Here is a 108,537-nt window from a genome sequence, read left to right on the forward strand (position 1 = left end):
TTGAAGGTGATATGTGTGTCAAAATAGCATTTTAAATTAAACATTGTTGCACGGCAGATATTCTAAAGACTTAAGGAAACATCTTTGTTTGGTGCATATCCTCACAAAAATCACACCATAATCATTTTAATATGTTTTATATTTATTTTCCAAAAACGCTCAGCCCTTTTAATAGTCAAGGCCAGTTGACAAAACGTTTCTGCTTGCTGCCTGCAATCAAATCTTTAGTTACACTTTGTTGTGTCAGCAACAAGTGGAAGCTTCCGGTCTGAGATGCTAATCCAATGCAGTCCCTTTAACCTGCATTTAACCTGCATTCGGCCAGCAGGTGGCAATTCTTCTGGTTGCAAAAAGAAGTCCGGTTCCATTAGAAATAATGGTAAAATGACCCTACTTCTCAGCTGATTTATTACCTCAGTAAACACTTATAGAATGAGTTTATGGTCTCAATCACTAGTTACATGTCTTCTTCAATACAACATGATGTTAATTTTGTAAATTCTGGTCCCATTTAGAGGAAGATAGACCATAAAGCAGAGTATGTTTCAGGGCGGGATTATCTATGATTGACAAGACGTTACCATGGCGACCAGTCAATCAGGCTAGAGTGACTCATACCCACGGCACTGTGTAAATTTAACCAGTGCCGTTGAAAAAGCTTATTAGGAGTTGGCTGTTCACTTTCTCTTGTGAGTACATTTAGTTTTAAGACTGTTGTGCGCTAGACAAAATTGTCAGTCCTGTTAAAATGACAGTTAACGTGAATTACAGATGCTCCTAGCTAAGCAAGTTAGCTAGTTATATAGTCTAAATATGGTCACGTCCGGTGCTGCTGGTTGCAAAAACTCAACATGGCGGCACCCTATCGGCCAAACTTGAGGCATCAAATTTTTTTTTTAATGCAAAAGACACATAATCAATAACATTTTACATTGCCAGAAGCTCAAATTAAATTCTGTTCTTCTATAATATGAAGACATTTTACTGCTTTTTTTATTTCTTGAGTTCTATTGAGTTGCAGTAGTGTTTCAGTTCAACTACAAATCGATTGAAGCAGGGGTTAGATCCAGTCCATTTTGTATGTATCAAGTATGATAAGGAGCTGCACAATATAGTCAATTATCTGGACAATGAAGTACAAAATATAACACAACATCAAATACATTAATTAGTATACTCTCACCCGTTTTTCTGTTAAACTTGAGGCAATTGAAAGAAGTGTAATTGTTCCTGCATATGATTATTGTACACTGGTTGCGCATACTTGTGTATTGTGTTTCCACCAGCGTTGGACCCTTCTGTTATGTGCTGCACTGTCCCAGAGGCATTTTCTGCACATTGACATACGAGACCCCTGCTTCTTCTCTACCTATAACTCTTACATCTGCTAAGAGTTATAGGTACACAATGCCTATTTGTTGTTGTCTGAGATGTCCAAGTTAAAGGGGCAAAATGTAGTTTTCAGTGGCCACTAGCAGGGCCGTTTTTAAGATTGTAACCAGGTGCGTGCTCGCTTAAACTCATGAGCAACACAGACATGTTCAGGTCCTTTTACTTCTAGACAAACACACCGGGAGACAGCTTCACACAACATGCTGGAAACTCACTTTATAACAGTAAGGTTACTGTAGTGAATAACGTTAGTTCTTCCACTGTGTTGCACGGTGGATCAGTGCTAACCTAGCTGGCTGCACCTGTCCTGCATTACTACAGGCTAGTATAAACAAATTGCTCCACATTTGCTTTTTACATTTTATGCAGGCTAAAATCAATTATTTGACATAATACCAAAAGATACACTCATACAGTGTGAGTTGGAATAAAACACCAAGACTTCTAAAGTCGTGCAGCCCAGCTTTAGCAGATGCATCAATAAGTTAGAAGCAGAATTGTTCGCAGTTGAAAGCTTTTGGCTGGTCACAAGTTTACGAAGGAAGACAATGTTCTTTGCATCTTAGACTGTAACAGAATAATGTAAGTAGCTACTTACAGCTGTGGAAAGAATGCCTGTCTGCATGGTTCTCCATTCTTCATTTAGCTTCTTGGCTAACAGCTGACTTGAACAACATAAGGTCCGGTGCCACTGACCTGCCACGCAGTCATTCATTCACGTCGAGCATGGTGCGTTCAGCAACGCAGTAATGAAGCGCTACTTGGATTAGTAACTGTAATATTATTACTGTTTTGTAAAACTAAAATCTCGGGCATGCAATATATTGTGAGAATGGCGCAATGCTTTACGCTACCACATAACACCAAGTCACACCAGCTGTCCTTCTATGACAGAGGTGAATTGCCAAATTGCACAAATTTATTTCATCACCACTGTTGTACACTTTGTTTTCAATTCAATTCAATTCAATTTTATTTATATAGCACCAAATCACAACAACAGTTATCTCACAGCGCTTTTCATAAAAGAGCAGGTCTAGACCGTACTCTATGATGCTATTTACAAAAGCCCAACAGTTCCCACCAAGGAAAACTTCCTTTTAAGAGGCAGAAACCTCGAGCAGAACCATGGCTCAGGGTGGGCGGCCATCTGCCTCGACCGGTTGGGGTGAGAGAGAGAGAGAGAGAGAGAGAGAGAGAGAGAGAGAGAGAGAGGAGGCAGCCTAGACAATATACACACAGAGGTACAGACAGTAAAGGTGATGTTGCTATAGACTAAATGAAAAATGGTACAGATATTTATAGTAGTGTTAATGATAACAGTCGTAATGTTAATGATTATAATAACAATAATAACAATAGGACAAGTAACAATAGACGTTGCAGCAGAGGGTGTCGAGCAGGAACAAGGGGAGAGCAGGTGACCCGCAGCCACAGATCCAGACTCCACAGCTCCAGAGCCAGAAAACCTGCAGGAAGTGATAGGAGGAGAGAGGAGAGGGACGAAAAAGCACAAGACTACCAGAAAGGGGAGAAGTTGTGTTAGTAACATGCAATAATGGGATGAGGTTGCATACAGAGGGAGAGAAAGTAGAGGAGAGAGGAGCTCAGTGCATCATAGGAAATCCCCCGGCAGTCTAGGCCTATAGCAGCATAACTAAGGGATGGTTCAGGACTACCTGAGCCAGCCCTAACTATAAGCTTTATCAAAGAGGAAAGTCTTAAGCCTACTCTTAAATGTGGAGATGGTGTCTGCCTCCTGAACCCAAACTGGAACCTGGTTCCACAGGAGAGGAGCTTGATAGCTGAACGCTCTGGCTCCAAGTCTACTTTTGGAGACTCTAGGAACCACAAGTAACCCTGCATTCTGGGAGTGCAGTGCTCTGGTGGGGTAGTAAGGTACTATGAGCTCTTTAAGATAAGATGGTGCCTGACTATTAAGAGCTTTGTAGGTAAGAAGAATGATTTTAAATTCTATTCTGGATTTTACTGGAAGCCAATGCAGAGAAGCTAAGACAGGAGAAATGTGGTCTCTTTTCCTGGTTCCTGTCAGAACACGTGCTGCAGCATTCTGGATCAGCTGAAGAGTCTTAACGGACTTTTTCGAGCAGCCTGATAATAAGGAATTGCAGTAATCCAGCCTAGAAGTAACAAATGCATGGACTAGTTTTTCTGCATCATTTTTAGACATGATGTTCCTGATTTTCGCAATATTACGTAGGTGGAAAAAGGCGGTCTTGAAATTTGCTTAATGTGAGACTTAAACGACATGTCCTGATCAAAGATAACTCCAAGATTCCTCACAGTGGTGCTGGAGGCCAGGGCGATGCCATCCAGGGAAACTATATCTTTAGATAATGCGTCACGGAGGTGCTTAGGCCCCAGAACAATAACTTCAGTTTTATCTGAGTTTAACATTAGAAAATTACAGGTCATCCAGGTTTTAACATCCTGAAGGCACATTTGAAGTTTAGCTAACTGATGAGTTTCATCTGGCTTGATCGATAGATATAACTGAGTATCATCTGCATAACAATGAAAGCTTATGGAATATTTCCTGATAACATTGCCTAAAGGAAGCATATATAAAGTGAAGAGGATTGGTCCAAGGACAGATCCTTGAGGAACTCCATGACTAACTTTGGCATGCATGGAGGACTCATCGTTAACATGTACAAACTGAAATCGATCTGATAAATAGGACTTAAGCCAGCTTAGAGCGGTTCCTTTAATGCCAATGAAATATTCCAGTCTCTGCAATAGGATCTGATGGTCAATGGTATCAAATGCAGCACTAAGATCTAATAAAACCAGTACAGAGACAAGTCCTTTGTCTGATGCAATAAGGAGGTCGTTAGTAATTTTCACCAGTGCTGTCTCTGTGCTATGATGAACTCTAAATCCTGACTGAAAATCCTCAAATAAACTATTGCTCTGTAGAAAGTCACACAGCTGTTTAGCAACTGCTTTCTCCAGAACCTTAGAGAGAAAGGGAAGGTTAGATATAGGTCTATAGTTGGCTAAAACATCCGGATCAAGTTTGGGGTTTTTCAGAAGAGGTTTAATTACAGCTACTTTAAAGTACTGTGGTACATAGCCTGTTGATAGAGATAGATTGATCATATCTAGTATAGAGGTGCTGACTAAGGGTAAAACATCTTTAAGCAACCTAGTCGGGATGGGGTCTAAGAGGCAGGTTGATGGTTTAGATGAAGAAATTATTGAAGTTAGTTGGTAAAGATTGAGTGAAGCAAAACAGTCTAAACATATATCTGGTTCTACAGCTGTTTCTAAGGTTCCTGAGTTAAGAGATAAGTCGGTGCCAGTTGAGGGCAGGTCTTGCTGAATTTTGTCTCTAATAGCTAGAATTTTATCATTAAAGAAGCTCATGAAGTGTAACTACTGAGAGCTATGGGAATACTTGGCTCAATAGAGCTGTGACTCTCTGTCAGCCTGGCTACAGTGCTGAAAAGAAACCTGGGGTTGTTCCTATTTTCCTCTATTAATGACGAGTAGTACGCTGCTCTGGCATTACGGAGGGCCTTCCTATAAGTTTTAAGACTATCTTGCCAAATTAAACGAGAATTTTCCACTTTGGTGGAACGCCAATTCCTCTCAAGTTTCCGCGATATTTGCTTTAATTTGCGAGTTTCAGTATTATACCATGGAGCTAACCGTCTTTGTTTTAGTATTTTCTTTTTTAGAGGGGCTACAGAGTCCAGTGTCATTCGCAGCGAGCCTGCAGCACTATCAACAAGATGATCGATTTGGGAGGGACTGAAATTAGCATAGGAGTCCTCTGTTACTTTGTGTTTTAATGCTGTTTTTCCATAGCCAAAATTAGCATCCCAGTTAATATCACAGTCAACGTGGATTACGGATGCACCTTGTTAACCAAGCTAGCTAGTGCCACCCTCACATCTGGTTCCAGAAAACTAATAGGTTAACGGCCAGTACGACAACCTCGAGGCTTCAAAAAGGTAGCCTGCAAACCAAGAGACATGGTGGCTAAGTCCTTTTTTTTGGGCTACACAACCATTCTTTCAGCTATATATCACTATGCTAACCTGCCAATAACTAACATGCAGGTAATGTACTATTTTCACCATCTCTTAGTTTAGCGTGTTAGTACAATTAAGGCTGATGGAAAATGTCAGTTTAGTCTTAGTTTTGCTGGTATTTGGTCATAATTTTTTAAAATTCTGACCTGATGATGGCGCTAGATGAAAAATAAGATTTCTAGTTATCCTGTGTGACTGGCCGACAGACCAACATCACCATCCACTGTCTCCAAGTGGACGAAAAAATAAACCGATCAAAAAAAACCAGTTGACATGTTTAAAGCATAATTTCACTCCAATCGCAGAAACCGTATCATCTCACTTACCTCTAGTTCCATCATGCCATGCAGATAGTTTTCACCTTTAAATTCTTCATCCACCCCAGTGTAATGGAGATGAATTGAATTCTATATGTTGTGCTCTAATATATAACAAAATTTAATAGCAGCATCTGAAAGGAAAAAAACTTATTGTATTGCAAGACCAACATGATTGTGACCTTCACCACTGACAACATACAAAACTTTAAAAACGTTATATTAGCATTGTTTTGACCCTTTAAGACTGCTTACCTGTCTCAATGAAGTTGTGGTAGAAACTTAGACTCTTCCTCTACCATGGACAAAATTTCTACCAAAGAAATAGTCCCTATTTTCATGAATTTATTTAGATGTGACCTGTTCATATGTCATACTTTAAAGCCCTTCTAGAGATGTTTTGTGTTCAGGACAGTGATCTTAACACTCACTACACTGCATCAGTGTGTGTGTGTGTGTGTGTGTGTGTGTAAAAAAATCAAGCCACCACGTTCAGTGCAGAGGCTCATATTTTGTCCCTGTGGTGGTGGAAAGGCAAACATAATTCCATAATTTATTTATGGTTGTGCGCATGACATCTTTAGATTTTAAGTTTAAAAAACTGTTTTGTTTATTTGAACATGTTTTCTCTCATAGGGGAACTGAATGGTCTGCAGCAAATACCTGGTTTAAACATTTTGTACTTTTGTTGCAGGTTATTAAGAATTTATGAATGGAGTAGTTCTCAAATACTCACTGGCCCATGTGCTTCTCACTCTGTCCAAAATTATTTTGACGCCAGAGCAGCTGAGGTAAGATAGTTTATCAGGAGGAACATTTCTAATAAAACCATTTAGTCTTCCTTCTAAAATAGCTACAGTTTAAGATGCATTTAAACAAAAGACATTTGAAGTGCAAACTTGATTGCACTGATGTACATTTATGAAAAAACTTTATTCCATATTTTCTGGTACTTGGTAGTAATGCACATTTCAAAATATAAAAAGAACCATAGGTATGAAAATAGCATAAGCATCAGAAATGGAGTGTAGATGCTGGAACCAAAGGAGTAAAATCATCAAAACAACCCCACTCACAGGACACCACGCTGTTGAGGAGTACAAATCTCAACACTTGCACTTGACTGTACCATTGAGTAATGACATATCTATGTCACACTGAAGCCACAAATATGAAAACACAAAGCAGAAAAAAAAGTGTACCGTTGAGTATTGTGTATACAGTAAGTTAGATAGGAGATAATACATGTCAACCAAAATATGATTCACCACTTTTCGAATACACTGCAGATTGCAAAGGTTTGGCTACAGAATGAAAGCTTGTGGTAGAAACGCACTCTCTTCAGCACGTACAGTAGCTGTTAGAAAGATTTTTGCCACAAATAATACACAGTGGATGAATTGGCAAATGACATCAACCATCTTGGAGCACTTCTAGGCTAATTATTTCTGTCACATTCATAGTTTCCACTCAAAAGACACTTCACAGTACTGCACTGTATACATGGAAACTGAAGCTGTACTCTTTTATAAAACCCAAAACACAACAATTTCCTCAAACATGATTTAAACCATCAGAGAATAAATTGAAACAGAATGTCTTTGGCTTATTCATCACAATAATATTTACTGAATGTGGCTTAGAATCAATGCAGTGTTTGCACTAAGTTTATTGTACTTTAAGTCACCAAGATTGCACTAACAATCCGTTTAAAGTGACAAAATGTTCCGAATCACAGAAACACAACTTCTCTTGCAAGGGATTTACATAGTACATTAGTGACAGACAGTTAAGTTTCATGTCTAAATGTCTGTTCCTCAGATGCCCCATCTGCATAATCCTGCTGATCCTCGACACAGATGACACGGTGCCCAGAGCTGGTTCACTGGTTCAGTCTGGAGCCACACACATGCCACACTGGCCTGGGATCAAATCCCAGCCTGAATCCCTCCCTGTGTTTACCTCCTTTGCTTTCCCAGAGTCTGGAAAGATAATACTGAAAAATGTGGACTGTCCAGTTGGAAAAACATGATGCAAAATCAAGTCAAATATGACAGGGGAGGGTGGAAATTAGGCTTATTAAACTGCAAATGGCACGTACGGAACAGTGGGGACAGCTAATGGAAAATCTGTTGTGTCAGTTTAAAGGCACATTGAATTCATTTTGTCAAAATCATTGATAAAGAAAGCATCATGGGGATTCATAAATGTTCTGTATAAACCCCCCAAAGTCAAAAGCAACACCTGCACACTATCTCCAATCCACAGTTTTTATTTAAGCGTATTAAAGTAGACAGTGTATCAGTTCAAGCGGGATCTTTGTTTGTCCTATGTAAATCCCTTTACTACCACATAACAAAAGATGTTTAAGTAAGATCTTACAGAAAATGTGATAACAGTTTACGTTCATAGACCATCCTGAGCCATGTTCACAATAACTCTTGACTTTATACATTTGAGTCTAACTCAAGAAGCTACTGACTAAAATGATGCAAGAACTTTCTTGTTGCTGTTGTATGTTTTAGCCACTATTGCCTGACAATAAAGAGTGAGATAAGAATGAGTTTAGTTGACAGTCAGTACGCTTCTATTGGCAGAATACAAACTTACGAATGGGTGCATCACGGTGGCTCAGTTGGTGAATGTGAATCAGCCTGGGATCACATGCCGCCCCTCTCTAAGTCAGTTATCTACTGAAGGCCCCACGAAGTGTGTGTTCTTTGAACTTGGATCACTTTTAATCCTAACATGGTAATGCAAGATTTATTGTAAAGTATAGCACCACTCAGAATACCTTATTGCATCGCCCTTCAGCTGTCAGAAGAAGGGAGTCAGAACACTGTAACATCTTGGATCCACAGAGTAATGAGTCAATTAACACCGTAAAAGAAACACTAATAAATATGTCTGTAAATGTGATATAAAACAATAGTTTTGCATTCATATTGTGGCCAACAAAATGCCACGTGTGGCAGGTTAAAGTTTATTATTGTTTTTACTGTTATTATTATTATTATTATGTGTGATTAATTGTATAAATAACTACATTGCCAACAGAAGAACCAATAAAGTCAGCATCATGTTTGTCTGCAGGCACAGTAGGCGGCACTTTACACCAGTGCTTGCTGAGATTACTGTTCTTCTTCTGATGGAAATAATGACCGTTCAGTTTCTCCTTAAGGTTTTCTCCACCACACTATCAAAACAAATTAGTTTAATCATTTTATAAAGGCATTATTGGAGCAAAACAACAGAGCGCCTGTGACGTGTATCAGTAAGTCGAAGTCACAGAGAAAAATGCTTTAGGAGGTGCAGGTCATGGCCCGGTCGTGACTCCAGTTTTTCCCTGCCTGCCTCCTCTGATCAGCCTGCCTGCCTCCTGCATTCATCAGCCCAGCTACCACCTTCATTTATTCATAATTATTCATTAAAGAGGTGGTATTATGGTTTTTGGCTTTTTCCCTCTCCTTTATTGAGTTATATGTCTTTTTTGTGCATGTAAAGGGTTTGCAAAGTGAAAAAGCCCAAAGGGAGTTCCCATCTCCCACAGAAAACTCTGCTCTGAACTGCCTGAAAACAGCTTGTTTGTAGTCCAGCATTTACTTCCCTTTCTTGTGACGTCACAATGAAAATACGTGCCATAATGCTCACAGAGCGACTAGTCCGACACGCCCTCAAAAACACCGGTGGAAAAACAGTGAGCTGCAGCACACACCTCTCCTCTCCCTTCCAAACACTAGCTACCCTCCAGGCAGTCAATGGATGTAAAGTTGTTACTGTGATGTAGAGACAGAGCTCAGTTAAAACTTTATGGATGAAAGATACATTTGTTACAGGTTAATAACTCACCACTCTGAAACTCTTGCTCCAGTCCATGTTGCCAAGCCTTTCTCTGCTTCTGATTGGCTAGTAGTCCTTAACTAGGAACTGCGCATGTGGCATGTGGTGAACTCCCAACAAAGATCATTTAGAGACAAGATGCATCACTCCGTAGCTAAAACGAAGCCTTCAACAAAGAGGAGCTACAGCAATGTGCAGTATGACAAAAAATATGGTGTTTTTTGAAAATTAAACCATATAAACCTGTTCTGGTACAACCACTAAATAGGATTTTGAACCTGAAAATGAGCATAATACCACCTCTAAACCTTTTGCTTAAACCTCTCCCTCAGTGTCTGTGTCCGCTACTGGGTCTGCTTAAAACTAAACCTAACAGTTGCAAACTTTTCACTCCAACAAACAGTTACACCTTCTCAAATTCTTCCTTGCAGGTGAACAAATCCTGTTCTTCAAGTCATAAACAAACTCATGCGCTCACATTTTCTACAGTTGCTGCAGTGGATTTGGTGCAAAACACATTCACACACTTACATCAAAAAATGTCATGGACAAAATTTCCACATCTGCAAATCAGTATGTGAATCCATGCAATGAGGGTTGCACACCTGTAGAACATTTTCTCACAAGCGTTTTATCTTGGATACTTTTCTAGCACAGTCAATATCTTCAACTGTTTGACTCTACGAGGCTCAAATGCTGTGTTTTTGCTCACAAGTGCTCTCACTTTTGCAGCACATATCTCATCAAATGTGGAGCAAAAGTGATTTGTGTATCTGTAGAGCCGGGGGCAGGCACTGTTCAGAGATCAGACAACCCTTTTGGCCAATCAAAGGAGCTCGTTACAGTCTATTTTCCAACCCAGGTGAGATGAAACCATGCCAACTTCCCTATGACGAAAGCCTTGGTGGAATATGAAGACTACAGTAGCTTTGAAAATAGCAATGTGGTGCACTGAATCCGATGAAAGGAACATTCAATCGGAAAGACTTTGGGTGACCAATATGAGTCAATCATGAAGGCTGTATAATGCTTAGTTCTGGGGTGTATTTCAGAAAGGTAGTTTAATGAAAACTCTGATTGTTAACCCTGAGATGAGGGAATCTGTTTTCCATTTTCAACAAACTGAGTTTCTCTCTGTCTCCTCCCTCTGCTTCAGTTCCTCATTGATTCAGTCCGTTTCAAAGCGTGTATCGAACCACATTAGTTAGGGGAGGTTTACTGTATGTCAGTACTGTAATATTTGTACTCAGGACTGCCTAAAGTTACTGCTTTTATGCAGTGCCAGTCATTTCTTTGACCAGTGGTTTGTGCCCCCATATTCACATATTACGTACGCATCTCAGACTAAAACCTCTGCATGTGCTTCTTTTTGCGGGTGGAGGTTCTTGATTTTTGTCTGTACACTACCACTGTCACTGCACACAAGACAGCTGTCAGAATAGCCGTTCCACTCCAATGTTTATCACATTTTAAAAATCTGTATGAGGAGGAATAGTGACAATGAGCAGGAGTGTATTTATCGGGGAACTACAGCTCACTACCCGCTCAATCAGCATGGCTGACTGTTTGTTTTACTGTTTGTTTAACCAACCTTAAGAAAAACAGACACAACCAGAGCTACACATGATACAGCCTCCATGCTTGACTTTCAACCCATTATTCAAAACAGTTGATAAACACTCAGTTAAATACAGTGCCCCTATGTCGATTTTCAAGCTTGTGTAGATGTCATATACCACCAAGGCTTTCACAGTCATAGGGATGGGGGCGAGGTTTCATCTCAACTGGGTTGGGAAAACAATAGACGCGGACAGGTGCGCAAACAAAGTCCTTTGATTGGCCAAAATTTTACTGAAAAATGTGGTGCAAAAGTGAGAGCATGAGAATGCAGAACTTGTCATCGTCAATCTGAGCGACTGATTCAAGCAGCTATAGTTAAAAAAGTCCAAAGAAAAAAAAGGTATGTGAGAAAATGTAAAAATACAACTCTCATTGCACGAATTCATGTGCTTATTTGAGGATGTGTAAATTTTGTCCATGACTTAACATTTATTTATACGGGAGTGTGAATGTGTTTTGCACAAGCGGGAGCCTCCTTGTCTGAAAAGTGATGCCACTCGGAAGTAACTTAAACCTACATTCTATCGAAATCAGGGGGCGACTCCTCTGGTAGCAAAAAGATGTCCAGTTCCATTAGAAATAATAGTAAAATGACCTTACTTCTCACCTGATTTATTATTTATTTGTGATTTATGATTTATAAGGAGTCAGCTGTTAATTAAGTAGGTTTTCGTTTTTATTAAATTAGCATCCTGGTTAAAATCACAGTTAAAATGAATTACAGATGCACCAAGCTAACCAAACTAGCTAGCTTCATCGACACGTCCAAATATCATGGTTCTGGTTCCAAGTTGCAAAAAAATCAAGATGCCAAACTTGAGGCTTTAAAAACGGCAGTCCACAAACCAATGGGTTACTACATCCACTTCTTTTATACAGTCTATGGTTTTGGACCATATTCAAATGAGTATAAAGCATTTTCTCTTTGACTTCAAATTTACTGATACATACCTGTGACCATTTTACTACAGAATCAGGTGTTCAGTTGTTGGTGCTCCAATAACACCATCATATCATTTTAGGGTTATTCAAACTTGCCTGAAAACATAAATGACTGGGCACATGTGTGAAATATTTGGCACATACAAAGCAACTATAATAAAAAGAAAAAGCTTAAAAAAGGGATATAAAAAGTATACTGCCCAAGGCAAAGAAGTAGCCTTTGCTAGTGTGTGAGGTCTTCACCATGCTGAGGTTATTAGGTAAATATGTATTTCTGGTGTTCATCTCAGCTCTCAGCGGGCTACACTAAGGCAATTCAGCGGTTGCTAATGCCAAATCTAAACACAGGGAAATCTAATTATGATACAAACAGTCCATATTAAAACTCCGAACGTATTACAACTTCTTCAGCGTAATGTTTAATTGTCTATTGCATGCAAACAAGAGTGAATGGCCAAACAGAGATGAGTGATCCTAATGAGTGGGATGTTCATATTTGTGCCTACAGTAATGTACAAATGACACCCATTATTTTTTATTTGGGCATCCCACCCACCAACTGTGTTAAGAAACAAACTGAAGGGTCGCTGTTAGTTTAACAAAAGCAGAAACACAACTTTTTGCCTCTCCGCCTCATCTAGTGTGTGTTAAGAGCTATGGCAAGAGGCGGCTGCTGTGCATCACCAATACATAGTGTGAATATGTGTAACATCTAGAAAAATAACACTTGAATTATACGCATGGCTGCCTTTGTGTGTGTATGTTGTCTGTGTATTTCTCAGAGGACCCCAATCTGTGACAATGCAGCTGGTAAACATAACAAACTGCTTTGTTATATCTGCTATCTATAAATATATTTAACCCATGAGTTATTTTTACAACTCCTAAAACCTCCACAGCATGATGCTGATGTTCAAAGAAAAATACAGGACCATATTCAGCTCATATCAATCAATAAACCACTCATTACTCCCATTTCTTTTAAAGGAGAAGAAATATACTTATTGGCTTTTTTGCTGCTGTTAGATACCACTCTCATGTCTGTACACTGAAGCTAAAGCTAAAGCCATCAGCCAGTTAGCTTATATTAATAGAACAGCTAACCTGAAAGATACCAGATCCAATTCACCTATTCAATGCAATGAGAATGGCTCACCTGGTGCATATGCAAGCCCCCAGTCAGTGTGCCATGTACTTTGAAGCTCGGCCCAAAGAATTTACATTGTGATGAAGTCACAGATTTTTAAGTAGCTTTTCTCAGCTCAAGGAAAGTTTTACAAATATAAAACCCCCATGGATCAAAAATTCATAATAGAAAGAGTCAGAGGTGTGGACTCGAGTCACATGACTTGGACTCGAGTCAGACTCGAGTCACAAAAATGATGACTTTAGACTCGACTTGACAAAATCAAAAAAGACTTGCGACTTGACTTTGACTTGAACAGCAATGACTCGTGACTTCACTTGGACTTGAGCCTTTTGACTGGAGCTGACTTGACACTCCCCATGCCCAACTATGAATTATGATATAAAAAAACTGCGCAGTGCTCAATTAGACTCGATCGTGTGGCTTCCTCCAGCAAGAGGGAACAATCACCGACCGTCCGAAGCGCGGCCGGCCGCTCCGCGATCTCCTGTTCCTGGCCCTGTACGCCCCAGCGACCCACTCCCTCTCCGGGGACCTACAATGGGTTGTGTAGTAGGCCTACTACCAGCGCGCTGTGAACGGTTTGTGATTGGTCCCTCTGGCTGGAGGAATTTTACGCACAGGCGTGACGCAGCACCACGCAATTTTCTAAATTCCTCAACCTCACAGGGAAAAGAAAGGACAGGTCGAAAACAGTGTAGAGAGACTGCTGCAGCTGTTGCGTGAAGCTGCTTCCACCAATTATAAAACAAGTTAATTAAGATAAAACGATAATAGCACAACGATAATAGCACACTCTTTTTGTTTTATAAATCCAGCGCACCCCTTTCCTTTACAGCTGTGGCTCTCGTCCCTCCCTAAGAGGTGTGTTCAGTGTTGCTTTACCTGATCGGTTCTTGTAAAATATCCACTGTGTCTGCGTCTTCTAACGTCATAGCGATTTATAGTTTTCTCACCGCTGGTTTCTGTCACTGCATCTCCCGAAAAAACACCACGGTTTTATTTCAGCGTTCTGTAACGTAACTTCGTCAACTCAAATAGTTCACCTGTCACCTGCTCTGCTCCCCTCTGTGTTTTGGGGATTTGGGATTTTTGAGTAATGCATATATAGTAGCCTAGTTTTTAAAAAGAAAGTATTACATTTCAATAGTTAATGTTTCCAAAGGCAATGAGTAATCCTGTTAAATAATTGCAATCTCAATATTGACCTACAGCCCTATATGAACATTTAATTTAATTCATGAAATTTGTTGTGTGAAACTGCGCCTCTGCCTTCTTTCTGTGCAGGCGAATGCTTCATTCAATACATTTTTTTATTTTTAACTTTAACTTTAAAGCTTTTAAATTTGGTGAAGAGTGCATTATGACTTGTTTAGGACTCGAAACTCTTGGACTTGCTCCTTGACTTGAGACTTGACTCGGACTTGCCACTCATGATCGGTCTGGACTTGGGACTCTATTTGGGACTTGAGTGCTAAGATTTGAGACTTGACTCGGACTTGTAAAACAATGACTTGGTTCCACCTCTGGAAAGAGTCATAATTGATCTTGTTTTCAGTTTGAGGTTTCCTGCCAACAGTTTTACAAATGTTTTAATGTTGGTCTATTTGAAAAAAGCATTTAGGGCTACAGGAGAATTTTTCACTGCAATACCACTGGTGGCCACTAGAGAAAATTATCGTGACATCCATCTTTACAGTTTATGGTGTGTATGCAAAGCTGAGCTAACCAGCTGCTAACTGTGGCTACATATTCAGCGTACAGAAGTGAGAGTGGTATCAATCTTCTAATCTAACTATCTAGGCAAGAAAGCAAAAAAATGTAATTCCCAAAACTATTCCCTTTAAGGAAAGGTATTCTTTAAAATATGTCACGGTTGGTGTCCTATGCTGTATTGCTTTTTGTACCTACAGCAGTTAGCAAAGACCACAATACCTGCTTCTGGGTGTACATCTGGGAATTTCCGATGCCTGCTGTGAACACAAACAGAAAATAAAAAAAAGATCACTTCAAATAATTGGCGTCACAGCCTCTAATATAGGAAGTGATGTCAATAAAGCACATATTGTTCTTCCTACTATAAGATTTCTTTCAAATCGTTCTCTTCCCTGGGAACCAAGTTATTTATTACACCATATAGGGGTGCTACTTGTGTTGCAAGCAGGAGGAATGAGTCATGCCTAATGGCTGAAAGTCAGAATGAAGCTATAAAAACTTAATGATTTTTCATGTGGTTGTTACAACAAATGGCTGTTTTATAAATGTAACTCAAAGCTCTGAATGAGAACAGCCACAATCAGTCAAAGCCAGGCTCTTCTATTTTTTTTATTTTTTATAAATAATTATTCCCTGATTATTGTAGCAGATAGTATCTACCCCTCCAGAGGAAGGCACTATTAATGGTTTGAATGTCCTTGGATTTTCATCAACTGGATTTGACTGATGGCTGAATAATAACATTCCCTACAACACAAGTCATCCTCCTGATTGTGAAGTTTGGGGTAGCAGTGCAAAGCACATTTCCTTCTTTGTCTTCATATCGGCATCAGCACACAGTCCACCCTTTCCACCCTCTGTGTACAGCATATGAAGGGAATCAGTATTGTGTTGTATTCTCACACCTGAAGTCACAGAGGCAGAAATCTCTGCTCAGCACAGGCCTGCAGATACACACTGTCCTCTCTTTTTTATCTCCAGGTAACTGCTTCAGGTACCACAGGAAAGTGTTTATTTGGTGTTACCTTTTTATTAAGCTTGAATTTCTTCTGTAAAACTGTGCTGTTCTTCTTTTGGGACCAAGTAGGCTCCTGCAGTGTGCTAAAGATAGAGATAGCCTACCCAGTAGACGATGTTGAACAGCAAGAAGGAGGTGGGAAAAAAGACGCGGGAGTATGCGTCCAGTTCAAGTAAATCTATGTGGAGACGTCCTTTTCTCCATGCACCGCCTTTGCACTCCTCAAAGCAGCAGAAGAAGCTCTGGCAGTCTTTTCCGTCCAGGCACTCGTAGACACAAGCGTCCTCAAAGTCCTGCCAGTACATGGAGTTGTTTAAAGTGATGACAGTGTGTGGAGGTCTCACATCCAGGACGGAGTAGTTCTGAGAAGAAGAAGAAGAAGAGACAGTCACACAAGGGAAGCAAAACTAATTTTTGGGTTTTAAGTCCTGCTTTTTTTTACCTGGTACAAACTGGTTGTTTTACAGGGTTTTTTAGGGGAGCTTGGATATGTTTCCCCATATACCTGTTAAAGCAAGTGTGTTCAAGTGTTTTATTTAACCTAGCCACATAACTGAGGCACGTTGCTAGGCTGCTGGGGCACCTGAGGCTGCTTGGGCGGGAAGCTAGGCTGCTGGGGAAACTGGGGCTCAGGCTGCTTGGGCGGGTATCCAGACTGCTGGGGAAACTGGGGCCGGTTGGGCGGGTAGCTAGGCAGCTGGAGCACCTGAGGCTGAAACTGGTTGGGCGGGTAGCTAGGCAGCTGGGGCACCTGAGGCTGCTTGAGCGGGTAGCTAGGCTGCTGGGGCACCTGAGGCTGCTTGGGCGGGTAGCCAGGCTGCTGGGAACCTGAGGCTGCTTGGGCGGGTAGCTAGGCTGCTGGAGCACCTGAGGCTGAAACTGGTTGGGCGGGTAGCTAGGCAGCTGGGGCACCTGAGGCTGCTTGGGCGGGTAGCTAGGCTGCTGGGGCACCTGAGGCTGCTTGGGCGGGTAGCTAGGCTGCTGGGGCACCTGAGGCTGCTTGGGCGGAGTAGCCAGGCTGCTGGGGCACCTGAGGCTGGTTGGGCGGGTAGCTAGGCTGCTGGGGCACCTGAGGCTGCTTGGGCGGGTAGCCAGGCTGCTGGGGCACCTGCGGCTCAGGCTGCTTGGGCGGGTATCCAGACTGCTGGGGAAACTGGGGCCGGTTGGGCGGGTAGCTAGGCAGCTGGGGCACCTGAGGCTGCTTGGGCGGGTAGCTAGGCAGCTGGGGCACCTGAGGCTGCTTGGGCAGGTAGCCAGGCTGCTGGGGCACCTGAGGCTGCTTGGGCGGGTAGCTAGGCTGCTGGGGCACCTGAGGCTGCTTGGGCGGGTAGCTAGGCTGCTGGGGCACCTGAGGCTGCTTGGGCGGGTAGCTAGGCTGCTGGGGCACCTGAGGCTGCTTGGGTGGGTAGCTAGGCTGCTGGAGCACCTGAGGCTGAAACTGGTTGGGCGGGTAGCTAGGCAGCTGGGGCACCTGAGGCTGCTTGAGCGGGTAGCTAGGCTGCTGGGGCACCTGAGGCTGCTTGGGCGGGTAGCCAGGCTGCTGGGAACCTGAGGCTGCTTGGGCGGGTAGCTAGGCTGCTGGAGCACCTGAGGCTGAAACTGGTTGGGCGGGTAGCTAGGCAGCTGGGGCACCTGAGGCTGCTTGGGCGGGTAGCTAGGCTGCTGGGGCACCTGAGGCTGCTTGGGCGGGTAGCTAGGCTGCTGGGGCACCTGAGGCTGCTTGGGCGGAGTAGCCAGGCTGCTGGGGCACCTGAGGCTGGTTGGGCGGGTAGCTAGGCTGCTGGGGCACCTGAGGCTGCTTGGGCGGGTAGCCAGGCTGCTGGGGCACCTGCGGCTCAGGCTGCTTGGGCGGGTATCCAGACTGCTGGGGAAACTGGGGCCGGTTGGGCGGGTAGCTAGGCAGCTGGGGCACCTGAGGCTGCTTGGGCGGGTAGCTAGGCAGCTGGGGCACCTGAGGCTGCTTGGGCAGGTAGCCAGGCTGCTGGGGCACCTGAGGCTGCTTGGGCGGGTAGCTAGGCTGCTGGGGCACCTGAGGCTGCTTGGGCGGGTAGCTAGGCTGCTGGGGCACCTGAGGCTGCTTGGGCGGGTAGCTAGGCTGCTGGGGCACCTGAGGCTGCTTGGGCGGGTAGCTAGGCTGCTGGGGCACCTGAGGCTGCTTGGGTGGGTAGCTAGGCTGCTGCGGCACCTGAGGCTGTTTGGGCGGGTAGCTAGGCTGCTGGGGCACCTGAGGCTGCTTGGGCGGGTAGCCAGGCTGCTGGAGCACCTGAGGCTGAAACTGGTTGGGCGGGTAGTCTTTTAATCTTAACGGATGTAAGGCCTACTAGTCTCAATCATGTTGAGATGAATGAAAGAAGTTTTGTTCAAAACAGAAAGCCCCGCCACCCAGGAACAGGCTCAACAACAGTTGAGGATGGTTCGCAATTTTCTGTCTCATGTAGGAAGATTTGTCGTGGACTGCCAGAACTTATATATAAATGTAATTCAAACCAGCCAAAGTGAAAGATAGTCTTTTAAGATGCATTCTTTTTACTAAAGTTTTCCTGTTTATCTGCCAGTACGCAATTTCAGCTAGTTGATGACGTTAATGTTTTTACAAGTTAGGACAGGCAGAGAGAGGCAAGCAGCTTAGTTAGTCACAGTCAATGTGTGAGGAAAAAACTTGTGTTTTATATCAGGTGACAGAGCAGAGGAGGGCAGCACTTATTATTATACAACCTTTATTAACATTTAATTTAAAATAAAGATATCTGCTGTTCCTCCAGCTAAGGGCGCTGATTGACTTCTACTTTGCTTTGAGTGATGCTACAAAATCTAAATGGTAGTGGTGAGTATTATTTGTTTTAAACTGATTTGTTTAATTTTTAACTGCATTTTAAAGTGGTTGAATAATCACTTGGATGGACCTTCCTAGATTTACATTAGTAGAACATATTCAGAATTCTCTAAAGCTTCACCAAGCAGTTGGGGAAACAAAATTTATTCAAAAATAACATTTTTAGATACTTGGTGTTTATTCAGCTTAATGCAAATGGCCCACCAACTCTGAAACGTTTGCAATCATATATGGTGTAGTTTGACAGAGAGATACTTTCAATTTTAAAACAATAAGAGTAAGCTCATTTGGAGGAAAAAGCTCACATTAACACCCACAGATGCAAACTTTCATCTCCAGTGCATTAATACTGGGGCAGTTATACATTTTGTCTGTCTAAAGTTACAGATAAGACCATTGGTTTCCTTCAGAGAACATAAGGTGACAGTCTGCATTCCCTTCCTTCAGTGGTTGACAAAGAAAAGGCCTGTCTGTCTTGGAAGCTTGTTCACACTGATGCAGTGTCCCTTAAAATAGTAACAGTCTTATCAGAAGAGCTTATAAAGGGCAGCATCACATCATCACAACCCTGAAAGGTTTTCTCAACATGTTGTGATAACAAAACCAAAGCACTTGAGAGAAAAGATACTTTTGTAACAAATGACAGTACTCCTGTACATACAGCCCTAACCCTAACCCTACATCTCAATCTACATTTCTATCACTTATTTCACTCAAAAGTTCACTTGTAGGAGAATTGAAGGAATTCTGCTGGTAGAATATTTTAATATATCTTTATATGAATAAAACTGACCAACTTACCAATCTTTTAGGTTCCGTGCAGCTGGGTCTTCGAGCGCTGTACGAATAGTAATTTAACGTTGCATACTCCATCAGAGCAGCAAAGACAAACAGGAAGCAGACCGTGACGAAAAGGTCCATGGCAGTGACATAAGACACTCTGGGTAGTGACGTCCTGGCGACACTACTGAGAGTAGTCATAGTCAGCACTGTGGTTATACCTGAAGGACACAAAAAAGGACAAACTCATCTCTGGCACTGCTAACAGGTAATAATGGAAATCACCATGGTTTGTGCTGGATCTACTTTCAGTTTGATTATGACATTGAAATGTAATTAAGGTTATATTTGCACTCTTGCCTCTGCCTGAGGTTCATTTTACTGAAGTACGAGCTAATGCAGGATCATGACAAAAACAAAAACTGTGGACAAAGAACATCAAATTCCGTCTTTGTCTGAGTGCAAAATCTAAATTGACTGAGTCGAAACTTTGACAGATCCTTGCAGTGTTTGCCTCAAGATCCTTCATGATCACTTAGCCTTAGCCTTGGACTGGTTTCCGAGAAAAGAAATCACACTACATGAAAACACTGTTCACTATAGTGAATTTGAAGCTCAGGAGCAGAAACCAATTATACTGTACTGTTCCTCTAAGGTTTTATGTTGGTGAAGTTTTTTTGCAGAACACCTTTGTGCACACAAAGTTTTGTCATTTTCCTCATTTGTAAAGCTCTTCAAATGTGGCCAGTACAGAATGTAAAGAATCCGACCTCACTGTGCTCTTCGAACGGGAATTGTGTCAAATGTTTAACAGAATAATCAATGAAAATCCACAGAGAGAGACACTTTGACTTGACACATACTACATGAGATGAAATTGATGGGTCAGGTACACAAATATGAGCTGTGCTCCCTTGCCGCTCAAGCTGACAAAAAACTACCTAACCATCACATCTTATTGGACATACAGTTTAAAATCTGCCTATTCATAACAATAGGGACACATTTCACAGTTTCTGGAGTTTACCAACTTGATGTGGCTGACTGCTGAAGCCTCATGTTAGCTTGAAATGGATGGATTTTTGCATTGTGCTTGTCTATACCTTTTTCATTGGAGTCAGACTGGAAAGGGATCACTTTGTGGCCAGTATGAACAGGAAGATTGATCACAGTAATCAATATCTTAATCAATCTGGGCATGTGAGTATTATATTAACAATTAATATACATTTTCTCCATGCTCTGCCCAAGAGTACTTGAAGAGCCTTTACATGGAAAAAGTTTTCATCTGCAAGAACACCTTAGCCCAGTGTTGGACAATTGAGGGCAGTGCAAAAAAGCTGTCAACATAACACTGACATATTATCAACATCTGTTGATACATGGGGCAACACTGTCATTCATTTGAAGATGCTTCTCTAGCCCCCTGACAAATGTATTCGTTTTCTTTTTAGCTCTGATTTTGGTCTCCACAAAGTCCAGAGGGAAATGTCTGGCTCTTTAGCTCCACTGTGTTTACCAGCTGGTTGCTAACATTGTTTGTCTCTTGTTTGGGGCAGAGCACGTCGCATACAGTGGCTTTTTAAGAGCTTTATCGTAGAAAACAGTCTTCTGCTGCATCTGAGACACCGATGAAAGCAGTGAGACTGAATCGAGACAGTAAAGCTGCAGCCAAAAAACCTACAGGTTTATCACTACAGGCAACTTCTTTCACATTACACACAGTCATTTGATCCATTGTTACTATAAGAATATTGATTAGTGCAGCTTTAAGATGTCATAGATTCACTGCATGTACGATCTCGTAGAATCTGTCTTTTAGTAATTTTCTATCTTTTAACAGTGTCACTTAGCTGCTATGTCAGAGGCTAACATTTTCATCTTGACTAACAGCAGATGTTTATGTCAGATTGATAGACATGAAAAAAAAAACTCTTTTACTTAAGCATTCCTGTATGATTTCATTCTTTCCTCTTTCCCATCTCCTCATCCATGGGCATTATATAGATGCCTATAAGAAAAAAAAACCTTCTGTGACGATTTCACTGGGGTTCCCATGGTAACAAGCTGGCCCCATCTATTTCAGACGGACATCTCGCACTTTTCTGTTAGCCTCTGTTTGCCACAGTGATTACACTTACCTGCCTTCTGCTGATGCTGTGGCACAGATTCAAGAGTGTTTTTGCTCTAAACAATAGAATCAAGTGCAGGTTTGGAGAGAGGAAAACTCTCAAAAGCATTTATCTTCGCTGACAGCTTAATGTGGAGGAACTTGTGAGGCTCTGTTGATAATGTGTCAAACACAAGAATGTATCAAGGATGCAGTGTATGTGACAGCTTTCCTAAGAAATTAGGTGCATAAAGTGTGTGATAACTTGCTACTGAACTAAGTTAGTCCTATGTGTTATTAAGGCTTAAACCTGAGCTGAAAGATTTGCTGCCCTAGGCTGACTCATCCCAATCCTCTTTACTCCAACACTGGCTTGGCTTGCCCCTGTACTTCTACAATCAGCCTACATTGAAGATCCATTCATCATCTCCATTCTTTCTCCGGACATGCATGTAATTGGTCTGGTTGCTTCACAGCATAAATGACTGATTCATAGCACTCATTATTTATTTTCCACCTTTGTACCTTTCATCAGTTGGGTATGTACAGTGTACAGATGATACATCTGCAGGGCAGTGTGAGACACTGACCCTGAGACATTAGATGTTTGCATTAAGAGCTGGATTGGACTTAAAGTTACTGCCTTATATTTATGTAATGTCAGTCTGAAAGTTCTGAAAACATTTTATCAATTTCTTAACCTCACTCACTCACACATGTGAACAATGGATCAAATGTAAACAAAGAAAAAGAAAAAGGATGAAATCAATTACCTCCCATATGTTCCACAGGACTGCACAACAACAAATAGAGAGCATGTACAAAAGAGGGAAAAAGCATAACAAAACAGAAAAAGCAGATGGAGTGACTCAAGTTAAGCGACAAACACATATCCATGCAGTGTAGCTAACAGGGTTGGGTGTTTGAATTTAATCGATTTCGATTCTGCTTAATCATTCCGCTTCTTATTGATTAACAGTTTCAATTCCAATAAGACAATAAAAAAACGAGTTCACATTTAGAAAACAAAAATATCTTTATTCTTTCAAGCATTTACTTTTATTGTTTCATTAAAATAAGTGAATTCAAAGTCTTTTTAACAGAACATTCCATAGATTTATACAATAACGTATGTAACACGCATTTTCTGGTGGATGCTGTGGCATTTAACGCTCCTCAGTTTTCTCTTTGGTCATCTTTCCCTTTATTGCCAAAGATAAAGGTGTGCCGTGGCTTGGCATCCCTGGCTCTACTGGAGGTGCTAGAGGTGGCTGATGACACACACGGGCTAGGAGACCGCAAGACATCGCACAACATAAAAACACTGAATAAACACTGAACATTCTTTCAGATCGACGCTGTGCTGCCTTACATGTTTGGTCAAATGATGTGCAACATACAGCTAATTAATCCACATTCCACATGCATTGCACTTTGCTATGTCATTTTCTTTAATAAAGTGAAGCCACATATTTTAGCATTAACTGTAGTCAAGGTGGGGTTAAAGGAAACTTGCTCTATGGGTCTCACCAATATGAGGAAGATCTGGGTAATTTTATGATCAGAAGAGAAACTTTTTTGGCTTCAAGTGCCAGAAATGAAAGGGGGCCCTTTAGAGAGAGCCCCCACAGACTCATGCACCATTTACAGCATGACGTAGACAGTTCCTGGCAGACAGCCACGTCCTTGCATATACTTAGCCTTTTTTTGCAACAGTAATGAGTTATCACGTGTAGGAACCGAATATTTTTAACTAGTACGCCGTTCTTGGAATTTTGGATTCAGTTCTTAATTGGAACAGGATTTCGGTTGCCAACCCTAATAACTAACAGCACATAAAGACAGAGCCTATTCAAAGCAAAACATGATTAAAATGTGCAAACGGAAACCTTGAAAGTTGGACCTTGAGATAATGTCTGCATCAGTCTTTCCAATTATCTCTACAGCTGTAGCTTAAAGGGTATTTTTCAACCTGGACCCTATGTTCGCATATTTTTGTGATTAATTGGGACAAAAATGTTTTAAATTGGTCCAGTATTGAGTGAAAGCTCTGCAGTCGACAGCAGCAAGACAGGGCTGCAACGTAATCCAAAGTACATCCACTAAAGTGCTTGTTTTTGCCACTGACTGTTTCAGATTGTTATTAATAAGTGTCTGATAACATTATGGAAAAGATCCCTACAGAGACAGATCTTTTTTTAAAGAGTAAGATCCTTTTTGTTTAATCACCAATATTTCTTTCATCAAAGCCGCCAGACTCCCTTGACAAAATGTGAGCCTGTCAGTGGCGAAAACAAGCTCTGTAGCGGACGTACAATGCAATTGCCCACAAGGATTATGTTGTAGTACTGCCCTGCTGCTGCTAACTGCAGCGCACCCGCTCAATCCTAAACCAATTTCAAAAAAATGTTGTCCCAATTAGTCAAAAAGACACAGAAACATGGGACAATAAAGCAAGTTCAAGTTGAAAAATACTGAAGTTACCCTTTAAAGCATTTCAGTGTCGTGGTATGGACAGACCTGTTGAAATGCTGTAAGACAACAGTACCTAAAGCCGTTCTGGCTGGCGTGGCATCTTTTTTGATCCAGAAGGACACCCACGAGAGGACCACGGTGAGGATGCAGGGAATATAAGTCTGGATGGTGAAGTAGCCCATTCTTCTACTGAGGTCAAAGTACACCGTCATCACCACATAGTCACCTGTGTATGAAAACAACATGACACGATGGGAAACTTTACAGAGCCAAATGAGATCTTTGGAGGTCCTGTATGTTATGAGAATACAAGTGCAGAGATCTATGTGTAAAATAACACTTGGAATCTGAATGGAGCTGATGGGGTTAAAGTACATTACTGCATATTGTTAACTGTGGAACTTAGTGGCTTGCTCTAAAGGTTAAGATTCATGAGGAATAATATATGCAAATGATGTATAAAATTTCTAAAATTATAAGAGCAGAGTGAGCTCTATGCAGATCACGTACAGCTTCCACTTAAGTTAGTGTCTTATAACTGATTTCTCTACTCAGCTGATATCAGTTTTGTTTACAGGTAGTAAACTTGAACTGCGTTACAAACCTGTATGACATAAACTGTGGTAGCCAGTGAAATGCATCAGTCTGCAGAGAAGTCTTCTTACACACTGACAGTTATGTTTACGTGGATTTTATTATTTATAATAGCAGTCACAGGAAATGCAATGTACCACCAAAGTTAGCGCTGTTGACCTTAACCGTTAATCAAAAATTCATCTACAAAGCACAATGACGGTCATTTTCCTGCATGTTTTGACAGTGGAAGAGTTTTAAATGTTAATGAACAGTCAGAAGCAGCCACAGTGAGCTGTTAAATGAAGAGCTGCAGGAGACAGGCTGCACACCTCCAAGTCCTCAGCAAGGTAACCAACTTAACTGTGTCTTGCTGTTGTGTGGAAAACGACTTGCACCGTGCACAGCAGGAAATCAAATCGTGATTGCAATTATTATTGACTGGCTTTTTTAAAATTAAAAACAAAATGTAATTGGTTGATTTTCTGTCGTGAGTTCTGACTGCTCAAGGAGAGTTTACTATAGTACTAAAGTGAACCTGCTCTCACCCACATGAGATGGAAATTTGATATTTTACACAGTAAGCACCGGTGTCACCAATATCAACCAGGACTGAAATCTTAAGGGTTATGTCACAGAACACAGATCTAATGTTTTATTCGTGTGGAAGAGGATTAGCAACTCTCTGAAACGGAGCATGATGATGCAGTAAATAATAAGGCATCTTGCTCAGTGTGGCGCCTGCAAAACTCAAATTCAAGTGGTTTTAAAAATAAAAGACTCCTTGCAGTGGATGGCACCGGCAGATGGAGAAGGGGAGAGATAGATGAGTGTTTTTGTGACTTGCACTTTCTATTTTTTGCAAGCTCAGTGTAAACAAGGAGGTGACGTTACACCTAAGCCATAATAGGACAGCAAGTGGTCTGACTAATGGAACTGACTTGGTGGTCTCAACAGGGGCTTGACAGAAAGGCAGAGGTTTCTTTTTTCATTTACAAATAAAATTCTGCTACCAGTGCTTAGGCAGGGAACACCATGGACACTGGCTTATTTCATGCCATATTTCTTGTTTCAGATTGTGTGATATTCATCGAGCAATCTTAAGTTTCTTCTTCCTCAAACCAGTTTGGCTGGACTTTAATTTCAAAATTTAGAAAACTAACAACAATGTACAGTTGATGTGACAACCCCATTGATTTCTGCCACTACTTCTACAAAGTGAGTGTCTATCTGTCTACGGACACTAAATATCAACACCTGTCCAATGAGAGTGCCGGCAACACGTTTCAAAATGTTCAGCTTGAGGAAGAAACAGTCCAACAGACGGATCCTACCTGCTGTAGTCTTTATTATGTCTGTAGTGTTTCTCAGGCCCATAAAATCAAACTGGTAGAGACGCCAGGACTTTTGGTCAGCCGCCTCCACTGAGTTCTTCCTCCACTTGTAAATCATCTCATCTCGTGGGTATCCATCTGCAATTACACAGAGCATGTGTGTGTGACCCTTGGCGCTACATGGCACATCCTAATGATGGATTTCCTGTGCAGACAGACCTAGGGCCACCCAGAGCAACATTTGTCTTGTGCTGGAGGCTGGCTAATGAAAAGACAGTCTAGAATGAAGACAGAGGCAGAAGGAAAGTAGATTAAATGAAAGCTTTGGTTCAATAATGTACTGAATCCATCTTGATGTTGGGCCTGACCTTCATATGATGTGCGCGGAGCCTGGGAGTGCTTTTACAAATCGATCATGTGAGGTTAATGATGGGTTAATGATTGCATTTCTGCTTTGGTGTTGCACTAGCCTGGATCTTTCTTGTCTTAAACAGACACATAATCATTTTAAGTAGGAAAGCTAACAAAATTATGATCTTGCCTGATAGCAATTTGATGTAATAGGCTTTCAATTAACAAAAACATTAACTGTGAGGGAAGATGTTTCCCAAACTACTAATTGTTTTCAAACATGCTTGATGAATGAATTCCATTAACATTTTCCACAGTTTTCTCTCATTTGCTATTAATGATGCCATTAAAGATTCAACAATCACTACACAAAATGTTCAGAATACAGTTTGCTGTTGACAATAGCTCTTCAACCAAGAAAACGTTTATGAATGGCAACACTGGATTAGCAATATTCTATACATTTGCATAAAACATTAGTAATAGTCTCAAAGCACAATTTGTGACGCATTTATGAATTAACAATATTCGAAAGACTTAATACACATTAGCCTAACAGGAAGACTTGGTTCCTTTCAAAATAAAAGTAGGTAAGTGGTTATCCCATACATGATTTTAGAGCAAAGTTATTTGATTTACCAGGTATTTAACTGATTGGATAAGACAGAAATTGCCATATGATTACTTTACCTATGAATGGGTTTTCATAGAATTTTGAAAAAAAAAGAAGTAATGTCCTATTTTACAGTATAAAAATGCATATACATGCAAGGATTTAATCAATTCCTATTGAAATGCATCTACTGTATCTGTGAATTACAGTAGGAAATTATTTTTATTATTTTAAGTGCTTTTATGTACAGAACATAAAAGCACATGCCTGACTGTACTCCATTCAGCTGTGGATTACTGTTAGCAGCGGCGGAATGTAACTAAGTACATTTACATTTACTGTACAAATCTGAGATACTTCTACTTTACCTGAGTAATTCCATTTAAAGACACTTTTTATTGCATTTATCTGATGGCAATAGTTACTGATTACTTTATAACAGAGATTTTAGATAAAAACGTATTAAGAGCTTATAAAATATGAGCATTGTTGTAGATTTAACAACCCATTAGAGGTCATTTGATCTAAAAATTATTATTATTAAATCTGATAAAAAAAAAGGATTATCATGATCATACAATAAAACTATTTAATTTTCAACTGGAGGAGATTGGACAGCACTCAGTAATAACCTGTAAATTACAAGGTGAGATCATCCCAAAACATGTCAGGAGCCTTATGTTACTGAGAATTACACTCAAAAATTGTAATGTAATGAAGATCTGTGTCCAGATATATATTTCTGTTCATTAATGCAGAGACCTCACCAAATCACAGCTGCTGCAAAGCAGTGTTTGTGAAAATGATGGGCCAAAAATATGTTCAAAAGGATCGCACCTTTCAACTGGGTACAACTTGACCTTAAGCAAAGTCCTTAAAAGTCTAAACAACTACTGTAAACCTATATTAATTGCTTTATCTTTTTGCAACTTTTAGCGCAGAGACAACTTATACATTTGTTATGTTGAATTTGTAAGCAAACAACTGCCTATTTACACTGTCCAGACACAGTGCAGTGTTAGCAACTATTTGAATTTGTCTTTCTGACTACCCGAGAACGTAAATTCATCATTCTGCTTTTAGGTCTGTTTTGAGTCTCCGCCATTTCCTGAACGAAAAAACTCTGGCTCTTAAGTTGCTACTTGCTTTACTTAGCTCACCAGCTAGCTTCTGCTATGTCTCTCTGCGGTGCTGGACAAGTAACATACAGTCTGTTGACCGGAGCATTTTGCTAAAAACAGCTGCCTGTTGTGGCTGGAAACAAGGTTATTAAGAGCAGTGAGAGTGAAACAGTAAAACCAAAACAACGTGCTTAAAGATGCTAAAACAACCCTATTTCCATTACACAGAGCGATTTGATGAATTGTTGCAGCTTTATTCTTTGAGGAAATTTCTCTAAATGAGCAATCTTGAAAACAGAAAACAGAGTTGATAAAAACATAAACATGCATTCATTTTCCCCAGGTCATTATTTAAGACTGTACATATTGTTTCTATCTCAGCAAGCTGGCAAACTTTACCACATGTAGTATGCTTGTTATCTACAGAGTCTATACTCTTGTCTGTCTATTCAACTCTGCTTCATATTTGCATTGTACTCAGCTGATTATTCTAATCCCCCGAGACATGATGGCTTTAAAGATAAGAAAATCCAACTTAATCAGAAAATAGAGACGTCGTCATGGAAACCAGTGTAATGTCTGATGATTTCCTTAGGTAAGGAAATGGGTTTGATGGGTCACAGCAGACTGGCTCAACAGACATGGCAGTGCAGTGAGCTTTAAGCTCTAATAGGCTGCACAAGGTGCAAGGTCTTCTCACATTAAATCACTCTATGATCTTGATAATAGATCTCTGTGAGGCCACTATAGGTCCACAGCAGAGGACATAACAACATGCTTAATTTTCAACACACTGCTCAGTTCCTCAGAGCATCATCAGGTTTACTGGATGCCCTGCTAGACTGACAACCTATGCAACTGACTACCCTGTACATGTCACATGCAAACAGAATAAACACCTCAATGTTAATTTTACAGTGAAGTTTCTGTATAGTAGATAAGCAAACCTCACCCTGTAGAGCCCTTTAGTTGAACTTACTTGGACAAAATTACTGTATATTATACAATATTTGCGATACATTTGAGGAAACTTATTTTATAGTATTATGTACTTATACTTTTTTTCTTTATAATGTGGAGGCAATCTGCTAGTGATTATGCAGTTTAATACTTCAGTGCACTGCACGTGCTCAAATGCAGTTCAGTTAATGGTAGACTGGGGAACTGTTTTAAAGAAGTCTACATTTAAGAGGAAGTCCCTCGGACTGAAAGGTGGTTGTTTTGCATCACTTTGTAGTGATTTGACCTTCCAACAAGAAATGTTAATAGTCACATTATCCAGAGGTCCAGGGGCCCCTGGCCTGTAACCTGTAGGTCAGGTTCAGTAATCCAATCCATGATACCAGTAAGTGAATAATATTTAGCACGCTGCAAACAAATGCATACCAGAATGGACCAAATGGACAAGAGACAACTCTTTTGAGTATATACTGTGTAGTGCAAGTGTGAAATAAAGGATAGCACATTTATCACTTCTTTTCCCTGCTGGAATGTTTTTAAATTGTCCTTGAGTGGCCATCTTTGTCCTCCACTGCTTTTACAGATTAAAAAAAATATATATATATCAATGTGTTTATAACCTTTTGCTTCTAAAGTCATATTATGAGTGGCCACTTCAAAAATGAACCAACATTTCTCCATTTTTGTCACACTGAAATGTTTCAGAACTATTTTCAGTATTAGACAAACATAACCCGAGTAAATACAAGATGCAGTTCTTAAAAGATGATTGTGTATTAAAGGGACAAAAGCTATCCAAACCTACCTGGTCCTATGTAAAAAAGTAATTGCACACCTTGGTAAATCATGAATTAACTGTGATTAACCACATTTTTTGGAAAGCTGAGTTCAATTTCCCTAGCCACACTCTGAATTAAGAAATCACTTAAATATAACCTGTCTCACAAAGTGAAGTAGGCTAAAAGATCTCAAAAAGCACCACATCACTCGCGATCTATAGAAATTCAAGAATAGATGAGAAACAAAGTCACTGACATCTATCTGTCTGGAAAGGGTTACAAAGCCATTTGTAAGGCTTTGGGACTCCAGCAAACCACGGTGAGAGCCACTATCCACAAATGGACAAAACTCAGAACAGTGGTGAACCTTCCCAGGAATAGTGATATTGCGATAGCCAAATGAAGGCTCTGGAGTGGTCTAGTCAAAGTCCGGACTTAAATCCGATTGAGATGCTGTGGCAAGACCTTAAACAGGCTGTTCATGCTCGAACATCCTCCAGTGTTGCTGAATTAAAACAATTCTGCAAAGATGAGTGGGCCAAAAATTCCTCCACTGCGCTGGAAAAGACTCATTGACAGTTATCGCAAAGCTTGATTGCAGTTGTTGCTGCCTATCATTAGGTTTAGAGGGCAATTACTTTTTTCACACTCAGCCACGTAGGTTTGGATAGCTTTTTACCCTTAATAAATGCAATCATCTTTTAAAAACTGCATCTTGTTTTTACTCGGGCAAAAAATAGTTTGATGATCAGAAACAGTTCAGTATTACAAATATGCAGAAAACTAAAATTAGGAAGGGGGCATTTACTTTTTCACAGCACTGTATTGATCACTTTGGGGTGGCGATAGTACAGTGGATAAAACACATTCCTTTGGTGTGAGAGACCCGGGTTCAATTCCACACTGTGACACATTCACCAACGTGTCCCTGAGCAAGACACTTAACCCCTAGTTGCTCCAGAGGTGTGTGACCTCTGACATATATAGCACACACACACACACACATATATGTATATACACAGTATATATGGTGATAAGTGCAAATAATTGAGTGGTCCTATATAGCAACACTACATTGAACAAGGTGCACTTACAGCTGGAGAAGATGAGTGGACAGGAGTGTTCGTCCATTGGAAAGTTGTGCAACTGCAGCTGGCATTCTGCATTTATTGTCAGTCTGAAAAGAAAACGATAGAATCAACTTGTGATAAATATCTCCTCTCTTAGTATAGCAGTGAAGGATTTAATGTGAAATCACAGTCAGCCTTTCAAAGTATCACATCTATGAAAGTAATTTGTTGAATATTATCTATTAAAAAAATGGGACAAGGATGTGGGTATGAATGCATTAGTGGACGTTAACTGTGATAAAAAAAAACTAACTCTCAGCCTCGAGTGGGCCAGCAATTTTCAAACTACAGTGTAGATATTCAAGGACCACAATCAGTTAGTGGGAGACAGCTATGAATGGAGATCGTGAGGCATTTCTAAATCAGGTCCTACAGGGGCAGAGGTTGAGGAAGAATCTGCCCTTTACAGCTTGTTTTAATATAAATTGCTTCTTGAATTTCCCTCAAGGCCATTTGTCATCAAACAAGTGCAAAAACACGTTGATAACAGTCTTTTAAAAGTTGTGTCTAAGTTTTTCAGACCCTGACAAAATGTCAAAGTCAACAATATGACCTTTTACCCAGTTTGCACCTGATTCTTCAAAACACACAATGAGACTTTAGCTCAGTGTGGTGCACAGTACACTGTATATTGATTAGTCCATTAATTGATTAGTTGATCAACAGAAAGTTAAAGGGACCCTGTAGAGTTTGTGACCACTGGCAGAATTAGGAGGTATGTTTTGATGAGTGGGTCCACGTTTTCTTTGTACGTTGTATGGAGGAAACACATGCTCACACACACCTTCCTGCCAGTTGTTTCCTTTATCCTACCGATCGACAAATGGCAGTAATGCAATGCGCAAGACAAATCTAGAGAAGATGACTGCAAGCTTGTAAACGCGGATGTAAACAAGGCAGGATTATGAACAACAACAAAAAGGTTTCATAGGGAGGAAATGCATTTACTTGTGTCAGACCTCGAGGACCCACACAATATGTTTTGAGCAGAAACAATGAATGTGAACAGAGCTTGTTTAAAAGAAGAAGCCTGGATACCTCTGATCTGCAAAAACTCCAATTATTCTTTGGTTCCAGCTTCTCCAATATGAGATTATGTTGCTTTTCTCTGTTTTATAACACTTTAATCTGAATATGTTTGAGTTTTGGACTGTTGGTCACATAAAACAACACATCTGATGATGTTAACTTGGACTGTGTTTGACACTCTACTGTAGAGACCAAACATTAATCAGTCAATCAGGAAAATACTTGTTACTTGCAGCCCCAGTATACTGTTTTATTAATATCCTAAAATAATACAATAAAAATTACAATTACATACTGTGAGTAGTTTATATAGTATATATGTTTTATAATTATTCATTATTGTATCTTGTTAACATGCATCACTGTAACCTTAGATATTCATGGGAGCAATAATCTTAATTGAAAAATGAAAGGTGGACTTTTATGACATTATTCAGCCTTCAGTGGCCTTTAATTCACAAAACTCATAACAGACAGAGTGATGAGTGACCAGCTGAGTCCCTCTATGGACTAGGATTGAGAAACATTGGTGTGGGGAGACAATGGGACATTGTATATCTTGATTTTTCCCACTGCTCTGTTACCATGTGTACTCCCACGATGAAGATGTACCAACAAACCAACACTTAGAAAACAGCCCACTGCAATTAGCATGTGCAGATTCTTTGGAAATCTGTCTGTGGTGTAGCTGAACACCAGCAGTCCCTTAAGACTAGACACGCCTGTGGATGTAATGATGTTGTTGTTGACCCTCAATTAAAAACCAGTTAAAGAAAGTAACATTTGTTATCTCAGTGGGAAAGGAGACTACATGAAGCATTAAGAGTGTCTGACCTCTTCTGACATGATGAAATAGGCTGACTGGTTTCACACATCAGCCTGAATTTACAGTAAAGTACAAAACACCTGAGTTTGAGAAAACAACCGGAGGTAACATTTAATAAAGTATGTTAAAAGCAGGTTTCTGGTGGTTAAAAGATGTGTTGCATTTGTCCAAAATGGTTTTGTCCCCTCACTTACAGAGTGCAAGATAAAGATCAAAATGAGAGAAAAAGGACAAGTACATTTGTGAGCTATATATGTAATGTTAAAGAGTACAGATTTAGGACAGCAGTCGCAAGTAGAGGAAAAAAATCTTTGTAATGTAATTCTGTTGTGATCTTTAAACCTCATTAAAGCATGGAATTGGGACAATATCATGCATGTGGGAGAGGCACAGATATCACAAAATGTCATCTCTGTTTACTGCAGCCAAGCCAATGCACAATTAATACCGAATGACATTTCATTGTCTTTCTCTCGTGCCATCAACGGATATTACTCCTCTAAGTTTCCCTGAATTCTCAATTTCAATAGAAATGTATGAGGGAGAATCTAGCTGGGCTTTGTTTGTGACTTTTGTGAATTGTTCCTCGGGTCCAACACAATGTTTTATACACTGACATGAATTGAAAAAGCCAAGGCAAGAAAAAGTTTTATAATGCTAGAGCTAAATGTATCTTCCCCGTGTTCAATGGCTTCTACTAAAACACAGAAAAGTCCTTAAACATTATCAATTACAACTCTGGAGATGGCTCAAAACACCAAGGCCAGTGACAAAAATATTGAGGACAGTCTGGAGATGCTTATTTCTGAAGGAGCAGTTTATGTTGAGTGCTCCAATTACAAGGAGTGCTTTAGGGCATGAGGGTGGCTGCCTTAATAAATTGGTCTTAAAGCTCAACCAAGCAAATTGCACTTACATTTGGTAATGACAGGGGCTAATTGCTTTTGCGCTGCTTTTTTGGGGAATGTTTTGTATAGATTTCTTAATGAATAAGACTGCTAAAGTCTGATTCAATATGAACTGATTGGTTGATGAGATAAACCTCATGAATTCCCAAGGGGGGAGTTTAAATGGTCACATGGCACAGATAACATGGAGTTTTAGCAAAGCAATTATAGGAACCATGTTAAGAAATGTCAATACAGCTTTCATAGGTTACTTAACATCCTACATAATCTGTATAGCAAAGTTTTATATATCAATTGTTTCAGTAATTTTTCAAGAAAAAACACCAACCAGTGAGAACATTTCACTCGCACTGTACATTCAGTATACATTATACTATTAAAGTAACATTACACTTTTTATTTAATGTTATAATATTATACAAATTTTCACTAGTTCCTCCTCTAGGTTGTGGACAGTGTAGTGGTGGAGTATCTGTCCCTGGTTCAAAAACTAGTCCCACATGCCACAAGCTGTAATGCATCAATCACAGCAGAGTTTTCTGTGTTGTGTGTTATTACTGTGATGACTGATAAGTGGTAAAATAAATAAAAAAACACACTGTTGTCAAATGAAAAAAAAACTTAAAAAATATTTTAAGGTCCATGGTGTGTCCAAATAAATATGTAAGTAATAAATGGTTTGTTAATAAACTCTGTATTACAGGAAGCTTTTTCACTGTGCTCCTAAATTTCTTTGTGTGCCCTGGAGTAGAATGGAAATGGGACAAAATCACCAAAATCGAGAGAGATGGGATGTTTTCACTAACCAGTAAGGTACAGAAAATCTGAAAAAGTAAAAGTAATATGTCAAACCTACTCAAGTAAAAGTACTTGGTCAAATAACTACTCAAAGTACAAGTTACTTCACAAGTCATTCTATGCAAGTCAAAGCAAACTCTCAAGTCTCTTTTTGGGATAATAAGTGTTGCATCTGCTGTGCTTCAGTTAAAAATAGCTGCTGTGCAACATGGTTATTTCTAGTGCACTTTGTTTTGCATGTTCATTATCTCTAATTTAGCTATTTCTGTTTTTAATCTACATGAAGGTATCAATAAGCTCACTTTAATATATCATACTTGCTTGCTGCCCAGCATACTATTGTTGCCTATTAAAGCCAACCAAACCACTTGCTTTTCTATGATTTGCCTTCTCCAATAGCTCAGACACCCAATACAATATGTTCACTCCTAAAGCATTTCTGAACATAATCCTTACAACGTAAAGGAGTACCGTGGCAATAACATGGGAGCATCCCCTTGTTGAATCAAGTCTACATATAAAAGGAAGCCCTGTGCGTAAAACCCAACAGGGCAGTTGTATCCACCCATTTCTACTCTGTCCCGATGTATCTCAAAAATCATTGTTTCCTAAATAAATGACAGTGAAATGAGTGAAAGCCAAACTCAGTTTCACTGCCACAAAACAAATAGCAACCAATGCAAATTGAAAAGAAATATGCTATTTTCTTTCAAAGGAAAGCCATGGTCTGCACAACGAGAGGATTCTGTTAATATATCAGAATCAGTCCAGTGACCATCTGACTTAGATGTAGTGTGTAGTTTTGAACACAATTTTGACCCGATGATGGTGCTAAATGAAATTTAAAACAATTTATCCCGAGGGGAACACACATTTCTGTACCAAATTAAATGAGATATTTCACTCAAAAACACAACTAAGAACTGCAGGGGCTGGTAAGTAAGTCATTTTGAGGGGCCAGAACATAGTCAATTGATAATTTAAGACTAATTGTTGGATAACTCAGTCAGTAGGTCTTTTAATCATAGAGTTGTGTGTCCAATCCCCACAGTGTGTGAATATCTTTTCTCTGCCTCTTCAACAATCTAATTATGAAGAGACTATTTCACATGCGCACAATAAAGCTTGTGCTGGAGTATGTACGTCCCGGCGACTGGTCTACATCCATCACCTTAAGGACCATTATTTTCATTTTCCCAGACAGAGGACATTCCTGCGCTTCTCATTCAGGGCAATTCAATCTCACATTTCCTGACATCCATTTCAGAGGTGTGTCAAGCAAGCCACAGACTCTTTTGAATGAACATTCAAAAGCATGGGCCTTAAGTAAAAGCTCTCAATTTAACTCATCCAATCCTTCCAATAGTTGTTGAGATATCTCAGTCTGGACCAAAGTGATGGACTGACCACCAAGCAACATTGTCATCCATAGAGCTACAGTATGTCGGTAGTGTGGCTAAAGAAATGTCAACCTCAGAGCTTCTGCACTCAATGAGGCGCATGTAGGAAAACCAAAAAAGTATAAGGTATATCCATGCCTTACCAACCTCCTACAGTTTATGTGGGTACTAGTTTGGAATATTCAAAAACGTACCCAGACTATTCTCCCGAAATAATGGAGTTGTCCCATGTCCAGTCATAAAGTAATCTGGTGTCCTGCTGTCACTTTTCTGTGCATTCCAACATATGCAATTTGATGTTAGACATGCAAACTCATTGTTATAAGTTGTGATTGATCATTTATTTATAGCTGTCGTTAATGATAAACACAATTAGAATATATTCACTTAAGATTTGCTTGGGTGTGCAGAACATACATTTTGCATTTGTATTGTATTTCTTCACTGAGGAACAGAAGTAGGTAACAGAAGTCCTCCACTCTAAAAGGATAGCTTTGGTTTTACTATATCAGGGATAAAGTGGCCAAAAAACGATTTTTACCTTAAGGTGTAAAGTATTTTCCCATCGTTCCATATTCTGAGCAGCTGGTTAGGCATTGTAATCCAGTGGGAATCTGCATTCTTGGAGTTTCTGAAGATGGTATCTGGTAGCCAAATAAGTCCAACCATATTGCTGTTCAAAGTCAATTTTTTCATTGTGCTGTTGTAACTGAGACGGCTGTCCGTCCACGTCTGGGCAAAGATGATGTCGATTTGGTATTCCTAAAAAGAGACAATCAAAAGACATGTAGGTAAGATATGCAGCATCATCTGATGCCATTCCATTTAAAAAACATCACAGATGCAGTTCTGTGTCCTAAGTGAAAAAGAAAAAAAAGGAGCAACTTCACCTGCTGCTCAAGAGTATCGATTTTCTTTTTAAATGACACTGAATAGACGGATTATAGGTTTCAGCAACACATCTCTGTACACCATCTATCCTTCATCACTTTCACCAGCGGGAGCATTTATCATTTTACTTGTTCACTGGCCCGTATGTCGAGCACAGACTTCACCTGGCACCTCTCAGTGATTTGCTTTACTCACCATTGTGCTGACAGCAAACTCTCCATGGCTGCAGTGCATCTGAGGGTGAGCCTGTGGTTTTAAATTCCACAGAAACTCATTTTTTGATGATCTTAGTTTACCTTGTTAGCATGCTACCATTTGCTAATTAGCACTAAACACAAACTACAGCAGAGGCTGATGGGAATGTCATTAGTTTGGTCATAAACCAAAGTAATGGACACAATGAAATTTTGACCTGATGATGGCGCTAGATGGAAAGTGTACCAAATCTCATGTATATACATTAAATAGTAGACGTTTCACACAAAACCTCATGGCAGCACTAGAGGAAAAATTAGAGGATCATCACCAAAGTCTTTAGTGTACGGTACAACTACTGTATGTCTCCACAGAGTTTGGTACCAATCAAGTAGATATGAGATATTTTTACTGGACAAGAGAAAACTGCTGGTGGCACTAGATGAAGAGTCAAGGAATCAGGTTTCATCCTCTGGGGACCATGAATGTCTGTCGGGTCAATCAATCCAATTGCTGTTTATATATTTTTGTCTGGACCAAAGTGGTGGACTGACCGACCAACAGAGCTAGGCATCCCTAGATCCATGACACTAGCTAAAGAAATTACAGAAATAAAACAGCACTGTTCTCATATGGTCTGTGGTGCAGAGACCCTCCAGAGAGGTTAATAGCATACATGTTGCTCACTAAAACATCCTGTTCCTTAGCAGAACCCTCTGGCCAGAAAAGTAAACACAGCAGATACGTGTGTTTGAAACCTTTAGGGTTTTACAAGCCTCTTTACCGACACGTTGTAGTGACTCTGTATGAGGAAACATGGAAAAGGAGACCCAAATGCAGACACTTGCGGCAGAGCAAGCTGAATTAAAGGCCCTTCTTTACAGGTTTAGAGGTACATGGGCATGAGTGGACCACCGTATCAGTAGAACGACACTGATGATCTGGTAAATGAGAATGTGGCTGATACAAATAGTAAATACACAGGGGCCTAACAAGGTAATGAGGGATGGTGTGTATGGAGAAGCAAGGACAGGTGACTGACAGGAGCAGCAGAGTCAAAAGGGACGGAGAATTAATACATGGCCAATGTATGTAATGAGCAGTTCGACATTTTGGAAAATACACTAATTCACTTTCTTGCTGAGATTTTGATGAAAAGACTGACACCACTCTCTTGTCCGTACAGTAAATATGGAGCTACAGCCATCAGCTAATTTACGTGTCTTAGCATAAAGACCATTTTAATTTACATCAATCTTCTGATGGACAACAAAGCATTTCTGATTTTGGTATGTAAATTAGTGAGCTGAAGTGCTGCTAGGACGATTTTTAAACCTTTGGACAGCTTTAGGTTAGATATTTACCTCTTCCAGTCTTTATGCCAAGCTAAGGTAACTGGCTGCTAGCAGCAGCTTCATATTAAGTATACAGTCATAAGAGTGGTATCATTCTTTTCAAATAACTCTTGGCAAGAACAAAGATGGGCTCATTACCCCAAACATTAAACTATTCCTTTAAATACATGCTATATATCCCGTAATGTAATCTGGCATGTGTTAAATCGTGCCCTTGCAAGACTACTGACTATGCAAAGATTTCAGATAAAGGTTATAAGATCCCATTTAACCTGTTGTTGTCCATATAAAGTAAACTAATAAGTAAAGTAAACTAGTCTCTCATTCATTCAAGCAGTAAAACGTCACATCAACATTAAACTAACATGCTGGGCTGCTCCGATGAATCCTATCAATGAATCTGGGTATTTATTTATTTGTGTCTTTCGTCAAAATCTGAAAACAAGTACAAATATAAAAAACTTGACGCAGACACATGGTTTGAAATGGTGCAGTCAGCTCAAGGGTAATCATCGGTGACATAGGAAGGCAGTGTGTGCCTTGTGGTTGGTAAAACTACAAAAATATAATTGGACATACACACACACACAACAGTAAGAAACTCTGTAAACCATCTGCAGCTCTTTAATTTGTTTCTAAATGTACTGGAGTTGTGATTAAAACAGCCACATCACTGCTGCCTAACATTAATTGGAAACAAGATGCAATTTAATGAGGGAAACAATTGCTCCATTAATCGTGTATAAGATGATATGTGGCTACTTACAGCTACTTACTATACATGGGTGTCATGATCCGGTTGTACTATCCTCACAGCCCTAGTATTTCCTCTGTTTTCCCATTCCTAGTGTTTCTATCTTCTCTGTGTGTGGGTGTGTGTATTTGGGCATGGCGCTCCTGGCTCTCCTCCTGAAGCCGCACTCATTTAGTCACCCGTGGCTCCTGTGCACATCTGAGAGCCATTCCACAATCAAAACCTGCAGTACTTCAACACCAGCTCTACACGATTGTTTGCTCTGTTCCTGATTCCTGTGTTGGTTCTTGCGTGTGCCTCAGGTCTTGGTCCTGGAGAAAGCAGTATTCCGTCTGTCTGCCTTAATCAGCGTACACTGTGTTTTTCCACCTCCTGCCTGCACAGAGAGACTCACTGCTAGTAGGAACTCACTCAACACAACTGTTAATAAATCCACTGTGACTTTCCTTTTACTCCTGTCTCAGTGTCTGCAATTGAATCCTCAGTTTCTCCAGCTTGTAAAAATAGGTGACGATGTAAACAATGCCCATGTTATGAAATTTTTTTTTAAAGTACGCAAATAAGTGTGAGTACTCCCCCCTTTGTAATCTCACTGCAGTGATCCTGCTGTTCAAGCTCAGACAAAGCCAAACATCTATTCAGCAGCAGTTGAGTTCTTGGGTCTCCTTTAGCAACAATACAGATAAAGATGTACAGTATAATGAAATTAATAATAGACTGCCCTCCTCTGGCAACCCACACCTTTTCATACTGCTGCCACCGCCTGAGATGCATTTGACCTTTTACCCAGTCTCTGCACCAGTTTGAATAGCTCACCAATTAGAATGAAGTCTATAATCAAGCGAATCACTGGGTGATCATGACCTTTAATTGTATGGAGCTCAGGGGATTTGAAAAAAAAACTGAACATTATCCAGGATTTAATGACCAGTGGAGGAAAAGGGCTGCAAATCAAATAAACAGAACTAATATGAGCTGAAGCAATCACATCTGGAACTAGCGAGTTCCAGATGGAGGGTGAGAGGTAAGTCTCTAACACAATAACACACCAAAATTTCAAGCTTTGTAATCGCTTATATAATTTCACATTAGAAGGAAATTATAACTAAGCTGAAAGAGTATCGATCTCATTTCCTCTCCCCGCTGCCTACAACGGCTTTTCAGTCTCTACAGCAGGCATTGCTGTGAAGAAAATAGGTCTTTCACCTCAACTGCCTCAGAGGAGCTGCTATATTATGTTTGCTGATTATGAGTTACTGTATATATTCGCAGTAAAATCAAAGATATTGCTGCACAGTTGGAAAAGACCCCCACATGATAAATTCATTCAAACTTAAATACAGAACAGATTATCCCCTGAGACATGCAGACCTGACAGGTGCTTAATACTGCACCGAAATACCACCTGTATAGATATTAAAAATAGCACGTCCAATTTTGAAGCAACAATTTTGGGAAGGTCCCTTCCTGTCAATGTGACAACTCCTTGTACAAAGCCAGGTTAATGAAGAAATGTTTTGAGTTTGGGTTGGAAGAAAATGAATTGCCTGCTCGAAGCCCTGACCGCCACCACCTTCAGGATGAATTGAAATGTCTACTGCCAGCCAGGCCTTATCACCCAACATCAGTTTCAGACCTCGCTTTTTGCTGAATGAGAGAAAATCCCTGTAGCAAGGTTCAAAATCTTGTGGAAAGCCTGAAACCAGAATAGGGAAGGGTGCATGTATCTGCTTTTGGAGTGAATTGTTAAATAGTATAATGTTCAGGTGGCCACAAACTTTTGTATGTAACAAAAAAAAAAGAAAAAAGATCCATACGAAGATGCATATGCACACTGAAGGTTATTGATCGCATTTTTAACTAAAAGATTTAAAAGTTTTAGCTTTTTATGTGTCACTGTTTAAATTAGGAGAAACTTTTACATGAAAATTTTGTGGCAAAATCAGGTCATTATATCTGTTTGGATTTGATCACGGGGGTGAAGTAATTCTGTGCAAATTTTGTGTGAAGAGTTTAACTTGACAATCTTTGACACTGCGCTGTTGACCAATAGAAAAAATCTCTCGTTATTATATTTATAGTTTTTGGCTTTTTCCCTTTCTTTCATATATTTTCACACATGTAATAAGTTTGCAAAGTGAAAAGTCAGAATTTTCCAAGTCGACTTTTTAATGCCTTTGTTCATCCTGGCTGCAGCCAGTGCTGTCACCCTAATACTTCCAGGGGTTTGTTCCTGCTTGCTCTATAGACCTTACATTGTGATGGCTTCACAAGTTTTTTATTGCTTTAGGACAGTTTTATAAATTAAAACCTTATTGACATTGTTTGTAGTTCGAGGTGTCCTGTCCTGGCATTTTTGTTGCAATACCACGAGTGGTCACTGGGCAACACTGGAAGCAAGTATGGCAGTGCCGTATGGCAGTGCCGTATCAGGTCGGTTGACAGCTAGCATTTTCCCGACTGGCTAATACATTAGCAGCTCTGATGACTCACAGACTTAGTTGACATCACCTTGTCAGTGCTTAAGTGTGAGAGGCTGCATGGGCCTGAGATGGTATAATGAGACAGCACTTAGAAACATATTAAATTATCTTGACTACGCCAAAATTTGTTACGTACAACTGTACAATTGTGGGTTTGGGACTTTTTTTTAATACACTTTTTACTTTATTCACTGCCAAGGCAAGGACTATCTGTCTGATTTAAAAGTATTCCAGGCTCCTGCCTTACACAGTGGACAAGAGGTCAATCTCAAATGATCATTATTTTTTATCAAATCAGCATTTTACACTTACATTAAAACATCTTGTTTCTTGCAATTGCTTCTTCCATGTTTGTTTACCTTTTTTAACCTCTGGGCTTCCCCTGGTAACTCTGTTTAACATCACAACGCTATGAACTGTGGGTAATTCCCTCAAGCAAAGTCTGCAGACATGCAGACTTATGGAAAGTGAGCATAAAGGGCTCAAAAAGTCATGCATTCAACAGTGGCCCTTGTGGACTCACCGGGAATGTACCTCTGAGACCGTGAGGCGATTGGGATTAAGCCTGCAGTATGACCAGGGCTTCAGGAAACTGCCGCACTGCTGTCTATGGGCTGAAACCTTCAGTCATGGTGCACTCGTGGCCACATTCCAATTAGTAAAGTCACAACAGGTGTTTCCCATTAACTGTCAACGTAAACTCTCTTCTCTGCCTAATGTGATTCAGTGTGGACTTTTAAGAGATAACGTGTGGAAAGTGAAATATTTAATTCCATCATTTATAATTCACTCCTGTCTAAAAGATGTTAAGTTGGGTCACGCTGAACAGATTTTCACTTATAATGGAATATTTCCCCATCCACTTTTAAATCATGTGGACAAATGGGAATATTACTCATTATTGAAAATCTGCACATGGCTTAATGTCGACTCTGATATGTGGGGAATTATTCTGCCACAGTTTACCCGGTGTTTGACCAGAATACAAATCAGACAGCGACTGGGCTGACTAATGGCTCAGGATGGAACGGAAACAGCTGGAATGTGAAGCAGCTTGGTTGAAGCCACCTACCATGATGACACCACTGCTCTGTGCTGCCAGCAGTGGTTCAGCTTTTCATTAATGTGAAAAGAGAGCAGAGGCATATGCCACTGACCTTCCTGTTCACTTATGCAAATGAGGCATTAGTAATGATTATTTGAGAATTATATGGATAAACCTTGGTGCACACTATTGTTGTCTGAGCTGGGTAGGATACCACTTACCATCACCACATTCTTTAGATGCAGAGTGCAGGCTTACTAGTATAACAACATCCTTCTGTATCCCTGCATGAAGTAAAGTGTCTAGAAACTGGAACTTTAACTAAGAAACATACAACACAACCTTTCCTGCTTTTTGATGGGTTGATGACCAGGTGTTGGTGCAAACACGCAAAACAAAAACCATCTTTTTATCTCTCTTTTCTTGTATTCATTAATGTTTTTCCCCAGTAGATTGTGCGGTTGTGCTGTTACCATGACATTATTGTAAGCTCAAGGACTCAGATAAAATCTCTATTTTTCAGCTCTCCAGCCCTTTTAACCAAACACAAGTACTTAATCTCTTTTATCCACTACCAGTCTTCTTCTCCACCCACAGTTCAAGGTAGAACTGAATCATTTTCAGATATAAAACAGTCAGAACATCCTAGTCAAAGAAACATTTTTGGACAATAAGTGTGGTATTTTAAAGTTAATTAATTAATTAATAATTTCCAAAACTCCACACGCACCAGATACTGTAAACTAGGGCAATGCGGCTCGCGCTCTGCAGTGTGAAGGTGGACCTTTCATAATTATGAAGCAAAATGCATGATGTACTGATGCATGCACTGTATCTGTCCTGTGCTTTGAGACATTTTGTCATGTTCTTTCATTGGCTTGAAATCTCGACTTGTGTCCCCATTAGAATCAGCTAAAGGTCGCTTGGAATGAGGACACAAAGTCACAAAATCCAGGTTTTCAATGAGCACAGCTTGCATACGGTATGGTTCTTATTCAGGTCTTTTCATCTATTTGTACTAAATGTGTCAAAACATTCACTTTTAAATTAGAGATTAAGCAAGCTGTATTTGTGAGTTTCCTTCCTCAGTCTAATGACATGCAGGTCAGGTGAAGTGAAAACCCTACACTGCCCAAAGGGTGTACCACACCTCGCACACAGTGCATGCTGGGATGGGCACCAGCCCCCCTTCACCCTGCAGAGAATAAGAGGGTATAGAAAATAAATGGATGGATGGATGCAGGTTGGAGTTTGTTAACAACATGTTATACTGCCCTCGAGGTAGCTTAAAGTTTGGACTTTTTCAACTTGGACCCTATTTTCCCATGTGTTTGTGTATTGAGCGAGTGTGCTGCATTTGGCAGCGAGACATATAAACATAATTATGTCAAGGGAGTCAAGTGGCTTTTTCAACAACTCCTGTGTTCAAGATGTAAAATTCCATTTTTTGTCAAGTGTGTCTTGACCAGAGCGATACAGTGACTGTTTATGGTTAAACAAAAATGATCTTACTTATTATCTTACTGCTCCTCAACAGAACTAACTCGGACTTCTGCAGATCTGCTGCCCTCAGCGCACTTCACCTACTGGGATTTAATCTCATCCGCGCGGATCGCGAAAGGGATCTCACGGGAAAAACACGGGGAGGCGGTCTCTGTTTCTATATAAACGAAGGTTGGTGCACAGATGTCACAGTGTTGAAGAAATCATGCAGGCCTCACCTAGAGACATTATTTATAAACTGTAAACCGGTTTATTCAACGCTGGAGAAAACTAACGTGGAGAAAAAACATCCAGACTCCCTGCTCATTGTTCTTGGGGACTTTAACAAAGCAAACCTCAGTCATGAACTTCCAAAGTACAGACAGCATATTAAGTGTCTCACCAGGGACACTAACACACTGGACCACTGCTACACAACATTAAAGGACACCTATCGCTCTGTTCCCCGTGTAGCCTTGGGAGTCTGATCACTGTCTGGTTCATCTTATCCCGACACACAGGCAAAATCTGCTAAACCTGTTGTAAAGTCTGTGAAAAGATGGACCAACGAGTCAAAGCTGGAGTTACAGGCCTGCTTTGACTGTACTGACTGGAGTGGTTTTGAGGCTGCAGCCACTGACCTGGACGAACTAACTGACACTGTGACATCTTACATCAGTTTTTGTTAGGTGTGTGCCGACTAAAAACCTTCCGCACATACAACAACCAAAAATCCTGGCTCACAGCGAATTCAGGCAGCTTCATCAGACCAAGGAGGAGGCCTTCAGAAGTGGGGACAGAGTCTTGTACAACCAGGCCAGGAACACGCTGACTAGAGGTCAAAGCTGCAAAGAGGTGCTATGCTGAAAAGCTAAATAACAGCTTTGCAGCCAACAACCCTGCGTCAGTGTCGAGAAGCCTACGGACACTCACAAACTACAAGAGACCATCCCCCAACACTGCTGGTACTCAACAACTGGCAGACGAGCTGAATGGTTTCTACTATAGGTTTGAAAAGCCCAGAGTCACACCTCACCCCCACTCCAAAACCATCTTCAAACAGTCACCTTCCCCCTCTGACCTCTCACCTGCACTCAAGATCTGTGAAGAGGACGTGAGCCACCTCTTCCAGAGGCAGAAGATCAGGAAGGCTCCTGGACCTGACGGTGTCTCACCACCGTACCTGAAAATCTGTGTGGACCAGCTGGCCCCCATCTTCACTCAGATCTTCAACAAATCACTGAAGCTGTGTGAAGTTCCCTCCTGCTTCAAACGCCCCACCATCATCCCGGTCCCAAAAAAACCCTCCATCTCTGGACTGAATGACTACAGGCCCGTCGCCCTGACATCTGTAGTCATGAAGTCCTTTGAAAGACTAGTGTTGGCCCACCTGAAGGACATTACAGGCCCCCTGCTGGACCCCCTGCAGTATGCCTACAGGGCTAACAGGTCAGTGGATGATGCTGTCAACGTAGGTCTGCATCACATCCTGCAACACCTCGACTCTCCAGAGACATATTCAAGGATCCTGCTCGTGGACTTCAGCTCGGCGTTCAACACCATCATCCCGGACATCCTCAGCACCAAACCACCCAGCTCACTGTGCCAGCCAGCAGGAGTCAGCAGGTGAGTCAGGGAAACATCACCTCCAGCTCCCGGACTATCAGCACTGGCGACCCCCAGGGGTGTGTGCTCTCCCCACTGCTCTTCTCCCTCTACACCAATGACTGCACCTCAGACCCATCTGTCAAACTCCTGAAGTTCGCTGACGACACAATGGTCATCGGCCTCATCCGGGACGGTGATGAGTCGGCCTACAGATGGGAGGTTGATCAGCTGGCTCTCTGGTGCGGTCAGAACAACCTGGAGCTTAACACACTCAAAACTGTGGAGATGACCGTGGACTTCAGGAGGATCCCCCCACTCTGCCCCCCATCACCATACTCAACAGCCTTGTGTCTGCTGTGGAATCCTTCAGGTTTCTGGGATCCACTATATCCCAGGACCTGAAGTGGGAACCCAACACTGACACTATCATCAAGAAGGCCCACCAGAGGATGTACTTCCTGCGTCAGCTCAGGAAGCTCAACCTGCCTAAGGAGCTGCCGATCCAGTTCTACACAGCCATCATCCAGTCTGTCCTTTGCACGTCCATCACTGTCTGGTTTCTGCCACCAAAAAGGACAAGGACAGACTACAACGTACAGTCAGGACTGCAGAAAAAATAATCGGTGCCAACCTGCCCTCCATTCAGGACGCATACACCAGAGTCAGGAAACGGGCAGGAAACATCACTGCAAATCCATCTCACCCCGGACACAACCTGTTCCAGCTCCTCCCCTCTGGTAGGCGCTACAGAGCAGTGTATGCCAAAACCAACAGACTCAGAAGCAGTTTCTTCCCACAAGCCATCACACTGATGAACAGCTGATTTCTGACTCACAGTGTCAGGAACATTCCTGTGCAATAACCCAGTAACTCTGCCTCTAATCAGCACCTGTTTACTGGTTTCCACTTATTATTTATTTATTCACCATTCTCTATTTCAGTGCTGTTCATACTATGTCATATTGTATATACTGTATACCAATACACCTACCTCAGGTCATAAGGTCATAGGTCTTATTTATTTTTTCCAGCATCCTTTGCACTATGCTCCATCACACTGTGTACATGTATGCATGTATGTATATGTGTACCTGTATATCATATCCATCTTCAACATGTACATAATGAGAATAATAGTTTACTCTTGCATCCTTTGCACTCTGATCACTGCACTATTTGTCAATATGTCTATATTGTTTTGTTCATAGTGTGTATATTAGTGTTGTCTATACTGTAGTTTGTGTCTGATTTTATTTATTATTATTATTTTATTATTGTATAAGTAAGCACATCGTGAGCAATGTACAATCCTGAGTCAAATTCCTCGTATGTGTACACATACCTGGCAATAAAACTGATTCTGATTCTGATTATATTTCACAGTTCAAATACTTCAATCAACCCTCAACAGAACTATCCAATATCATTTGTTCTCTTCAACATTTTCGTTTCTCTTTTCTACTCTAAATATTCTTTAGCCTATCACACTAACATGGTGGAGTGCTTATTCCTCCTCAGCCCCTCCCAGGTTTTGTCTTCTTGGTACAAAAAGATTTTCTAGCTCCAGTCCACCAAGATTGTGGGGAGAGATAAACCTAAAATCTAAATTAAAAGAAATTTGTCCATCACAGATGCTGGGTTCTAGTTTTTCTACAAACGAAATGTTACAGTCGTAGTTCTACTTCTTAAAACATTTGTAGATTTTTCATGCTGCTGAGGGGAAAATAAAATCTGATGTCAGTGCTGCAACTGTCAGGGCGGCAGAGGAGAAACATGTGAAACAAGAACCCTTTTCTTCAATTTCTTTCTTAATTTTACTTGAACATTCATGATTCTTCCCCTTCAAATTTCAATTTGCTAATGTCTTGTATCATTGCTGAGAGCAAAAATGTTCTAAAGTACACTTTATGCAATCATCAGGAGACAGAATGACATTTTTTGCAGGTGCTGGGTAACAACAGTCTGCACAAAAAGTTGACAAAATTCACACTGCAATCTACCGCATTTTGCACTTCGGTACAAATTCTTGTTCTTTACCAGCTGCTGTATACACCAATATGGATACATCTGCAGCTGCAGCTAAGATTTCAGAATATCTCAGTCGAGCTCTAGAATATGAAGCACTACAATGTAAATGTTATGTTTGTGGTGATATTGCAAGATTGAATTGCTTGTGAGCTTAGCAATCAGTGCATGTGCTGATCATGTAGCGGTGCAAATAAAGCACCCGTTCTCAATACCTTATACAATATGTTTATTAAGGATACAGATAACATGAATGTTGTGAACTTTTATATTTATATATGTAAAAGTTTTATATTTTTTATATTCAGAAAACTCAAACGGGTTTTTACATATATCAAACTGAAGCTCAAACTCCCTTAAAGTTAAAACCTTAATCCTCCTTTTTTGGAGTTGCTACATAGAATATTTGCTTCCACACGGCACTCAGTTATGCATTACTCCTTCAGAGTCACAAACGCTGGTAAAGCAGGAAAGATATTTTTGTTAGTTCATTACATGCTGATTGAACCACACGAACAGAACATTAATATTCCACTGAAATCTGTTCTGTTTGTGGCGTTACCAAGAGCCTCATTATATGATCCTCATGCTGATGACTTCATTACAGCCACAAAAATGGAAATGCATCATTCGGGCTTATTAAGTGAAAACATACTTCTTTTTGTATCTGAGCCATCCTGTAATTAAGTTGAAACAGCTGACCCAACTATTGTAGATTCTTATGGAGTGAATAAAACATTTTCAAGGCAATTTTCTCTCACAGCAGGAATCAGCCAAACTATTACAGTAGGCTACAAATTCCAGGAATATTCCAAGTTAATATTGTGGGAGGGCCCAAGGAAACCACAGTTCCAATGTTGCAATAGTTCTGCCAGCAGCTCGCATATGCAGTGGGAAATGAACTGGCATGAATATTGTATTTCTCTGGGTATCCAGTGTGTGATAGCCTGTGAGTGGGCAGCTCTCTCCACTGGGTGAGAATAGCATCAGGGACCCTACTGGCACCTGCTTTCGTTTTGGCAGGAACTCCTGGATGACACCAGGTTGCCTTAGACACAGCATGACCCGCAAGTATAAAAATAGCGTCTTTATAATTACAAAGAGGCTGCCTTTTCCATCTTAACATATTGTTATTGCTTATTAAAACATAGCACAATTTATTGTTTCTTCTGTATGGGTCATTCATGGTGTGCTTCGTCACTATGCTTACTGAAAAGAAAATGAAAAAGAAGTTTTCCATTTACAGAAAATGCAGGATACATGTTCAACAGGGAGTAGAACACATTTTGCCATACTGTCATGATAGCTTAATTTTGAAAAAGTTCATAATTTAAGAAATTAAGCAACTTTCTGGAAAAAGCCTATTTGTATGTGGCATACTTGCCTGAGTCAGCCCTGGCTAGCTAACATGACATGGAATTCCAGTAAGAAACAGCAGCTAGCAAGATGCTAACCGAGACTGTACACAAAGTTAGCTGTACAAATAGTGAGAAATGAACTGTGAGTGTTCCAAATCATCAACCAGCAACATGGGTTGAAAGCGCGCACACACACACAGAAGTAAAATTAGAGTTAAAAAAAGTAGTGTTACTAGTTCAAAAAGTAATAGTCAGAATGTCTTCTCAGCCTTTAAATTCACTGAAATTCTATGCTATTTAATTTGTGCACAGGTGTGGTGGCGTCACTGAGGTTCTGCAGACAGAATCTTTCCCCTTTTTTTCTCTGGTGTCTGCAATTTTGTCATTTAGTCTTTTCTTTAAATCTTGGTCATTACTTTCCTGCAGAGATATGCTGTTAATCAAAGGGTGTTGCAGAAAAGAGTTTTATGAATATATTTAAGTTTATTAACATGGTACACTATTTGCCAGTTATCCATCATGTATTACTTAAATGTCAAAACTTACATATACATGTATTTATACTTTTGTGGCTGTTTATCAGCAGGGAAACTCCCTGCTGATAAACATAGGGAGGAGGTTCAGCTTGGCTTTCACATCCAGTCTTTGATTAATTTCATGGGGAGTGTGAACTTCCCAGCTTTGGAAATCCTTTTGCGATACTTTCAAATTAAATAAACACTTAAACATAATCACTTGAATAAATACACAAATAAATTAATAAATACTTGAAATACTAAATAATGAAATAACTCAATTATTCAACTTAACTCATTATGTAATCTGTCATCAGTCTTCATTCCACACATCTACTGCTATGTTTAGATTTTCTTTAAACCATGGCCAGTTTATTTTAAAAATTGCCTACAAAATTGATGTTTGAACATGTCAGTCACAGTGAGGATCTGTGACTCTTAAGGCCACCAGCCATTCACAGAGAAAACTTGTATAGTATTGTAGCATGGAATTGTTGGTCCTTTTCTTCTTCTACATGTAGTAGAGTTGTCCTTCACTGAATCAATGAAACAAAAAAAGTGTTTCTTTTGTGTGCTATGCTCAATCACTCAGTGAGTGAGTGTATCCCAGCACACAAGCTCAACTGAAATGACCATAGATCTGTGCAGAGGTGGAAAGTAACAAATTAAAATTACTCATGTTACTGTAATTTTTTTAAATCGTTAATTTTACTTTTACTGAAGTATATTTTGTAAGTATTGTACTTCGCTACATTTTCAATCACATCCGTTACTGATTTTAAAAAAGTGCAAGGAAGAACTTGCGACCACTTTGGCTTCAAGTGAACCAGAACAGCAGCTTTATCATGATGCAGTGTAAACTGTGAAAACATCCTGTATTAAGTTACTGCTAATGCTAACTGAACATTTTCTGCTGCTGCAGCTTCACATTAAAAGCATTTAACTGGGATAACACAAGTGTACTTTTATAAGTAGTCACAGGAAAGGCAATCTGTAAGTGAGATCAGCGCTGACCATGTCGTGTAGACAGCTACAATGCATCAATACAAGACAACTGTCACAACAGTTTTCTGACAGCGGACCAGTTTGAAATATTGCAAGTAATGTAACAGTTAGCAGCAGACACAATCGTCTCGGGTTACGTATGTAACCCTGGTTCCCCGAGAAGGGGAACGAGACACTGCGTCGGTTACGACACTATGGGAACGCCTCTAGGCGTAGCAGGTCTGAATGTGAATGAAATCACTCCAATCCTATTGGTTTGTTGCTAGAACGGTAAGGTGTGACGGAATAATCGGCGGAGTATAAAGCATACCTGTACACACTCATCATTAGCTTAAACTATGAAGCAGGCGCTTCAGGCGGGGAGAGAGGTGCGGCGGGCCGACGCAGTGTCTTGTTCCTCTTCTCGGGGAACCAGGGTTACATACGTAACCCGAGACGTTCCCCTTCGAAAGAACTCGAACTGCGTCGGTTACGACACTATGGGAACGAGATACCCACTAAACTGTGCCGAAAACCCCGCCTGCCCCAGTGTGCAATAAAGTGGCACGACTAAGAGGAGAGCGCACAAGTGCCAGGTGCCGAAGGAAGGTAAAGACTGTAAAACCGAATGAATGTGGGCGGAGTGGCCCAGCCAGCCACTACACAAACAAATCCTGCAAAGAGGCCCGGAAATCGAGAGGCCTGCCTCTGGTAGAATGAGCCCTCACAGCCACAGGTGAAGGCAAACCGCGCACCTGATAGGCCAGGGAAATAGTCTGAACAATCCAGTTGCTAATAGTATGTTTGGATGCAGGGAGCCCAGCCCTAGGGGACCCAAAACACACTAGCAGCTGGTCAGCCTTCCTCCAACGGGAGGACTTCAGAGTTTAAATACTCAGTGCTCTGACAGGGCAGAGCAGAGCAGATGAAGTCTCCCGTCCTCCACCGTCACATGAGGTGGAGGATGAAATGCCTGCAGCACTGTGGACCCTGCCGCACAAGAAGGCACTTTAGGGATGTATCCTGGACGAGGGTGCATGATAGCCCTAATATTCCCCGGGGCAAACTCCAGGCTTTGCGGGGAAACCGAAAGCGCTTGGAGATCCCCCACCCTCCTCAGAGAGGTGATAGCAAGAGAAAGGCCATCTTGAGGGTCAAGTGCTTAGCCTCAGCTGACTCCTGGGACTTAGAGGGACCTGCCACAGCGGGCCGTCCAGGAGCAACACCCGGGTTGGCCAGAACGGGGCTACGAGCAGTAGGCCGACATTGTTCTGGCGGACCCGCTCCAGAACCCCCGAGAGCAGAGCGACTGGGGGAAAAGTGTACAGACGTAGCCTCGGCCACGAATATACCATGGCATCCAGACCCAACGGGCTGGAGGAACGAGAGAAAACCATAGTGGGCAGTGTGTAGTCTCTTGAGACACAAACAGATCCACGTCTATGGGGCCGAACTCTCCGCACAAGAGCTCCACCACTTCGGGGTGAAGTCTCCATTCCCCGGGCCTCAGCCCATGCCTCGACAGCAGGTCTGCTCCCTGATTCTGCGTCCCTGGGAGATACATCGCCCTGAGCAATAGTAACCTCTGCTGGGACCACAGGAGGATCTGACGCACCAGTCTGTACAGAGGGCGCGAGCGCAGACCGCCCTGGTGATTCAGATAGGCCACCACTGCTGTGTTGTCGGAACGAACCAGGACGTGGTGGCCTTGGAGATCGGGCAGGAAACTCCTTAGAGCCTGGAACACCGCCAACATCTCCAGACAGTTGATATGCCACTCGGACTGATGCACCTGCCAGGATCCCCTTGCAAAGCAGCCGCCCATGACCGCGCCCCAGCCCGTGATGGAGGCGTCTGTCGAAATGACCAGCCGGCGACAAGACCCTCCCAGCATGGGCCCCTGGGACAGGAACCAAGTTTCCTTCCAAACTGATAGGGAACGAATACACTGGAGCGTAACCCAAATCAGACAGAAAGGATTTCCCCTCGGGGAAAAACCCTTGGTCCTTAGCCACCACTGCAGGGGTCTCATGTGCAGCAGTCCAGATGGTATTACGCTGGACGCAGCCGCCAGGAGACCCAACACTCGTTGTAAGTGTTTTATAGTGATGGCGTGGCCTAACTTCACCCCTTTCATGGCAGCCAATATGGTGTCGACACGTGCCGGAGACAATTGTGCCCGCATCGTTGTCGAATCCCATACTACCCCTAGGAACGTAGTCTGTTGGGTGGGCGCCAGCACACTCTTTTTGCGTTGAGCCTCAGCCCTAAACGCAGCAGATGAGCCAGAACGACATCTCGATACCGAACCGCCAACTCGAGACTGGGCTAGGATGAGCCAGTCGTCGATGTAGTTGAAAATCCGGATGCCCTGGAGCCTCAGCGGGGCCAGTGCTGCATCCATACACTTGGTGAATGTGCGAGGGGAAAGTGCCAGGCCGAATGGAAGAACCCGATACTGGTAAGCCACACCCCCGAAGGCGAACCTCAGGAACTTCCTGTGAGAAGGACGGATAGAGACGTGGAAATAGGCGTCCTTTAGATCTATCGTGACGAACCAATCCTCGGATTGGATGTGCGTCACGATGGCGGGGATGGTGAGCATCTTGAACGTGAATCTCCACAGAGACCGGTTTAGAACCCGCAGATCCAAAATAGGGCGCAGCCCTCCGTCCTTCTTGGGGACTATGAAGTACCGGCTGTAGAACCCAGCGTCTCTGTCTGGGGGGGAGACACGTTCCACGGCCCCTTTCCTCAGCAGAGTAAGAACTTCCTGTCCCAACACCGGACCTTGCTCCGGGCGGACCACAGTCCAAACCACCCCGTTGAATTTTGGAGGGCGGGTTTTGAACTGTAGTCGATACCCATCTATGGCAGTGCGCAGGACCCATGGAGAAATGTTCGTCAGGCTCCGCCAAGCCTCTGCAAAGTCTGCCAACGGAACCAGCCCCTCGGGGCTGTTGCTCGGGTGTCTCGTGTGATCTTCTGGTGGACCCCTGAAGCCCCAGAACGGCAGGGGATAGCCACCGAAGATCCACGGTGAGTGAGTCTGGACGCCGCCTGACTGCAGACCCTTGGGGCAGGAAGTACGGCGTGGACTCGATGGTGGCAGGTGTGTCCCGAACGTGTAAACGGCGGGATAACATCACCCGTTGCCACGGCGGAGGGGACCTCGTTCGGCCTCCGGGGTGGGGTGGGGTGGGGGGTGCTGGAGGGGAGAAAAGACTCCCCTACCCAGGACTACTTCAGGACCTTTTCCCTGAGCTCCGTCGGGACTGGATGACGGTCCTCAGATCGCATCTCTCAGAAGGCTGAGGTTGAGAGCGCCACGGGGAGAACACATCCGGCCATCCTCGGAAAAGAGAGCCATGTGGGACCTCAGTACCCGCATGGAAAGGGCTTCGCAATGGCCGCAGGTAGCCCCCTCGAGAGCTGCCCGGGCGTGCTCCATTCCCAAACATGAGACACACATCTCATGAGAATCTCCATCCGTGATGTACCGAAGGCAAGGAAAAACACACCTTCTGTACTTCTGGTTGCCGGACATGCTGGTAGACTTCTTCTTCATAAGACACACTGCTTGTAGGACTTGAGCTTTCTTCAAACAACATACAGAGCGCCTGCTGAATAGAAAAAAGCTAATGATGAGTGTATACAGGTGTGCTTTATACTTCTCCGGTTATTCCGTCACACCTTACCGTTCTAGCTACAAACCAATAGGATTGGAGTGATTTCATTCACATTCAGACCTGCTATGCCTAGAGGCGTTCTGTTACGGCTGCCACCGCCCCCACCTGTATTTGCCTGTGCTTTCAAGTGGACTATCTGTTATGCTGAGCAGGCTGTGCAAGCCCACGCGGAGGATTGGCTGCACAAGGAGAGAAGGCCCGCCTACTTCCTGGGTTTCCAGTTACCATGCCCTCGATTGGTGCGGCATGCTCTACGGGCCAATCAGATGGAGACCGTGACAACCACCACCTGCTTAAAAGCCTGCCGGGTCTGCCATTCGAGGCAGCAATCTGACCTGAGTTGCTTGCCTCGGGAACGCCTGTCTTAGAGATTATAGTAGTGTTTTGTAACCCGTGCTAGACTTTGTGTCTTGACATTGTGTGTTCACTGTGTGAAGGTAAGAGAGTGGGCCAGGGCTAAGCTTAGCTATCACTGACACCTTTCTTGCACACACCTAGTTGTTTTATGTTAGTTTTCACCAGGTTCAGGGGTGCTGTGCGTTTTGTGTTGTGTTTTTCAAATGCCGTAGGTTAGTGAGCTTTTGGTTTATTCTTGTTTTGTAGTATCTCTGTAAGCAGTAATCCTCCTTTTGAGGATCTCCTTTTGTTATAATTGTTTGTTGATTTCCACAGCACCCATTGGCCCATCCTCTGTTTGTGCTCCACTTGCATTATTTCAAATAAATGCCCTTTCAAACCAACAACATCTGGTTTATGTTTATGTCCCTATACCCCTAGACACCTTGGGACGTAACATAAGTGGGGGCTCGTCCGGGATAATCAAATAATTGATTCCGGGGGAAAGGATATTTATTGGAATAGGGTAAGGGAGCACACTTAATTGATAAGCTGGTACAGCTGATTGTGTGTAGATGCAATGGCTTCTGAGCGTTTTGATGTGGAGTCATTTTTGGTAAATCTGACTCATGACAAAGTTCACGCCTGTAGGAAGGATGACCTGGTTAAAGTAGCAAGTCACCTCCAGATTCCGGTAAGTAAAACAATGTTAAAAAGGGATCTGAAACCATTAGTTGTGGCTACATTGTTGGAGAGAGGGCTGCTTGAATTACCTGTGGCAGTAGAGTTAGAAACGCTTCCGGTGGCTGGCTCCACGGAGACCGAGGGGGTGCAGACCCTTAAGCCACAACCAGTCTCTAGGTGGGACGACGAGGTCGGTGGAGGGTTAAAGACACCAGTCACGCTGCCACGTTATGACCCTTCCCCTGAGAGCAGTGCTCGTTCCAGAGATGGGGCCCGTATAAAGGTTCGCCTGGCCCGTCTCCAGCTTGAGGCCCAAGAAAGGGAACGTCAGCAGCACATGCAACTTCAGCTTGAAATCAGAAAGCTGGAAGTAGAGGCTGATAAGGCTGTAAGGCTACGGAAGCTCGAGCTTGAAAGCTCCCAGGCGAGGCAAAGACCGCCTGCTGCTGCACCAGGTATATCATCCGCCTCTCCACCCTAAATTCTGCTAGTCCAATTTCTCTGGCCTTTGATGTTAGCAAGCATATTGCTCTAGTGCCATTGTTCCGGGAATCTGAGGTTGACTCTTACTTTAGTGTATTTGAGCGCATTGCAGTTGCCTTGCAGTGGCCAACAGAGGTGTGGCCACTACTGCTCCAGTGTAAGCTCCATGGCAAGGCCCAGGAAGCCATTGCAGCGCTCTCTTTGGAAGAGAGCTTAGACTATGAGTCGGTTAAGTCTGCCATTCTTCGTATTTACGAACGAGTTCCTGAGGCCTACCGGCAGAAATTTAGGAGTCATAGGAAGTCACAGAACCAGACTTACACTGAGTTTGCGAGAGAGAAGGGGGTGTATTTGATAAATGGACTTCGGCCTGTTCTGCTGATAACTACAGTGCTCTGAGAGAGTTGTTACTGGTGGAGGATTTTAAAAAGAGCCTGCCAGAACGTATTGTTGTGTACCTAAATGAGCAGAAGGTAACAACTCTAGCTGCTGCCTCAACAACGGCCGATGAATATGTACTAATCCACAAAACTGTTTACGCTCACTCCCCTGAAAGACCACGTAGAGCACCAGTATCACCTCCCTCTGTCCACAAAACACAGGGTGGGGAGAAGGAGGAAAGGAAATGTTATTACTGTCATCTGGCCGGTCATGTTATTGCTACCTGCCCAGCCTTGAAACGCAAAGAACAGTCTTCACGCCCTTCCCAGCCTAAAGGCGTCGGTCTAATTAAAACTCAGCGTAGTACAAGAGTTGAGGGTAACAGATGCAATGAGTTGGATGCCTGCTTTAAGCCGTTTGTTTTTGAAGCACGTATTTCACTCACTGGCCTGCCTGTGGATCAGCGCTCTGTCCGGGTACTGAGGGATACTGCGTGTTCCCAGTCAGTAGTTTTGACATCGGCATTGCCCTTTTCGGAACATTCAGCTTGTGGGTTCGGTTCAGTGCTCCGCGGCATTGAGATGGGTTACGTTCCACGTCCGGTGCACCGTATCCACATTCAATCTGACTTAGTTACAGGGTTCTTTCCTGTTGCTGTTTGTGACGCTCTACCCATTCAGAGTATTGTACTTCTACTAGGGAATGATATTGCGGGAGGGAAGGTGACGCCCACGTTGGAGGTGCTGGATTCTCCTCGGTGCGGCAAGTTCCCAACCGACAATCTGTCTTCTTCAGTGTTTCCTGCTTGTGTGCTCACTCGTGCACGCACACGGTTGCTCCAGGATGAGTGCGACAGTTCAGATGTTTCCCTAAACGACAGTGTACTCATGCCAATGTTTTCAGGTGAAACTGAGGTGGTGGGAACCAAGGAGCAGGCCGACGTGCAACCCCTGCCTGAGGCGGTTGAATCACAGGACTCTCCCGGCTCAGATTCACTTCCAGTTACACGAGGGCGCCTGGCGAATGCACAGAGAGGAGATCCAACACTGCAGCGTTGTTTCAGAAGTGTGGTAAGTGTCAACGATAACGCAAGTGTGGAAAAAGTGGTTTTCCTGCTAGACCAGGACGTCTTAGTTCGCAGATGGTCCCCTCTCCCAGAGACTGATGCTGATTGGAATGTTGTTTACCAGATAGTCGTGCCTTCTCTGTATAGACAGCATGTGTTATCAGTTGCGCACGAAAGCAAATGGTCAGGACACTTGGGGGTAACGAAAACTTATCAGCTCATTCTTAAGCACTTCTTTTGGCCAGGGTTAAAGTCAGATGTAGCAAAGTTTTGCCGTAGTTGCCATGTGTGCCAGATAGCAGGAAAGCCAAACCAAACAGTCCCTCCTGCCCCGTTACATCCTATTCCTGTAATGGAAGAGCCATTCGACCGAGTGATAATAGACTGTGTGGGTCCGTTACCCCGCACCAAGAGCGGAAACCAATATATACTCACCATTATGTGCGCGGCAACCCGTTTTCCCGAAGCAATTCCCCTTCGTAATATTACAGCCAAAGCTGTAGTTAAGTCCCTCACCAAGTTCTTCTCTACCTTTGGTCTTCCACGTGTAATACAGTCAGACCAGGGTTCTAACTTTCAGTCCAACCTCTTTAAACAGGTGCTCGGCACATTAAATGTTAAGCATGCAGTGTCCTCGGCATATCATCCTGAGTCCCAAGGGGCTCTGGAGCGTTGGCATCAGACTCTCAAGTCCATGCTGCGTAAATATTGTTTAGAAAACCGAACGGATTGGGATGAAGGGATTCCATTTGTTTTGTTTGCAGCACGTGAAGCCGTTCAGGAGTCTTTGGGCTTCAGCCCTGCTCAGCTCGTGTTTGGGCATACCCCCCGTGGCCCGCTTAAAACGTTGCATGACCAGTTTGTGTCGCTCAAATCGTCGCCGGTCAGTAATGTATTAGATTATGTCAGCCACTTCCGTGAGCGGCTACACATCGCGAACGCACACGCTAAACGGTCCTTAACAAATTCACAGAGAGTGATGAAGCGCCACTATGACCGTTCTGCTGTGGCTCGCTGTTTTCATCCTGGCGATTGGGTACTGGCGTTGCTGCCCACGCCGACGTCGGTGCTATCTGCTAAATTTACGGGTCCATATGAGGTCCGTGAACGCCTCAGTGACACGGACTACATTCTCAGTACTCCCGAGCGAAGGAGAAAAACGCGCGTTTGTCATATCAACATGCTCAAAATATATCAACCTAGAGAGGATAGTAAGCGCTCTGTAGGTGGACCTGGTCCTTCACTCGTTACTTCGCCTCCCCAGAGCGCGGCACTGATCGTAACTGATCCTGCGCTCTCCCCCGACTGTGATGACCTGCGGCCGCGTCACCCAGTCCAGTTAGGCACTCGACTCCCTAATTCAGAGGCGATAGCAGAGTTACCGTCCCAGTTATTACATTTACCTGCTGAACATCGACAGGATGTAATCAACCTTGTCGACAACTTCACCTGTTTGTTCAGCGATGTACCGACCAAAACGACTGTAATACAGCATGATATTGAACTGACTGACCCGCGCCCCATAAAGCAACATCCGTACCGGGCAAACCAGACAAAACGGGAACTGATGAAAGGAGAAGTGGAATATCTTCTTCAGAATGGGTTTGCTGAACCCAGTTCTAGTTCATGGAGTTCACCCTGCCTTGTTGAGGCTAAATCTGACGGCTCACCTCGCTTCATTACTGATTTTCGTAAGGTAAACTGCGTAACTGTGCGTGATTCGTACCCCTTGCCGAGAATGGAAGACTGCGTTGACAATCTGGGGAATGCCAAGTTTGTGAGCAAACTGGACCTGTTAAAAGGTTACTGGCAAGTACCTTTAACTGACCGTGCTGCAGTTATTTCAGCGTTTGTTACGCCAGACCATTTTGCTCAATATTCCGTCATGGCGTTTGGTATGTGTAATGCTCCCGCTACCTTCCAAAGACTAGTGAATACTGTGCTATCTGGAGTGGGTAACTGTAACGCATATTTGGATGACTTGATTGTGTATACAGACACGTGGAAGGAGCACCTACGCGTCTTGGAACAGGTCTTCAGTAGTGTGAATTTGGAAAGGCGACCGTCACCTATTTGGGTAGACAGGTCGGGCAGGGACAGGTGCGACCTGTTGAAGCAAACATCTGTGTAATTTCACTGTGCCCGGCCCCCACTACACGTAAAGCGCTGCGTTCGTTCCTGGGAATGGCGGGGTATTACAGAGCTTTCTGCCGTAACTTCTCCACTGTTGCTCAGCCACTAACTCGTTTACTGAGCCCCAAGGTTGATTTTGTGTGGTCTTCAGACTGTCAAGCCGCGTTTGATAGCCTCAAGGCGCTCCTGTGTCATGCACCTGTGCTTGCGGCTCCGGATTTTGCCAGGCCGTTCAAGCTTGAGGTGGATGCCAGTGCGGTAGGGGCAGGCGCTGTTCTCTTACAGGAAGATGTAGAGGGGATCGATCACCCAGTGTGTTACTTTTCCAGGAAATTTAACAAACATCAACTTAACTATTCCACCATTGAAAAAGAGACACTTGCCTTGTTGTTGGCCTTACAACACTTCGAGGTCTATGTTGGGTCCAGCTCCCTGCCGGTTGTGATTTACACTGATCATAACCCCCTGGTTTTCCTCTCACGCATGTATAACCACAATCAGCGCCTAATGCGTTGGGCCCTGATCATTCAGGACTACACCTTAGATGTCCGCCACAAGAAAGGTTCAGAGAATGTGGTGGCTGACGCCTTGTCCAGGTTACAGTGAGTGTTGGCGTGTTGAGTTGTGTTTCACCCAAACATGGAGTTTGTGTTTATGGGAGGGGGTGTTACGGCTGCCACCGCCCCCACCTGTATTTGCCTGTGCTTTCAAGTGGACTATCTGTTATGCTGAGCAGGCTGTGCAAGCCCACGCGGAGGATTGGCTGCACAAGGAGAGAAGGCCCCGCCTACTTCCTGGGTTTCCAGTTACCATGCCCTCGATTGGTGCGGCATGCTCTACGGGCCAATCAGATGGAGACCGTGACAACCACCACCTGCTTAAAAGCCTGCCGGGTCTGCCATTCGAGGCAGCAATCTGACCTGAGTTGCTTGCCTCGGGAACGCCTGTCTTAGAGATTATAGTAGTGTTTTGTAACCCGTGCTAGACTTTGTGTCTTGACTTTGTGTGTTTCACTGTGTGAAGGTAAGAGAGTGGGCCAGGGCTAAGCTTAGCTATCACTGACACCTTTCTTGCACACACCCTAGTTGTTTTATGTTAGTTTTCACCAGGTTCAGGGGTGCTGTGCGTTTTGTGTTGTGTTTTTCAAATGCCGTAGGTTAGTGAGCTTTTGGTTTATTCTTGTTTTGTTAGTATCTCTGTAAGCAGTAATCCTCCTTTTGAGGATCTCCTTTTGTTATAATTGTTTGTTGATTTCCACAGCACCCATTGGCCCATCCTCTGTTTGTGCTCCACTTGCATTATTTCAAATAAATGCCCTTTCAAACCAACAACATCTGGTTTATGTTTATGTCCCTATACCCCTAGACACCTTGGGACGTAACACGTTCCCATAGTGTCGTAACCGACGCAGTTCGAGTTCCCTCGAAGGGGAACTACAGAGCTGCATGTAACAGGCTGCACACCTCCACTTTCTCAGCCAGGTAACCAACTCCTTTCACTTTAAAGAGGTGGTATTATGTCCATTTTCAGGTTCAAAATCCTATTTAGGGGTTGTACCAGAACAGGCTTACATGGTTTAATTTTCAAAAACACCCTATTTTTGTCATACTGTACATTGCTGCAGCTCCTCTTTTCACACTGTGCTGAAGGCTTCAATTTAACTATGGAGTGATACATCTTGTCTCGAAATGATCTTGGTTGGGAGTTGCACATGCGCAGTGTGTGTATGTGTGTGTGTATATATATATATATATATATATATATATATATATATATATATATATATATATATATATATATATATATATATATATATATATATATATATATATATATATATATATATATATATATATATATATATATATATATATATATATATATATAAATATTTAACAGCAGCAGGCCAACTGCTCTGCCACTTAACATCATAATACGCAAAACCCAACACAACGGTAGATCTATGGTATCAGCCTAATATCGGTTCACATACAGGATTATCGCTGTAGTAAGAGATGCACAGATTACATTTTTCCTGGCTGATTCCAGTTACTGATTTTTTTAAAAGGGCTGGCCTGCCGATTCTGATTTTGGCCAATTCCGATTTTATTTCTTTCTATAAACTATAACTGACAGCATACACTAACATTTTTGTAACTATTGGAAAAATCTAGGATCCCCATCAGCACCAGTATAAATGTTGGATATTGTCACTGGTCTCAATTGTACAGTCATAATGAAATACTGATTATAAAATAACATTTTCACTGGAAGGAGCTGAAAATAAATTGCACACCATTTTAATCCTACTTAATTCTCCAATTTATTTTTGTGTTCAATCATAAACTACAGCAATCTGCTCACCTTTTTTTTCCTGAGAGAGACATGAGACAGAGGTAAAATGCAAGCACAAACGTGGCATTTATTGTCTTCCATACAGACAAGAGGAGACACCGACACCAACAAGCAGAACTTACACTGAAAGCAACTAGCTGCCTTATGTACACTCCCTCCTGCAGGTAATTAAGTGGGTAAAACTACTTAGGTGGAACCACCATCATTTAGAATAATAAATATTTACCTAAAAACCGAACACCATAGAAAAATAGAGCACAAAGAATGAATATTTACATAAATACAAATTTCTATCAATAAATCAATAACACATACTCTCAAAATAATCACATAAATCATCATTGTTGATGGCTTTACTCCCCCCACCCTCAGCTTCATGGTTTACTCCTGCAGCTCTTAAGCAGTTGCTTGGGCCTACAACACTCCTTTGCCTATGTCCCCTGCTGAAGAGACAACCAGGAAGAGGGGAGTACTTACATTGCTTGCTTTATCTGTTCAAACTAATCTGATAACTAACTGGAATGGAGTAGAAGCACAATACTATGTCGTGAACCTTGACTATCACTGATTGAGGATGGCCAGACCCCCCTGTGTTTCCTCAACCCCCTCTGGAGCTACTCACAGCAAAGACAGTTATCAAATGTTTCACAAATTAAATAAACAATCAAAATAAGAATGTGTATGGCTCCTGCTTTATCAATAATCCCCACCTTAATACTCAGTTGACTATTTCAGGTAATGGAACCCCTGGTCTCCATTACACTCAGGTACTCTTGGCGTAATGTTTCAGTAATATTTTTTCATCTTGACGTTGAAGTAATTGATGATATGTTACATTGACTCCATTTAGCAGACAGCTTTTAAATAACTACTTATGCATCTTTCATCGGAGAGGCTTAGCAATGTCAGCATAGCTAAATTTTAGGGCTGTCCCCGACTAAGGATTTACATAGTCGAATCAGAATCAACTCCTGCCTATAGTCGACTGGTAGTTAAATCACGTGTTTTTGTGCACGGCGGTTGCAAGTCGGGGGGTGGGGGGGCTGTAGTCTCTAGTCATTCAATTTACACTGTAAAATTTTAGCTAAACTGAGGCTTATTGTTGACCCTTTTCTCTCTCTCTCTCTCTCTCGCCAGCCATTCACCGGTCTTGTGCAGAGTTTTGCTTGCATGCCATGCTGCCGAGAACTGCGTGCACGTCGCGGTTCCTCACGGGTCTATTTCAAGAAGCCGGCTATTTAAAAATTATAAAATATTCTTTGTGTGGTTCATCAACGCTGAAACTATCCGAAAGTCCTGCCAGGTGTGGACAACTCAGCACAACACCAGTGAAGCTGGGGCTCCGTCTTTTCAGCAAGTGTTCCTCTTCTGCCACCACATACACACGCCTACACATGCGCATTGACGACCCAGGGTTAGGGTTACAATTTTGGATTTATTCACGCACTTTAAAAACTTCTTTTTACATATTGTATATTGTAATAGGCTGTATATTAACTTATTGGAAGAAAACTGGTAGTTCTATGTAAATTCAGATGTTGAGCACCCCCATATCACCAAAATGGCATGATCCTTGTTTCGCTGTGAAGCTTTGACTGTGAGATTGACAGTCGAATCAGGCTCCGCCCATCGAAGCATCGAATCTTCGACTATTCGGGGTCAACCCTACTAAATTTAATGGCTGATAACAAATGGTGACTAAGCTTGCCTGAATATCATAATTGAGACCAAACTTTAGTATAACAGTTATACTGTAGTAACATTACTGTACTGAACTGGTCTTCCGCTGTGTGTGGTTGTCTTGCACCGTTATACTGCATTATTTTATATGATGTGGGTCACACGGCGACTGAGACAGGCGAAGAAGCTAGTGTTAAAGGCTAGTGTTAAACTGTCACAATATTTCACTTTGACATAATACCAGTGGTATACAGGATAGTCATGTTAGCTGGTGAAGTAATGTGGCAAGTGATTCAAGTAGAATTTTGCAATGGATTACGTTAACAACACCTTGGCGTTAGCTAAGAAGCAGTAGATAACGTTATCTACCTTGTCCCAACTAAAGCACAGAATCATTAAATATTTCATATACTTTGCAGTGTTGTTAGTTTACCTGTCCAATAAGATGAAAGCCAACTCTGGGTCGGTTTTATATCCAGAACAAAGCGGAGGTCTCTCCATGCAAATAATCTGACTTGATTTTTTCACATAGGATGCAGCAAAGTGGCAGTTCTAAGGGACCGAGAAAGCAACATATGTTCATTTTGATATGTAGTTCTGTTTCTGTTCACAAATAGGCAATTAAAGTGATTAAGTTATTTCATTAAAAAAATTACATTTAGGCCCTTTAAAAGAAAAAACCCTGCAGGATTACAGGCCAGGCGCGAGGCCCTGTGCGATTGCACACTTCACACAACCCATGTGACGGTTATACTTAGGAATTAGGATGCTTCCTGGACACCTTCTTGTGCAGATATTATTAGCACATCCAACTGAAGACTCTGAAAAAGACCCAAAATATGCTGGACGGATTATGTATCCCATCTGTCCAAAGAACGCCTTAGTAAGTGGTGCAAAATGGATAGATAAAGTGCTAAATGAATAGGTTGATTGTTCACTTGGAGTTTTAGCCATTCGGGCATCACAGTACAAAGTACAGTACAAATGGCAGTGACTTATTATGAATGAAAAGCTTAGTTGCTACAGTGGACCCCAACAGCTTATCAAACCTTTCTGACACTTTACGTAGGCAGTGCCACTGTCATGTCAAAAGACCTGGTACAATACTTTAGTGGGCTAATGAACATTATTCTTAAGTCAATTTCTTTTGAATTTCTAAATGGAAAATGTCTCCACGTGTGCAGAATAGTTTTCTGTTCTCTGTCCTTTTGATGTGAAAATTACCAAATTTATTCCTAAAGTGAAGGGAATTAATCATCGCCTGTCTCATGGAGAAGTCATGACACCGTGAATTATACATTGCATTGTAATTAGAAACAATGCAAAGTATGACAACTGATACTGCATTTAAATTCTTTTGACAATGGGACTTAAAATTAGCTTGTCACATAGAGGGGGTGCTTGAGTGTTTGCTGTAGTAGCACCACATAGGCAATAAAATTCAGTAGTTACGTAAATTAAACCAAATCACAGCCTCTCATATATGCACACTGAATTTTCCATAAATGCCAATATAAAGCACAGGACTTACAACGTCCCATAACCTGGTGCAGCAATATTAAGACATTTATAAATGCAATAGTTGACAGAATTAACAAATAATGCGAGTGCCGTATAATACAAGTAAGCAAGCATGTAAAAATGGCTCTTCTTTCATTAAAGATAGAGCATTTGGCAAAGTTTCATTTCTGTGACAAAAAAATGCATTCAATAGCAAAACAACGGTCTGTCTGGCTGTTTCCTGGTTGCTGACACAGGTCTGTGCAAGCACACCTTATTCCTTTTTCGGATACTTTGACCATATGTGGCTCACATCTTGCACCACCAGCAGGTGAATCAGGGGAAAAAGCTGATGCCTGCTCAAAAAGAAGCTGAATTGTTTTTAAAATAGTCACTAAAGGGTTTGAACATTTGTCAACTGTTGACTCAAAGTCACTCAGGTGGCAAGGTGACAGTGACAAGGTTAGAAACCCCCCAAACACCCCAAGGTACAGGCACAAAGAGGTTTTCACTTAATTTGGCTGATTAGACCTCAAGGACTGTGAGGGTGTGTGCAGGCTGTTTGATTGACAACAGTAATGTTGAAAATGTAAGAGATGTTAGAAAAAAATATAAATATATATACACACACACACATTTGTTATAGTCAGGCATGCAAACTGGTCAGGCACAGAGACAGTGTATGAGGAGTCCGTTTTTAAGTTTACATGTTGTATAGATAACGTTCATTTATCTACTGCAACAAGAGAAAGTGGGGATATAAGGGCTCAGGTTAGGGATGTGACGATACTCTTCCCCCAGACTGTTCTGAGCATTAAACACTTCATTTCCTGCATCCTGGTGATTTTTTTTTTTATTTATGTAAAGGAAAACCCAAAATTCAGGTGGCAGGTGACAATTCAAAAACGAAAAATATTAGAGAATATAATGCAGTGCAGCTCTCTGCAGCATACTGTGTTGCTTTCACATATGTTCCTCCTGTAGATCAACTTTTCTCATGTAATATCATCCCTGCTGAATTAGCACACATGCAGGCATGATTTAGTCTTCCCTCCTCTTTTGTCATTTTTACAAGGAGAGAACAGAAAACTTGGCCAAAAAGAAACTGTTGTTAAAGTTACTAAGTGGTTCTGCACGTTTTTGGGTCATTTTATAATCAGTAGTAGTTTTATCTTACTTGAATAAATAAAGAAGTGCAAATAAACCTTTCTCAAAGCACTTTCATTGTTTCTTGTTGCAAGCTATTTTTCAAAGCATTTTTAACAAATGCTTTGAAAAAGTGATGGGGACATGTCCCCAGCGTCCCCAGTGTAAATAACACAGATGCTGACATGTTTCATCCTGTTGACATTGCCCTACATTACATCCAGGACGCTGCCACTGGTCTCCATAAATAATAATTACCTTAGCTAACATTATTGGTTAATAACAGTAGGCAAAGTTATAAAATCGGCTACATTATTGTATCTGACAGGACAGTTAACATTGTAAGCTAGCTTACTTCTGTCTTACATCACGATTGCTGACTGGCTCCACAGTGTAGCGGACTTGAAAAAAGACCCACCCCACTCTGCCTCTGATTGGCTGTTGGGTTGAGGCATTAGAGTGACGATTGGTTAGGCAGAGCCAAGGTTAGGGGTAAATATAACGGGTGGGCCTAAATGCAACGAACGAACGCCCCACCCTCCACCCCCAAATATTTTCTCATCGGATCTGCACAAATCACGTAGGTGACCCATTTTGGTTTCAAAACGGAGAAAGGTGAGGTGTTTGCATGCCTGTATAGTGCTTGATGCAGGTAGAAATAATGCACTAGGCCTATAGACATGTGGACTTCACAGAAGTGTTGCCATTGGTAATAATGAGTAGTACAGGTGAATGTCTAATGGTTTACTACTTACCACGTTGCAAAATAATGAACAGATATTGAAAATATTACAGTTTTCAGGGATGGGTGAGAAGTACAATTGAAGTACAATTTCTTTGTCACTCTTTGCAGACTAACCTTTTAGTGCCGCAACAATCCTTTCCCTCATGTTACCTTACATGCAATTGCTTTCAATGAGTTCTATGTAATGAGGTGTACAGATTTCAGTATCATAATCGGCATTGGGAGAACAAAATTTGGATCAGTGCATCCCTACTATCTGCAAATGACCAAAGTATATCTCAACTGACCCACCCTCCCAGCCACACTTACTGTACATAGGAACACATTGGTCGGCATCGGCTAAGATGCTGACATTAAGCTGATCAGCTATCGGCCAAACATTGCCTATCCACATTAAATACATTGATGCAATATAATAAATACATTTGCAGGTGAACATGCTAACATGCAAAAAGCTGCCTCAGAGACTTTGCAGCTTGGAATTCACAATAAATGCATCTTCTGTTAATGTGAAGGCAGTGGAAGGATTTTACTTTAAAACCTAAAGTGTTGACAATGACACAGTTAGCTGACATTACCAAAGATTTGCGCCCTGTAGTTTTTCTAAAAGTAGATTTAGACATTTTCTGCACTTTTGGTTGGGTGGCCATTTGCCCTAAAACACAGACCTCATAACAAAATACAGTGTCAGACGTGATCTTGATCAGATAAGCTGCCTAAGAAAACGCCTTCTGTTTTTTTCTCAACTTTACTTTAAATCTTTTTCCCTCAGAATGTCTATTTTACCGTCGATACTCTATCCATTTCTTAAACCTATACCTCTCCTTTCCTAGACCATTCACACACACTCACCCATCTCTCACCAATTTCTGTCTTTCCTTCTTTTTCTATATCCATTCTAGACTCCCTCATCCCTCTCTGATCTGCCTCTCCCCTTCCTTTCCTCTTCTCATCCAGTAAGTTAAAGCCTCTTTTGCTTCAGGCTCATAAACTCTGGTGAGTTGAGATTTAAAAAAAAAAGGAGTATAAAGTCACACAACCTTTGCAAGCACCTTTATGAGAGAGCAATGTCCCATAAAGATAATATCTGTCAATTGTAAATACATGTATCGTAAAGCCTAAAGTTCTACGGCAGTGAACAATGAAAATATCATTTGTACATTTGAGCAGGCCATTCAAACAAGAATCCAGGGAGACGTAAGCAAGATATAACATTTTTCAGTCTGGACACTCAGGTCGCATTTGATGCGACTTTGACGTCACTGTAGAGCAGCTGTTCTGCTGTAGACGGAGCCGCGCTGAACGAAAAAGCTCCACAAAAAGCCATTATTAGACATGTGGCTCGCTTCCTTCTCTACCTCGCTATCATCTGCTCACAAATTCCCTTTCTTATACCTGAAATTCACCGATCTCTCTTCTGAATTACGTGCATGCTATTTGTCTGAGTGGTCACAGTGGGGAGAGAGACATGGGAGGGAGGGAGTTGTGGGGCAGTTGTGTTTTACAGCGCCAGAAACCGTACAGAAAAGAACAGAAAGATCTGAACACTTGTCATAATTTGGGTGAAACGTGACCCGTGAGAGGACAATGAAAAACAGGAGTCTCCTTCTGTAGCCTGCAACAGCGTGCTGCATGTGACGTCGTGTTCTTCTTCTGCGCATGCGGGTCACTTTCAGGCCGCGGACAGTTCACACTGGAGTCTGATATGGGCCAAAATTTAAATTATAATGTGAACTGTCAAACAAAAAAAAAATCGGATCTGGGAAAAAAATGGAATTGAGCATTAAGCCCTGCAGTCTGAACAAAGCCTTAGTGCCACCATGAAGACTTGCATATGAACAGATGCAGAGCTGTGTGCATACAAAGTGTGAATATAGGAAGTACTTAACCATAATGAAAGGGATGGACTTACCATATTTATGGATGACACCGGTCCGATGCTGTTCACAAATATGTCGACATCTATAACAGTTGGTTTAACTGTGGAAAAGAAAACAGCAAAATAATTATTGATCAGGTCTTTCATTTGGGCACCATACCTGCCTCTTTTGTAAATCTAAGAGTGGCAAAGTGAAGGTGGATTGATGAGACTTTGTTGTTCTGAATCCTTTGAAGAGCAAACAGCTGCTGTGTGAAGCATTCCTCAGGGAGCTGTGGTTGTTAATGATGACCCACAATAGTTTTTTAATCACACAAACTTCTGTCATAAAACACCTCTTCAAGTGTTCTCCTGAATGCAGCAATTATGAATCCATGCATTTGTAGTGAACCAGCCAGTGTTGGTTTAATTATTTTATACCAAAAAGGAAGAATCTAGAATCTCTCTCTGTCTCTCCCAGAGAGATAGAGGGGGGGTTGAGATATCAACCCTCAACAGACAACTGAAGAACAGCAAAGGAGGGGGTGAAAGGTTTACTCCACTCCCAAGTGCTGTTTGGGCAGTTTCGACCATAAAACCTACCACCTCCGGTGAAGTTGAGATAACAGACTCATGCTTGACTGTTAAAATGACAATATTAACCTTGTCCAGAGACTAACCTCACCCTGAACTCGGCTATCAGGACCTCTTTGGACCGAGGTCAGGAAACTCTAAATGCTCCCCAAGACCAAAAGGGCAGGATAACCATGGTAATGACGTTCCCCTTTCAGATTACCTCAGACATCAAAGAACACTCACTATTCACACCCACTTGTGAAACTGGTGAGGAAAGCCAGACGCCAGAGAAGGAACAGCCTCAAATTCCTTGTGTGAACAAGAATATTGTATAAACAAGCCTTATTACCTTGTTTGAAATAAATAATCTTTAAGTTCCTTAGTGGCGTGCCACTTCAATTTGAGTAGTTCTATTACCATGTTCTTGTTAGAAACTGTGTTGAAAAGAAGAAACCATAAATAAGTTAATTTTGCAGTGCTCTTTAATCTTCAGCAATGCTCACCGAAATTCTAGCATTTAATTTGTTGTAACTAATGTTGTTCCAAGCACCTTTATATACTTTCTTTATAAATGATATGGTACAGAAATATTGTCATGTGTTAAATAACCATGGAGTTAGTTAAGTAGATAGTCAGAAGATTCCCAGGTCGTCTCATGGAACCAGTATCCCCCCAGAGGACAAATTAAGTATTTCATGTCATTGTTCTTTAATGCCTCTCCTTGCGCTTGATTTATATACTGTTTCATTGCTTGTAATCTGATGCCACGCTCTTATAACTTCGTTATATACTTTCTAAAAATGTTTAACCACCAGTATTCTCCTGGAAGTATTCAGTTAAGATGCTCTTGCATCTCCTGTGATCTCTATGAAATGTATAACTGGTAACTATTATAATTGTTACTTAAACGATTATTAATAGCTTTTCTTTTCCTTTTATCAAATGCTTAAAACTCAGAACGGTATAACTGTTTATGACATTTAAGAGTGGATTTTGTATAGGTATTTGATTAAAAACGCGCAAATAGACTTTAAGAACATATTAAAGTTAAGACACAGAAGTCTCGGGGGAAACAAAGCCCTCCCCCTGGGAACACGCCCCAAGCAACAAAACACAGCGCCACATGCGCTCTCGCTTAAGCTCAGCACCGGAGCGTGCTCCGTGTCCAAGCAACGCCAACGCCCAAGATTTTGACCCAGCATTGTCTGTGAAATTTTCTTTGTCTTCCAGCAACGTACTTAGCCATATTCACGTTTTGTTTGTTAAAAGTTATCTGTCAAGTGTTTCTTTTAACTGCGAGGTGTCCACACTTGACAAGGACCAGACTTCGGATTTCACTCAGAATAATTTATTTGAATAATTGAACAGGAGTTGAACAGTATAGGTGAAAAACCTTTAAACACAGAAATAAAAAGCATTTTGAATAAACAGGTATTTCCACAGTAAACACAAGTCAAGGTAAATATTTCAAAAACGGTAAGTATATTTAAATTCAATATTATTCTTCACATTTCACCAAACTAATTATGCATTTTAATTAATCTTTAACAAAAAACAATTTTGGCTTACTATTTAAGCATTCATTTACACAAATTAGGTAGAAAACCCACACATTTTAACCATATATATCCATGCATTTGAACATAGTTTCTCCCTCTCTTCAACCATGCAGCGACAACTTTAACACACCCATATTAACACCTAAACAGAAAAGATTTAAACAACGTTCAAGTGAGCTTACCGATAGCCCGTCAAAATCAAAAGTCTCATTCCCCGCAGTGGATGTGTGCTGCTCATTCCGTCGTGTCAGTCCATTTCCACCAGCCAAATGACTGCGTTATATGCTCCCGCTGATTGAAGTGTGTGCGAGCTTCTGATTGCTCAATCCAATTCACCTGGTCGAGGGTGCGCCAGGGCGCGCACGCACGGTCACACGCGGCTGCCGATGCAGAGCGGGGCGGCACGCAGGTGAGACGGCATGCAAGAGGAGGCGGGCACACGGGAGACAGGCGCACCTCTGCCAGATCAGCGCGACACCTCCCACTCGATCTTTACGTGGCGGCGCCCAGAAAGATCGTACTCTCAGGTGGGCTGGTCTCTGACTTGATCCTCCCATGGTATGAGGACCACAAGGCGCCGGACGTCCCGATGCAGTATGGTACTTGATCCAGGATCTGCGGCACCAGGTCTTGAGCTTCTCACAGAGATGCTGGAACTTGGGGAGACTCTCACATGAACATCTCGAACGACACCTCTGAAATCAGGATTTGCGCCGATGACTCTTGCAAGCCTGAACTGCCCTCTCAGTGCATTTTGGTCGCAGAGCCAAACTATGTCTCCAATGGTAACGTTCCTTTCAGCAGTATGCCACTTACTGCGAATGAACAGGTTCGGGCCAGCAAGTTGGCTCCAGGACTTCCAGAAGTTGTTTACTATCGTTTGCACTTCTTTGAGCCTCTTGAATGGGTAGGTGGTGTAGTCGACAGTTTTGAAGTCTCCACTTTGTGTAGCTCGACCAAGCAATAAGTTGTTTGGCGTGATGTACTGGATGCGCTCTTCTCGGCTTTGGACTCTGGCGTCAATGGGTCTCTCATTGGCAAGATTAGCAGCTAGCTGGAGCACTGTCAGGAACTCACTGAAGGTAAGACCTTCTACATTGCCAAGGCTTTGGAGGGCTCTCTTGGTGACTCTGACAGCAGCTTCGGCGGCTCCGTTTCGGTGAGGTGAATCGGCCGGGAGGATTTTCCACATCCAGGTCGTCTCATTTTTGGCAGCATACTCTTCAAGTGACTCTTTGCTCTGTTGATTCAGGTAAGTGTACATCTCTTCTAGGACAGGTCTCGCTCCGACAAAGTTCGTACCAGGATCAGACCAGATTTTACGGGGATGGCCTCGGACAGCGGTGAATCTCTGGTAGGTAAGCAGGAAGCTCTCTGTTGATAGTGTGTTTGCCAGCTCGACATGAATGGCTCGGCTGGACATACAGCAAAACACGACGCCCCATACTTTCATGGTCACTCTCTTTTGACATCATCCTTCACATGGTAAGGTCCAAACAGGTCAACGGACGTAAACTCGAATGGTGCAGCAGGACTAGACCTCTCATCAGGTAAGTTTCCCATATTTGCTTGCAGGTTCTTGCTTTTGCTTTCTTGCAGACGATACACTTGTCAACGACTTTTTGGGCAATGACCCTTCCTCTGATGACCCACGCCTTTATCCTCATCCGCAGCAGGGTTCCCGCCACACCTTCATGTCCCTTACTGTGTGCTTCTCTGGCTAGCAGGGTAGATAACCAGGCTTGGAAAGGTAGGAGGGGAACAGCTCTGCGGTCTTCTTTGAAGGTCTGGATTCTCCCACCACAAACTAGAAGTCCACTTGTTTGGTCTCTGTAGACGACTAATCTGTCTGTTGTGGTGCCTGGGAAGTTGACGCCCTCTTGTGCTGCTAGGCAAAGGTCTCGAAACACGTCCCGTCTCTCTCTGACTGTAAGGATACCCGAGGATGGTACTGCCTCCCACTTTTCTTGGTCTCTGGTTTCGGCACTTAAGAACTTTTTAGCTGCTCTCCAGATCCAAGCCACAGTCCCAATCAGCCTTCTCAGGTTGCTGAAGCGCTTTCCATCGACTAGATGCCGGACTGCTGCTCCTGCTGGTGGTCTTTCATACTCTAGCTGGGCTGGATTTTGTGCCGTTTTCAGGCGACATCTGGAGAGTAGTGCTACGAATGTTTTTTTCTGGATCCTTGTGACTTTGTCTCGAGCTTGGGCCGCGACGTCTCTGGCGGATTTCTTTGGCCACTCATCGTCAGGAAGTTGGAGGAACTTTGGACCCGACTGCCACTCGGAGTCCTCAGTTAGGGCATCTGGACTGGCCCCTCTAGTGATGATATCTGCGATGTTTGCTGGCCCTGGAATCCACCACCAGTCTTGGACGTCGGTACTGCTCTGGATCTCACCAACGCGATTTGCGAAGAAAGTCTGGTAGCCATAACTCTCACGCTGTATTGCACCCAGGACTGTTTGACTGTCGACAAGATGATACCATTTCTTGACCTGGAGTCGGCAGTGTCTCTGGAAGTAGGTCTTGAGGCGGGCTGCGAAGACTGCTCCGCATATCTCAGCTTTTACAGGATCCCCTTTGTGGTCAAGGGGGGTCAGCTTGGATTTGGATTCGACCAGTCTCACAACGACACCACGGCTGCAACTCCAGCGAAGATACATCACTGCGCCATATGCGTGTTGGCTGCCATCAGAGAATGTGATTGCACTGGGCTCTGCGCAGAGATCTGGTGGAGTCAGGGATCTGGTGAAACGAAGTTGGCTCAGGTCAGCATATTCTTCCAATAGCTTTATAGCGTCTTCTCTGAGACCTTCAGACAAAGCAGCATCCCACGAGTCTTCTAGCCAGTATTTTACCTTGGCTTCTTGAAAAGCTCTCCTGACCAGGATGGCACCCTTTTGTTTGACAGGAGTCACAAGGCCGAGTGGGTCATACAGGCTAGAAACCTGGCTTAGCAGCTCTCGTCTGGTGAGTGGATCAGGTGTTTGATTTCTGACCTCCTGTCTGAGCAGGTTTTGACCAAGGCGCATCTTTCTCCTTTTCTTTGAGAAGTTAACTGCAACCATGACATGGAGTTTGTCGTCATTGATGGTGTAACCAAGGCCAAGGGCTTTGTTGTCGTCTTTTGTCAGCTGGTTTGGTAGGATCATAGTCTTTGGTATCTCATCCTTGGGTTCTTTCCTCCCACCTTGAATGGAGTAAACCCAGGGCTTTATGTGGAATCCTCCAGCTTTCAGGATGTGTTTGATGTTGGCTGTGAGGCATTTCAGATGGTCAAGGTCGTTATGTGAAGTCAGGATGTCGTCGACGTATACATCTTCTCCCAGCACGCGTCTCTCTTCCTTGAAGTGACTGAATGAAGGTAAGTTCGCAGTTTCTCGCATGGCGACTTGGGCTATGCAACCGGCAGGTTTGTCTCCGATGTTGACTCTTGTTATGGCAAAATCTTCTATTTCGGCATCTTCACTGTCACGCCACAGGAATCTGTGCAGGTGGACCTCTCGATCTTCCAGCCAGACAGAGTTGTACATCTTCCGGATGTCTCCAAGGGCAGCGTAGACACCAGTTCGGAACCTCAATAAGACAGCTCGGATTGGGTTCAGGACATCAGGACCTTTGATGAGGATGTCGTTCAGACTGAGACCTCTGCACTTTTGGCTGCTGTTCCACACTAGTCTGACTGGGGTGGAGACTGAGTGTGGGTTTAGTGCAATGAGATGACTTATGTACCACACTGGCCCGGTCCAACTCTGCAGAATGTCTTTGGACAGCTTCATTGCGGCCCTGCGGTTCACCATCTCATGGATCTGTGCAGCGTAGGCCGCCTTCCACTCAGGTTCTTTTGATAGCTGCTTCTCAGTTCTGAGAATGTTGCCTCTACTGCTTTCCTGTTGTTTGGCAGGTTGCTGGATCTTCTGTCCACGGATACTTAGCATGCCAGTGTGGTTCGGTGCTGTGTACATCTCCAGTCGTGTATGTCAAACCATTTCTTATGATCTCCATCTCCCTTTCTTCTGCAAGAGTTATCTCCTTTCCCCCTGGCTGGCAGTTCCCGCAGCGACACCCTCCACATCTCGGCTGACAGGCGGCTCCGATGCTCTCCCACCTCCACCACTTCAGAAAGTCTTTGCTGCTGGTGGCTGTGTTAGACTGGGTCTCGGGGTGGTCGGGATACTGGCAGGAAATTGGGTCTGTCTTGAATTCGAGATATTTGACTGCTGAAGTTCTCATTGATCTGGCGAAGTGAGTCTTGGACGAATGGGCCATCAGGGTGACTTCCTCAAAGAGGTCTGGATGCATGCCCCCGACTGTCTTGCCTAGTGGACCCTCCCAGAGCACCAGGTCACCAATTGAACGGATTTTTTGGGGCACCAGCTGGCCTTCTTTGTGGCTGATCAGAAGCTGGATTTCTCTGGGTCTGATGAAGTCTTTGAGGGGAACATCAGGAAAGATTTTCTGCAGCTTGTCAGGTTGAACATGTCGGTGCACCTCTGCAATTTTGTCAAGTCCGTAGCAGATCAGTTGGTGAGACTTCAGAGTTCCTTTTGGAGTCCTGACTCTGATCTTGAGGAGGTAGCGCTTTGTAGCGACAGATACTTTCATCCCTCCGACGCCATGGACGACTAGTGCGACATCTTCACTGCGAAGGTTCAGCTTGCTTGCAGCTCTGTGGGTTATGTAATTTGTGTCAGACGCCAGGTCAATAAGTGTTCCGATTCTTTGCCCGTCATTGGCAGTGACGTTAAGGAGCATCAGGATCACAGGGTACTCGTGCAGACCAGTCTCCTCCAGAAGGCCTCTCTCTCCTCTCTCTGCTGCAGTGGAGTTGTATGCTCGAGATGCGATGTTGCAGAAAGCATTGCGACACTGCTGCGCTAGCTCAGGTGAAAGTTTGGAAAGAAACTCTTCCTGGGCCTCGGTGTAATTTTTCCCCTCAGCTCTCACCGGACCAAACTTGGGTCTTTGGGACAGCTGTCTGGGTAAGGGACAGAGAAGGTAGTGGTGTTGGTCTCTGCACTCTGGATTCCCACACAGGTAAGTAGTTTTTCTGCAGGGTTCATTGTGGATTTCGAGGCACCTCTTGCAGGCTCCGAGCTGTTGCACTGCGTCCTTCTTTTCCTGGAGCTTTGTGGTAGTTCTAAACCTCCTGCAGATGTAGAGCTTTCTTTTGTGTTTTGGATCTCCGCAGATGATGCAGCCTCCTAATTCACTGCTGGATTTAGTTGTCCTTGTTCGGGCATACTTTGTTTGAAACCTGGTCTTCTCCTTGGCAGGGTCAATGTCTCTCAGCTGTTCTAACTGCTCGTAGATAGACTCTTGGGATTGGAGGTATGCCAGTAGCTTGTCAAAGCGGTTCTGGTGGCTTACAGCATTTCTTGGGTCAGCAGCGTGGGTAAGCCAGTCTTTCTTCAGGGACTCTGGCAGCTTGCTCTCGATGGATTTTATTACTAGTGGGTTTTTTATGGCATCTGCATTGCTTAGTTCATTTAAATCATAGAGGGCCTTTTCCACTGCTTGGATGAGCTCTACGATTCTTCTTGGGTGGTTACCACGAACAGGTGGGATAGCTTGTAGCTCCTCGACAATCTCAATAGCGATGGTGGCTTGGTTTCCGTAGCGGTTCTCTAGGACTCTGAAGATCTCGTCTGCTGAGGTGTAAGTAGAGAGCCGTAGATCCTTGGCCACTCTTTCGTCGAGGCTATCAAGTAGTTGAAATTTCTTCACCTCTTTGGATCCGGTTGGTTCACCTTGCTTCTGTAGAGCCTCCCATTCTTTCTTCCATCTGTAATACTCACGCTGGCTGCCGGTAAACTTTGGTAAAGCTGTGGCTTTTAGCTTTATGGCTGCAACAGGGGCTGCGCTGTGGGCTGTGACTGGTACTCTGTTGCTGTCCTCTTTAATACTTGCTGCTCCAATCAGGGCGGCTTTCCTCGACACCAGCTTGGGAAGGAGGGTTTCGAGCTCCGTTAGCCGACGATTGAAATCTTGCTTCTCGGCTCGTGGAGCCCAGCGGTTCCAGGTCTGGTGCGCTTCTTTGGCTTTGTGCACCAGGCTCTCTAAATGGCGGAGCATAAAGTCATATGCCTCCAGGGGTGTGTCAGGCTGAGTGGAGGAGACGTTCTCGCACTCTGCCTCTGCAGCTTTTAGAGCAAGGGTCAGTTCTCTTTCACCACATGAGGCCCATAATGTCTCCTGGACAAGGTGCTTTACCTCTTTTAACTTCTGCTCACACTCTTTCTCCGTCTTCTCTATGTCAGCTCTCTGTTGGTCGCTTAACTCAGGTGCGCCCTCTGCTTCGGTTCCTTTGCCCTGTGCAATGTAAGCAGCCTCAAGCTCCTCATTTGCATCCATCACTTTAGCGCCCTCTGCTGTGAGTCTTTTGAAGTTATCTTGCAGCTCCTCCACAGACATCTCCATGTGGGTCCTCGTTATATGGTTGGTGAGTCGGGAAAAAAGTCTCTTTACTGTAGTTCGCTCTGTTTTCAGCTCTTCGAGTGACTTGGACTCGGCCATGTTGCCTTTTTTGGCTGTTGGACTGACAGGTGAACGGCAGGTAGTTGATTTCCTCCAGGCCCCCAGGTGGAGTCTTCTCCCTCTTTGTGGTGGGCTCTTGTGGAGTCTTCACTTGTCACGGCCGGTTTCCTACTGTCAGCACGCTTAAGCTCAGCACCGGAGCGTGCTCCGTGTCCAAGCAACGCCAACGCCCAAGATTTTGACCCAGCATTGTCTGTGAAATTTTCTTTGTCTTCCAGCAACGTACTTAGCCATATTCACGTTTTGTTTGTTAAAAGTTATCTGTCAAGTGTTTCTTTTAACTGCGAGGTGTCCACACTTGACAAGGACCAGACTTCGGATTTCACTCAGAATAATTTATTTGAATAATTGAACAGGAGTTGAACAGTATAGGTGAAAAACCTTTAAACACAGAAATAAAAAGCATTTTGAATAAACAGGTATTTCCACAGTAAACACAAGTCAAGGTAAATATTTCAAAAACGGTAAGTATATTTAAATTCAATATTATTCTTCACATTTCACCAAACTAATTATGCATTTTAATTAATCTTTAACAAAAAACAATTTTGGCTTACTATTTAAGCATTCATTTACACAAATTAGGTAGAAAACCCACACATTTTAACCATATATATCCATGCATTTGAACATAGTTTCTCCCTCTCTTCAACCATGCAGCGACAACTTTAACACACCCATATTAACACCTAAACAGAAAAGATTTAAACAACGTTCAAGTGAGCTTACCGATAGCCCGTCAAAATCAAAAGTCTCATTCCCCGCAGTGGATGTGTGCTGCTCATTCCGTCGTGTCAGTCCATTTCCACCAGCCAAATGACTGCGTTATATGCTCCCGCTGATTGAAGTGTGTGCGAGCTTCTGATTGCTCAATCCAATTCACCTGGTCGAGGGTGCGCCAGGGCGCGCACGCACGGTCACACGCGGCTGCCGATGCAGAGCGGGGCGGCACGCAGGTGAGACGGCATGCAAGAGGAGGCGGGCACACGGGAGACAGGCGCACCTCTGCCAGATCAGCGCGACATTATCAGACCGTTTAAGCCACGCAACTTTGAATTCAGGAACAACCAAGTTCCTTTTTAAACTTTATTTCAGTCGAATTAACTTCCGCCGCTCCCACCAAAGTTCGGACCCAGCCACGTGGGTTAATTACACTAGCTGTAACACTGAGGACATCAACCGACGAACGAAGCCAGGCTAACGGCCTATCACTGCAAGTTTTCTTCAACCACAAGCCGACTAGGACGGACCTCCAGGACAAATCTGCTAGTAAAAAGCCCATCCTGGCATGCCAAGACCCTGAAACCGTGGACGCCAAGGATCTAAGCGCTAACTAGTTGTGGGGCTGTCCAAAACAAAGCAGCTGAGAAACCAACAAGCAGTAAGACAAACAAACTACATTCTGTGGTCGAGGTGATGTCCTTTATCTTTAATCCTGTAGCTTTTAAGCTTTAGCTTTAGTCCTAGCCAAATCAAATTTAGTTATGAGCATATAACTTACGTTCCTTAGTTCTCATAGAATCATAGAATCATAAATTCTTTCCCACAATAGACCAACTAAATTCACACTGAACTCTATCATTCTCATTGATTATATTCTGGTTGTTTAATCATTATTGTTGTATGTCTTTGATATATTTAACCTCACTGTGTATTCACTTTAGTTAGTTAGGAACTGTGTGTGTGTACTGTTTAAATCCAGGTCACCGGATGGAGGATTCAAAACTTTGATATGAGACTGACTGATTGATTAAACTGATTCAAAATGATTATTGTGATAATTATTAAACCATACTTAAGGAGTCCTGAGACCATGAGCAGACGGAATTTCAGGTGGCGCCCCAACGAGTTTTTTACGACATAATATTTCCGAATATTATTATTCATAACTTTATTACCAGTAAGTAGGTTTGCTACACATTCACAAATGATTTGAGCAACAGGCCAATCCCTTGCCAAATGAGTTCACACAATATAGTCTATCACTGCCAGATACATCTCTCTGTATTTTGCAGTGTAGTAGCGCTTATAAATCTGGAGTCTGTCAACATTCCCGCGCTGGTGGCGGATGTGGCTCAGGAGGTAGAGCGGATTGGCCGTTAATCGGAAGGTCGGTGGTTCAATCCCTGGCTCCCCCTAGTTGTCGAAGTGTGTCGAAGTGTACTGAACCCCGAATTGAACCCCTGGCGGCTATTCCGCCAGTGTATGAATGAGTGTGAATGTTAGTTTCCGTTTGAGCACTTAGGCTCAGTGTATGAATGTGTGTGACTGGTGAATGCAGATGTAGTGTAAAAGCGCTTTGAGTGGTCAAAAAGACTAGAAAGGCGCTATACAAGTACGGAGCATTTACATTTGGTGCACTGGTAATAATGCATTTTAGGTTGATTGGTTTGCCAACCCAGAGCCAAAGAGAGCTCCACGATGCGCCACAATATTATTGAGACTTGAGAATTGTTGTTTTTGTTTATTATGATTGTGTTAATATGCTTTGGCATTGTCGTATCGTATGAATATATGCAGTCAAAAAAGAATTGGAACTTCCCAGAGATCATGCGACTCTCTCTCTACATGGCTCTTAAGCAACCGTTGCGACGGAGTAGGCCTTAGCAACTAGGAGTATGGTGGAGCCAATGGCGGAAAAACCTAAGAAGCGTCCAAGAAAGGTTTACAGCCAGTAATGTGATCAACATGGATAACCATTGGCTTTTCCTCATTGGAGAGGAGGGACTAAGGGCAAACACAGATGCCAAGTCACTGTGCAGTCAGGACATGCCTACTACGTGATACGCCCTCGAAAGTCTTCCAGTGTGGTTATGTTTAGGCACTAAAACTTAGTGAGAGAGGGACCGACTGACCAAACTGGTTAATCTGAATGAATAATACATTGGTGCTCATGATTAATGGAAAAAATTAACTGAACGATTGAATAATGGAGAATCTAACTGAGCTAACAATGTGTAGCATGTCCATAATGACTTAAGTTTAAACAGTTATATTTGTATGTGTAATCTAAGCATCTTAGAACTAGCTCAAGAAGGTGACCCAGTGGACTTTCAGAAGTTTTATACATCGAAAGAACTTCTATAAAAAACAGACCGGGCTTCTAATTGAGACCTGCGCTTATTTTACAAAACGTGTAGCCACACCAGGCCAGTAAATGGGACTAAGCTAGTAACTGAAGTTTTACGGTATTTAGGTTTGCATGTTCTCTTTGTCAGCTGTCAAGTGTCTCTGCATGTTCCTGGATTTATTCTGTCTTGTTTTGGATTTTCTCTTGGACTGAACTCTTTGGATCTGTCTCTGGACCGCCTGCCTTAGTTTTCTGTAAGTCACCTTCACTTGGACACATCAGACACCACTAACTATACCTGCTTGGCCTAAGTGTCTGCATTTGGGCCCAAATCCCTGTTTCTTGTGTCTGAGCTTGACAAACCATAACAGGTACAAAAACTACTTGTTTAGGTTTAGGAAAAGATCATGGTTTGAATTAAAGTAAGTGCGTTAATCCAGGAAATTACCGTATCCTGTAGTTAAATGTGTGTCATGTAGTCTGCAGGACTGCAAATGGCATAACACACCAGAATCCTGTGGGTGATAAATGTAAGGCTTAAGAAAGCAACATTTGACAGCAGATATTTCAGTGTGAATCATTCCACTCTCACTAGTTGACTCTCACTGACATTGTCAGTGCTGTGTCTCTCTGACCACCGCCATGAGCTGTCAGTGGGGCTGAGTCATATAATTACACATATGTTAAACTTAGTCAACAATCGCCTCCACCAGGAAAGTCCTGGAAGACTGAGGAGGTGAGGAGATGTCTGCCACGCTGTCTTTCAACCAGATTTCATAGCCTGCACCACCCCATCAACAGACACCAACACACTCCTCACAGTGCATACACACATACATTTCCTTTTCCTTACTATTGTCTATTAACTCCTCCTCCCAGTTCAGCCAGCTTCACTCATGGTGGAACACCCCTGGCTTTCCCCAACTGCTGCTCTCAAGGATTTCATGCTCAGCGTAAAAGTGTCATTCGAAGCTTCAACTTTTAAACCGTGGCTAAGTGACAGCTGTGACATACTGCTGCCATGAGCGTTCACATTTACATAGCAAAGAGCTCCCCAGTCATTTTACATTACCTGTCTTTGGAGTCTTCATGTCTCGGCCAATTAAACCCACAGCGAGAATTTTTCCACCTGCCAGTCTCCGTTCCAGCGTTCACTTCACGTGCTAACAGATGGCACACTAGAGAACACTTCTGGAGAGTCCCTGCTGAGGCAGCTTTTCTAAAGCACCACACAACACCTGGTGAGCTAGCTGCATAGATCCACTGGATAAACCTCTAAACATAAAATAAGAAAAATTGCTTTAAAGATCTGAATGTAATATCTGACAAAATCAATCCAAAACCTTTTATGATAACTGTTCTCATTTGTACAATTCTGTAAATCACCGTATAATCAGCACCCGTTTCATGCCATATAACCATCAGATGGGAGAGGGCTGCAAACACCTCAAACATACTCCTACAAATGAGTTAACAGCACACTGTGTGGAAGCTGTCAGGTAATAATGGCAGCTGCTGCAACAGGATGTATTTTCATGTATTACCACGGGAAGGGTGGTGCTTTAGGGGTTGCAGCCATTTTAAATAGTCCAAAACCAAACTAAAATAGGCTGTATGGAAAACAGTCCAGTAGTGAGAGCGAGGCTGCATATTATCTGTACATCCACAGGTTCATTTGTTCAGCATTTGCACTGGTTTTTACTCTGCCTGGAGGCTTTTTGCCTGTAAATACAGTGTTTCTTATTTGCTGAAACAAAATCTCGGTGTCCTCTCATGCGCACAGAGCAGCAAATAACCCACTGTTGACCTGTGGTGGAGAGGAGATAAAAACAAATGGTCTGCAGAGAGAAAGTACTGACAGCTGCTCAATCTGAGGACAGACAGGATGGGCATCTATCTTAAACATGACATCATTAGTAACATGTTGGGGGGGGGCAGTTTAATCTACTGAAAAACTAAAAACGTTCCTGTGCGCATGATTTTGATCCGAGGAGCAGCCACCAATACAAGAACTGAATTGGAGAAAATCAATGAAATGCTAATCTTTTTTCCCACACAGTGTATTCATATGCAGACATTAAATCTAATTAATAGAGATCAATTATGACCACAGGGATCTGAAAAGGTTTCATCAGGTCATTATACACTCATAAGTACACTCATAATTTCTCTGCTAATAATAAGGTCTTACATTATCAGAGTTTCACAGCAGTCATTATGTAAAAAACTCAATATTTTGTGATCCATTGGACAGATAAACTGGTTCATTACACTGTTTCCAAAAGAGAATATCACTGGCACTGAAAAAGGTTTAATCTAATAATCTATAGTATTTAATCTATAATATATATTTATTGTAAGGTGCACTGCTGCATAATGCTGTTTTCAATGAATTAGGCTGCAGCTAATTTGCATTCATAAATTATGTTCAGCAGGAAGTAGCGTGTGACGGTCATACAGTACAATGAAAAGTAAGAATGAGGGGGCTGGTGTAGGGAAGGGGTTTTCAAAGTCTGAGACTGCGGGCCTCCCCTCAGACAAAGCTTGGGAAACCCCCCCGCCACCACCACATCTTTACTTTACTTGGTAACTTTCGCTCAATTTCTGGATGCCTATGGGATCATGATTGTATTATTTGATCCCATAGACACTCAACATTTGAGCCAAAATAGCCTAATACTGCTGGTGACATAACTTCTGACTACACCAAATAGCTTTAAAAAGGTCTGTTCTAAGGCATTTATTAGTTTCTGACTATGATGGGGGGAAAACAGTTCCCAAAAACTATTGTATCTCTGAACTCTCACACATGTAGACTATTCTATGTGATCTCCTTTTGATTACTAATGCAATAACTAATGTAATATTGTTTCACTTCCATTCACTGAGCCTCCCCTGAAACTGTGTGGAGCCCCCCAGAGGCCCGCCTCACACTTTGAAAACCCCCTGGTGTAGGGGATGGGCGGGTGCACATGGATGTTAATGAAATACACTTAGAGCATTTTCCATCTTCCTGCACAGATTACATTTGAAGTGAGTCTCTTCCTATGGTCTTCACCTTGTGTCTCTTTTTAGATTAGTACCCACTTTAAAAAATAAATGGCTCGTTTAGACATCCGTGTGACCTCATGTCCATCTACACAGTTATAAAACGAAGACCGGCAGGAACATCTAGATCCACTTCCTCTACGTCAAATCTACAGAGAAAAGATCAGCAGGATATCCACATTTGAATATAACATGCGGCCATGTGAGTCATGATGAATTACAGCCTGTGCAAAAGCACCTGCTATTTTCATTCAGTGTGCTACGCATTAAAGAGTCACGTGAAGTGGAATATAAATCAGAGTGATTCTTGTTTCATAGATTTTTAAAGGCGGACGACGAAAAATACCAAATGAAGAGCAAACTCTCGTCTCTCTCCAGGTAGGAAAATAATGTTCGGGATGTTCAAGAGGCTTTTCAAGGTGAAATGTGAAGTACGGTCATGTGATTGTGTCTGTGCTTAATGTTGTACATTTTAAGTTTTTTCACCATTGATCTAAATAATTACCATTAACACACAGTTACTGTTGTATTTTTTTTAATCTTTTTATGTTAGATAGTATTTATTAAAAAGCATTAATTTACAGTGTTATTCATTACTCTTTAGTTATCGCACAGGTATTTAGTTTGTACCTCCTGCTTGCATCACTGAAAGACGCTGTGTGGAATTTGAAAATGAAAGACTACTATATTTTTAATCACATAATTCTACACCAAGTGGCTATAATTACTAACTGAGTAACATTGGGCTGAAAATAGACCAGATTGGATGTCAGTTGACCCTTCGCTAAACCCCGCTAAACAGTGAATCATAGCTTCAATCAAACTGTAACTATGCAGGTCTGTCAAGCTTTTGATTTCCACACGTTGAAGAGGTGTGCATGGGGCTCTATAGTAAAGTAAGCATCCAAACTATGTTAAGTTAGAACAAGACAACATTTTTCTTATATTACTGTACTAACTGGATACCCTGCAATCCAAGAACAATGCTGCTTCTATTTTCCATGTTATCTCCATGATCTTTGTTGTTTTAACAAACTTAGTGTTCAGCCATGCAAACAGATCAGTGCGGCTGAATTTGAGCAAAGCAGTGCTTTGGTCATCATGCTAACATGCTACTCTGAATGACAATGCTAACATGTCATAATTTCTACCACATTCAAGATAAACAACGTTTTGGACAAATTTAAAATTTTGGCAAGGATGGTGCTTGATGAAAAGTCAGGGGGTCACAGAACGTTTAACAACCACTTTTTGGTAATGTAAAATCGTCCAATTGTTGCTGAGGTATTTCAGTCTCCCATAGAGCAACAAGTGACCGTTGTCATTTCAGCCAAAAAGATTAACTGTCGCCATTTAGATGGGAAGCTGCTCTTGTTTTCATCTCGATGTGAAATCAAGGACCAGTAAGTGAAGGGGTGGGGCTTAGCAAAGGGTCAACTGTCAATATCAAAGAGCCAGTATTCAGCACCAAGTAACAACAACTCACCAATACTCTCATGTTGTTGTGCCACACCATAAAATACCAAGGGGACAGAAAACGTGCATCACATGTTCAGGGAAGTGAAATATTGTAGCGCTGCTTGTGTCAGGCTTTGCGTTGCAGCAGAAATAGACCCTAAGGCGTGGGTTGTAAATGACCAAAAACAATAGATAGTTCACTTGTTAATTATGTCCCTTTTTGAAAATGTGCACCTTTTGTACATTACTTCCTTCATTATATAGTATTAATTGTGTTGCAGGCTGTAATTCTGCACCGGCCTACAGTGCCACTTGTGGACAGCTCATTAACTTTAGGAAAATAGATAACATGAACTAGAAATTAATTAGTACTTGCGTGTGGGTTATTTATCAGTGCAGCCATCAGTGAAACATGGACATCAACTAAATTTACTGTGTGCTGTTCAATATGTTGTCTCCTCGGATACCAATATAATAGAAGTATATTCTCTGAAGACAGGCAGTTTTAAATAACAACAGGAAGACAGGAAAATAACAGAAAATGAACTCTCTCAGGGGAGGGTCTAATCTGCTCTGAAATGCTGAACGAGTACTTGGAGACATTTATAAAAACATCCAGTGAGGGGGTGAGGGAAGACATAACCCCTTGTGAGCTTTATTTGTCATCAGGGTGGGTAGAGGATGATGAACAGGTCCATGGAGACATTAGCTAATCTCTGTCCAGGTTTGCACTGGAGAATGGTCCTGTCTGTTGAAGGGATGCACATTAACTGCTATTGAAGAGCAGGGACAAACTGCAGCCTTGTCTCTCTGTTTGACATACCGATATTTATAGAAAAACAAGTCCATGTGACCAGGGCAGTATATTTGACTTTTTATGTTAATATAGAAATCACCATTCCTTGTCAGGACACATCAGCCTGTCATCCATATTCAAAGAAGTTGAGTTTGAGCAAAAAAGAAGAAAAGGAAGAAAGGAGAAATAAACCACAATAGACATAGAAAAGAATAAAGTGCAGAAAGTATTTAAATTTGTAACGGACTTGTCATGGAGTTTGAAGACTTCACCTTTTCGTACCTTTGTGTGAACTGTTAAACAAATGGAAAACAGCATTCCAAATGCAGATTCATTGTGTCTGTCCTTCCCAAGGTTAACTCTCCCTGTTTACAAAAGACTTAAATTTTTAATGAGTTGAGAAGACTTCCACTTATGTAAAGCATCAAACTGATCAATTGTTTTGACCTCTGTTGGCCTGCATGTGATCCTGAGTGGGTTTGGATCTTCCCACCACATCCTCTGCTGAATGGCTCCTCAGTCAGGAAGATAATCCACCTTTGATTTTTCAATAATTCTTCATTACCAAACACAAAAAAAAGGTACATGTCAGGGAGTAGGTGTTGCCTACACAGCATATTATCTGGTTAGTAGCACAACGAAGAGAAGATAATGCTCTTCTTTGAATTCTAAACAGTATGACGGCATATTAGGGCTACTGCAAAGTACAAAAAATAAAAACGGAGGTGCAGGTGGTGGGTAATTTTCCGAGAAAAAAACTCAACATTTCAGAGATTAAAGACTTACATTTACGAGAATAAAAACTCTGATATTACATATTAAGAGACAGAAGGACTTCACTAACAGATAAATCTGCCTAAAGTATGGAAGCCCATTCCACCAGGAAAGGGAAAAAAATTAACAACTAACATTTGTTAGTCAAATCTCTGAAACAAAGTCAATATTATGAGTTACTGTCACAATTATGAGATCCAAATTTTATAATTCTTCTTATCTTGTAATTATGACTTTATAACTCAAAATGTCAATTATCCCATCACAAAGTTTACCTTATCATCTCATAAATTAACTTCATAAGTAAAGATTATGACTTTCTATAATAATTTTGACTCATAATACGATAAAAGTAAGTCAAACTTTTGCCTTTGCATCTCAACAAGTTTGACTTACTGTGAGTGTATTTACTTTTACATTGCATACCATAACATTTCTTCCGTGCTGTGAAAGAATAAAATTTATCATCGATCTATTACATGTTACTTTATTTTCCTTGAATACACTAAGCCTAATGAGCAAAGTAGGTTTATCATTGTCTACTTTCTCGAACTAGGACTTGTTTATTTGTCTCTCCCATCTCTGGACTAACTGCTCTCCACTGCTGCACTTTTGTATTCATTAATCACATAAGCTAGCAGAAATTCCCGATGACATAACGACAAGTTGCAGCCTATTCTTGGTTGCCGTCGACGTCGAGCTGCAGCATAATGACTTATGGCATAAAGACTTCAACTTCTCCTCTCAGTGTTCATGCTCATTACTAGAGGAAATGCCAAGGGCTCTGAAATATTCAAAAAGCAGAACAGATCACCTCCCTCTGGCTAACTGTACCTCGGCCGATCATCTGTCACCCAGTAAGTAGCTAGACGCCAAAGCTAGTTTAAGGAGGGCTCTTTAATTAATCTGTTGGGAAAATAACTGCACCTAAAACTGGATTTAAATATTAGTGTATTTAATACTTTTCATCCATCTCTTCTTGCAAGTACAAATGGAGTAACTCTTGTCATATTCAAAACACAGGTACAATACCCTGTTGTTGTTTACATAAATGTATTGTTAATGAAATAAAAAATCCAAATCCAATTATTGACATACTACACTCTTGTTGCCCTAGATAGCATCATGGCATCTTCATCAAATAGCAGATAACTACTGAGTCTTTGAGGCCCTACCTTATTATTTCACAAACGGGAGATAATGAGTATTTAAGAGGCAAAGCACCAAAGGAACATGGGTAAGAATAGATTTTGTAAACTACTTTCTTTTTTACAATAAAAGTATGTGGAAGCCTATTAAAAAAGATTTTTGTATTTGCCCGTTGAGAGACATCACTGAAAGAAACGTATCAGCAAATATTTCTCCTCTGGGTTCCTCCGGTCAAGCCAACGCCATCAAACATTATGTGGTCAATTTTAGCTAATTCCTTTGGCTGACATTTGACTTTGGTAAAAATCTCATCTGCAAAGTTGATCGAGTGTTTATCAGAATCTTTTGCATGCCCTTAATAAGGATTTATCCTATCCCAAATAAACTTATACTGAAACAGGAAGTGAAGTACGCCTATACTGCTTTTCCCCATCATGATCAAAATGTACTCAGTAGACAATCAGTGTCTCCATTATCCTGCTAGCTTAGCAGTGGTATAGATAGACGGTGGAGTGTTTGAAGAAAATGACACTCTAGTGTACAGTAACAGATATATAACATAGAACATGCTCCAACATTGTTTGACATGTTTTTATTAGATCCCATTATATTGTAGTTCTGTAGACTGTGCAGAACTACAAAGTTGGGAATGTAACCAGTCAATAAAAACCTTGTGCATGAATTATTCTACAATCCTCACACACCTCGCTTGATAGTGACTGACTGATTCAACATTTGAAGAACAAAACTCCTTTTCCCCAACAATGTGACATGCAGCTCTGATTATTTAGTGTGAACAAAACATTCAGTGTGTAAGGCACATCAATCTATCACTGTCATCTGCTGAGCAGAGTCTGACAGATTCTGACAGCATCTTTTGTAACCAACTTAGTTACTAGGTGATGAAAAGCCCGTCATTTTTCTCTATGAAAGGTAGAGTTTGAAACAGACACATCATTTTTATTTCCTTTTTCAGACCGATGTTCTTCTGTTATTGCCATGCTGCTTTGAAAGCCTATTATAATACTGAGATCGTGTCAGCTTTTAACTGCTTTCGTCATAACACTATGCACAATGGAGAGAGAAAAAAACACTGTTAAAAAAAAAAAGCTAATTGTAAGGGGATTTTCTTAAAGTCCATCAGTAAGCTACACATGTACTCACTGAACTGGAGCTACACTTTTCATGTTAAAAGTTCTAATCCCTATGGCATTAAATCAAACCCCAATTTCGACACTATTCATGGTCAGCATGTTTTCAATATGCAATATTCATTTAATGTATATACATTCTGTTATTATCTCTCTCTATATATGTAGTTTTTATTGCAATCGGCAGGGTCCGCCATTCCCGTGCTGGATTTAAAGTGCCTACCTCCGCATAAGAGATTTATAGGAAACAATGGAGCATGTGTTACTGTTTGTAATTTTAGAGTGATTTGGTATTGCTCTATGTAGCACTGAAATGCCAGGCAGGAAAACTATCGTGAGAATGGCATAATGGCCACATCATACAGATGCCGAGCTGGCCTTGTTGCTGTTGGACAAGTAAGTAATAACTTATTAGCACACTCGAACGTTGGTAACGTTACTTTAAGCGCTGTGAATGAGACTTTCTAGCTTCGTTGGCTAGTCAGCATGGTTAGCTTTGACCACGATAGTTCATCAAAAATGCATCTATAAAGTAGGGATGAAACGATTACCGGTTTAACGGTAAACCATGGTAAAATTCTCGACGGTCATTATTACCGTACACATTTTAATTACCGCGATAACTGGGTATGGTTAACCGCGCTATTATAAACTCACGGCAAACACTGTCCAGCGTCTCATAGTGTTGTGTAGTTCAAAGAACGTTTCGTTCATAAGACCTAATTGTGTGTATGACTCGGGAGGAACGGGTTGTCTCAGTGAGTGATTCGTTCATTTTCACACGTGTGAAGGATCTTGGACTCTTACGTTCACTCATCACACGGCAGCTGCATGGGCTCCGTCAGCACAGGAAACAGAACTGATTAGTTCACGACTCTCAACTGAGGGTCTCTAGGTCTGACTCGACGACTCGTTCAGTGCTCACATGGGTCCTCCTCAATCTTTCGTTCACTCGGCAGGCTGAGTGGCTGCCAGCGCCGGAGAATGAGAGGCAGGTTGGCTGTCAGGTAACAGTCACTGGACTGACATTATATCTAATATCTATTTTGTGACATTTAATAAAGCATAACGTTATTACAGCGCAGTTGTGTTGTGCTAAGTTATAGTTTTAACACAGCTGCACCGTAACTTTAGTCCTGCTAGTGTTTAACATTACAGCTAACAGCTGATGAGAGTTGTTCTGGGTCCACTTCAGAGCCCTGACAGGATTCTACTGGGAGCCGAATTACCTCCGAGGTCGTCTCCTCTCCAAAACAAACAGACGGTCATTAAAACATTAAAACACAGCCACATAGCAACATTAGCATTAGCCCTGTAAACAGCTAACAGCTGATCCAGGTCCGCCAGAGAACGCAAGGTAACTTTTCCTTTTTATTTACCAACAGAGCCGTGCTGTTGTTCCACAGCTCGTGATGGGTGAACAACCTGCAGTGTTTGAGAACGATGTGCTCACGTGTGTTTCTCTGTCTGCAGAATCAGGACCTGATGTGGCCCATTCTGCGTCCAGACCTGCCAAACTGCTGCGTTTATATATGTTTATTTCTCTGTTCCTCTCTCTGTGCTGGAGTTCTTTAAGAACTTGGTGGCTTGATCCAGATTATTATTAAATTGGTTGAATTTTAATAAGAGTGTGTTTATTCATATAGTGTATCAAGCTTATTACTTCAATATATTTACTGCAAATCTGATATTAATATTTTAATCATGGATAGGGACGTCAGGCTGCTGCATGAATGAGCACTTTAGAGATAATGATAGTAATTATATACATCAGCCTTTATATGGCTGGTCTGGTTGGATACTCGGGAAAGATTGTGAAAATGGAAGGATTTAGCCGGGAGTAGTAGTGATTACATATTGACAACATATTTCTGTGGTTTTTACATGGTTTGAATTTGGTTGTGGGCCCAGGGGGGTTTATATAATGATAATATACAGTAATCAAGTGGTGAATTTGTGCATTATACTTTGTCAAATAAAGCAAGCCAGGCAGCCTTCCGTGTTTGAGAACGGCGCTGTTTTTTAATGAGAGCCCACTAGAGGGCTGCAATAACCAGCCTAGTTCAAATGAACGAAATGACTCAAAAAAAGATTAGTTCATTTTGAATTTGAATGAACGAGTCTGTCAAAAGACTCGAACTTGCCATCACTAGCGTCTGCCAGAAGCAGGCGCAAAAGCGCAGAATGCAATGTGGGTTTGTTTGGGTCAATGACAACACGGCGGAAGACAGCGCTGCAGAGATTTTTCAGTCACTCTGAAGTCCGGTCATATTTTAGTTTTAATGAGAGCGCTGAGGGAAACTTGATTGAAGAAAATAACCTTCTAGTGAACGCAGGGTGAGTTAACTTTTAGCTTTGGTTTGTCTCTCTGACTTGCTAACAGCATGTAAACTGAAGCTCTCAGTGTTGCTACTCTTGTAAAAACGCTACACGATGAGTCTATTCGTCCACTGCACATGATAACACGTTACGCATTTTAGTCAACCAACCAGCATTTCTAGAAACGCTACTGACTGCTCTGTATTTATGTCAGTCTTGAAAATGCACACTGATGATTTTCATATGTTTGCAAAACGTATTTGCTGTTAATTTATTTTTTATGCAAAACAAAATGGCAATTGTATTTGTAGTTTTCAATATAAAACTTGTTGAAATGGTTTCAGTGTGTGTGTAAGTACATTTTAATCTTTTTCGGCACATTTTTACAATACCGTGATAATACTGATAACCGTGATAATTTTGGTCACTATAATCACGATATGAAATTTTCATACCGTTTCATCCCTACTACAAAGACATGACAGACATTAGTCTATTTAACGTTTCCTGAACAGTGGCCAATTTTTAAAAAAATTTCTTCTTTGAAAGTTTCTTTTTTAAATCTCTTGTACACATTAAATGTTACACCATAATACCACATACAGGCAGACATGACGCAACTCACAAACTCAGTTCAGTGTGTGGACAGTCTCAACATCATCGGCACAGGTACCACTTTACATTCTAGCCATGTGGTGGAAATGCCCCTTGTTGTTTAACTATGGGGCATTACAAGCTTTAAAAAGTCACATTCATTAATACTCAAGAGGACAAGGTCAAACGACTTTAGTACACCATCTGCCATCAAAGGGCCAGCACCACAACAAATGGCTTTCTAATTTACTTATCTGTGGTTTGCGGTCAGGGGAATAAAAAAAAACAAAGTTAATTGCCAACATCCTATTTATCACTGCTTCTTTGAAATTATCCATACAAGTTAATTTAGTCAGCTTTGGCTGAGCGACCAGGGAGGAATACAGATCTGTGATATACAACAGAATAAGAATTTGATTCAGTTCACTTTCTATGATTTGATATTTTCCAGCTTATAGTGTTCTACAATGTAAACATAATTCATTATAAAGTTGGACAAAGTTGGATAAAACTGGACAACTGGCCATTTCCATACTTTTTTAGATACATAAGGTTATAGAAAACTTAAATAATACAATGACAGTAATAGTTTGAGTTGATTATGAATCAATAATCAATATTTCTACATTAACCATGGATCATGTGGCTACTTGTATGTGAAAGGGGTCACTCGTTGTGATGAACATAGAGATGATTATCACCAGACTGCAGCTCGCCTCAGCTTTATAGCATCTTTTGGTTGTGTTTTGGTTTTATGGCTCTCAACTTTACCGTTTTCTTTCAGTCTCTCCACTCTCATAGCGTTGTTTTCGGCCGCAGCAGGCAGCTGTTTTTTAGCATAAAAGCTCTAAATATCCACTGTACACTACCTGCCCTGCACCAAACTGCAGACTATCCCAGTTAGCTACTAGCTGGTAAACATAGCAGAGTGGCCAGACATACGAATGCTAATGCTGCTCTGTATCTGCTCTGTAAATAACGGTTTGCTTACAGTTTTTGTTGATCGCTTCGGGACTATTATCGTAAGTATTTGGAAAAATTTCACAACTCATCACACTTGTAACACAGCCAGTCTCTCATTCAAAACGTGACACTGTGCATTCATTTGGATTGTAAACATCTTTCACCACACAAGCCATTAATTAATTAGATTAAATTAATTCAAAATATGTTTCTCGTGAAATGTCACAAGAACAAAAGGTTTAATCACCAAAACACAACGTAAGGATTTATTTTTCATCATTTTAACTATCAGTGAATCCAGTAACAGACAATGCTAGATACATGCTTACTGAAAGTAGTATGCTACAGTAATGTAAAAAAGACAGATTACACAGTTTTCACATTAGGCAATACACTTTCATTACCCAACATTTACAGAATTTATCACTTCCACAATATCTATCCTATATGTACAGGTGCTGGTCATATAATTAGAATATCATCAAAAAGTTGATTTATTTCAGTAATTCCATTCAAAAAGTGAAACTTGTATACATTCATTCCACACAGACTGATGTATTTTGATATCTGATATCTTTTCATGTTCATACTTTTCAGTTGGCAAACATTTCTAAAAATCCTTTTTCTTTATTGGTCTTAAGTAATATTCTAATTTTCAGAGATACTGAATTTTCATTAGTTGTCAGTTATAATCATCAAAATTAAGGAATGAACATTTGAAATATATCAGTCTGTGTGGAATGAATGTATACATTATACAAGTTTCACTTTTTGAATGGAATTACTGAAATAGATAAAAACTTTTTGATGATATTCTAATTATATGACCAGCACCTATAATCAAGATGTCATCAATGAAGATATTGCCTCCAATCATTGATGCAAAAAACAAACTTTTATTGCAACATATTGGTTTGTCTAATCAAATGACTCTGAGCCTGTCCTATCTGCTCCATGTTACAGTAAAAGGAATTGCCAGTGTTCACACCACCTTTTGCAGTATATAGTTGCCCGCTGAGTTTACCATCACATGAAATTAGCAATGTACAGATGGTAATCGATGATGATGGTAATCATCGATAATAGATGGTGTAGTGTATTTTAAAGTATTGTACATACTGTAATCACTGCAGTAGCTCTGAATCCCACTGAGGTCACATGAAAATGATTATATATTAAGCAAATGTTTCAGCAATGATCAATTAGGAACAACAAGCATAGTGATAGTGAGAGTGTATTTTAACAATAGATACGAAAATCTTATTCAAAGTTGCATGTACTTTGTATGAACTTAATGTATTTCAATGCAAAACATGTCTTTCTGCATGTTTTGTTGTACTCAGTCAATGTAAGATGTACTTATAGTTGTGAAAAAGGTCTTTTTTTGATGGTCTGTAGTGTTTTTTGAGTGTAATATTTCCAAATACCAGCGACAATAGTACCAAAGCGATAAACAAAAACTGGAACGTTAATATATGATAATGTGTCGGCTTGTTTCCACTGCCTCCAAGTGGCAAAAAACTCCATCTGCTGATGAAGATGATGTGATATATCCAGATAATGCTGAATTCTGAATGTTCAATGACTATCTGTTAATATTGTTTTGATAAAGTGTCACACCCTCTGTCCCTGCCCCTTCTTCAGCCTAGCCGGGAGCCTTCCTTTCACTGTCTTTTTGTGTGTTGTGTTTTATTGCAGGAGTGGAGGTGTGCAGGTGTTTGGCAGCAGCTGCAAATCATCTTCAATCTCCTCTGCTTTAAATACTAGGCTTCTACTCTACCACGCCACCAGATTCGATTCGGCTTCACAGTTAGTCTCGGTCCAGCCCTTATTACCATGTTTACTATTTTGACCTCCTTCTGCCAGCAGTTACTCCTGGTCTGATTCCATGCCTGCTCACCTGCACTGGATCACCGCATCTCTTCCAGGCTCATTGGTTAGTATTAGTATTAATAACGTAATGAAGAACAAAGTCCCGAAGATGAAAAAGCTAATTTGCTCGACTTGAATGGTTAATTTAAAAGTAATTGTGCTGCTGAGCATTCTATGACTCTAAAATATCTCTGTTATTTTAGTTCATGGAGTCCATCAGTGTGCAGAGACACTGCATAGTCCCATTTAAGTTTTCTTCACTGAGACCTTTTCTTTTAATCACGTGAAGAGGCTATCAACTGATTTATCAACATAAATGCTTGGGGCGGTACACTGTCCGTATGTCACTAGATGCTTCTGAAATATCTTCAACTGATTACACTGACTTATGTTTGTACATGCTTCAGAGGCAGAGGAGTAAGAGCATTGATTGAGGCAAATAAAAGCACCTGAAAGTGGCCACAGGGTGAGAGGAAGTACAAAAAACCCAGATGTATTCCATGTGAGAGGAGAGTGAGAGGTTAGGGTTATTTATTGGAGTCAAAGTGACACATGGAGAAACTGACGCAGAGAAAGTGGCACTTAGGATGTGAGAGAGGGATCAACTCTCCCAGGACATCATCAAAAGGTCTTTCCCACCGCTCAGTGTGTAAAGGCATCTATGTCTGCCCCTCAGTGACATCCTGTGTACCAGTAATATTTGTTCTTTCCAAAACAAAACAACAGAGTTTACTATCCATTGTAACAGGTGTAGTATACATGCTAAAACTACATTAGGACTGGCCCTAAATTGTAATCTGAAGCTGAAGGTTTTTCATCTGTTACTGACGCTGTCCTTAACTTTGTGATTGCGTATCCATAACTCTGATAAATTGTTTTGTTGAAACGTAGACAGATATTTTATAATGTTTTTAACAATAAATCAGGCTGCTTGGCAACTTGCTGGCAAATTTGAAACCTTTTTTGCTGTATTAATTACCAAACAGGGCCGTCGACCCTTGGGGACTCACTGGAATCTAGGTCCACTGTGTGGCAATTCATGTATGGTTTTTTGATTAATTGCAGATGTGTTTGGTGCTGTAATATGCCCCACTAAAGCACAAAATAAACTGAAATGACAATAGCCTTAAAGGAATTATATTATCAAGCATGCGAAATACACATATTTGCTTTCTTGCCAAGAGTTAGATATGTAGCTAGAGCAAGCAGGTGATTAGATTAGCTTGGAATAAAAAGTGGAAACAGCTAGTTTATTCTGACTAGCAGCACATCTAAGGCTTACTAATTAACAGCAACAGAAATTTAAAGAAAACAAGCTGTGGTTTTATGGGGAGTCAAGTGCTTTCTTAGTGAACAGCGTCTGGGTGCAGTAACTTCATGGAGTTTTATAATTACTCGAGATTCCAGGAAGTCACTGCACCCAGGCTTTGGGCACCAAGAACAAGTAACAGCACATAAATCCCAGTTAAACTCCCCCTGCTTCCAGTCTTTGTGTTAAAGGTGCAGTAGAATGCTCATTGTCATACCTGTATTTAGAGTTTCTACGAAGAAATGTTTACATGCTTCAATGTTTAAAAAACGCATTATATTTCTCATACTGTCCACTCCTTGAGCACATCTTTTCACCCTCTTTCTGAACATTCTGTGTTCGAAACAGAAGGCAGTTGCCTCGCTGCCTCGCTACTGTAGTAGACAGCTTCCTAAGAAGGCATCACTTTCAAATGAAGGCATCTCAGTTAACATTGGTTTCGAACAGCCTTCTAGCATGCTGTCTTGCGTGACGCTAGTCTTAGCATCAGCTAACTAGCTATTGAAAAGGCAAATGGCTAACAGACGCCTCAGAAATCATACTTAACAAACTTGGTTGGTTTCAGTCACGGGCTAATATGATAGTTCAGTGTTAAGTTCTCGCCAACTTTTCAAAAATTGTAGCGAGAAAACTACTAAAAACTTTTAAAGACGTATTTGTCAACGTGTTTGTCCACCGTCTTGACCATTGTTCGTAAGCAGCAGCAGCCACAGCCGTACTGGTTTATGGGTAGGCAGCATGAAGTCACCATCGATGCTATGTTACAGGGGCAGTTTGAAGTCATCTTACGAGACAGAAAGAGATCGTTTCAGCCTGTTAGACAACTTCTGAGACACCAGTTTAGCCCATTTCGAACACAACGTCTGTTTTAGCTCCTGTCTCCTGGGCCACCCTCCCTGAAAGCTCACTTGCTTCTGATTGGCCAACTTCCCCTAAAATGGGCGGGGCTTCGCAGCACTGCACAGAATCAAGGCCTGTTATGAGAGACTAGAGGTGTGTCTCATTTCACGCCCTTCCGTAAAGTTGAGCGTGGAACGCTGGACACTTCTCATCCTCAACAGCCACCATCAGGGGCATTTCCAAGCTCTTAAAACATTGGAGTCTTAGCCCAGCCCAGAAATTTTTCATGTTTTCACCTGTTTTCACCCTCCCCAGCCTACCAAAAGTAGGCCTAAGTCTATAAAGCAACAGTAAATGACCTCTACTTGTACCATCTACAAAAAAAACCAAAAACGCACAGTAACTTCAACTGTCTCATTTTCTGTTGCTACCTGCAAACTGAACCTTGTCTTCTACATTTTAATTATTAAATATCATAGGTCATATAAATACATTTATTATGATTATTATAATTACTACTGATAATAATTAACACTAAACACAAAACACAACATTCAGGTCACATGTGACAATTCAAAATATAAAAATATAGTTTAATATAATGCAGTAGGCCAGTTGTCGGCAATAGGCGGCCCCCGGGCCAGAACTGGCCCGCCAACAATAATGCAGCACGTGCTTTATTGTGAGCATGTGCAAAAGTGTCCTTATAATTAATTTGTTAAACAAGGGAGAGAAAAAATATCTGCAGTTATTTGGAATCAACCTTACAACCTTCCTAACGGGAGTCCCGCACAGTACCAATTGTCATGTTATTCTCTCGCTACTTTGAGGCAGACTGTTTGTGTAGCAAATATATTGACAAGAAACTGACCAACATTTTGGTTACAGTGCTTGCTTTTTTTTTTTGAAATTGCTTTAATTTTATATAATTCTTATAATTTTATTATAATTCTTATTTATGCATAAATATATTATACAGCTGCTCTGCCTCAAAATGTACCGATTTACAGAGTACTAGCTACACTAGCTAAGTTAGCTACACAGTTAGCTGTGCAGCTAGCCGTCCTATTCATAGTTTTCACATGACGTCACGTTCCAAGGAAAACGCTTACATGGAGGGCTAGAAAGACGTTATTTTCCGATGCCTGCCAACCAATAAGCAAGTGATACACTGTTACTTTGAGTTGCTGGAAATGCTAGATGGTTGTTGTGCTTTCGGATGCACTAATCGAGGTGAAGAGAAGCCTGGGCTGTGGTGAGGGATTCCCCATTAGGTAAACATAAACATACCACAGTCGAGCAGCGGCATGGACCTGGCGGTTTTTAATGGTAGAAATGCAGCAGCGGATGCTGTAACGTTATATGGATCGGATATGCCCGACACTTGCAGTTTATGTTCATATCTTTCTTTTTCTTAAGTTGAAAGGTGATCCAAACAAAATTTGAGTGCTTTAGCAGCGTCTCTACGGGGAGTCACGGTGTGAGCCGCTATGTTGGTCTGTTGTTTTGCCCTCCAGGTCCCCACGCACGTGACTGAAAACTATGATGATTCTGCCCAGAATGGAAGCTTGCTGCTCTGGGGATGTGTTGGTGTTTACACCTCTAACATTAGTACAGAAGATTTGGACCGCTGGTTCAGAGCCAGCTGAAAACAGGAGCTACTGTTAGCAACAGCTAGCAGTTAGCAAATCACATCATAAATCACAGAGTTGAGGCAGAGCAGCCAGAGAACATGAAGGAGGGAAAACCAGAAAATATTTACCTTTCCTTCACAACTGTAATAGCACTATGAGCTAATATATACTCCATGGCAACCGGCAGCGCTTGTAGAAGCAGCAGCTGGTAGTTCCTTCAAACTCTGCTACACTTTTGTTGTTATCTGTTTTTTCTCCGGCTTTATTGCCAAAACATGTGTTATCTCTGACATAAATATAGTCATTGGAAGATAAAGACGGGGTTTTTGGATTCAAGAGCAGCAGAACAGACCGGACCAGGCGCCACGACGGGTGTTGTGATCGCTCAGAGGAGAGGAAAGCCAGGAGAGGAGCCATGCTGGCCCAGTTTGGACTTAATTCTGCTCCTAAAATGGGACTCATATTGACCAGACAACAGAATTCAGAGACTGTGCCAACATCATACCTGCGCCATCCCGGATCAAGCACTACGCAGGTGGTCCATGTTCCGAGCTGTCAGCACAAGACGAGATGAGAGGAGGTGGACTGTGTGTTTTACATCGATGATGCTTGGTGCTCAAACGCATTCAAGATGGACTCTGTTTCCCAAGTGTCAAAATGTTTATTGCGAAGATGAAACTTTCATATTATCATCAAATTCAAAAAATGCACTGTGGAATGTTTAAGGTGTATACGTGTCTGTATTTTTATATATAAATAACTGTATGTATAATTTTATTTTATGTTACCATATTTTGATATAGGCCTAGACTTAATTACATGTTGTGTGTGTAGCATGAAGGAAGTACAAATTTTGTTTTGTTATGCAGCCTTGTGCTGTATAATAACTAATAAACAACCTTATACCTACTAGTGAATGTGAGTTCACTCCTTTTAGCTCTGTTTTTGGTCTTCACCGACTCCTGAGGGAAATATCTGCCTCTGTAGCAGCTAAGTGCTGCACTATGTTCACCAGGTAGTCGCTAATTGTGTCTGTCAGGTTGGTGCTAAGCAGGTAGTGTATAGTTTGTTTATCAGAGATTTTGTTTGCTTTAAACAGCCGCCTGCTGTGTCTGGAAACGACCAAACGAGAGGGGTGAGTGAACCAAATAACAAAACCTTCGGTTAAAAGATTTCATAGAGCTGAGGGGAACTGCAGAACTGGGTCACTACAAGTGATCACTTTCACATTACACATGATCATTTGATCTATTTTTATGAAATAAATAGTGATTATAACAACTTTAAAGATACAGTCTCGTGTATCAGTATGAATGAGTAAGGCTACATTATGTATACTAAACTCTTAACAAAAAACAAGTACACCAGCAACAGCCAGATTAATCACTGATCACTGATCATGCACTTGTGCATGCACACTTGCAAATGAACACATAGATAGGGGAATAGATACATCTAGAAAAACATACGTACATATTTATAAAGTCTACGCGCACGCATGCACATGGACACACGCTTATAATCATAAGCACATACACATATGCAACACATGTTAATGACTGTGATGTGGCTGTTGCAATTATGTAAGAAATGTTGCTATTTCTTACGTGCTTTTTTTTCTTGACTGGGGTGTTTAGTAATGGTGATATGTTGTGATCTTTTTTAAGCAGAGGAGCCTAACCAGGGACAGGGGTAGCAAATTAGTCAGGGCTAGAACACTATATGCAACACATCTGTTTCATGTTCCAATGTATTTTCCCTGTCTCTAAAACACACACACAAAAGAAATAAGAATAAGGGGTGAGTTTTTAAATACTGATGAAACAATTAACAGAGGAAGTGATTCAGATACTAGCTGGTCTACCACTTCATCAGTGATAGACACTACAGAATTTCTATAAATACATCAAGTCATGATGAAACCTTTAGTGCTAAAGACAGGTGAAGCAGTGCATTCCAGTCTCAAGGTTGTTGAAACCAGGTCCACTCTGAGCTGTGGGAACTGTGGTTTATCAGTTCTTTTGTTTTAACCAAAATATAAGTTACATATAGCTTTTAACTAATATCTCTCAAGGAACAAGTCATGGAAACATTTTACATGAAGTCTCTATTACACATCCATTATAACTCATCTTGTAGGTTATGACCGTCATACTATTTCTTCCTCTAGGAAACAGAAGCAGAACCTGGATAAAGGAACCAAGTGTGAATATTGGCTCTACATGACCCAACACACATATTCTCAGATCCTCTCACACTGTATGTGACATGAGAAAATACAACATGCACGAGAGTCTGGGAATTGCAGAACTCTTCACATATCTCTCCTGCACTCAAAGTTTCAACCTCCAAATGTAATTTATATTCATGAGGATATGCTGATGAGTTACATCTTGCCCTTTGTGGCTGTAGGTCAGTAAGTAGCAAACAGCTGAAAAACTGGGGGATTTTCGCCTTGCTTGAAACCAACAACCAAGGACTGAATGTCCCAGTGACGTGCAGCCTTGTAAAACTCTTTTACCTACATTTTACCTTTCTTTTAAAATCTTTTTGACACAAAATATTTCCATACGTCGCATTACATATATACTATACTATCTCCCTATTGATTTTTTTCTTTAACCTTGTAAAATTCCGTTTTTGAATCATTACCTCAAATTATAAGTGGGTCAAAAATGACCTTATAGGGGAAGAATGGTGCTCAATCATTCATCCTTATCTCAGTCTTGTACACAGTACATTTATTGTGACTGCACAGAACTGGTTATTAGCATTGCCACTCATTTTACACAGCAAGACAAATACATTAACAGCTGTTTTACATTGCATTTACACTTATTACTTACTTACAAACATATGAAGGGGTATTTGCAATTATAATTAAATAAGCCTACTTAATTAGCTAGCTTGAATTACTATAGTTGTGGATTAATTAACAAAATAAATAGTAGCTATGTAGCTTAATTTAGTAGCTAAGTAGCACAATTTTTTGGAGAGACAGACTCTATTGGTCATCTTGATAAATGGATGATAGTTTACTAGGTGGTAGATGACATAGTGTTCACAGTTTTTTGACAGCAAACCCTTGAGGATGTCACTGAGGAGCATAGAATGAGGAGAAGACTGGAGGCATGCACTCTTACACTGCATGATTTTTGCATGATGTTATTAATGATTTATGGTGTTTATATTTTTATTAAGTGTTAGCCCATCTAGTTAATGACATATTTGTTCTACTTTAATTACAAGCGACTCTTAAAACTGACAGACACTGCTCATTTAGCAGATTATAATGCCAATTGAATCTGCAGGTTTACACAGGTCACCTCGGGGTGTGTGATTAGCTGTGCTCAACGCTGGCAGCATTTATCTGTGCCAATTAAATTACATAGCTGATTTACATCTATGAATGTCACGGTTTTATAGTCTGCACCTGGTTAGGTGCAACAAATCTCTGCTCTGTTGCCAAAACATGACAATGACTGAAACAAAAGAGTCAATTACCTCCGATGTCCGGTCGCAGTTTCTTATCATATTCTTTCAGTAAATTGTTGAGGATATTCGTGGCATCGGTTTCCTGTGATTTAGGAGCCAGCATTTGGTTCACAGTGACATCCTCGTAGTCCTCCTCGTACTCGATTGTTAGAGAGCTGTAAAGGTGACATGAAAGAAGGCGAAGCCATGTAGTGTATTCTGCAGACTGCATGAACACAATGTCAGCGTCATTGAGAGTCCTTCAGATGAACTTAGAGCTAAGCATGAAGTTTTCTTCACGAAACAAGTGACAAACAGCTTATGGGAGCTTAAGTTTATCTTATCCAACGTCCCTGAACATACACATTCCCCTCCAGCTTTTTAGAGCTGTTTGAAACAAAAGTACGCCACTTACCATGTATGAAGGACAGACAGGAGTGAGACGTAAGCCAATAATTTGGGTGGCATGTTTCTCGCAGGTTGACAACAAGTAGCCCGGAGATGTGGCAGAGGACGGCGCGTGTCGGTGTCTGGACACGGTGGTCACAGCTGCTCAGAGGATACAGCGAGGGAAAACCTCCTCATAGTTTGTAATCCAAAAGAAATTTCACTCATTGTTAAAACCAGGCGTTTTTTGTTTTAAATGCTTCCCCTCAGGCGTCTTTCAGACGAAGGTGCAGCTTCCCACTTGTAAGGTTGCAGATTGCGGACACTGCTTGTCTTACGCAGGTGCGCACACTCTGAATGCATCCTCACTAAAAAGCCCTGAATTCATCCAAATACTCCTCCATGGGTAAGTCTGCGTCACTCCACTTTCTTGGGAAGTACTTTGCACTTCCCATAAGAGCTGAAAAAACTGAGACCCCCCAGTGTTTCTTCCTTCCTAATTATTTTGGATAAAATGCCACATAAAAATAAAACCTGCTTTTGTGATTGGGTTGAACTGGACTGGAATACTTTGGGAAAATAATTGAATTATAAAGCCTATTATACTGCTCGACAAGGTATACATTTTAACTTTAAAGTAAGAAAAACTGTCTTTTATAAATTACATCCCAGTTACCAGTATTTGCAATTCTTTAAAAAAAAAAAAAGTTAGTAAATAAACTTTTTTTCTTGTTTGTCTTGTTTTTCAAATGCTACTGTTATATTTTTCCATTGATTAATTCATTAATTAAGTAATCTTTTTAGGTGATGCACCTGCAGTTTGAGCATGGATGGTGTGGACATCTTTCTTGTTGGTTGCCACATATTAATTTGAAAGCTTGCATATCAAAGTCCTGCCATAGCTGCCAAATTTTACTAATTGACATGCAGTCTAACACAGCATAAAGCCACCTTTGCTCCAGTATTAGTAATTGTAATTGAGGGCCCATGTCATGCTGTGTTTATATTGTCTGTCCTGCACCTACAGTAGAAGTGGTGTGCACAACCAGTAGTAGAGATTTAACACTTAAAGGAGAACTCCATTGCTTTAGTATTTCATAAAGTCTGGGGACTCACAGGAGACAAGGTTTATTTTTAATACTGTCAAACAGAAATTAGTATTGGTCAAGCTAAAAAAAATACCTGAATCCTGCATTTACTATAATGCACCTGGATAGTGCCTGCTTCCTAAATGCCTTACTTCTTTCACACCTCACACCTCCAGTATATAATGCAGACATTTTAAGTCTACAGTCAAAGCCGATATAACCGTGATCACTGTGACATCATTAGGGTTATTGTATGTATATGTGTAAAACCTGCAGAGTTCCCCTTTAAATAAAAGTTGTTCTATCTTTAGAGACATGCACCGGGGAGAGAGAGAGAGAGAGAGAGAGAGGGTTGAAATGCAGTAAATGAAAATGGCAAGAAATAACACAAATGAGCACACACTGTATTATATAAGGTTATCTTCTGTCAGTATTAGGATGTATGAAGTGGTTCCATCTCAGCAGTCCCTGTAAAGGTTTTCTTCAGCGATTAATGTGACTGGCCCTTGGCCCTTCTTGGCTATCATTTTTAAATGAATGGACATTTCTGTCTAAGCCTCTGTAAAGCACTTTCACTGGAATGAATCCCTCTCTCTGTCGGCCTCTTGTGTTTTTCTTTAGACACACAAAAGATTTTTGAAGGGTAGAAATGAACTGCTGAGATGAATAATCCCTTAAGGAAGGTCAGATACCACAGTATCTCATAAATATAGTTTCATTTGGTTTTGATGGTAAAAATAATGTGAATTGTGTTCCTACAGCATCAAAGTAAGACTAATAGCGGATCCTCTTTCACCCTGGCACAAACCACAGCTACCGTAGCAACAAGAAGCTGGACACAGCTACAGGCAGCAGGCTCAATATGCGGTTTAACAGCAGTGTGATCCTCTGATATTGCTCCTGTGTGAAGTCCTGCTGTTGTGGCTGCCTGCTGTCATCCTCTGCTGGTTACAAAGAGAAATGCAGGAACTGGAGGGTGCACAGCAGCATAAACAGTACAGGATTTGCAGCGGCGGGAAAATGTAGATTTTTCACTTAAAGTAGCAATTCCATTGTAGAAATACTGTGTGACAGGTAAAAACACACATTTTTACTTAAATAAAAGTACAAAAGATTCAAACAATGTATATCATATTGGATTAGAGCTTGGGAATGTCCTCCTGGGGATCAAAAAAGTCTTAGTCCTGATTATGTTTTGTAGCATTAACATGAATCTGGAAATTAACTAGTTACTAAAGTTATCAAATAAATGTAGCAGAGTAAAATGTATATTTGCCTCTGAAATGTAGTGGAGTAGAATGTAAATACTTTGTACAAGTACCTCAAAAGTGCACAATTTGAGTAAATGTACTTTTTGAAAAGTTACTTTCCACCAGTGAGGATTTGCACAATAAAGGGAGGGAACCAGAGCAGCAGTATAAACATGATATGAGCTACATCATCCGTCTGAATCAACTAGGACCTTATCGTCTGCCTGTTAACACATATGGTGAGTCGTGTGCTGCCCACTGTAACCTCTGTGGAAATGATTTTTTATTATATATTGTTTTTACTCTAAATGCAGTCAAACAGTTTATATTCAAAACAAGCTTTATTTTAATGGGTTGATAGTTTTATATTCCAAATAACAATTATCATTTCCCCCCATGTAATTAAACATATAGTATTTCTAGTCTTTAATGTTTATTATGATATGTTTTGGATTTTAATTTGACAGATTAATCAACTGAGCAAAATGGAAACCATTTTACACTTAAAATTATTAGAGAAATAAAAATAACTAATAATGCTTTTGCCCCCATTATGTTTGATGTATTTATCCACAATTGTCCTTCATATGTTTTGCATTAAGCACATTAAGCCTGGTTTAGTCTGTAAAACTGTGATTATACAGAATAAAGGCAGGAATACAGACCATGGCTGTGCATCTTTGCATGCCATCATAATGCTAGTGTAACAAGAAAAAGGAAACATATTGTGACCACAAATAGACACTTTAACAACTCATGGGTTTAAATCTATCATATCTATATTTTGGGGTTTTTTAATACAGGAAGGGACAGGGGAATGTCCCATTTTACAATTGCGTTGTATGCAATTCCACCAAAGACTTTCAATATGCAAACCTTCTCCTACAAAGAGCTAAATGGACGTCCTCATTTTTAACTTTAAACACAAATGCTTAGCTTACATTCAAAGTGTAAAAACCAAATCACATGTTCAGTCTTCAGAATACAGACACCTTATATGTTATCAGTACTTCAGTACATGTAGGCTGCAGATTGCTGATCAACATGTTTTTGCGATCTTTATCTTTACTTTACAGTCACAATTTTACACAGGACGGCAGCAGTGCCACATGATTGCTAATTACCTACAATCACAGTCTATGCCTACAATGTAAGGTACACCCCCGCTTTTTGCTGTCAAAATGTTGCTTCATATGTGTCAGTACATGTCTGTTACAGTAGTGTAAATTGTATGTTTTCCCACATTACAGTATCACTACTGTAGCTTACTGTATTTGACAGTAAATTATTAAATAAGTGATATATCTATCTGAAGTAAATATCTAAGGTTTGCTGTCTTGAATGAAAAGTCTGTGGCTGATACATAAAAGTGAAACACTGTCATTGTTCAATTGTCGGATTGATTGTAGTGTAAAATCTGACTGTAGACTTCATTATCTTCATTTACACTGATTAGTGATGTTCAATTAATAAATCAGAGTCAAAAGTCATTCTTACGCTTCATCATTTCAGCACATATATTATTTGCATAATCATAAAGAAATGACAATAATGTCGATAATGAGCTTCTATTTAACATCATCTTTTGATAATGACAATTTTACTATAAAATGCCATAATGGAACAACATTACAAGCATCAATAAAGTAAGAGCTCTACAAAAAATAAAAATTAAAAAACAAATACTTCACTTCACCTACTTCTGTTATTTTAGTTCTGTTATTTCAGTTCTTTCACTGAACAATGAAGTAAGGTAACATTTGCTGCCATGCAGGATAAACTGTATAGAAAGTTACCACTAATCGTTTGTACTTTTACAAGTTTTCCACTGACCTTTCAAATGTCGTCGTTATGGACTATGCATCAGTGCAGAAGACTACATATCTGCATAGTACATGTCTCATCAATAATTCACTTATTAAAGTTGGTGCAATCACTGCATGACAGCACTGTGTGAGCATTCATTCAACCACCAATTTAACACTTCTGCACAGTGCATTGTTTGGGAAGGGAACAGAAAATTGTGTCTAGTTGAAAGGTCAGAAAGATAATTTCAGAATTTGCAATAACACTTAGAATGTAAAATACTGGTCTAGTACAGTCTGCCTTTCAATCAAATATTTGGTCAATCCCACATCCAACAAAGCCACATGTTTTTTCTTCATGTTTTTTACATTAAAAACCAGATGTGAAGATGATTGTGCTTTAGTACTTGTAGATTTTGAAATTACATGCTGAAGAAGATCAGGGCTAATTATTTGCTTTAACTTTCAAATGACTTCTTTAAACTGTTTTTTATGGTCTTGTTTTTGTGTATGTCCTTTCTTGTTTTTGACGTCCCTTTTATGATGCTTGCCTCTACGTAGTATTTAATATTTCCTTCCTGTTTTATTACTTTGCTGTCAAATTTGTGTTTTCATTCTTTGTTACTGTGGTTTAAAAAGGCTTTTTATTACCCGCATGCAACTGCAGGGTTTGAATCAAGGAGACCAAATGACTTTTACAAACATTATAATTCACTTCTGTACTGGCGCAATGTTTTGTACACTTGACACTAGTAGGATTATGTGACTTGATGTTTGCAGTGTCTTTGTGAAATCAACAGTGATTTAATCAACAAAAATGTTTAATGCTTTTATTTGTAAGCAGTACAGTGATCCGTGACTGTATGTTGTGTTTATGGAAAGATAAGGTCAGTTACATACCATAGACTGTTACAGTCCTTTGTGCCACTGCAGAGGAAAGGTACATTCCCACTTGAATCTGTAGTAACACCAGAGAGTGCTCACTCAGCATTTCAGAAATCAAATTACATCAGTGAGCTCCATGCAGGAGCTACAGATATTTTGTATGCTGATAAAGTAGCTGCAGTATCTGTCTGAACATATGGTACAGCGAGTGTCCTCTCATCCCTGACCAAGCAGTTTTGCAGAAGTGTCATAGATAATACCCATAATTAATAGTGCCTTATATTAAAGTTGCCTATACATACACATTTTGTTACTCTTAACACCTTCCCAGTTCTTCAAATGGCCACAGCTTCCTATACACCTTACTGGTGTCTGTTTGTGATGTATTTGCTCTTTCCTATCAATGCACACAAAAAGCCCAAACTAAAGGAATTGCTTTTTTCCACAGTTAGATATGAAGATTGATACCACTCTCACACTCGACAGTAAATGTAAAGCTGCAGCCAGCAGCTGGTTTGGTTAGCTTAGCTTAGCATACACACTATACGGTACGAGACAACAGTTCTGTACTTACAGGTACACTTTTGAAGAATGTTCCCTTGAAGATACAATATTGGTATTTAAGAGGCCAGAAGTGCACCTTTTTACTTACAGAAAGGGTACAAAGTGCTTTCAAACAAACGTAAGAACAAATTTGTACCATTTCATCCCCAGTTACCTGCAGCACTGAAAAATGTGTCACTCATTTGCTCCAAAGTTAGCATCAATGAATCTCAGTACAAACTGTAAAAAACAAACTCTTCCTTTTCAGGGACCATTATACATTTTTGTTAGCCAATTTCTTTAGTTATATTTTTAGATTGTAGAAATCCTTGGTAGTAGCAAAAAGACGAAAACATTTAAAGATATAGTCTACTCTCAGGTGATTGGCATGTCACTCACTCATGTAAACAGTGTTAGCTGTGGTTAGCTGGGTAAATTGAATGACTGACAGTGTATTTCAACCAAGTTTTTATATACAGTCCATGTGTGGTAGTCTAAATCTTTTTTTCTTTCTTTTTTACGAGGGTAGCAAAGAAATAAATCAAATATGACACGCTTTTTGAAAATTCTTATTGCTTCAATACAAAATACACATATTCAGTATGGGTACATTAATGGACAACTGGCCTGGG

The 108,537-nt window shown here is 41.4% G+C and overlaps 1 protein-coding gene across 6 annotated transcripts; it reads right to left on the minus strand.

The window, feature by feature from the left end:
• Positions 1 to 16,049: 16,049 nt before the first annotated feature.
• Positions 16,050 to 102,683, minus strand: LOC119901140 (gamma-aminobutyric acid receptor subunit gamma-3). 6 transcript variants are annotated; one of them, XM_038716641.1, is made up of 9 exons: positions 102,363 to 102,683; positions 101,978 to 102,123; positions 68,879 to 68,946; positions 36,615 to 36,835; positions 31,077 to 31,159; positions 26,159 to 26,296; positions 24,325 to 24,477; positions 19,688 to 19,887; positions 16,050 to 16,415 (listed from the first exon to the last, which is right to left on the minus strand). In XM_038716641.1, exons 1-9 carry the CDS (start codon positions 102,413 to 102,415, stop codon positions 16,137 to 16,139), a joined length of 1,341 nt encoding a protein of 446 aa, XP_038572569.1. In that variant the 5' UTR covers positions 102,416 to 102,683; the 3' UTR covers positions 16,050 to 16,136. The 6 variants fall into 6 exon arrangements, with proteins under 6 accessions (XP_038572569.1, XP_038572571.1, XP_038572574.1 ...); XM_038716645.1 differs by lacking the exons at positions 16,050 to 16,415; positions 19,688 to 19,887 and adding an exon at positions 22,793 to 23,064 and having other exon boundaries at positions 102,363 to 102,654; XM_038716643.1 differs by lacking the exons at positions 68,879 to 68,946; positions 101,978 to 102,123; positions 102,363 to 102,683 and adding an exon at positions 42,275 to 42,378.
• Between the last annotated feature and the right edge of the window lie 5,854 nt (positions 102,684 to 108,537).

The sequence above is a fragment of the Micropterus salmoides genome, unplaced genomic scaffold (genome assembly GCF_014851395.1).
Source record: "Micropterus salmoides isolate LMB-PRFRI ecotype aquatic unplaced genomic scaffold, ASM1485139v1 Ms_hic_scaffold_13, whole genome shotgun sequence".
Classification (NCBI taxonomy): domain Eukaryota; kingdom Metazoa; phylum Chordata; class Actinopteri; order Centrarchiformes; family Centrarchidae; genus Micropterus; species Micropterus salmoides.

What these genes read in the sequence shown, in the direction of transcription:
- LOC119901140 (XM_038716641.1), bottom strand. Translation starts at nt 102,415, where the DNA reads ATGCCACCCAAATTATTGGCTTACGTCTCACTCCTGTCTGTCCTTCAT. An exon ending in ACTGCGACCGGACATCGGAG is followed by an intron (nt 68,947 to 101,977) that starts GTAATTGACTCT and finishes TCTTTTCCACAG; the next exon opens with TTAAACCAACTGTTATAGAT. An exon ending in CGGTGTCATCCATAAATATG is followed by an intron (nt 36,836 to 68,878) that starts GTAAGTCCATCC and finishes GTCTCTTTTTAG; the next exon opens with GAATACCAAATCGACATCAT.